At 49.5% G+C, this 144,179-nt stretch overlaps 1 protein-coding gene and 1 pseudogene across 2 annotated transcripts; both read right to left on the reverse strand.

The window, feature by feature from the left end:
* Positions 1 to 254: 254 nt before the first annotated feature.
* On the reverse strand, positions 255 to 62,161 carry Kin17 (kin17 DNA and RNA binding protein). 2 transcript variants are annotated; one of them, XM_077688781.1, is made up of 11 exons: positions 61,986 to 62,159; positions 61,776 to 61,896; positions 60,045 to 60,139; positions 59,269 to 59,312; positions 58,801 to 58,966; positions 56,935 to 57,128; positions 43,738 to 43,792; positions 31,803 to 32,001; positions 25,624 to 25,692; positions 21,090 to 21,203; positions 255 to 1,221 (listed from the first exon to the last, which is right to left on the reverse strand). In XM_077688781.1, exons 2-11 carry the CDS (start codon positions 61,887 to 61,889, stop codon positions 1,063 to 1,065), a joined length of 1,209 nt encoding a protein of 402 aa, XP_077544907.1. In that variant the 5' UTR covers positions 61,890 to 61,896; positions 61,986 to 62,159; the 3' UTR covers positions 255 to 1,062. The 2 variants fall into 2 exon arrangements, with proteins under 2 accessions (XP_077544907.1, XP_077544908.1); XM_077688782.1 differs by lacking the exon at positions 21,090 to 21,203 and having other exon boundaries at positions 61,986 to 62,161.
* Positions 62,162 to 101,804: 39,643 nt separating this feature from the next.
* On the reverse strand, positions 101,805 to 102,434 carry LOC144158082 (uncharacterized; annotated as a pseudogene).
* Between the last annotated feature and the right edge of the window lie 41,745 nt (positions 102,435 to 144,179).

Consider the following 144,179-nt stretch of genomic DNA (forward strand, 5'->3'; position numbering starts at 1 on the left):
CAATGCCAGTTCTGGCTGTGGCATGCAAATGGTGCTGCATTATATCTCGGAGGAAATGTATATAACAACACGCACTGTGGGTATAAATGAACAAATTCAGCGCGACAATCAAGAGTGGGCCCTACTGTGTACACCTCATCAAGTTATGCACACAGCAGAGGGATATGTGGGACGCAACCCTATCAGGTCACTGGCATTTTCGTGTTCCCTCTACCATATGTGTTTTGCTTAGGGTAAAAAGCAGAATTCACACACACAGAGTGTTCCCTTTATTTACACACCTTGTGCTGCAACTGCATATGGAGAGATGGTCACACCAACAATCTACTCAGCACACAGAAAATACCGTGACGCTAGAAGCGTAGAAGCAATTTCATGTGCATTCAGAGTAAACAGCTTGCGTCCCTGTCGCAAAGTGGGTTCTCAGTGTGGCCCTGTGGCTGAGGGCCTTTATTCTCCAACACACCCCGGATGTCAGAAATACCCTCTGACGGCGAGGCAAGGTCAAATTAAAGTGGTTCCGACAGCTGTGCATTGTGCATCATCCTCTTGTAGGACAGCAACACTCGTGCACGTCCAGCCATGGCTTCGTACGAAGTGAAGAGACCTGGGGCGGTATTCTCGTAACTGTCCCTTTTGAAAAAGTCCCTTTTGCGTCCCTTTCATCGTGATGTACTTCCGGTTAAGCAGTGGGCCTTTGATTCAAATACCGTAACTGTTCTTGCAAACACATTTTAAAAAACTGAAACCGTAACAGAGTATTTTTTTGTGTTTATTGTTCCGCGAGCGAACCAACATTAAGGCGACGAAAAATCGTCTGCTTCAAATCGTCTGCTCGGAGTAGCCACGGCTCATAGCTCCGCCGGGCTTGCATGGCGTCACATCCGGGTGTTTGCTTTTAGCCAATCAGGGCTCGCTCAAAAGGGACACCTTTGAAAGGGACGCAAAAGGGACAAAACACGGGAATACCGCCCCTGGTCACAATCCGATCTCCCAGTTGGCCCATGCCAGAGACAAACCCCCCGACGATCCAAGCGTAGCAGTGGAGAAAACGCCCTGCAGTCACGAGGGTGTGTGCAGCTTGCAGAAGTCCTCGTAGGGAACCCTGTCCAACAGCCGGCCGCTGATGAGTCCGGCGTCCAGCCGCAGCTTGGCACAGAAGCCTGCCTGGTCCACTTCCAGCAGGGTGGCCTCCTGGCCCCGGTACGCCCCGTTCACCACCTGCAAGGGCACACGCAGCTTCATGATGGCCAGTGTCGCGTTTCCTCCTCTACGCTAGGGTACAGCCGGTCCACTCAATGTGAAAGCTCTCGCAAGTGCAGAGCAGTTATTCACCATGATGGGCTGTGGTGCCGTTATCCACTCACTCTTGCTCGTCACTGCCCTGTCTCATTCCTTTCCACATGAATTCAGCGGAGGTTGGTCCAACGCATTTCAAAGATCCCGCCTTAGCAGAGCTCGCGTGCCCCCTGCCTGAAACTGCGCCATCGGGAGTTTTGTTCCCTTTGTGCTTGCTTTTCTTCCCGCATGTGCCGGTGTTGCACTGCCACTTTTTTTCACTTACTATCGTAAAAAACGAGCGTTCCTAACTAAACGAAAGCGGGCGCTGCCGGTTAAGTACGCATATTTTGCCTCAAATGTACCTGCAGTTTTCTTCGCGCCAAACAACGGGGAGATGCGAGACGAGTGCCAGCGGTTCACGAGTCTCGAACACTTATGACAATATAAACTGCTTGGCTTTCAAAGCCTCTGGGGCACGCCCTTATGACGGTACGCCAGGCTGCTATCTCTTGGGTCCGTTATCTCAGTGCACCGCCTGATTCCATCAGTCGCTTGACATCGGGCATTACAGCGAGCTACGAGGACAAGGCGAGCCCCTAAAGTGCACTTATGCACTTATGCACTTAAAGGGGCCCTGAGATGGATTTCAAAGTGGTTTTGTTTGTGCCAGAAATCTACTCTCCAATTCTTGTAGAAGCAAGTCCGAAAATACTAAGCATATTCGCTCACACTGACAAAAGTTATTACCCCAACAAGACAGAACTATTTGTCGGCTCGGCGGCTTGCGATGACGTAGAAGTCCGACCTCGTTCGAGGCGAACCACCCATTTCATGGTTGGCCGCCGAAATTCGCTTTTATGTCCGAGATTTTCGACGGCGGCAACCAACCCGCATTTGCTTACAGCATCATCGTTACCATGGTTACTTCAGCAAGTGAGTCGCACATGAAACGACGACGCCTTTTTTTTTTTCAGCTAGCTTCAGAGTTCTTACGGACTTTGAGCAAGAGCTACTGCGTATACTGCGATTCCGGGAGTCGACTTTGCATGTGCTTCCCAGCTAGCTTTCTAGTCCTTACGGATTTTGCGCAGATGGACTGCGGGAGTCGACATTGCATGCACGAGAGTACCGTGAACGGCAACTTACTTTTACCATCGCTACATAGCTCCCTGCCCTGGCCGCTTAATACAAGTATGCAGCGTCTCGTGCCCCGCGCGAGGTACGAGACAGGTCAAGTAATTTAGTAATCTTAGTTGATATTGTTTATTACGTTATTCATGCTAAATTATGCTCTGTGGTACGACAAATGACAATTTTTTTCAGATGGGCGAACAAAATCTCCGCCCCTGCTCCTAGCCTCCCACGCTTCAAATGGTTCACATGTGTTTATGAACATGCAAAACTCTTTTACACTTTTAAAATTGTGTTGGGAAAGGTAGGTGTCGAATTATTTAGCGGAGGAGTGAATTCTGGTTAATGCGTCACCCGGTGCAAATTGTTCCCACTAGATGGCAACATCAACATCATGTTTTTTTTTTTTTTAAAGTTCTACAGCAGACTTCTACGACTTTGTTAAAAAAAATTATTGTATTTTCAGAGTTTAATCTAAAACGTCCAAGATTTAAGCTATTTCAAGCATAAGCGAACAGTTCTGGGAAAAAAACATTTGTGTCATGTGCTTTGAGATGAATTCGTCAGATGTCGCCACCTGCCGGAATGCAGAAACCGCAGAGTGCAGTGTTTTTGCTTTCAGCAGCAAAAGACTACGCTTGTTTTCGTTAACACGGTAAACGGTCAAGTGCGCTAAGGACCCTAGGCAGCACGGTTCACTCAGAAGGCCGAGCGCACCAAACCACATTTTCCTGCCATCATGACTTGATGGGCAGGAGTTGTCGTTACAGAGACAATCAGCCGCGACAGCGTTTGGGCGGTTTGGGCTTGAACTGATTCATTCAGCCAGCATGAGTGCACGTGAGTGTGTGCCTTGTGATAACGAGCAGTGGCCAGCGTCGTCCAAACGCTGCGTCAGGAGCTCCCGCCTTCGTCGTCACGGCGCGGCGGGACCCTGGCGCGCCGTTTGCTACAACCGCGTAACTGAAACAACATCGAGGCTACGCTTGAAACACAGATGGTGCAAAGAATCCTTTTGGGTACAGCATCCAAGAAAACAAATGCAACTCTTGCGCTGATCAAGCGACCGCACTGCGGGCGTCGTTGCTCCGGCGCTCACTGTATCCTTGCGCCAAGAACAGGTGAGCGTCGAGCCGGGTGTGTAATTGCTTTACCCTTCGGTATAAAACAAATATGTGCAACTGCGTTAACGCACACACGCACAGAAGATGTTCTCTGTAGCTTTCTGACGTTTTTACGCTCGTAAAAAATTGCTTAATTAAATCGAAGGCGCACTAGCCTGTCACAGATTACTTCAAGAACTAGTCGTTGCGCTCCAATACCATCGACCCCCCAAAAAACCTCATCTCAGGGGCCCTCGAAAACAACCCCCTGCGCCCAACCACCACAGCTTTGGTGTGGTGCAAGGAGTGTGTTACTGTCAGTGTTTTGAACGTGACACGAGCTGCTCCCCTGATTACTCTGCTTTAATCTGCTCGTAAATTACGGCAGTGCTGACAAACAGAGTACGCAAGAAAAACCAGACGTCGCACACTTACGTGCCACCTTTTTTCACAATACACATGGATACAGCTTTATTACTTTGGTGGAGTGATACACTACACAAGCTATTGCCGTTCGTCCTGTCTGGTTGCTATCTTGAATTCTCGCCAAACCGTGCTGTTTTTTCACCATGTCACACTACAACGAACACGCCCAACTTTCCATCCTGCTGCCGCCGTTAACTTGTGCCCGAGTGTAAGCTGACAAAAGTAGTGCAGATAATTTAGCAACATGGTGTGTAAGGCAGCCACATCATTTGGCCCATAAATAACTGGCTCCTTCCTAACGTGGCTACAGAAAACGAGGAATGTGTGCTCTGCATTCAGCTTCAAAGCCCTTTTCCTCGGCTGGAGAAAGTGGGCTGCAGTGGCACACCCACCGAGCGTAGAATTTCATACTAGCAATGTACAATATACGAGAGGGAAATCTGGCGCCACTGTCTAGGGGAGCCGTGCTTGGGCGAGCGTGCCGTCATGTGCCGGGCAGGCACGTTCCACCTGTCCTAGGCATGGCTCATGAACAGGCTTAAAAGTTGGCTCTGGCTGTAAAAAAGCAATAATAGTACTGTATAAGGTTCATCAAATTTGTTTTGTTATTATACAGTTAAACCTTGATGTAACCAAGTCAGTAAAATTCGTAATTTACTTCGTTACGTTGAAATTTCGCTACATTGAAATTCGCGGTTATAATGAAGTGTTCATCCCGTGAAGCGTTTCCTGAAAAAAGAAAACGTGGCGTGCATACACGGCCGGCGCACTGTTTCTGTTTCTATCGGTGCTTAATCGTCTACGCGGGCATCAGCGTGATCCGCATGGAGCGTTTTCTTCCCGCAAAAACGCGCCCTGCAAGCCACAAGCGCGCTGACGCAGCCGCGGAGACCACCCGAGCGATGCGGGTAGCTCCAGCGACCGATTCTAACCGCTCGCTGAAACGCAACTCGAGGGGCATGCGAGAAAAAAAGCGGATAACGTGGGCGAAATTTTCACTGTAAAACGTCATACGCGCCGCTTACGACAGCGCCCATCAAATATCAAATATCCCCAAAAGATGATTCAAAAAGGAAAAAAGAAAAGAGAAGGGACAGCATCATGGTTGTGCTCACGTGTGATGGTGAACCGAGAATGGTTGAGGGACATGTTGGCTCGGTATGCAAGTGCTTTGGATGTGGCCAGTCCAGCTAGATTTGTTACAAGCGGTCCAGGCTACTGGGATTTCCAACTGGGAATATCATGTCAGCAGCTCCTCCACCCTCGGTGCACACATGCCGGCTTCATCTGCCAGATCCAAGCCAAACAGACTCGCACACTAGGCACCGTTGCATAAAAGCTTTCGTGCCTGCTCAGAGAGCACTCGCCCACCCACCAACGCCCACCCACGCACAACACCCCATCCCTGCTGCAGGCCACCCTGGTGCCAAATCCTCACATGCCAGCCAAGGAGGCCCTCTCACTGCCCGCACACCTGAACAACACACTGACCCAGGCTAGACATGGCTGAAAGGTCATTCCACCCCACTCCCGAGTGCTGGAGAACTGACAGCCGGGTTTCGTCCCTACCAGGGGTTGCAGGAGCCACACAAGACCGGTGCTGATATTCTACAGTCCTTAGAAAATGACTCCATCTGCCATCTAGGCTAGCTTTCCCCACACAATGGAGGGTTGCAGCGGAGATGAGAGCCATCGGGAAATCAGCACTGCCCTCTCACTGCAATCGCCCCTTTTGCCAGTTCATATGCCTAAGTCTTTGTCTTCTGGCTTCAAGTTGTTTCTCAGGCATTCACTCAATTTATTGTGTACAAAGAAGCGTTGTGTGCTCAAAATGCTGCTGCTGATCAGCGTTGAAGTCAGTGTGCAGGGCTGGTGTGAGCAGACGGTGGGCAGCTTTTTACCCCTTTGAAATGCCTGCAAATCCAGGCAAGAAAATAGCCAAGACAAAAAATCTGGTCGGGAAAACAATAAAAGCAGCACTTTGTATTTTTAATGATGTCTCAATGGCAGTTTTCCCGGTGGTTTTTAGAGGTCAAGAACAGTACCAAGATTTTTGGGGCATCAAATGATTCACTCAATAAAATGTAACTCATTCCGACCTTGCTTTACATTGACCGCATCATCAACAATAATTTTCTGCCAGAAATTCATGGCTACACACATTGAAACTGCGAAACATAGTGGAAACAAACAGTAACAACTGCTAGTTACTGTTCATACTTTCCTGCATACTTTTTCTGTCCCATTCTCTTGTGTATAAAAAAATTATGTCTCGCAATGGTAACCACTACACTGGATGCTCTGACAAAACATTGAAAGTGACACAGTGCATCCAGTAAATGCTACACTGCATACTAACTGCGTGAGGAACTTTTGACCAAATGTTTTGGGACTGTCGCAAAAAAAGATTTACGTAAGCTTTGAAGCAGTATGCCCGCTACTACCATAAAATACCGAGCAGGTGCCCCCCCTCGACAAATTTCTGGGAGCGGGCCCTTGTTCGGAAGTATTGATGTTCTGTGCAAGCAATTTTCCCTCTTTTGGAAAATTTCCGGCTGCAATTTTGGCCAAAAGGGAAAAAGGGAATCTATTAGATGGAGGGAATTTTCGGAGTCACCAGAATAAAAAGGAAAACAGGTCACTGACCAAGTCAAAAACAAATTGACATTTCGATTTCGGGAGCGCTACGGCTCCCTTGTTCACAATGAAAAACAATGTAGTATGCTACCTGACCAGACGGTATGCCGTCCAACCATCGACTTCATCAGAATAAAAAGAAAAAAAAAAAGCACACCAAACCTCGCATCATTTATGTATTACTCTTTAAAGTTCTATTAACGCTTCGTCTGATTTGTGTTCAAATATCCGAAATCATGTTCCTGCAAGCCAAAAGCATCCAAAACCGCTTCCATTTCAGTTCATGAAGCAAGAGGGAGAATAAAAGAACGAGTATTCAATGAGAAAGAGCATGAAGCGGCGGAGGCTGAAGGGCTGAAGCCTGTTTGCACGTATTCCTGTGCAGTATACAAGAAAGTATTTCGGGTGCGCCTTAGTCCGCGTGCCGTCAACAAGAGCTGGCGCCCGGGCTAAGCTAGAATGACCTCAATTACCCAACAATGTCTCGCTCTTCATACGGGAAGTTTTAACTCGAAGCTTTAAAATGCGAAATAAGCATGCTGTCTGGTACAAAACAAGAAATGTATAGTCAAATGCTGCGAGTGGCACTGGCTAACGCCCAAAACTGAACAGGAATCCATGTAGAGGTCTATTAGCTGCAAAAAGAGAATGCTGGGAAATCTGCAGGAAATTCTTGAGAAACCTGCGGGGAAAAATTGCTAAAATTGGGAATTTCTGAACCTAGATATGGGAATTTTTCTACCAAGTACGAAACATCACTGTTTGGTAGTGCCCCATAATTACTAAACATGGCGGCGCAAAAATGTTAAAGGAGCCATGAAGAGAAAATACAAGTTTGTGTTATACGAAAGATTTCTTGTTTCATAGTGCCCCCAGTCCTTGTCCGAATGCAAACGATGCTTTATGCACAAAGAAATTAATTAATTTAAAGGGACCCTGCAACACTTGTCATGGACTACTAGTAATGTATCTTGGGATAAAGTCTATTGTCCCAAAAATCTCCTCCTGCAAGAATTATGAAAATCCGTTCACAATTAACGAAACTACGCGCGATGAGAAATCGCGCATAATCGTTCCCTCTCAACTCGACCGCGGGCGATGCGACGAAAGCTGCGCGTTCTCTCCCGGCGAGGGGGGCGGCTCGCGGCGTTCTCTTCGGCGGCCTTCCATATATCACATGCCGGGTAGTTTTCTCCTTTTCTCCACAACGCGGAGGGGCCTATTTCCGGTCTGGTGCCACAAAAAAGCAGGCATGGGTGCCTGCTCGCAAGTGCGCGCTCGGGCTGGTAGGGCGTTTTTGAAGCAATAAACGTTTGTAGTCGAGTCGTCCCGTTGAAAGGAAAGTATTGAGCTCATCACTCAAGCTCCGCGCGCACTCAAAACACAAAAGAAACGGCAAAACTGTGCCTACAGGTTCAGGCATAGAAGAGGTTCGTACACAGCGATGACGACGACGGAAATGGGAGAATCTAGCCGCGAAGTTGACCAGTGACAGCCGATCGGGCAGCCATGGCCTATGTGACGTCCCTTAGGCCATGCCAGGGGTTGCATAATGAGGACAACTGAAGAGAGAGCGGTAGGTTTTTCCACGTCTTTCACATCGATTTGCGCGCTCACCGCTTCACGTGCACGTGTAATATTTGGCTCAGGTATTCCTGGCAGTGTAATCTAAACGTCGCGCAGGTTTACTTGCACTGCGCAAAGAGTGTTGCAGGGCCCCTCTAAATTAAAATTTTTATTTTTCCACTAAATCGTGCGTTTTCATGGTCTGCAATGACATCACAGGAACCGACCGCTCTGCTATGGTCCCTAGAAAGATATTTCTAGGGACCATAGCTCTGCAGCCGATTGGGAGTCCTTGTTTGCTGTTAGTGAACCTAGATAGCGCCACCATACCGTAGCAAGCCGTTTTCTGCTTTTGGCAGGGATCAACAGTTCCTTTTTCCGTGGCTTTTCGTTTGTTTTTGACTGTATTTAAACCTGGCTTGTTTCTGTTCACGGAGAAAATAATCGTTTCTTGAAACAGTTCTCGCTTGACAAATATGGTCACGTAAGACACCGTCGCTCGCGTCAATCGGCCAGTGTCATCTGCGACAACCCCAAAGCCCCGCAGTGCTGTGCATCTAAACGTACCATAGTGTGCGCAGTACCAACAGCAGCACGCATCGGTACTTCTATGTTTACGTGTGCTTTCGTAACTTCCAATGTTCGTCCCATCATTCTTACTGATATAAAAAGAATGTGCCCTAAATTTAAGCGCAAACTGCATGTTCGGCAAACTTATAAGTTCTGCATAATTTGCATTTGCTTTTGCCGCCCTCCGCCAATCCCAGAGCCGTCACATGTGACATCGTAGGTTCTGTTGCGGGAAATGAGCTAGTGGGTCGCATCGCCATTCCCTTTTTTCCTAATTATGTAGCTTATTTGAGCGAAGTTTGCGTTATAAGTGGTGTCGTTATGGTTCTAACGAGGCAATCTTTTGAATGAACCGAACTTGTGTTTTCTCTTCATGGCTCCTTTAACCCTCTTACCACCCCAAAAAAAGAAAGAATTGAAGAGGAACACACCTTTAATAAAGATAAAGAAGGCCATGAAGCCTAGGTGTGCTCGCCAACCACGCTGACTGGTCCTGTTAGCCCGAAAACCCATTCTAACCATCGTCTGCTCCATCCTTGGTATGTTGAACAAGGTGCACTTCGGCGTGTTCAGAGTGTGTTCACGGCGGAGCGAAAGGCCTTTGCTGCCGCGGAGGAATCTTGCGGAGTTTTGTGGCTTGTGTTAGTGGCACAATGCATTGTAACGCCAAACTGCTGTTTCTATCACTTGATGTAATGGCTCGATGCAACAAAATTTCTGAGCTGCAAGCTGTGCGCTATTCTCAACAGCTTCTTCAGCCAGCAGCCTGTCATTCACAGCACGCCCTGCGCTTTTTCTCGTTCACGAAACTCAAAGAGAGTGTCATCCACTTCTTCATTGAACACCGACGCTTGGGCTTGCCAAAGTTCTGCTGCAGCAAACTCATACTTTTTGTCAGACTCGCATACCCTTTTTCAATCTTAACCGAAGTGGCGAGATGTCGTGTGCATGCTTTTCTCCGGCATGGCAATGCCATTCCAGGACACACGCGTTTGTGCAGACAGCCTTAATTTACTCGCAATCTTCACATTGTGTAAGGTCTGGAACGTTTCGTCTTCAGCTTCTGGTGATTTTTTCAGCAGCGAATGCAAAATTTGTCAATGCTGGATCGTGTGCTGGTAGCCAGTCGCTGTTCTCCAAAGCCAGCACAATACATAGCTCAATACACCCAAACCTTGCAATAACAAAATCCCAAAACTGCAAAATTCTTGTGGCAATGAACTATTGCCGGATCACTGGCCCATAGAAGCCCATGTATTTCTTATCTCTAGCCCCCGTAACGTTTTTGCACAGTGATCCAGCACGAAATTTGCAGCAGATGGGAGTTGTCTGAATGTTATATACCCACCTAAGGCTAACAGACTGAAAATTACTCCAATGCATTTTGTGCAAACTCAAATTGCTTAAACTTCTGCTTTAGCGCCATTGCGTGGTGTTGCGACCGGGTGGGCCGACCTGGGCCCAGCTCCGTCGCCTCCGACATACGTTTGGTGGCGTGGTGTGATGCGAGCAGTCAGCCGCTGTTGCAACCATGAAGAAGTCCAGAAGCCGTAACTGTTTACTTCATAGCGAGAGGTGAGCCGAAGCCAAAGAACCATGCCCCGACGGGCGAGGTAACAGTACAGGACTCGAGCAAGTGATGATGATGATGATGATGGTTTTGGGTTTAATGGCGCAAGGCCGACAAAGGCAAAGAGCGCCATGACAATGATGAAAGAGATTAGAAAGATTTGTAAAGGAGGCACTAGTTTAAAAAGCTTTACTCAGGGGGCCATAATTAAAGCATAGTGAGTATACTAAGATAAATAGTGTATAGGGTCATATTAAAACAGTGAGTGCAAGCACCTAAGGTGTAAAGTCTCAGGTTCCACCACTGTTTTAAAACACATAAATAACACAGGTGAGGTTATGGTCTATATGATATGTATTTTAAAAAGTCTACATCTGCTAGGTAACTAAAAACTTTTTTGTATGGGAACATTGGATGGTCTGATAAAAATAGTGAAGGGTGCAAGGGAATGTTATATGTGTAGGCTTCATTAAAATGACGTTTCCTTTCAGTGATGCACATGTCACAATCAATAAGTATATGAAGGACAGAAAGCTGACCCCCACATCGATGGCACTGTGGCTTGTTTGCGTCTGTTAAAAGGTATGAGTGTGTGATGTGTGTGTGGCCAATTCTTAATCTGCATAATGCTACCTCTACAAATCTGTCATGTTTTTCAGCAGGGGGCTTTTCTATTTTGGGCTTAACGATATGTAGTTTATTCTCTACTTCTCTGTCCCATTGCTGCTGCCAGTGGTCCCGCAGCTTCCTTCTTACAAAAGGTTTCAGATCTTGATATGGGACCTCGTTTACGTCTATGCTGCTTCGAAGGGCGGCAGCTGCAGCACTACGGTCAGCAGCTTCATTTCCAGCAATGCCGCAGTGGCCAGGAACCCAGCAGACTGTGACGAGTTTCAGGCCATAAGCCGAGTAGAGAACTCTTAAAGGGGCACTGACACAAAATTTTGAAGGCGAGATAACTTCGGAGATAGATTGGTGGGAACACATATACATCATCTGCAAAATATCAGCGGTGAATGCAGCCTAGAACATATTTAAAATCAATTTTGAAGTGTGCGAAACGCAACCGAGCGGCCAGCAGAGGACCATGCGCAAGTGTAAATAAACAACATCCAAACACGTCACGAGTTTGTGTTTGCCGTTTCCGCACTGCCGGCTCGCCGCTCCAATCGGAGGGCCTGAGGGCGGAGCTTCTGCTCTCGAGAACGAACGACCCGATCGTTGGCGGCGGAGCCGCCGTGATTTCGTCAGCTCATCGGGCAGCTGGCCGCGACCAAAGTTCTACAGCGATTCCAGGCACTCTGTTTCTATTACTGTTTATTACCATTGGATGCGGAAACGCGCGGAGGCACGAAAAGGCCACTGAGCAAGCCGCACGGTCACTGTGCAGGCGGCGGCCACGGCCGCGAAGTGGCCCACGCCGGCGCAGGTAGCTCGAGTGATAGCTTGTTACCGCTGCACGAAATTGTCCCCAAGTCCCGACCATGGTGGCTTACATGAGAAAGGAGTTAATGATGCCATGGCGGGTTACATTAAAAATTGTCATCTGCACCGCTTACGAGAGCGGCACTCGAATATCCGCCGCAGTGCTAAGCCGAACACATCTGTAGGCGGACCTGTAGGCAGACCGGCCGGCTGCTCCCAGCGCGCGTCTTGCCACCCACCGTCTCGAGCGTCGCGCGTCGTTCGTTAGCCGCGGTAGCATTTGCACTCGCAGCGCCTGCGTCACATCCACGGTCGCTTTTTAATTAGGCGCCTCACGAGATCAGTACGGGGGGGCATTCGCAGAAACTGCCGTCGATGCGGATTCGACAGTGCTACGGCGGCTCTGCTCTGTAACTGTGATATCCCTCCCACGGTCACGTGGTCAGCTTTGTTCACACAAAATCCACAAAATCCATCGTTTCGCGGCACTCGCTGAAACCGAAACTGCGACTGGCCGCATTGAAAATGCCTCTAATTAAACAACCGTCGCACGCTGAAGCAAATGAGGTTTCTACAGGTTATAAGTAGGTCACTAGCTACTTATCGCAACAAAAAAAACAAGATGCAAAATTTTTGTGTCAGTGCCCCTTTAAAACACAATTAAAAGTGGGGTTTCTACTGACCTTCCGAGATGAAAGATTTGAGACGACACTCAGAGAGTCCGTGTATATAACTGAGTTCTTAATTTTGTTTTGAAGAATGTGGTTTAAAGCCAGTAGTATACCGTACGCCTCTGCAGTGAATATACTTGTGTTCGTGTTCATCGTTTTGGACACATTAAGTAGGGGGCCATTTGCAGCACAGGATACGGCTGTGGTAGTTTTTGAGGCATCTGTGTAAAATTCAGCTGCCTTGTATTTGTCTTGGAGGAACAGAAAATGCTGAGTGATGACAAAGTTTGGTACATTTTTCTTATGTATTTCTCTAAAGGACATGTCACAGTGAATTGGGAAAGTGTCCCACGGAGCGACCAAATCATAAACTGAGGTACAGTAGACATCAGTGAGAGGAACTTGGAACTCGCTGACGAGGTGTGAAACTGCCAGCGGGAAAGGTGGAGCTATGGATGGGCGGTTTTTGAAGAGATGATCAGTTGTGTTATTTTTTATTATGGTATTCAGAGGGTGTTCCTTCAAAGAAGTCATCTTTGCAACATACATCAGAGCAGTGTAGGCGCGCTGGTACCCTAGAGACCACTGGTTTTATTCGACATGAAGGGATGCAGGGGTGATCCAGCCATTCGAACTATTGGAGCAATTTTTGGAGCTGAAGAAATGTTATTTTGGAGCACTATTGTATCAAAGCTTGATTTTGGAGCAGCTTGGGAGCAGCACAAAACTTATGTTGCAGCTTCATTTATCTGGAGATAAAGAAGGCTGGCAACCATTCAGGCAACGCTAATTACTTCCCCACAGTTCTAGACTCTGAAGCTAGTAACTAAAGCACCAAAAATGTGTGCCCCCACAGCTTTTAGACACCGCTGCAAGTGAAGCAGATGACAAGCGTTTCTTTAACTTAAAAAAAAACACCAAGTAATCATTACAAAAACTTACTGATACCAAAAGGGGGCCCATTTTATTTACAATATAATTATTTCACTATCTCAAACATATTGCACTGATTTGTTGCTTCTTGCCGTTTCGTTCAGTTCATCCAGCTCGGAGGGTCCGGCTCGAAAATATTTAGACAGAAAATATTGCACTTCACACACATCACACCATACTATTGCTTCTTGCTTGCCTTCTTATTAAGTTCATTCAGCTCGGAGAGGGTGTGGCTAAAGCCAGAGTTGCCTTCTGCTAATAAAGCCTGCCCTGATGAAATAATGTTTTCAGCCCTTTTCAACAACGCACGGCATGAGATCCCCTTTTCTTCCAAATTCCACCTGAGCCGCTTTTCATTGCCGACATCAGCACCACATTCCCGGCCACTCAGGCGGTGGATAAGAGCAATATGAAGGGGCTTTATTTTCAATACCGTCACGCGGAATGAAAAAACAAACAAAAAAAACAAAGAGAAACCCGCTGCGAAAATCCCAAACGGCAGGTTGTTTAAACTTACGCTGATGCAGTTTTGGCTAGCGCTACTCCACTGCAGTAGCCCTAAATATAAGGCCGCCAAGTAATAAAACGATTCGCCGCGAGCGCAGAAAAGAATAGACTCTCGTTTGTGCATCTTGTCACGAGTGGCTGAATGTCAATCGCTAGTTTTCTACAAGCGATACTGGCGATACACATGAAGTAATTCCATTATGCTTGTTTGCAGCAGTGCGGGAAACCACTCCGTTGCGGTCCACGCCACCGGAGTGTATGCATGCCGACTTGCCGAATCACCATCTCTGCTCCGAAGCGGCACCGTGGCTGTACTATTGCTGCACTGTGGCTGCACCATGAGCAGAGCTCGGCTGGGGCAACCGAATAATCCAGCGCACCGGTTCCTCCAAGTTGCCAACCTAGGAACCATCGTGCTGGTTAGCGGCAGAATGATCGTCTCTCGCTTCAGCTGGTTTGAGGGGACAACTCTCGGCCGAAAGACCGGGTTCAAACGGTTCGGAGCATTTGGCGCAAGTAAAACACCACTGGGCGCAGCAGGGCGCAGGAGAGTACAATTGTAGCAAAATGGCGCAAATGGCGCAGCTGGATCACCCCTGAGGGATGGAATAGGACTTGTTCGATATGCCCCTGTGGCCACGCGAAGCCCCAAGTTGTATACTGGGTCCAACATTTTGAGTGCTGTTTTGGTTGCAGACTGGTATACAATGCAGGCGTAGTCTATTCTTGACCTAAAGACAGTATTAAGAAGTGCTAGCAGACATTTTGTATCCGTACCCCAGGACTGATGAGATAGTATCTTTAAAATGTTCATTGTTTTCAGGCATTTTACTTTTAGTAATTTAATGTGTGGTATGAATGTGAGCTTGTGGTCGAGCAAAATACCTAGAAACCTGTGTTCCTTTTTCACTGGTATGGGCTGACCTCCTAACGTGATACAAGGAAGAGGCTGTACACCGCGTATCCTAGAAAAGACAACAACAGCACTTTTATCAGCGTTAAACTTAATAAAACCATTTCTTTCAGCCCATGTAACCAGCCTGTTGACACTTAATTGGATTTGACGTTCACATATCGACACATTACAGGATTTAAAGCTAACTTGGATATCGTCAACGTAGGCAGAGTATGAAACAGTCCGAGGCAGCACAGTTTTAAGAGAACTCATTTTAACAATGAACAGTGCACAGCTCAGCACTCCTCCCTGGGGTACGCCATTTTCTTGAACAAATGTTCTAGATAGGGCAGTCCCCACACGGACACGAAATGTGCGATCAGACAAATAGTCTTGAATAACATTGAGTATATTGCCACTAAGGCCAAACGACTGCAAGTCCAATAGACTGCCATATCGCCACGTTCTATCGTAGGCTTTCTCCATATCAAAGAACACAGAGAAGCAGTGCTGTTTATGGACAAAAGCGTCTTTAACATACGATTCAAACGCAACCAGATTGTCTGTAGTTGACCTCCCAGACCTAAACCCTGCCTGATTTTTGTCTAGAACACCATGAAACTTCAGAAAGTAAAAAAGTCGCCGGTTTATCATTTTTTCAAGGAGCTTACACAAACAGCTGGTCAGGGCAATAGGCCTGTAACTAGCAGCAAAGGACGGTTCTTTCCCCTCTTTTAGAAGAGGTACAACGATTGCCTCTTTCCATGCTTTTGGAAAGCGGCCTTTCTGCCATATTTTGTTAAAGAGAGAGAGTATTGTGTAAAGTGTGTCAATGTGTAAGTGCCTGATCATCTCATAGCTGATTCTGTCAGCTCCAGGGGCTGACTTACCACATGTGGACAATGCAGTAATTAGTTCGGGCATCGTAAATGGTGCATTGTATCCTTCATTTGAGCGTTTGTTCACACAAAGGGGCTGGCGCTCAGCTGCTTTCTTGTGCTGTAAGAATGTTTGTGTGTAATGAGAGGAACTGAATACGTTTTCAAAATGTTTGCCGAGAGCATCTGCTTGGTCTTTTATTGTGTTACCGACACTATTTACAAGGGGAGTAGGGTTGGTATTGTAGCCTTTTAGTTTCTTTATCCTAGTCCATACTTTGCGAGAGTCTGTGTAAGAGTTTATAGACGATATAAACCTTGTCCAACTTTCGTTTTTTGCTAAGCGCCGTGTCCGCTTTCCTTTGGCTTTTGCCCGTTTAAACTTGATCAGGTTGTCTGCCATAGGATAGCGGTGTAACAGTGCCCATGCTTTATTCTGTTCGGAACGTGCACGCTTGCACTCCTCATTCCACCATGGTCTAGGTCTGGGGAGGGTTTTAGGAGTGGTCTCTGGAATGCTCTTTTGAGCACAGTCAAGAATATGGGCCGTAATAAGTGAGCTGGCTGCTTCAACATCTAAATGACTTATTAGTGAAGGGGTTAGCCTGGAAAGTTCTTTGAATGTTTTCCAGTCAGCTGCATGTTGTTTAAAAGTTCGAGGCGAATCGGTGTCTTGGGAGTTATTGCTTGTAGCTAGTAGTTTCACAGGGAAATGGTCGCTGCCAAAGGGGTTGTTAATTACTTTCCACTCACAGGTGGGCAGTAAAATTGCGGAGCCAATTGCCAGGTCTACTGCAGAATATGTGTTGTGGGCCGTGTTGTAGTATGTTGGATGTTTCTTATTAAAGATGCAACTGCCAGATGATGTGATGAACTTTTCAATTAGCCGCCCTCGCGCATCAGCTCGCGCAGATCCCCAGAGAGGGTTGTGGGCATTAAAATCCCCAATAATTAAGTAGGGTTCAGGTAGCTCATTGGTGAGGTTTTCGAATTCGATGCTGGATAGATGATAGTCCGGTGGAATGTAAAGAGAACACACTGTTATTAGTCTATCAAAAATTATGGCTCTAACGGCAACTGCTTCAAGTGAAGTTTGTAGCTGCAGGTGTTGACAGGCAACAGATTTTTGTACTATTATTGCCACACCACCAGACGGATGGTGGTAGTTCAGTCTGTCTTTACGAAATACCGTATTTACTCGCATAATCCTCGCACTTTTTTTTCAGAAAAGTCAATGCAAATTTAGGGGTGCGAGAATTATGCGGGGAAAAAAAAAATCCGGTGCACAGTGTTGCCAATTTGCCTTGCGCCAATTCCGCTAAATGTAGCGGTCGTTTTTTGTATATGTAAGCTCAGTGTTGCCAACAGCAGCTATTTCTTTTTATTTTATTATTTACAAGGTAAACAGTCTCCCGTCGATCAGCGATCATGAAATTGCCGCCTTTGCTTTCTGGCGCGCGCCCTATCTCGTCGCCGTATGTGCGTGCCCTACTCCAGTAACGCACGTTGAAGTCGGTGACGCCGAAGTGCCTGCCTGCGGCACGATTGCCGTGTTCGATCGCGTACTCTTTCGCTTTCAATTTGAAAGCGGCAGTGTAGCTGGCGTTCCTCCCCATGGCGAAGCGGCACCAAGCACAAAACAAAGAGATCAAAAAGTTCTCAAAATGGCAGCGAGCTATCCACCACTGATGCGAGTGACTCACTGACTGCTGCCGCTCAACAACAGGACCACGACGGCGACACGACGACACGACAGCGGGCTGAGCGAACACCGTCTAGTTGCGCGCACACGAAACATGCGCGAAATGGGCTCAAGGACAGTGTGAGTAGTGTGTTAGGGCGCCTCATGGAGGAAAGAATATCCTCCATGGGGCGCCTGTTAGGGAGTAGCCATGCAGGTTAATTGTTAGGGCGCCTGGATGGCCTTGGATACACAGCGCTCTCCGCCGAACGGAGAGGCTGCGGGGGAGGGCACGCGTTGGAGAGCGCGGGCACCATGCGGGTTTCGCGAGCGGGCAACTTTCGCCGCTGCAAAGTTGGGGGTGCGAGGATTATGCGAGGAACCAAAAAATCAAAGTTTTGGTGGCTCACATTAGGGGTGCGAGGATTACGCGAGTAAATACGGTATAGTGTATTGTGTTAAAAAGTTTGTCTGAGATGGGCGTAGGTGTGTTTCTTGGAGGCACAGTATGTTTGGTTTGTGATTTGAGAGTATATCATATATATCGTCAAGGTTGTTCAACAGCCCCCTACAATTCCACTGGATAACACTTTCAGCAGCCATAAACACCAAGAGAAGAGAAATACAGATCATGAGATGTTCTTTTTCCATTAAAAGGGTCATTAGTGAGGGAGTTTTGTTTTTGGGGCCCTTTCAGTAGTTTACCTAGGTCGCCGAGTTAGGTCCCGGTGTAGTGATCTTGGACGACTTCGGTTTGTTTGATTTACCCCGACCAGCGGAGCTGCGGCGCTCCGGTTGTGTTTCAGAAGCCGGTGTGCTTGGAGAGGCATCCATGGCCTCATCCAAGGTTTCTGAAGGAGAAGTGTCAGTGGAGACACTGTTTGTGCTAGAGGCCGCAGCCACAGCACTGGACATTGCTGCAACAGCAGTGACCGCAGGAGCAGCCTTCTGCTGTTTTGCAGATGCCCGGGATGGAGCCAGATCACTCATCTGGACTGAGCTCGTGCTTGAGGCCTTAGGCACAGCACCAGAGCTCGTGCTGGAGGCCTTAGGCGCAGCACTGGAGCTCGCACTGGGGGCCTTAGGCACAGCACTGGAGGAGGGTGTAGCAGCAGAAGCCACGGGAGCAACTTTCTGCTGCTGAACAGGGGGCTGTGGCGGGACCAGGTTGCACTGGGTGCCCGCATCCACCAGACGACGCTCCACCCCCCGGCGAGCAGCGTCTGCGTAACTTCTGCCTGAAAGCAGGGCATGCTTCAGGTGTGCTTGTGCAAAGGTTAGGTTTTCGGTAACTTTGAGTTGGATTATTTCTTTTTCCTTTTTGAATGCGGGACATGCACGCGAGTACGCAGCGTGTGGTTCACCACAGTTTGGGCATTTCACTTGTTCTTTTTTGCACTCATCACTGGTGTGGTCAGCACGTGCGCAGTGAGCACAGGTGGGTCAGCCACGACAAGACTGAGTTCCGTGGCCATACTTCTGGCACTTGAAACACCTTCGAGGACTAGGTATGTAAGGGCGTACTGGACAGGATATGAAGGCAGCATGGACGGATTCAGGAAGCGTTGGACGGTTGAAGGTCAGAACAACATGCTTAGTTCGAATTTCCTCACCTGCGCGACGCATGGTGATCCGCCGCACAGCCGTGACGCCCTGGTCCCTCAGTCCCTCAAGCAAATCCTCATCTGTCTCGTGAAGCAGTTCCCTCTCAGAGATCACGCCCTGCGTTGTATTCAGGCTACGATGTGGAGTGACCGTTACTGCAAGTTCAGCCAGGGTGTTCTGTTTTAGTAGGTTCTGACTTTGGTTCTTTCGTTGCACTTCTACCAGCAGATCACCAGAGGCTAGTTTCTTTGCTTGGTAACCCCGGCCGACAATGCTTTCAAGGCACTTTGCAATGAGGAAGACAGATTTTTTGGCAAGAGGTGCATTTTCGTCTTCGGAGTGCATAACAAGGTATTTTGTGAAAGTTTCACTTTGGGAGACTGGTTTCAATTGTGTTACCTCGGTGTGGCCCCTTTTCGAAGGCCGATCAGTTTTTTGGGGGGTGATAGAAAAAGCCATATGAGCATGGAATCAATTCGGCGGCAGAGCCGGTCGCCCACCACCGAGCCCAACAAGGGAACGTGACATTAAAGTACACGCTAACCGTTACCCTGCCGCTATAACCCTATACATGGTACCAAGGTAGATATCCTTGCACAGGGTTAACCCTTGCCGCCAGGAAAAATGTAGAAATCAGGAAGGAAGGAGATGACAGGACAGGGGTAGGAGGGGAGATAGGAAAGTGAAGGACTCGAGCAAGTGACAGCAATGATTCACTGCTCAAACAGGAATGGGTTATAGCGCTTGAGCGGGGTCTATTCATACCCAAAGCGCTAACGGTCAAAACAGCGTTCCCTCTAGATTGTGCACGAATGTCACAGAAACACACAACACTCTTTCCAGAGTTCGTGAGCAGTCGGTAGTAGCGACGCACGCTGAGCCCGAGAGAGGGGAGAGAGGAGGACTCCGCTGCGATCGCGGGGCCTCTGTGTCCTTGAAGCACGTTGAGACGTGCCTCGCCGGGCCGGCAACCGTCGAAGTTTGAAACGCGCCGAAAGCGAAGCGTCTGACCCGAAGTTTGTCGAGATGTGAAAAAATGAGTCACCGTCACGGTGGGGCTCGCTCGAAAGGCGCATGTAGTGGCTTCGCCACAAGCCGAGGAGTGATGAGACGAAGCCCAGCGACGGGCTCAGTCCTAACAGTGGCCTCCGCCATTTTTGCTACAAAAAATTAGTGCCTGCACCTGGGGAGTCTTGCAGGGAAACCACCAGGGGGCGACAGTGCTATCCCGAACCAGCACGGTGGTGACTCCTGGCATGGGGTCAGCCAACAGGCTAGCGCTGAATAGCACACAAGCGCTCAGTGTGCTTGGTGGTGCCTCATGATTGTAAAAGCGCTACTTGAAAATGACGACGAAGGAAGAAACACAACACGAAGCGCCGTCGTCGTCGTTTTCAAGTAGCGCTTTTATAATCATGAATCTGAACCAACAAGCCCCACTGGCAGTTCTTCTTGGTGATGCCTATATGCTGTGTGTAGTGATTGACATGTTTGCAGTCGACGTAATGCCTCCGCCAGCCCAAAAATGGAAGTTTTTATTGCTACAAGAACGGGTGCCATGGTTGCCCAAGTCAGTGGCCTGAGTAAAAAAAGGGAGGACAGCACCGATAAGTCTGAACTGCGTACCGCCCATTCTCTACCGTTTTGAAAAGCAAGTGTTGGAGCGCTCAGGAATGGTGCATGTGTGCAGAACAGAGTGACGGCTGCGGCCTTTGCGCACATTGACACAGTGGTTTTTGGTTGTGTGAGCAGCACGCAAACAATGTGCCACTGTCTGGCCAAGTGCTTCTACACAAGATGCTGGCACGCTCAAGCACGCTCCGCCCTGAGGGCCAAGGGGAAAAATGTGCAGAGCTTGTGGGATGCGAGTGACACGATCTGCTTGTTGCTATGTGCGCTTGGCGACGACAGCATGCAACGAAACACTTCGTACAGTGCAAGAGCTAAGCCGTGAAGTCGCTGCAAGGCAAGGCTCGGCAAACTAATCTCACCGACTTTCGGAAATAAATGTTCGCTTTGCCGACCACTCCGCTGTCTTATACTTTTCATTCTCGCGGCAACAAAATTCCTGTAGAAGCGAATTTCTTGGCTTTCCCCGGCAATAGTGGATGTTTGGCTGCAACCCATTTTTTCCCCATCTTCGTAGGGCCAGTGTGGGCATTGTGCGAGTGTGAGCCCACTCAGGGTCAAAGGTCAGCAGAGGTGCCCACCTTGACCCGCCGTCCAATGTTTGGGATGACCGTCTCCAAATGGCTCTGGTCCAGCCGCAGCACGTCGTGCGTGTCCAGCATGCGGACGGTCGCCACGTACCGGTCCTGCACCTCCTGCACAGTGTCAAGCACAACGGGCGGGGGTCCCATGCACCACACAGAAAGGAATGGAGGCACACGGAGAGCTGACCTTCTGCAGAGCCACAGAGACAAAATGGAACTTTGCTCAGCTTGAAAGAACTAGCTTTGGGTAGCAGCAACACATTAGGCTCCATTCAAGGCATTTTGTTCACCGACAAACGCAAGGAATGCTGAAAAGCCTTCAAATTTCGCACTACAATGACGCAATCTGGGTAGGGCTGGTGTAACATGCGCCAGCACTCAGGACACAGCTATCAGCGTGTCAACTGCACACCAGCAGTGAAGTGATGCGATCGAGTGGAACCAGAGGCCCCGCCATCGTCGCCCAGCCATGCTTCTCGGCAGTGGCACAAACAAGATTCGGTGATGCCACAGAGAAGGCTGGGGAAGTTTTCCCCTCACAGTGTCTCCGTTATTTTGACGAATTCACAGCACAAAGAGCGAGGACACCCAGCACAGCGCCAACTTCCAACTAGTTTTATTTCACGTACACGCACATATAAGCATCCACAGCCTACCTGCAACGACTTCCCACTCTCACCGCCAATGCTGACGTGTTGCAGCCATGCGCAGAAAAGTTGCCTCCTTATCTGACAAACTTGGTGACGGCACGCTCACGCAGGACAACCCCGCTTTACTAATCAAACCTGCCTCTATTATTTCTCTTACATTTTGTTCCTTATGTTTCGAACGTACCCCACATTGCTCAAACCGTGGCACGCAGCCGCACTCATGGCATTGAACAGAAATGTGTTTGAGCGATGTGTGGTACACTGGAAACATAAGGAACAAAATGTATGAGAGGAGAACGTCCCATGGAGAACGTCTTTCTGCAGAAGGTGAATTTCCTTATTTTTTAGAAGAACCGATGGTTGGCTGACGCATGCGCCATGGCTCTCCGATGCCATACTGAAGGCTTCTATAACCTCCCTGGTCATCCTGCTGTGGCAGCATGCCAACACTGTTGTTTCATTGAACAGGGATTCCCATTGGCATTTTTTGCAGTGATCGGCCAAATGCCCGGGCGCTTGTAGCTTGGCGCACGCATTCTTATGCTCCTGCAGCCGCTCGTTGAGGCACCTTCCCGTTTGTCCTACATAGGACCTCCCACAGTCCAACGGAATTTTGTAGACGACCTTTGACTCGCACCCCACGAAGGGGTTTCTGTGTTTCGCCTCACAGCGTGGGCGTTCAGCGTCATCCTGGTTCACCCACTTGCACAGTCTCTTCAGCTTGTGTGGGGCGGAAAAAACAACTTTAACATCGCACCTTTCGGCAACCTTTTTCAGCCCGAGTGAGACGTTGTGGATGTACAGAATGACTGCCAGTGGTCTTCTGTCATCCTTCTTCTCTTGCTGACGCCCAACGCCGCGTTCAACCTTTCTCCGGCAATTCTCTGCCACTCCCAAAAGGAGGGGTTCTGGAAAGCCGCTTTCTTTGAGCCGCCCGATCTGCACATTCAGGCTTTCTTTTACGGCGTGGTGGCAAGATTTTGACAAAGCCTGCGCTGTGGCTAATCCTCGTTTGACCACTTTAGAATGCCCAGAGTCGAGTGGGAGCAACTTTTTCTGGCTTCTGGTCAGGTACTTCCAACACACGTGGCCACCTTGCAATGTGAGGGTGACGTCCAAACACTGGAGGCTCGTGCGTGAATTCGAGGCCTGCATGGGCATCGCTAAAGGCTTCCAAAACCTTCGCTACTGTGTCTTCTCCCAGTCCTCCCCACGGGAAGCAGCACACGAGGAAGTTGTCCACGTAACGGAAGCAGCGCGTGACCCCCATCTGCTTCAAAGCGGGCTGCAACATGCGGTCGCCCTTTGCCAGGTATATATCGCAGAGTACTGGAGCAATGCACGATCCTATAGCTATGCCTCCCTTCTGCGCGAAAACACTTTCTTCGAAGCACACCCGCAAAGCAGTCAGGTAAAGTTGAAGTAGCCCTAGAAAGTCACTGGCGGCCATCCCGCACTGGTTTTGGAAGCGGACATTTCCGTAGGTGTCAATACATTCCTCCACGGCTTCGATGACGCCTTTTTGGGGTACACTATAAAACAGCTCCTTCATGTCAATGGAAAAACAGTGCAAGGGCGGTGCCTGCTGCAGGAACGTCACTAGCTCCTGAGAGTTTCTTAGAAGGCATGGGTCATCTACTACGTTGAGTGTGGTGAGGTGTTGCTGCAGAAACAGTCCTCGATGTAGTCCTTAGGATCAGGCCCTCTTTGTGGGTCTTCACAGCAAAGAAGACATTGAGGCAAACACCTTTACTCCCTCTCACTTCTCTTGCTAACTTCTCTTGTCCCACACTTTCGCAGAATGAAGCTGCATGGGACTGCTCCTTTGTCAGAGCTTTGCCGTCCTTGCACTCCTCCTTCGTGAAGTTTTTGAGCATTGCTTGCATGGCTTTTTCTGCATATTGCTCTCTGTCGAGGACCCCGAACTCCCCCGCTTTGTCTCCCAGCAGCAGTCGGCAATCATGCTGTCTCAGGAACTTGACTTTGTTTCTGCCACGCTTCTCTTGTCCGGTACCTTGCGGGTCGCTGCTTCTACTTTCCCCACAGCTTTCCAGGAACCTGCCTGGCTATGTCATGCACCATGGCTATCAAGTCTCGCCTCTGGGGGAACGGCGAACTTCGGTCCCTTACCCAGCAGCTCCGCGGCCGTGGCAGGCAGTGACACACCAGCCAGGCCTTAACACAGATAGGGTTTTGTGTGGTGCTTATGAATGTTTCTGCCTCTACGTTTATGTTTCCAACGTTTTTCGATAGGGTCGGAAAATAAAGGCCAGTTGATAGTTGCGCTTTCGTAAGTCTGCATCTTGTGTTCCGCCGTCCTTCGTCTTTTAATTTCAATTTAGCGCAGTGTTTTTACAAGAAATTTGGGCATTAGTGAGTGCTACTGATTGCTATGCCTGCAGTTGTGTCCTGCACTGTTGGCAAGGTTTGTTGTTACCACTTGTACTAAAACAAAAAAAATTGACGATACCAGAGAACCAGAGGATACCAGCTGGTCAAGTCACTGTTTCCTGAAGGGAAATGGAGAGACAAGCCACTCAGTGAACACTCATCATGGAAAATGAAAGGCCAACTGCACTCAAATTTCACCCCAGCCAAATTTATTTTTACTGTCCCCCAAATCAGCTGGGACACGAGCAGCCCCGTGAAACGCCTCGCTGATCAGTCAGAAGCGTTTAAAAAAGCTCCACCGCAGGGCACGCTGCACCTGCAGGCTGATCACGTAAACAGCCATGACGCGCCTGTGACGTTCCTCTGGCCAGCGACGCAGCTTAAGAACCGGTCGAGCTCTGCTCCGCACGCTTCACCCATGTGCTGCCGCGTGCGCGCGTAGAGCTTGTGCACAGACTTTCTCCCGAGCTGGTGACCGTCCGGCCGCTCGCTGGACAGCTGCAACATCACTGCTATGGCCACGCTCTCCTCGGTTTCAAAATCGCCCATTTTTGCTGGCCGCTTGCAGTGTCCATGCACATATTTCAGCTGTTGTATTTTGCATGCTGCTTTCTTTGTAAGCAGACTATACGGAAATAGGGTTTTCAAGAGTCCGAAATTTTGAGTGCAGTTGGCCTTTACGCAGGGACAAGACTGGGAGATTGCACTGGCTGGCAGTGTTTTGTAAAAGCCGCTTATGGACTGCAGCGCGCGTAGCATCTGCTTCTTCCTACACTACAGAGAAAACACAATGCTTCGTTTTGCATGCTGGTGTGCGGCTCTTTGACTGATTGCAGGGTTTAACGCGCTGACGCAACGCAGGCGCGGTGTGGGGCTCTGGCTATCTCTACACAGTGCTCAATGTCAGTGTCCAAAACCAGGCTGACTGTATGTCTCCTTTGTTTTCTTGCCTTTGAAGGCCAGCGACAGCACAGGTACTGAACTTCCCCCCCTCTGTAAAAACGAAGCCGTCAACTCTGTTCCGCGTATTACAGCTAAAGCCGCACAGAGAGAGGGGCCCCCAGGGGGACACACGAGCCCCGTGCCTCAGCTCACCTCCTGCGCCCCACGATAGCAGCTCCGGTGGGGCCCTGTGCCGACAGAAACGCCGGGGATCAGCCTGGGCTACAGGCGGCTCGGAACAAGCACGCACGAGTGCAGACGACACATCGCGCGAACGAGTGTGCAACCTGTGCAAGTGCAGGTGCGTACTGCGAGTACGGGGGAGTGAAATTTTGAGGCTGGGACAAACCGAGTGCAGACTGAAGGAGACAAATGGCGAGTCGGAGCGTGTTGTCTCCGCTCCTACTGGCCCATGGCTGGCAAAGCACACCACTGCACTGCACTAGTCAGCACTAGGCTGCTGCTGGATTTGTATGCCGCCAACCAAGCTGTTCTAGGAAGCCTGTTGCCAGCAATGCCGGCTGTTAAGGCCCCCCACGTGCACTCACCTCGACGACGCCCTTCTTCTTGTAGTACTTGTCGCCCAGCTTCTTGGCCATCACCTTGACAACAATGTCCTGCAGAGAGAGAGAGAGAGGGCCCTGTTACCTCTGGCCACAAGGGGGCTGCTGCTGCTGCCGACATTTCCCTGCTGCGGTAGACGGAGGTGACATCTGCACCACTGCAATGCCGCATTTGGCTGCCTGTGCTCACACACGTCTGGGGCGACTTGACGCACTTTCGCTGACCGCAGGAAAGTCTGACAAATCGAAGTCATCTTCTGCGTCCATGCTGCTACCATCATGCACAGATTGAAGCTCTGTTACATTGGCATCCGCCATTCACGCAAAGCATTGGCGAGCAGCGGCCACGCCATAACTGAAACAACGTGCACTCATCTCCCCGCCGGTGAAGGACTTAAAGATCCCCACGCGGCAGAAAAACAAAACTCGAAAGCGAAACTGATAAAATACTTCCTTTTTTACCATTTGAATAGCGTTAGCAGTCCAGAAGCGCTCAGAGAACGCCAAAATTTGAAGCTATATTCATCGATAGCACACTATCGATGGGAATAGGCGTGTTCACGAAGGTGTTAAGGAGGTCCGTGTCCCGCTGTAGTTGGTAGCAAACAGCTAACGTACTCTGCAAACCTCTGCGACTCTGCATCTGCTGCGCCTGCTTTTTATCTAAACGCACCATTTTATTTCGTTCAACACCAGTTTTTAGGAACTCAATTTTTTGTGCACTCTTACAGAGTAATTTGTAAATAGAAAACTGCGTCGTAAATGTTTTCTGGTGGAAAACCTCAATATGCACAGCCATAGCTGCCTTAGGCCCGTTTTGATCCTACGCAATCCTGTTCCACAACTACCCATCATTCCCACTGAAGTGTAAGCACCGTCTTGGAGTTCGCGTTGACACTAGCACCAGATTCCTCTCTAGTTATTATCGTATAAAACTCCATGTTGCCAGGGCCACACACTATGGATAGGTTGGGGTGGAAGCCAAATACTGCAATCTCGGTCATACGAATCTCGAGGGGCGGCAAAAATATTCGTATCACCCGAAAATTCGTATCATCAGAAAACGAAAAAAAAATAAAATAGTGCCGCGCATATCACAGGCGGCGGCAACATGGCGTCGGCTCATGCCGTGAAGAGGTGCAAGTAGCTTCAGTGACCGCTTGTAACCTTTTGTTAAAACGCAGCTCAAGGTGTAAACTAAATTGCTCATGTGGGAAAGGAGCTCACAGTGTGGGAGAAAACTACGCTATAAAATGCCATCCGCGCCAAATATCCGCGGAGGTGGCCCAGCCAGCTGCTGCGAGCGCTTCAAAATTGCCGCCATGAGGCACACGTCTCCCCATTGGCGCAAGTCGTGAGGCTCCTCCCACTGCCGTTCGCGGCAACCAAGGCAGAGGCTCGCGCCGGGGTGCCGGCCGGCCCGAATCCTCAAGGCGGGAGGTTAAAGAACGCGCGCTCATCGTCGACGCAACGTGCGTGCACGAACCGCATGCGATTCGTGTGCATCGGCGTTGCGCGCGCGATATTACGCTCGCATTGACAATTTCGCCCCCGCTACAGATTCTACCTCGCTCGGAAAATGACGCGCGACGCGCGCGGCAGTGGGAGGGTCCTGCCGACTTGTGCCAATGGCGAGGCGCGCTCTTCATGGCGGCAGTTTGAAAACGCTCCGGACAGCCCGCCGGCCCCGCCGGAGATGCCGGTTGCGGATATTTGATTGGCGTTTTTCCTAGCCGTGCGGACGATGCTTTATAGTGTAGTTTTCGCCCACATTATCAGCTCATCTTGAAGAGCGGTCAGAAGCAGTCGGTCCAGCTACCCGCACCACTTCGTGGCCGGTGATGCCGCCATGTTGCCACGGGCAATGCCGCCGCTTGCCGCGCCACGCGCAGCATGCAGGTGGTATTTGCGGTGGCGCGTTTTAGTGAGCAGAAAACGTTCCATGCGGTTCACAGTTCAACATGATCGACGCTAAAGGGGCGCAGGTAACACGGCAAGGCGACAACGGGGTAACTAGAGCGCGGGGCATAGACCTCAGAAGCGAGAAATGCGGAGAAGGCAAAATGGTGAAGGTATTCACCGTCAAAAATGAGGGAACGCCTGATTGCCGTGGTTTATTCAATAAGTGTAATACAAAAAAGGAAGCTGGAGGCGCCCGAGCTGCAGCCAGCGGAAACGAAAGGTACAGAGAGAAGAGATTGTAGCGGGAGATAAAAGGGAGGGAGAAAGAGCAGGCATCGAGAGGGCGAAACATTCGGTTTGTTCGGAACAGCACCCCTCCTGCCGCTATTGTAAACACCCCACGAGGTGGATTACCATCCGCGGGGGAGGACTAATGCTTTTGTGCCCGCGCGGAACCAAGGCTGCACGGCCGCACCAACGCTCCCGCCTCCCGTCCACGCCGCAGTCGTCCGCTCGCGGCTCGCATGATCGTATCACCCGCACCGGAGTGGTAAATGCGTACAGATCATCCAAATTTTTTTACATTGCATACAATGCGTTTTCGCTGGGGAATTTAGAAAATTCGTATCACAGCGAAATTTGTATCAACCAAATTCGCATCACCGAGATTCCACTGTAAACAAATAAATGGGGCCACAGGCTGTGAGAAAGCCCCCCCCCCCCCGCAATTACCCCTGCATCAGCTAACCCCACGTGGTGGCCGCAGTTCAAGCACATGCACTGACGGCAGCTGTCAAGGGCCTGTGCCATAGGCAGTAGAATGCCACAGTGCAGGGCCAGTGTGGCCCTGGTGCAGATGGCTACCCTGCCCTGATGCTGGAGAAATGATACTGGCATGCTGCCTTGACACTCCTGGGCACTTTCTGTTCCCATGTGTTCAAGCATGTGGCCCTTATGCGGGCACTATCACTAGTTTTAATGCACACCCAAGTGAGAGAGCACTGCAGAGCTGATAGAAAGACAACTGAAATATGGCATTGGGTTTGTTGCCGTTGAACCTAGCACAGAAATTACGCCAGATAATCCGGGAGCCACTTTGCACCACCAGTAGTGGGAAATGGTCACAAAACATGCCGAACAAAAATCTGCTTGATTAAACGTCGTCCACACACCATCCAAATTCCTCTAGTGCGGTTCTGCCGAACTTAGTTTATTTCAGAAGTTTTCAAAGTCACAGCACAACAAGCAATGAGAACACTTCAAAGTGTTGTCACTGTTTTTTTTTTTTTTTAAGAAAATCTTTGCAGACAACCCCTTGAAGAAATCTTGACAGTCTGTAAGTGAGTGGTGTCATTGTTTTATTGGTGGATGTTGGGTTCCCTCTTGCTGGTTTTGTTTCCACGATGCCTGCTGAATTGATAGGCCAGATGTTGCAGCAATAAAATGTTACAATGTCAACTAACAAGCAGCACCGCCACATGATGCTGATGGTTTTTGTGCTTGCACCAGCCTGGCACAACTGCAGGTGGCTACGGCCAAACAGAAAAATAAACTTAGTTTGTTCTGGGTAGGCGAACGGCTCGGACAGTACCGTTCTGTTCCTGCCTTCTTCACAGACCTAATGGCCTCATACTTGACAACCACCCGGCCATCCCGACGTATGTCATGAACTTCAGTTGGATTCTCACAGCCCATTTGTGTGCATGCTGTCCGACAACAAAAGAGCACCAAGAAGTGTAGTATACAATCCATACAGTACAACTGTTCACAGCAGTACTAAATCCTTCCCTATGTACTGAAGTAAGATGGCAAGTTGGGCTAGTTGGTGCAGATTCAGATTCATGGTGGAAAACAGCGCAAGAAACACAGGGACAAAAAAAAAAGAGGCGCCGACGCACAGCGCTGATTCAATGCTGTGCGTCATCCCCTCTTCTTTTTGTCCGAGTTTCTTGCGCTGCTTTTCACCATGAACCTTCCCTATAAGCTCATGTTGGATTCACCGTAAAAAAAAATACCTACGATTCAGTTGCAGCAGGTGGGAAGGAGCACAAGCCGCATCACCAAAATGGATGTCAAGAATGTGCCCACCCATTTTCCGCTTCCTTTCAGACAATGTGTCAGTGCATCCAATGTGAGATAACAATCGCTTTCACCAGATACACAACTGTGACCTTACCATGGAGATTACGTACTCAGCGCAGACACTTTCTGTACGAAGCTCCAAGGCAGGCAAGTGTCCGCCCGCGTCCCTCCACTGGCAGGGCCAATCCCACTGACGGCACCGTCAGATTAATCTACAGTGCAGACCATTTATAATGGAACCGCTTATAGTGCGGGACCGGATATAACGCGGGTTTTCGTGACCACCGGTTTGCCTCCCATAGAACTCAATGCATAAGCATACCACTTAAGATGCGGTTGGCCGAAGCACAATACCGTTTATAGTGCGGTTTTTCGGCGGGTCTGCTCATCGACCGGCGCAGCGGGAGCATCATTTTAGGGTAGCAAAAGAAAAAAAGAAATTATGAAATCGGCCCTCTGACGCAGTGCGCACCCCTTGCTCTCCTTCAACTTCGACACGGAAGCAAAAAATGGGCACCCTTTAGTTCGTGCGTACGTGATAACCACAGCTGTCCTTGCTTGATGCACCTCGGAAGATAGCGACCGGCTCCCCATCCGCCCGCGGCAAGTTGTTTCTATTAATCGTGAACCGCATGGCCCGTTTTCGCACACGAATTGTGCACATCGGCGTTGCGCGTGCATTTTTTTCATGCTCGCATCTACGATTCCGCGCTCGCGGTGGCTTCTTCGCGTGGCAGCGGGAGGAGCCTGACGACTTGCACCAATGGAAAGACGCGCATCAATTGGCGGGAAAGCCGGTCGTGGACTAAAGTCCACTAAAGTGGACTAAAGTGGCTAAAGTCCCTTGATCAGATGAAGGGACTTTAGTTTAGGCTTACCGCCGCGGTATTTTTTGATGGGCGCTTTCACAAGCAGTGTGGATGGCAGTTTATATTCCACTTTGCGGTCGCATTATCAGCTCTTTTCTTGCATGAGCATCTTCGCTTGCGCCTCGTGCGGCATTTCAGCGAGCGGTTAGAAGTGGTCGCTGGAGCTGCCTGCACCGCTTCACGGCCAGTGCCGACGCCATGTTGCCGCCTCTTACCGCGCCGCACACATTACGTCAGTTGTATCCGCGCCGACGTCGCCGCGCCTGCGGCGTGCGCTGCACGTTTTCGCGAGAAATCGCTCCATGCAGTTCACGCTTTAGAACGTTGTGCAGATAAGCCACCGCTCTTCCCGAACAAGCGAGCCGCGCGAAGATTTCCACCACCAGTACGTTGCGCTGATAAGCAGCCGCCTTCGGCATCGTGAACGCAAGGTGGGGTAAAAAAAAAATCCCGCTGGCCGTTCTTATCATGTCCTGCGGCAGCTTCATAGACGCAAAAAACGCAGCCATGGTCAAACACAACGGAAGTTAAAGCCGCACTCGCCGTTTGTAAGACCGCGCTTTTACAATGTGGGAGACCCGGCAGCAGCGGCTGATGTTAAAAATAATACGAAATAAAGACCCTTCCTTCGTTTTTAGGCGCTGTGCGTTTGGGTGATAAAAAATTTAGGATGACTTGAGAGGTAGGTGGCGATTTGGTTGAATTCGCGCACGTTTTGGTTATAGTCCGGTACCGCTTATAGTGCGGATTTTTGCGGCTCCCGCGACATACATTATAAGCGGTCTACACTGCACTATGGTCAGGGCTCTTGTACCGCTTTTCCCCCTTGTGCCCTTTGAAGCTGGCTGGAAACCCCTTGCCTAGAGAGTGTGCCAGGGCGAATAAATTTAGATGAATAAAGAAAAAAGAGAACAGTGATGTCCTCTGAAGGACCTACACGGGCTCAACACGATATGCACAGCAATTTCGCCCCCCAAACATGGTTGCTTTGCGAATGACAAGACGCCACCATTCCCACCTATCCTTTTGCTGTACTAACAATTTTAAACGCTGTTTTTTTCCCCGCACAATAACACTGCTACATCAAACCTTTGAGTTTGGTGTACACACTGAAGTACATTGAAAATAAATGTGACGTGTTATTTTGATCTTGTGACTGGCTGCGTTGCATATTTGCCCGTTATTTTGCCGTGCCTGTGCACTTACGTACCTGGTCATGTTTCTTTGTTTTGTGACGCCCCCCGCCCTGCTCGGGTCTGCTGCATTTTCTAGGTGGGTAAATAGATGGACAAGCGTTTGGCGGCCACTCACGGGGGTGACCCAGTAGGCGCGGCGGTTGGCCTGCTCCCTCTTCTCCTCCTGCTCGCGCATGATCTCGTCCAGCGCTGAGAGCTTGGACGGCGGCTTCTTGGGCCGGGGGGCCTCCCCCTCAATGCCACTCAGTGAGGACGGCTTGTGCTTCTCTGCCGACCTGCTGCTGGAGGCCGCCTCCAACGGGTTCACCTTCTCCCTGTGGCAGGGGGAGGGGGGAGCAGCAGCTCTCCAGCAAACACGACAAGCACCAAACACAGTGTCCTGCAAAGCCCCTGCAAACACTTTTTAACAATGCTCCAGAAAGACAAAGACATGTTTGGTTCCCTCAAAGCTCTGCCACAACAGAACAGCGATCGTGCCCATTTCACAGGCAGGTGCGAATAGTACCGTATCTATCCAATTACAAGGCAGTCATGATTGGAAAGTAAAAAAAAAAAAAATTGCCATGTTACACAGGGTTCGTACAAGGTTCAACAGCAAAAATTCGAGGGTTTTCAAGGACTTTCAAGGACCAGAAAATAAACTTTCAAGGACCCCATGTAATGTTCTTACCGAGATTTCTAACTTTTTCAACACAATGCAAAAATTACTTGTTGCGCAATACCTAAGCACGTTAGTGGAAAACACTTAGCCGGGGGCTAACGAGTTTGCGGTAGCTCCCCAGCTTTATTTTGTATTGCTTCATTGGTGTTTCGACGTTTTTTTTCTTGCTGTTTTTCTCAGGCTCGTTGATTTCAAAACATAGGCAATGTTGCTGCATCCAGTGTTTTGTCACTAAAGCAGACCTGCCAACCCCACACTGCTCGAAGTACTACAGAAGATGCCAAGAAATACTAAAATTGCATACAAAAATACTAAAATGCCAGTTTATTCCTCAGAAACTCGCTTGGACAAAATACATAGCAAACATATCACAAAAGACGGACAAAATATTCTCAGAATTAAATCTTGGAAGTGGAAAGCCGGGCTAGCACAGAGGCCGTTGCTGCCTCGGCACATCTTGCAACAATCAAATGCGCAGCTGTCTTTTCGGACATGCAGGCGCCTTTCTGACTTTGCTGAAAGCTCTTTCACACTCTGCATTGCTATGCGGGAGTGTCAAGACCCCCAACATAACTTTCGCAAGTTTAGCATACTTCAAAGTGCCATCCACTTCTCGCAGATCGGAGACCGCACGCCACTGCTCGTCGATCCGCTCCTGCTTTGTTTCTTCAGCGGGTAGTTCTTTCAACTGAAGACAGGCAAACTCTGCCCGATTGTCGTCCAGAGCAGGATTGATACATTGCCCCTCTTGAACTGGTACAAGCACTGGGAAGCGGTTGACTAGATACTTGATATCAGTAAACCTCGTAAGTTCAATGGAAGCAAGCCTTGCCACTTCTGCACTCTTCAACAGGTCACACTTCAGTGGAAATTTCAAGATCATGTACCTACTCTGTTGCCGGCACGAAGAATCTTCTGATTCATGTAAAAAACTCTACCCCCACTTCTTTCTTCAGGCTTTACAAGCTCTGCGTGGTCTGGCTGACAATTACTAGGTCTTCATCATCTCTTTGGGTGGTTGAAGACTTTTACTCAACGTTGGTCAGCACAGCAAAAAAACAAAAAAAAAACGCACACAACGCACCACACGAAGCACACAGGGGGCCCTATTCTCGACTGCACAAATTGCCGGCATTTCACCCATGTTTTTTTGCGTAAGCACGACGTAAGCAATCAGTGACGTGCTGCACCTATAGCTATGACGACATGCAGTGTAATTTGACGAGTCACTCATAAAGATCGCTACCAAGGTATCAAATATTGTGCAAGAAAGATATAAAAAAACTTGGCATGTACTATAAAAATTAAGACGGTAGCTGAGGCTGACAAGAAAAACACATTTCTGGAGATCAAATTTGGCGCCAACACCACAAAGCGATCGAGTAACGTTGATCCAAAAGCGAGCGAAAGGCGGATGTCGAGCGAAAGAACATCACACAATTTTTTTTACTGTATCTATTTATTTCTTTCAATCGCTTTTATTAACATAGCTGGGCTCTCTGCTTCAATGCAAGCTTTGTTGCGTTATCACCTTCCCTGCCGCCACCGCCGCCACGCCATCGTCTGCTGCTATGTTACAAGTTTATGGCATGATCACACAAAAAGACGGCCGCGACCATCGCTTCTATGACACATAAGAGCAGCGAAGCGCTACGCCTGATAACCGCAGAGTGCACCGATGTCGCCGATTCACTCATTCGTCAAGCTCGACTGCAATCAGCGCTGTAATGAACTAAATAGTCACTTTTCATTGTTATTTTTCTCTTGAGTTCGATCATGTGACCCAAGAGCTTACTAGGACAAGTATGGACAAATGCCATGCATTGGGTTCTCTTTGTCATGGAGAGGCTTGTACTACCCTCTTATGTTGCGGTTACACCAAACAAATAATTTTTATTTCATTGCCAAAGGAAAATACTGCATGTTATTTGTATGTTCCATGATCGCTGACTTGGAAGCAGTTGAAACTATAATTTGTTTCGGTAGGAAACATGCTTTAAACAGCGCGCATGCGAAACTGCGCCTGCTGCAAATTGCCGCACATTTCGCGGCGCCGTAAGCCGGGGCAATATTGTGCCCTATTTTGCTTGTATTTTGCGACAAAAACAGCCGCCATTTTCAAGCTGTTACGTAGCATTATGCCACTTTTATGCAGGCTGAAGTTGCCAATGCATGACGTAATCGTTCCCGCCAACTGTTTAAATTACGTCACGCCTTCTCAGCCAATCACAGAGGGGGGGGTGTATTACAAGCAGTATTGTTGTTGAATAGCAAAGACAGGCTTACGTTGTCATGTCCGCTGCATTTAGTATGGTTTTTCATTGCCGGCCAAGAATTATGCGCCTTTAGTAACGAGAAATAAGGCAAACTTTAGAACTGGTGTCCGTAGACAACATGAAACGTCAAAATGACGACAGCACACACAACCGCTTTGTCAACCGGAAGCACGTGACCAAAATTAAAAGCCAATCAGAAAAGACTTCCGGAAAATTGCCTGAATTGCCGGCAATTTGTGCAGTCGAGAATAGGGCCCAGGGAAACAAAGAAAAGCGAGCACACTTCGAACAGTCTTCGGCTTTCGCTCTAGATACAAGCCGATACAGTGTTGCCAGCATGACTTCGTGAAATGGGGAGATGCAGCCACTAGATTGGATTGTATGGACCAACTTTGCCAAGTTTTCGGCACGAAACTTAAAAAATCGTAAAAATATAGTTGTCATTACGATACTCGTAAAAATGTGCTGAAAATCGGGCACTTTACGATAAAATCGTAAAACTTGGCAGGTCTGCTAAAGGTATCAGCTGAAAATATCAAGTCAACAACTGTTGCAGAATCTCCTTCTCGACAATGCATCTTTTCAACTGCCTTGCTCTTTCAAGCTGCTTTTTTTTCCGGAGATTTCAGATTTTCAAAACTCTTTTTGCTTCTATGTACGTACAGTTAACACCCGACCTAACAAATTCACTAGAATTATATTGTTAAATCGGAAACTGTAAAATTGGCGCTGTCCTTCCAAGTGCAGTTGATTCCATAAATTCCAGCCTCAATTGAGGCGCATCCCAGCATCCACCATGACACCGTAACTGAGGCAGCTGCGGCACTCGCCTGCCGACAATTTACCAATGCATTCAGAGCCTGTGGTGATAATGCCAATAAAACGCCAGTGTTCTCAGGGAAATTAATTTGTTTTTTAGCAAAAAAAAGGCTGTGATTTTCACCTGCGTGCGCTTCTTTAGCTTTGGGCAGACAGACTTCTCCTAGAATGCTTCAGGTTGGCATGACTTTTAAGCACCGACTCTTCCAGTGACGAAATGTGAAAGATATTTCAAATCAAAGTGACAAAATGTTTTCTGCATTCTTCTGCATCCTTCATCTGCTTGCGCTGTACCACTTCAACACAAGAGACAAATTGCTGCCCGGTCTGAACTTCATACGATTCGCATTCGTTGGGTCGGGCGAAACCTTGTCTTTGTGGGGCTCTGCTCAGCCATGACTGCTGAGGGATGCACTTCCCAGGCGTGAACTTTGTGGGGACCAGGGTTCCGGCCGCAAGGCTAGCTCGGCTGAACTCCGCCACGGACCGCCGTCCGGCGTGCGGCAGAGAGCAGCAAGGAACACACGAACACAACGAACGGCCAAACTCTCGTTTATTGGCGTGCCACCAAATCACGTAGCCGACTCTCGCTCGTCCCGACCCAGCCGTCCGGCGAGGATCAGGAGGCAGGCGCAAGGGGGTAGACAAAGGATGGTGGGGAAGCCGGATCTCCGGTACTCACGTCTCTCCTCGTTGACCGCTGGAACCCAAGAGAACCTTCCTTCGTCCCGCGCGCCGAGACCGGCCCACCGGGGCCCCGAAGAACCGGTCACGTGACAACGATCGCCGCGCCACGACACGCCAGCGGCGCGGCGCGAGCGACGCATCTGCCGAGGGGAGAGAAGGAGTCTTCCCCCCTCGCCTCGGCGGCCGCGGCGAGGAATGGGGAACGCGCCCGGACTCTGGGTTTCCCACATCCCTCCCCCCTTTGACCGAAGCCCCTCGGACCCGAGGGTTCTGGCCGGCGGTGGTCTCACCGCTTGTTGCGCTGCATCGTCCACTCCTCGGGGTTCAAGCAGTCCAACGCCGCACCTGCGCAACTGCGCTTCAGTCCACATTGCACCGCACGTCGCCGCCACATAGCACACATAGTTCGCCACAATCCGCCGATTGACCCGCTTTGTCCGTCTGCACTCAAAGCCGGCCGCGTGCGCTGTCCGCCGGCCCATGGTCCGCAGGCCCCGCCGGCGAAGTAGGCTGGGCCGTATGAAGACAGGGCCCGGGCAGCAGGCTGCTCCCAGGCGGCCACCAGCCGCAGTGGTTCGCCCCGCGCCGACGGTGCGTTTGGTTGCCGCACCGCCGGCGGCTTCCACCGCTTGCGGGGGTCAGCGGTGACGATCCCTGACGACTGGACCCGGGCAGGAGGCCGCGTTGTGGTGCTGCCGCTCAGGTGGCTGGCTAGCCAAGCGCCGGCGATGGCTGCCGCTCGGCACACCTCCGGCGGGCGCCTCCGCCAACAGGGGGCGGGGCGCGATCAGCTGACCGCAGGAGCCGGCCCGCCGCGCGGCTCGCTCGCTGTACGGGCGGCAGGGTGCTGTTTCGGCGTAAACAGCCGCTCGGCTCTCGTTCCCCCAGGATAGCGGCTGGCTGGCTCGCAGCAGGCCTGGCGTGCTGGCGTCGTGGACCCTGGGCGTGCGGGCCCGAACCCTCAGGAGATGGTGGCCCACCCGGTCAGCGGACTCGCCGATTGCGGGTGTTGTAGCGGTGCGTCGGGAGTCTTCCCTCCGCGCCTCCCTCGAGCTGGCGGTCTCGCGCGCCCGAGGTTGGAGCGTCGGCAGTATCTTCCCTCCGAAAGTACTGCTTCAGCTCGCCCACGTGAATGGGGCCGCTGATTCGACCCGAAATCGGGTCTCTCAGCTTGTAATTTAGCCGCGAGAACTTCTCGGCGACCACGAACGGTCCGACCCATCGGGGTGCGAGACCGGCCGCGAACCCCGCGCTAGCGTCGCTTAGCGCGTGGTTCCGTTTCAAGACAGTGTCGCCCGGCTGGTACGCCACGTCTCGATGAGCTCGGTCATAGGCCGCCTTCTGGTCGGCCCTGGCCTTACCGCGACTGCGGTTTGCCTCCTTGATGGCGTCCGCCAACCGCTCGCGCAAGCGCCGTGCGTAAGCCGCGTCTGCTGCTTTCGCGGGGACTCCGTTCGGCCGTCGGGCCAGAACTGTATCCGTCGGCGTGTTCAGCTCTCTGCCGAACATCAGGAACGCTGGCGTGAAACCCGTACAGCGATTCACGCTTGTGCGCAGAGCGAAGGAGATTGAGCTCAAGTGCTCGTCCCAGTCTTTCTGCCGTCTGGCATATGCTCCGAGCAGTGGCTTCACGTCACGATTGCGGCGCTCCGTCACGTTCGACTGGGGATGATAGCACGATGTTGTTTGCTGCCTGACACCCATGGCCGCACACGCTTCACGAAACAGTCTTGATGTGAAATACGTGGCGTTGTCGGTAATCAGCCGCTCCGGGAATCCGTAGCGACAGAACACTTCGGACAGCTTTTGCAGGATCTCCTGTGCTGTCGCTTTGCGCAGCGGATAGAGTTCAGCGATCCCACTGAAGTGGCATGTCACCACGAGTACGAACTTGTACCCTCTCTTGCTGCGCGGCAGCGGGCCCATCAGATCGCACGCCAGGATCTCCCAAGGCTTTGTGCTCACGATAGGCTGTAGCAAGCCCGGCGCCTTACCGCCTCGCGGTTTGCGCTCTTGGCAGACGTGGCATGTGCGTACGTAACCACATACTTGCGCCTTCATGCCGGGCCAGGTAGCATACCGACAAAGCTTCCGCCATGTCTTTGGCGCGCTACCGTGACCGTCTGCGTCGTGGTAGTGCTGCAAAACAGCACACCTGAGCTTGCGCGGGATCACGGCCTTAAAACACTCGTCCGAGTCGTTTTTGCCGGGCACGTACTTCAGCAGAGCCCCGTCGGCGTCAAGCAGGTAACTCTCCAGCTCACTCGCAGCAATACCAGCTGCATTAGAGCTCGCGCCAGCTGCAATACCAGCAGCTTCCCGGCGCCCGCCATTCTCCGGTGTTCGATTTGCCTGAGGGTCCGTCTCTTCACTAAGACTGGCGATCACCTCCCGACAAAACAAGTCCTCCTGCTGAGCCTCGAGTAGCTCCTCCCGACTGAACGCAACCTCGAGAGGAAGTCTTCCCCCAACGAGGTGCACGTGCGCTGAGCGTTCGGTGCACGGGGAGTCCCGCGCATCGCGCTCCTTCCGCGCCGAGAGAGTTTGCTGGTTCTCCGCATCCTCCTCGGCTTCTCCGGCCGGTTGGGTGTCGTTTACCGGCGCCCGTGACAGCGCGTCGGCAACCACGTTCGAGGCGCCTTTGCGATAGCGTACTTCGTACTCGAAGCGTTGCAATGTCAGGGCCCATCGCGCGAGCCTCCCGCAGGGCTCGCGGAGGCGGGAAAGCCATGTCAGGGCCATGTGATCGGTCTCGATCGTGAATTTGACCCCCTCTACGTACATCTCAAACTTGCGAAGTGCGTAGATTATGGCCAGACACTCCTTCTCGGTGACCGAGTAGTTTCGCTCTGCTGGTGTCAGCGCACGGCTCGCAAAAGCCACGGGTCGCAGTTGTTCTCCGTCCGCCTGGAGAACTGCCCCTACGCCGAGGTCACTCGCATCCGTCTGGATAACGAACGGCCTGTTCAGATCCGGCAGTTTCAGCGATGCAGTGTCTGCGACAGCTTCCGCCAGCTGGCGTAGGCTGCGTTCCTGCTCCTCTCCCCACTCCCAAGGGGCGGATTTCCTCAACAGTCTTGTCAAGGGTGCTTGCAGGCGCACGCAAGCGGGGATAAACTGGCGGTAGTAGCCGATCATCCCTAGGAAGCGCCGGACTCCGGCGACATCCTTCGGCGTGGGAAACTCCAAGATCGCCCGAAGTTTCTCGGGATCGGGGGACGTCTGTCCGCGTTCGATCCGATAGCCGAGCAGGCTCACCTGAGCGCTGCATATTTGCGCCTTGGCAGGATTGATGGTGATGCCAGCCGCCCGGAGTTTTCCTAGGACGTCTTTCAGGTGGCAGAGGTGCTCTTCGAAGGTTCGGGAGTAGACGACGATGTCGTCTAAATAGGCGAGGGCGTGCTGCCACTTTGCCTCACCGAGCACCCGGTCGATCAAGCGTTGGAATGTGCTGGGACTCCCGCACAAACCGAAGGGCATGCGTACGAACTCGTACAGCCCCCGATGGCAAGTGAACGCAGTCTTGCATTCATCGCCGGGACGCATCTCGACCTGAAGGTACCCCTTGCTGGCGTCCAGTATAGAGAAATACTTCGCGCCACCAAGATTCGCGACGATCTCGCCTACGCTCGGGAAGGGGTACGCATCCTTTTTCGTGACCGCATTCAGCCGCCGATAGTCCACGCATAAACGCCAACTACCGTCTTTCTTTCGAACGAGCACCACTGGGAACCCCCAAGGACTCGTCGAGCGGCGGATAATGCCTGCTTTCAGCAGTTCCTCCAGCGCCTCATCAGTTGCCTGCCGTTTAGCGGGGCTGACGGGACGGGGGTTGCATTTCCATGGTTGAGCATCGCCGGTGTCTACGCAGTGCTGCACCAACTTGCTGCAGCCTGCTTGCTCAGTGAATATCTCGCCGAAGTCGCCTAACAACGACAAGACGCGGTCACGCTGCGCCGCTGTCAGCTCGCTAGCGTCTGCTAGGAGCGCGCGCAATTTCTCGTCCCGGCCACGGGATGGAGAGCGTGCGGCGCAGGAGAAATCAGCCGCGGCGGCAACAACGACCGGGCTCCGGGGTTGCTGCGCGCGCCGGCTACCGGCTGCGCCAGAAACGACTGCTTCTCTCGGCGCGGGGGAGTGGGACGTTTCGGCCGCCTGCATGCTCAGCGGTCTCGCTGCAAACGGCGGCTCGGCGAACGATTTGAGCGGCGAAAGCGGGTTCCCCCGATTGCCTCCGTTGCCCGTGTCGACGACAGGCCCAGTCTTGGGCATGAAGTCTCTCCCCATCTGCTCGCATAGCGGCCTCGCTGCGAGCGGCGGCACGGCGAACGGTTTGAGCGGCGAAAACGGGTTCTCCCGATAGCCTCCGTTGCCGATGTCGACGACAAGTCCAGTCTTGGACATGAAGTCTCTTCCCAAAATGACTGGGACCGTGAGTCCGGGCAAGTGAACGAAACGCATTCGCCGCACACGCTGGCCCCAGCGCACGACGAGGCGTACGTCACCGCCTGATGTTGCATCGCCACAAGCCAGCTGAAGCGGCAACTTCCGCGCGCGCAGCCGAATGGCTTTGCGCTCGAGATGGGAAACGGCCTCGTCCCCTATTAATGAAGTGCTTGCCCCGGTGTCCAGCAGTGCCTTAAACTCTCGCCCCGCGACGGCGAGGTCGAGAAAGGGCGCCGGCACATTTGTCGGGACTCCGACTCTGTACGCGGCGGGAGCGGTGGCGATGCTTGCCTCTCGGGCGCTTCGATCCGCCGCCGGTGGGCTCACCGACGGCTGAGCCCGTTTCCCTGCTCGACTGGGCAGAATCGCGCAATGTGACCGGCCTGGCGACATTTGTAGCAGCGGACGGGGCTCCGTGCTGCGTGACGCGATGATTGAGGCTGCTCGGGCGCTCCGCGACCGGCTGGCCGCATACGGTTCTCCGGGAGCGAGTTGTGAGCGGGTGCAGGCAACTGCGGCAGCGCCGATCCCGTGTAGGGAAGCCCGAGTGGGCGCGCGTTCGCCGGCCGATCGTCCAACCGGTTTGCTCTGTGCTCTGCGCGCGGGGCTGGCAGGGAATCCGGCCGTATCGCCTCCGCGTAGCGCAACCCATACGAGTAGGGGTCCAGGGCTCTGGCCCCAAGATCGAGCGTCTCTCGCTGGCTGGGTATCAACGTAGAGCCGGGCTCGACCCGTCCGCTGCCCGTAACGCCGCGCCAAGCACAGCTTGGTTCCAGTGTTTCCACCGGAGGCGGCGGTGGCCGATACGCGCGTGCAGCCGCGACAGCTGCTTGCACGCGGCGAGCTTCGGCCGCCAGCTCGTTGAGGTCCCTACAACTGCAGTTCCTCAAGTACAAGGCAAAGGTGGGGTGGCATTGCCTGACGACTCGATCGACCCGCTCCGGGCTCGGGGCATTTGGGTCGGCGTACTCGTAAAGTTCTTGCATCGCACGAACGTACTCGACGAGCGATTCATCCGGGGCTTGGGTGCGCATTTCCAACTCCCTACGCATTCTTGGTAGGTAGTCGATGGGCAGGAATTCTTCCCTGAACATCGTTCGAAAGTCGTCCATCGTGCGCGCCGTATGGCCTATCATCCGATACCACCGGGCGGCCTGGTCGACTAGGGCTGCGGGCAGGACTCTGCGCAGCACCGCGCTCTCGCTGATGCCGGTCGCCTGCTCGTAACGGCTCAAAGCCAGCAGGAAAGCGTTGGCGCTCGACTGATCGCCGTAACCGCTGTACGTCGGCACCGGTAGCTGCACCCTGGGCTCGGGTGAGCGCGCCGCCTGCAACGCCTGCTGCATAGCGCTTGCGAGAGCGTTCGCGATGGAAGCTGCGTCGGCAGACATTCCTCCGCTTACGGGCGTCTGCGAGCCGACTGGCACGAGAGGCGCGCTGTTTCGGGCTTCCGCGTCAGCGTAGGCCCTGCACCTGGAGTATGAACGCGCGGCGTCGTCTGACGAAGAGCGCTCGTGGAATCCGGAGCCTTCCGGGATTCCCGTTGCTGCGCAAGCCGCGGCTGCGGTTGCGTAAGGGCCGTGGAGAAGGGGGACCCGAGCCGCGTCGGCGGCTGCGGAGGACGCTGTTGATGCAGGGCATCGCGAGGGCTCCCGGGCATGACCACAAAGGTCCGCCAACAGCATCAAATCCGCCAACTCATAGTCGTGTGACATGTTCCTTTCGAGCTAGCGAACCTCGAATTCGACTGAAGACGAGTCCCACGTTGGTGCGCCAAAAATGTGGGGACCAGGGTTCCGGCCGCAAGGCTAGCTCGGCTGAACTCCGCCACGGACCGCCGTCCGGCGTGCGGCAGAGAGCAGCAAGGAACACACGAACACAACGAACGGCCAAACTCTCGTTTATTGGCGTGCCACCAAATCACGTAGCCGACTCTCGCTCGTCCCGACCCAGCCGTCCGGCGAGGATCAGGAGGCAGGCGCAAGGGGGTAGACAAAGGATGGTGGGGAAGCCGGATCTCCGGTACTCACGTCTCTCCTCGTTGACCGCTGGAACCCAAGAGAACCTTCCTTCGTCCCGCGCGCCGCCCCGAAGAACCGGTCACGTGACAACGATCGCCGCGCCACGACACGCCAGCGGCGCGGCGCGAGCGACGCATCTGCCGAGGGGAGAGAAGGAGTCTTCCCCCCTCGCCTCGGCGGCCGCGGCGAGGAATGGGGAACGCGCCCGGACTCTGGGTTTCCCACAACTTCAACTATGTCCCTGTTCACCGTTTACTATGAAAGGCAAACTCAAAAGCAGCATATGAGGCGCAGTAAACATGCAATGAGTGAGCGTCCACAGACTACGACAGAAGATGCGAGATTTATGAAGTCGATGGTTGGACGGCATACCGTCTGGTCAGGTAGCATACTACAAAACAAGAAACACAGGTCACTGGCCAAGTCAAAAACAAATTGACGTTTCGGGAGCGCTACGGCTCCCTTGTTCACAATGAACAAGGGAGCCGTAGCGCTCCCGAAACGTCAATTTGTTTTTGACTTGGTCAGTGACCTGTGTTTCTTGTTTTGTAAGATGCGACATGAGGAACTGCTGGATTCCACTGGATTATATCACCACATGGATTGGATTGAGAAGATCCACTTACGGTGTTGCCTCATACTAACAAAAATCCGCTAAATTTATAGCAATTTCACACAAGTCTCCAAAACATGTTTGTTACAATGATTTTTACATTGGTTAACATTAACCTCTATGACAAGCTCTTCAAATTCTTGTGAAGAGACTGATTATCCCTGTAAAAATCACGGGTTTCCAAGGAGTGCTACAAAATTCCAGGACTTTCAAGGCCTTGAAAATGACACTTCTAAATTCAAAGGTTTAATATATACTGAGCTTCATATATAAGGTTGGGTATGGCTTTGAGAGTAGAGATTTTGGAAAAGAAGGCCTCGCCTTGTATTCGAATATAGATAGTATGGTAATCGCTGCTTTTGAAGCGAATAACAGCAGTTGCCGACAACCGGGCCATGCCCACATTAGAGCCAGCCAGGGCAGGAAGGTGGCCACCTCGGAGGTGGCCAGCTCCCACTGCAGTCCGACAGCCGCAGGCGAGTGGGGCCCCGACGGATCCTCCCACGGAAGAGCTGCTGCGCACTTACTTCCTGGCCGCCTCTTCCGGCTGCTTGGAGGATGAGGGCGCCAACTTGAAGACAACTGCAAGGGAGGGAGAGACGGGCACTCTCACTCCCACCTACCACGGGCCGGGAAATCCCCTAGACTTCCCCGAATTTTCTCTACAACCCAACATCAGGAAAAGGTGCACGGCACCTCTACACAAGACCTGCTATCTTTAGAGTGTCTTGAACCCAGTGTTTGAAATAAACATCTGCTTGCACTCTGTCCTTTTAGTAACCTTTCCTAGGCAGCGTTTCTTTCTTTTTTTTTGCTGGATTACTTGTATCGCCATGTATTCACCATTCTGACACATTGTTGTGCCTCTTGATTTCCTTTGGTTTATGTAATGTTAAAAATATTTTGGCTCATCCTGCATGTCTCGAAGTGTGTATGTAAGATATTTCTAATGTGATGTATAGGCTGTATGCGATGTATGTTTCTAATGTGATGTATAATGTAATGCATAGACGTCTTGCATAGACTACCGTCAATGCTCGTTGCAGTGGATCTGACAACAAAGGACTTCTGGTTACGAGCAAACCAACATTCCTGTTGGTTTGCTTCTTCCCCATGAATTGTCAGTGGGGATGAATAACAAAGGACTCGGCCAAGCAGACTGTCGGCTACAACAGACTTAAATTTTGAGTGACAACTGTCTTGACTAGATGTTAATAGCAGACTTCCGCAGTGCCGGCGTGCCGCTTTCCCTTTGTTCATTTTGGCAAGGAAACTACTATGATGCAGCTACAGCAGTGGGTCAAGGATTCTGCAGGGCACTATTACCTGGTGTACGGCATGCCGGAGGTGCTGAACAATCTGATCGGATGGTACGAGAGAAATGCCAACGATGGAATGACATAATGGGCGGGGAGGTATGCCAAGTCTTTGTGACTAGGACAGGGTTCCTGGCTCGACATGGCCAAGAAGGCAGCGCATATTCGGCAGCGGTGGCTCGAGTCATTGGTGCTTGCTTGGGAAGAAGAGCGCAGGCCTTTTAGGCATAACCTCACGCAGTTCCCATCGTGGCAGTCAACAAGCAGCAGAGCAATCCGAAGCTGGTACGGTGGGGTTGCAACACCGCAAGAAGGGAGGGTGGGGAACACTGGCACAGGCATAGAGTTTCATGCAAGAGGGAAATCTGGGGCCACTGTCTAGGGGAGCCGTGCTTGGTCGAGCGTGCCGTCATGTGCCGGGCAGGCACGTTCCACCTGTCCTGGGCATGGCTCATGAACAGGCTGAAAAGTTGGCTCTGGCTGTAAAGAAGCAATAATATTCCTGTAGACGGTTCATCAAATTTGTTGTGTTATTATAAAATTGAACCTCCAGAAAGATTCATTTGTTGATGATGATGATGGTTTGATTTTATTGGCGCAAGGCCGACATGGGCAAAGAGCGCCAAACACAAAGTTATTTGATGAGGAGAGAACACGAAATAAAATCAGTTAAAAGACTATGAGCACGGCTGGTATAAAGGGCCAGGGTGAAGAACAAGAGTGGTTAAAAGATAAATAAGTTGGCTGGTGTATAGGACCAGGGGTAAAACTATGAGTGGTATGAGATGAGTTGTAAAAAGTGAACTTCTGATAGGAACTTAAAGGTGCGCTGAACAGAAAACATGGCATCGTCTCCTAAGAAGTATGACGGGTGTGGTGGAATATGTCGTGTGTGTAGTTGTGGGAAGTGTTTGCGTCGTGTAATGTCGAGTGCCTTACATTGTATGAGGATGTGGATCACGGTTAGGGCCTCTCCACACCTGCTGCACAGAGGTCTTGGAGATCCTGTGAGCAGGTGGGAGTGTGTTATATGAGTGTGGCCTATCCGTAACTTAGCAAGGGCAACTTCAGTGTGTCTGTTGTGTGTGTCAGTCGTGTATGGTCCCAAGAGTGGCTTTATTATGTGTAGTTTGTTGTCTGTCTGTTGATTCCAGAGTGCTTGCCATGTTTCGCGAAGGTGTTGTCTGATGTGTGGCTTGAGGTCAGTGTAGGGTACTGCTGCTATGTCCGGTGTATTTGTATGTGCAGCAGCAGCGGCCATCTGATCAGCGGTCTCATTTCCCGCAATCCCAGAGTGGCCTGGAACCCAACACATGATCACCTCGAGATTTAATGCATACGCTGACATAATGGCTTTATACACTACATTAAGAACATGGTTTTTAGAAGACTTGTTGGATGACAATGCATGTACAACACTCAGTGAATCTGTGAAAATGATAGACTTTGGTATTTCATGTTGCACTACGTGATTTAAAACAAGCAAAACTCCATCGGCTTCCGCCGTAAAAATGCTGGTCTTCGAGTTCAGGGTCTTAGAGACTCTAAAATCGGGTCCGTGCGCCGCACACGACACAGTAAGGGCAGTTTTTGATGCGTCACTGTAAAACTCTGCACATTCATACTTAGACTGCAGGGACAAAAAGTGCTGCAAAATAGCAGTTTGTGGTACCCTGCTTTTATCAATTTTCACGAAGGACAAGTCACAACACACAGGTTGAAGCTGCCAGGGTGGTAAGACGTCAGTAAAAGAAGATGTGTAAATGTCTAAAAAGGAGATGTCGAAATTTGAAGCTTCCTGTCTCACTCTAAGTGAGAACGGCAAAGGAACAGACGGGCGATTTACAAACAGTGGCGATGTGGATGTATCATTAAAAACAGGTTTAAAAGGATGGTTATTCAAAGATGAAATTTTAAAAGCGTAGAGAAAGTCCACATACGTTCGTTGGTACTCAAGGCACCACTTATTACATTCAACATATAGACTCTGGGCCGGGCTAGTGCGGAAGGCACCCGACGCAAGGCGCCCGACGCAAGTGGAGTACTGGATCAAGACTTTTTAGGGTTGTTTTCGATGCCAACCCATACACGACACTGCCGTAGTCTAATCGAGACCCGACTAACGTGGTAAAGACCCGGAGAAGCAGTTCTTTGTCTGCACCATAGGATTGGTGGGAGAGGACCTTGAGAATGTTTAGTGTTTTGAGGCATTTATGTTTAAGTGCTTTGATGTGTGGGATGAACGTGAGCTTTTCGTCAAATATGACACCTAAAAACTTGTGCTCCCGTTTAACAGGAATAGGTGCACGGTTAAGTGTAATCTCAGGGTCCGCGTTAATCCCGTGCTTGCGGGAAAACACAACACAAGTACTTTTGGCCGGGTTTAGTTTAAACCCGTTAAGGTCCGCCCAGCCAGCAAGTTTCGTAACACCGAGCTGTACTTGACGTTCGCATATTGACAGGTTACAGGATTTAAAAGATATTTGCACATCGTCTACATAGATGGAACAGGAAATGGTCGGCGGCAATGCTTTTCTGAGGGAGTTCATCTTAACTATAAACAACGTGCAGCTTAGAACTCCACCTTGCAGCACACCATTTTCCTGCAAATATACATTGGAAAGTGCACTGCCAACCCTCACTCGAAAGGTTCGTTCAGCCAAATAACTACAAAGAGTGTTTATCATGTTGCCGGAGACACCAAATGACTTAAGGTCCCTGAGGATGCCGTAGCGCCAGGCTGTATCATAAGCTTTTTCAATATCGAAAATTCCGTAAGGCAGAACTGGTTATGGACAAATGCATCTTTCATGTAGGATTGCAGTGCAACAAGTTGATCATTGGTAGATCGGCCCACCCTGAAGCCTGCCTGGCAGCCCTCGAGAAGACCGTTGTACTCCAGAAAGTACACGAGCCTACGGTTTATCATCTTCTCGAGGAGCTTACACAGGCAGCTTGTCAGGGCGATGGGACAACTTGCGGGAGAGGAAGGGTCCTTCCCCTCCTTCAGAAAGGCCACAACTATGGCCTCCTTCCAAGACCTTGGAAGCTGCCCCAAAAGCCATATTCTGTTGTAGAGGTGTAGGAGTGTCTCAAGAGTGTCTGCGTGTAGGTGTTGTATCATGGTGTATGTAATGCTGTCTGCCCCTGGAGCTGAGGGCTTACAAGTGGAAAGAGCAACCTTCAGCTCATGAAGTGTGAATTCAGAGTTGTAAGCAGAATTCGACTTGTTCTTGTCTCGTAAGGGCTTCTTTTCTGCAGATGTTTTGTGTTGCATGAAAGCATTAGTGTAGTGTGCTGAGCTGGACATGTGTTGGAAGTGTTGTGCGAGTGTGTTAGCCTGGTCTTCCAGTGTGTCGCCTGTTGTACTAACCAGGGGCAGGCTGTGTGTCTGTTGTCCTTTTAGTTTTCGTATTCGTGTCCAGACTTTGTGTGCATCAGTGTATGAATTGATGGAAGTGAGGAAGGTGCGCCAACTCTCCCTTTTCGCCTCACGACGCACTCGCTTCCCAAAAGCCTTTGCCCGTTTAAAAGAAATGAGGTTATCTGACGTGGGGTACCGGCGAAGGACACCCCACGCCTTGTTCTGGGCCTCTCGCGCCCGCCTGCAGTCCTCGTTCCATCAGGGCCTCCTTGGGCTGCGGGACCCACTGGAGACCTGGGGAATGGACTTCTCGGCGGCGTTGAGGATGTGCACCGTGACGAGTTGGGCGGCTTCCTCCACGTGTAGGTGTTTTATGGATGTGTGGTGTATTGAGATGTTTGTGTGAATGTGCTCCAGTTTGCTTGTGATTCATTAAACCTTTTATGGGAAGATGGACTGTTCGGGCCTATACCTATATACGTTAATGAAGTGGGGAAATGGTCACTACCATATGGGTCTGTGCCCACACCCCACTCAAGACATGGAAAGAGAACTGCGGAACCAATAGCCAAGTCAAGATGCGAATATGTATTGTGTCCTAAGTTATGGTATGTAGGCTGTTTTTTGTTGAAAAGGCATGCTCCGGAGGATGTAAGAAACTTCTCTATCAGGCGACCTCGGGCATCCGTTCTGGAGGAGCCCCAAAGAGAGTTGTGCGCATTAAGGTCGCCTGTTAGTATGTATGGTTCGGGCAGCTGGTCAACCAGTGCCTCGAAATCAGAGCTCAGAAGTGCAAAATCAGGAGAGATGTAAATAGAGCATACCGTTATCAACCTATTAAATATTATTGTACGGATCGCTACAGCCTCGAGGACAGTGTTTAAAGAGAGAGGGTGGCATGCTAATGATTTCCGGACGATAATGGCCACACCTCCTGAAGCGTGGGTGCAGCCAACCCTGTCCTTTCTGAATACCATGTACCTATTTAAGAAATTTGTTTGTTTAAAATTAAGGTGGGTTTCCTGGAGACACATGATACTTGGCTGACTGGCATGCAGAATCTCAGACACATCGTCAAGATTTTTAAGGAAGCCTCTGCAGTTCCGTTGGATGATGTTTTGTGTTCCCATTATTTAAATTTAAGAATGACTGGAGTGTGTGTGTTCGTGTGTGTTCATGTGTCGTCTTTCGGGGCCATTACTTTTGGATTAGGCTTTTTAGGCCTTTCTACTGGCTTGGCCATCGGAGGCCGCTCCTTGCGCTGCGTTGCAGGCAGGAACGGCGCGACATCCATTTCATCATCAGATGTCCTGGGGGTGCCCGTCAAACCGGGCGCTCCGGACTTGGTCCCCCTTCGGGAGCCCTTCATTTGAGCCGCCACCGCCGCGGGCGTCAGGGACGCCAGAAGTGGCACGGGCGGTGCGGTGACGGTGGGAGCCGATGCGGGGCCCCCGATGTCCATCCCCTCGACACTCTCCAACGCACTGGAGGACGGGGAGGAAGCGGCGGGAGCGGCGGGAGCGGCACCGGTCCCAACGGAAGAGGTTGGCACCACAACCGCTGCTGCCTCAGCAAGCGGCGTGGTGGCAGGTTGGGCTGCCTGAGGCAACCCAGGGGGGGGCGGGGGAGGGACCACGTCAGACTCGCTGAACTGGGTCCCTGTGGAAACCAGGCGCCGCTCCGCCCCCCGGCGAGCTGCGTCGACGTACCTCCCCAGGGGGAAAGAGGCGAACCTCTTCCGCGCCTCTGGGAAGGTGATGTTCTCAGTTACCTTGATGTTGATTATCTTTTTTTCAGTTTGGAATTTTTCGCACTTGCGGGAGTAGGCTGCATGCGCCCCCCCGCAGTTCACACAAGAGAGGGTGTCGGATGGACAGTTGTCGCTGGGATGGTCATGCGACGCGCATTTTGCACACGTCGTTCGGCCACGGCAAGAGTTTGTACCGTGCCCGAACCGCTGGCACTTAAAACAGCGCCGAGGGTTCGGGATGTAGGGACGGATGGAGCAACGGATAAAACCTGCATTTATGTGTTGTGGAAGAACTGCGCGGTCAAACGTCAAGATAATGTGCTTGGTGGGAATCTCCTTGTCGTCTCTGCGGATAGTGATGCGTCTCACGGATGTGACGCCCTGACCCTTCAAGCCGGCAAGGAGATCCGCATCCGTTTCGTTCAAGAGATCCGTCTCGGATATCACACCTTGCGAGCTGTTGAGGCTCCAATGGGGTGTGACCCTGATGTCTAGATCCGCCAGTCTAGTCTGAGCTAGAAGCTTCATGGAATGCTGCTTGTCATTTACCTCGATTAGTAGTTCACCAGACCTTTGTTTTTTGCACTTATATGATTGTCCTATTATGGCTTCAAGATATTTTGCGATCAAGAAGACTTACTGCGATACAAGAGGTTGGGTAGCATTGAGCGATTCCATCACAAGAAATCGAGAAAAATTATACGGTTCAGGAAATGTTAAAGATGGCAATGAAGGAAAAGATACTTTGGTGCGGCCCCTTTTCAGGGACCGATCACGTTTGGGGGGGGGTTTTGATAATACCATAGGGCATACTATAAAAGCAGGGAGACTGGGGTACTTTCTTCTTTGACCTTACCCTGGTAGTCAAAGAGGTCCCAGAGCTCCCTGCCTGACAGGCAGGGAGCCCATCGGCCGGAGCTTGACCAAGGCTTTGACGGCCACCGTTTACGGCTTCTACCCTTCACCTTTAAACACCTCGCCACGGTTGGACACGGCTTATGTTGGGAGCTCGGGGTCCGCGGTGTCGCTGCTCACCGTCACCATGAATATTCAAGGTGTTCCATGCAGTAGGGAAGATTTTGTTACAACTGGGCCAGAGGCACTGAGGCTGGCAGAGGACATCGGAATGAACAAACCATCACCGCTGCAGCCAGCTGGTCTGGCAACCGTGCCAGAGATGCACAGTACAACAGCCAGCGGAAGCGGAGGCCCCTGCAGGATGTCCTTCCTCAGCATGCAGGGGGCCCACAAAGGAGCCTCAGGCACGCCTGAGCATCTGTCCTGGGAGTGAATACCCGGCCGTCGAGTCTGCCATTGTGGCATTTATCACTCCCCTGCATGGATCGCTCCCGTTCCGCTTGATGAAAGAGGTAAGAAATGCCTCAAGCTGCTGTTGCTGTCCGTGCAGAGTACTTTACATTTCACAGCTGTCCTGCACCAGATTATTTCGTATCAGCTGCTTTACTGACCTGACTAAGATCATTGAAAGTGCAGAAGCTACCATAGGGAAACATCAGGCAGCGATCCGAATTGTTTCACGAAAGTTTTCAGGTAAGCCTGCCTCGTCACAAAGTGTTTGAAAAGGCCCTGGCTAATGGCTAATTCTGCTGGCCATGAGTGATTTTGATAGTCGGTTAGTAATTGCTTACATTTTTGCTTTATTTGCTAAGCTTAGCGTGCATCTCACGCACTCGACCGCATGTGCTGGGCCTTTTCGAAGTGCCTGTGGTAAGCTTCGAAAACGTTAGGCGATTCTTTTCCCCTGTGTGAAAGCTGTGCAGAGATCCTGCTGGCGTGTAGAAAGAACAGATTGTCTTCAGCATGCATATGCAATACGGGTCAAAGTTCCCCCTTGATGACCACCTCGTTCGAACGCTGCATACTTTGAATACATCCGGATTAAGGGTGTCTGTTGTAATGGGCGTAGGCTGCATTGGCCTTACATAAACAAATGAATGAATAATTAAATAAATACACACCTTGCATTCTGTCAGAATGCACTTTGCAGACATTCCTCAGGCAAAACCTGCCACAACTGCAAACCCTTGGGCGCTCACTCTACCGCAACAAACAAACGACAGGAACGTCATTCCCAGGGAAAAACAAAAACGAAAAAATGGCCTCCTTCAAGGGAGAGCAGAAAGAAGGAGCTGTGTCAAGAACAACACCACATCTCCCTGTTGGCTTTCGGAGGACAGGAGATTTTCCGAGCCAACCAAATGTGGGGTTATGAAGGTCTGTCCCCTCATGTTGGCTCATGAGCAGGAGCTCATTCACCGCACGGGGGGAGAACTTAAATGCACCCGCCGCGGTGGCTCAGTGGCTAAGGCGTTGTGCTGCTGAGCACAAGGTCGCGCATTCGATTCCCGGCCGCTTTTCTGATGGAGGCTAAAAGCAAAGAGATTTCGGCACACGTTAAAGGTGGTCAAAATTAGCCCGGAGCCCTCCACTACGGTGCACCTCATTGCCTGCGTTGTGTCGGCGTGTTAAACCCTACAATCAATCAAATCAATCGAGAACTTAAAAGCACGAGCCACTGAGGTAGCTGACCTGGGCGAGGTGGTGATTCAGGCTAACACGGACACTACAGGCCTGCATGTGTTCTTTGCGTCTACTTTGTCTCTTCAGCGGCCATTTTATTCTCACCAGTGAGCACGAAGCAACTAGCTCAACAAGTTTTCTTAGCAAGTGGTGCTCACTGCTTGAAGGGGTGCTCTCACGGAATTTCGTAGCTACAAGGCAGAAAACAGTATGCCTCAAATTTAATATAAAAAGTCCCTTGGCAAGACCCAACAACAGGTCCTGCACAACTTCCAGGCAAATATGCAGTTTCTCAACATGCAAGTTTTTCTCAACGTGCGAGCTCACCACGTAAATTTTTACTTTCCCTTTTTTTTTATGCTCACTAGCTTCCCCTTGCCGTTGCGGAACGATAAGCCCCAACTGCAACTTCTTTCTTCTGCACCCGGCTCATTCCTGCGTGTGCTACCTTTCCGCCATAATCTCACCCTTTCAGACAACCTGGGGCCTTTCTAGCACTGTGCATCCTGGTATGGAAGAGCCTCAGGATCGTCACAGTGGCTGGCTGCAACCGCTTGTCAAGCCGCTCACTAAGGGACTGCCTTCGTTCATGCCGGACAGCAAGTCAGTTCAAGGAAAGCAACAGCTGGGCACCGGGTTAGCTGCTCGAGTCCCCCTTTGCGTTTGCTTTCTTGCATGACGCACAAGCATTGCCCGAAACAAGTGCACGCTAACTGTGGTGTAAGCAAGTGGAACACAACCTGTGTAAAACCTGTCAGCCAAAAAGAATTGCTTCCTGCCAACAGCTCATAGCCGCAACTTGTTGGCTTGGAGTCAGGTCGCACCAGCCACTAGCGCCTCCTTTTCAATGACTGGATTCACCAGTCAAATATGTATGCTTCCCATATCCACGTGTTGGGGAACCGGAATTTTATCGTGGAAATGTACATCAAATTTTTCTTCCACTGCTTTACCATCTTCTATGCCTCTGCAGATCTGTTAAGTCCTTTCAGACATTATAGCAAATCTATTCCAATTGAAAACAGTCAGTTCTCAGTATATTCGTACTCAAAAATGCTCAGTTCAATTCACAGTTACGATTTGCTATTGACCATCCCGTCGCAGTCCCAGATATGATATTTGCACACCTCTATTATTTCTGCGACAGAATCATTCTTGTGCACTGGAAATGCCAAGTTCCAGCTCCCATGCTTTTTTAAGCTGAACTAAAGTATGCCAGTTGAGATGTCTGACACTTCACAGGATGAAACATGCCTGGTCTTTAATTACCTGGCAGCAACCAACCACTGACAGGAAATGTTGCACCATCCACCAGCAATTTATTTGTTGCTCAAGCATCCCACAGTTTCACATGACAGGCTGCAGTCAAAATTCACAGCCCTTACCTTCCAAAAATGAGCGCGCCCTCACGCATGTGAACATAGAAGACATGCGAAGTGGTGGTGATTCCGAGTTGTGAAATTACGGTTTAGGCACGCTTGAGAATTCCACAAGGTCCCAGAATCTTGGACATGACAGCTTCTACAAAGGTAGCGAACTCAAAGTGGTTTGACTCAGATCCAGCAGATGAGGCTTGCGATGATAAGAGTGAAAAAAATCCCCTGGCCCAAGTGCATTATATACAATAGGCTAAATGTCTGTTGTTGTGGATGTATTCACACACCACGACGAGTGACACAAGGGACTTCTACGGCATGAGTACGCTGTCAGAAAAATGTTCAGACTCATGTTCTTGTACATGCACTTGAAGACAAATTATAATGGGGATTGTTCATTTTCAGGTTTTTAATTTTTTTTTTAAATCGGGGTAAAAATCAGGTGCTGTTTTTCAAACTGATTGTTGGAGAGAAGTCGAGCTTTTTTTGTAAAACTATTCCAAAATTCAGGTTTTTCTGGTTAAATCTAAAGCTGTACTCAGTAGTACACTCAGTTTATTTTATCAAAAAGTATAACAAGCTTCTCAACTCTAAAGCGCTAAAATTGGGGTTCGTTTCGAGCCAGTCATCGAGGTGACATCAGGGTTTTCTAGCAAATACTCTCCAATATTTGGCATTTAACCGTACTTTCAGGGGTGCCGCAGGGATCAGTCCTTGGGCCTACACTTTTTCTTATTTACATAAATGATATCTATTCGTACGCAGAACCTGGAGTGACTGTTCGGCTTTTTGCCGACGATTGTGTAATTTATACCACTGTGCATGAAACTGATGACCAATTGCGACTAAATTCATCTCTTTCTAACATCGTTGCCTGGTGCGATACATGGGGGATGAAAGCTACCGCAAGTAAAACGACATTCATTACAATAACTCAAAAAAAGATACCTCGGTATTTTACTTACAGTCTAGGGGAATAATCTTGGCGTTACGCTGACATCTGACTTAAGGTGGACCGCCCATATTGATAACGTCTGCTCCAAGGCATATAGGCAACTGGGTTTTTTACGCTGAAAACTTTCCAGAGCAGTGCCTGATGTGAAACTCACTGCATACAAGAGCCTCGTACGACCTATTCTTGAGTACTGCAGCATGGTCTGGAACCCTTATCAGGCGAACCTGTCTTACAAACTTGAACGAATCCAGAACATGGCTCTCCGGTTTATTTATTCCAAATATTCGAGGCAACAAAGTATAAGTGATTTGCGCACCCAAGCGCACATTCCAACTTTGGAATGCAGGCGTTGGGTCGCCGATTTAAGGTTTATGTTCGGGCTTTATCACCGCGGTTTGAAATTGGATAGAGACGAGTATCTCAAACCACCTTATCATCATTCCAGTCGTACAAACCACAGTAAATGTGTGAGGCCATTCATTTCCCATTGTGACACATTTAAATATTCTTTCTTTCTGAGGGCTATCGAAATGTGGAATGGGTTACCGCGTAAGGTTGTAAGTATGAATTGTGTCGACGGTTTTGCTGAAACAGTCAAGGAACTTTGGTTACGCAGCAATGCATAAACATGCACCATGTATCTTTTTTGTTTAATTTTGTGTCTGCAATGTATACTGGCTTCATGTTAGTTGTGTATAAACTCTGCGTTGGGTGTTTCCTTTTTTGCATTTGCTTTTTTGCGTTCAGTTGCTCATCAGTGTTTTGTTTATGTATACGCTCTGACGATCTTGTAAGCTACTCTTGTGTTTCTCTTTTATGCCTACCCCTGTATGGGCCTAACCAAGGCTCACAGTATCAATAAATAAAAAAAAATAGAAAATTTGTTAGGAAATGAATCAGTAATGATGACAGCAATGAGCATTGATAACTTGTAAGAAATAAAGATTCTATTCCCAGAAAGCTTGTCTTGGATTTTTTACGCATCATTGTTTTTGTACATAATCATCTGCATGTGCAGCAAGTCAGCTGTCTGATCGTTGAACGTCGAACAGCTGGGGGAAAGTCCTCTCGACCTCACAGCTTCCATAAGCTAAGCACAACAATGTCAGTGCAGCATCTGCCAGCCTGGGGTGGCGAGAGGATAGCAGAGAGGCCTGCCGGCATGCTGCTCTGCGGGGATGCAAATAAAAGAAGCGGAAGGAAAAGGGAAAAAAAAGGACGCAGAGTGTATTTTTGAGACCGTGAGTGCGACACATGAAAAGTCTAGATGGTTGCATAGTGTGAGGATTTTCCAGTCCAAGTATATCACATCAGCGACCCCACTTTATGGACATAATCAAATAAGGTAATGCGGCTAGCACTTTCCGCTGAGACAAGGCAGAAGGCCATGGTGCCCGAAGGCCTTTTAAAGTTAGGAAACTGTGGTTGAGGCACTCCATCTTCTGTGCAAGGTCGTTTCTTGCTTGACTGTATGCAGGGCGTTCCACTAAGATATGCTCGAGTGTTTCCAGAGAACCGCAGTTGTCGCAATAAGGGTTCGAGGTTAGGCTGAGGCAGTACCGGTAAGTGACAGCCACATTGGGACGTAATCGGTCATGCCAGCAATAAATGCGCTTGAAAGCTCTGTTTATAGGCTTCACTTCCAGCAAGTACTGGTTGAGGACGGAGGAATGTCACTGCACGATTTCCGATCGCTACTTTGAAAAGGTCCATTCCGGGAGAAATGGGGTTTAACCGGACTCTCTTTAAACATGTTCGAGGTGTGAAAATCAAAATCGGGTAAAACCGGGCAGTACACAAAGATGAACAACCCCAATTGTAACCCGAATGAATGCATGACAACTCTTGGCCCGGGGCGAGTTTTGTTCATTGGTTGCCGGTCATAGTTTCACGGCGAATGCAGTCATGCCATCCCTTCCAAAGCCATTTTGGCAACAAACAAAAAAGGGGTGGGGGAAGAACACGCTATAAAATACGGCACGTGTGCCCACTAAGATAGAACAATCACCATAGCAAGTTTTGATTGTGGGGTTCAATGTGCTGATGCTACATGCCATAGTGGAGGGCTCCGCATTAATTTTGACCACCTGTGGATCTTTAACGTGCGCCGAAATCTCAAGCACACGAGCTTTTCGCATTTCGCCTCCATCAGAAAAGTGGCCGCCCAGGCCGGAAATCGGAACCTGTCCCCTTGGACTCAGCAGCACAACGCCATAGGCACTGAGTTTTATTGCGCTAGTTAGGTAGTTGGGACTAGGCTAAATGGAGATTTGACAACGACTGGACCCCTGGTAACTAGCAGTTGCCAAAACACACTTACTGCCAACATCCCCACTCAACCCTGGGCCCGCACTAGTCAGCTTCAACGTTCGCGACCAACCCCCACCCCATCACAAACCGCACGGAGGGAGAGAGGGGGCACCTTTCTCCTCCTCGTTGTCCCGCTTGAGCTCGGTGAAGTCTGCGGCCTCCTGCTCCTGGCGCTTGCGCTCCCGGTCCCGCTCGATCTGCCGGTCGATAAACCGAGCAATGCGGTCCTGGTCGTCCAGGTCCAGCTTCTCCTTCTTGGCCAGCGACTCCTGCCGCCGGATCGTGTCCGGGTCGCGGTCGATGTACCTGCATCCACGCACTTTCATCCACTACTGCCCAGGGGGACACAGCCGAGCTCACCCGCCAGTGAACACGTGCACCGCGCGTTCATTTCAGAGAACACGTGCCAGCGCCTTTGCATAGTGTAGAAGAAGCTACCATTGCCATCATGAGCCCACTCATGTCCACTGCCACACGAATGCCTCTCCCACAACCTTCCAACAGCTCCTGCCTGGTCTGGGCCATTTTCCACCCCTCGCCCCTCCTGTCAAACTCTGGTGTGGCCCCGTATCTTGGAAGCCATTCTGTCAGCCCGGAGGTTTTCTGCTTCACGCACCATTCATTTGAACTAGCAAGAGCAAGTGCTCCACTTGGGTTGCTTCCCTGATCCAGGGCAAAACAAAATGAACCACAGGGACCGAAAAAGGGCTCTTCTCGAGTGCGGAAAAATGTTATCTAACCAACCCTCTGGATAACGCGTGCTCTTTTCCTTTTTATACCATGATGTTTCCACACCAGAGCTACAGTGCGCAACCTGGCAGAGTGCTGCCAACTATACTCGGTGACAACTTAAGAACGGCACCGGAAGTTGCCGCTGTGCCTTATCACCGTAGCCAGACGTTTCTCTGCGCGGCGCAAGTAGGGCGTTACTGGGGATATACTGAACATGGGGCGAGCCGTTCCCGCGATTTTTTGGACTTAATATGCTTATAAATGACTCCAGGGACGACAAACAAACTGTGTGAGACAAGGCAGACGATATCACGCATTCATAGCAAACCCCTTTCAAAACACGCGCGCACTGACGTCACGGGTCCGGCTACATGAGGTGGTGCCGTTCTTGAGTAGTCACCGAGTGTAGCTCAGACCACTCACTCAACATTTTTATGGGCTTCCTCCTCACAACCACGACCATCAGAGCCTTCCCACGAGTTGCTAAATGCCAATGCTGAGTGGCAGCACAGTGGAGCGCATCAATCAAACACCCGTACAGAATCCCTTTTTACTTCAGCTTGGCTATTTCTTATGACACAACAATCACAGAAAAAGCCTTCAAGAGAGCTGCTGAATGACCACATAGGTAATGGCACAAAAAGAGAGAACAGTTGATGCACACATTGTCCAAGAAACCCAAAAAGTGGCTTTCTGGACACCAGATGGATTTCAGGTCTTGGGAGACTGGACAAGACTCTTACAAGAAGAATGAGCAGAAAGTGAAAACTGCGCAAGTGAAAACAATGTCCCAAAGGCATTTCTGGTCACACTTGATGCGTTCCCCAACACCATGGCCGCGTAATAATTATTTGTCGCTTATTTCGCACAGTACATTTTCCTCTTCCAAGCTGCCGCTTTGCGTCCCATCTTGTAACTGCCCCTGACTTTTGTTTCTGCACCGTGTGCAACGAGTTACTCGAGAATCATGTTTAGGGCTTCCGCACAATCATTTTCTGTGGCGTTTGACATGCACACATTTTGAGGATGCGTAAAATGAGGATGATGTAAAATGAGGATAAGGTAAAACAATGGAAAGCAAATTTTCCAAGCTTGAGGGAGGGCTTTGCACCTTCACATGGCTTTGCACCTCTGCCAGAAAGTGCACAGTTTACTTTGAAGTTACCCCAATGTCGTCACAGTAAAAACAAGCAGCAAAAAAGCACAAACGTGGGAAAAAAACAGGCACCAGCCTCGGGGCACTCACGTGATGAACCATCCTTTCTCGGTCTCATCGACGACACAGTGCCCCTCGCGTCCGAGCCACTTGACGAAGGAGGTGAGCGTGAGCCAGCGAGTAGCGTTCATGTGCAGGTGCTGCTTGTCCGCTATGTACTCCTGGTACACCTGGTTGGCGTGCACTCGCTTGGTCCCTGCACGTCCATCAAGGGGCACAGAGTGAAGCCACCCCTGCCAAGTGCTCCTTTAGGACTCGCAACCGCCAACAAGTGCTCCCGCCACCAAAACCTCAAAGAAGACAGCAGAGAAATCACAAGCAAAGCACGCACACGCCATGCAGCACACCCGTTTGGCACAAGAGAAGCGCTGCTGACATGCAGAATTGAGTGACACCACGGTGGTTCTCACAACCCCTACTCTACCTAAACACACCAGTTCTAAGAAGCTACACCCCCCGATCTCCTCTTTTCTGAAGCAAACAGGCATGGCCTCTCACCAAAGCGTCTCTTGAGAAGCTCCAGAAAGGTGTCCGCAAATTCCCTGAAATCAGGCAGAGAAAGGTTACTCTCCGCGGTAAAGAATAGCTTCCAGTTTTCTTATCTGCTGCGCATGAGTACCGCAACAAAGCACGTGTGAATCCCCGAACAATGAATGCACAGGTTACAAGAAACAAAGCAAGACCAGATTCATCCAACAGTAACCTATGCACGTGAAAACTAAAACGACACCCATTCTTAAAGGAGTACTGGCCAGAAAGTTCAAAGTTCCCAGGAAGTTTCAACCGCAGCTGTTCACAATAACATACTGTAAATCAATTTGAACACGTGAGAAAGCGCAACGCAGATACCCTTTCGACATCGGCATCAGCATGACGCAATAGGCTCCTCGCCCCAAACTGCCGATGCCAGGGCTTCCGTGACGTAGCCAAAGCACTGGCTACTGTTGGCGGAAAGAAGGGTGAGCACAGGTGTCCCCTTTTCTTTGTCCCCGTCATATTATCACTGTTCAAAGTATGCAACCATAACAACTAGCTCAACTTTCATGACTGCTAAAGATATTATGGGGCATAGCTAACCAAGAGTAGAGACAACATGAATGCCAAAGTAACAAAGTCCTGACAACTCAGGCCAACTCATCTTTGAACGGCCAAAAGGAATGCGAAAACAAGATGCCAAAACAAGCTGGCATTGTTGCAAGAGACTATTTTCGCACAGTGAGAATATGCCTGAAGCAAATTTTCGAAAAAAGGCAGGTTGCACGAGGTACACTTACTTTGAGAAGCTTCCGAGGTATTTTCCTGGGCACTCAGCAAAGAGCAGCAACTGGCGCTGGTGCGATTCAGACATTGTGTGACACTTGAAGCCATTCTGCAATCATTTAAACGGGAACAAAGATTTAAAAGTGGGAAAGTGTACGGCACTTGAAGCCGTTCCGCCATTACTGATGGGATGAGAGAAAAAAGAAGAACCAATCGGCCTCACAGGTGCGAACGAGTTATGTAACAGTGTGATTTTTAAAACAACTGTCGTTGTTCGCACCAACTGAAGCGATTCGTTTGGTAAAACTTAAGCGCAATTTAACAAGGACGATAGAAAAAAGACAAACACAAGCGCTCAGAGTGCTTGTCTTTTTTCCTATCGTCCTTGTTAAATCGCGCTCTAAGTTTTACCAAATATGCACCCACTTGCCCAACAGTCCGTTCTACTAAAGCGATTCCGTTTATACCGGTAACCAAGAGGACAACGAAAGTCCACCACCTAGAAGAATCCGAGCTTTAATTACAGCAGTAGATTTTCAGGAAACACACACACGAGTGCAAAAGAAACTCGTGTTAATTCACGTCGCACCTTAGAGAAGAAGGGTCAAAAGAATCGCGATGCTTCAACCACATGGTAGCTAGTGTGTTGGAGCAAATCCGCTCGCCACGTAAAAGCGGCTGGAAACCAAACAGGAAGGGGACATTACTTTCACAAAAGCACAGCCTGATCACATGGCAACTGAGGGACTGTGCAGGGCTGCTACATGCATGTTCTGCCACTCTGCGGTTCATTAAGTGCCGTCTCGGGTTAGCGCCTACACCCATGCTTACACCCAATGTTTATTTAGTGACACTAGTTATAGAACTTTCCATGGCACTCGCCGCAGCGCGCCGGTGAATTCACTGCCCACCGCCAGTTTCGGGTTCTTTTTCATGGCTGTTGCTCAGAGCGCACACCAGTTCACTCGGGTATCCCACAGGGCTCCGTCCTTGGGCCAGTGTTTTTCAGCAACTTCATCAATGACATAACCAACAACCTCGAGTCCATGCCCCTACTGTACAGGGGGGATTAAAAGAAATGCGAACAACGGAGCGCACAGCCTCCGATACATGCCGCACCGTCTGGCTGCAAAGTCAGCAAACTGCGCGCATGTGTAGTTGTTTCAGAACGTTTGAGACTGTGGCCTACTGTCAGGGGAAATGCTTGATAAAAAAGCAACGCCAGCCGTTTATTTTGAGGCGTCTTTTCACGCTGCGCCGCCACTGAACAGGATGTTCGTTGAAGGGCATCATGCTAGCTGCAATCAGCCTGCTGCGCGTTTGGCTCCCGAATGTAGGAGATAACAGGATGCTCAGTGGCGACAGACCATAAAAAGACTCCTCAAAATAAATTACCTGAGTCGCTTCTTTATCAAGCATTTCCCCTAGCACTCTCAAACGCTCTGAATGAACTACGCCTGCGCGCAGTTTACTGAAAGAGCAGCCAGACGGTGCGGCATGCGCCGGAGGCTGTGCGCTCCGTTCGTATTTCTTTTAATTCCCCCTGTACGCTGACTATGTCACCCTCATCCAACCGATCCGAATCCACTCCTCTCTCTCTCTACATCCTTTTCATCCCCTCCGTCCTTTTCTTGCACTGTAAAAGTCGGCGTGCTGGGCCCTTCGGTGTGGGCCTTTGGCCTTTCCAAAACACCCCAGCCCTACTGGGTTGAAAGTATTGTTATCGTAATTGTCGCAGTACGTACCTCGTCTCGACACTGCTTCTGACACATTTGGCAGTACCACCGCAGTTTCTGCAGGCCTTTCGACTTGATTCTGTTGGCGATCCCTTTCGGGCTGAACGGATCATGCTTGGGCATTATTCCCCTGAAAGGCAAGAGACCGCGTTCAATGGAGAGCTCGCGGTCGTAGTAGCCACGCAGGTCTGGAAACTGTTAAGCAGGGGACGCTTGTACCGTAGAGTTGCGGTCCTTCCAAAGCAGAATCGGCGGCGTGTTTTTTTCTTAGTCACACTTTGATTTCAGGGCACGGACGGGAACAAATACGAGCGAGCATGCTACGTACTTTCGCTCGCCCAAACTACAGCACTCAAACGCAGCCACAGACGCAGCTGACTGGACCAATGGATTGGATTGGCTAACTACAGTAGTACTTATGAGCATAGTAAGAAAATTTATGTTTGAAAAATATTCTTTATAAAATAGTATTGAACGTTTATGTACGAAATAGCGGTTTGATGCAAATAATTTAGCCTCAATATCAGCGACATTTACAGACATAGGGTCTATTCGTTTCACCTGCACCACGTGAACCAGTTCAGGCGGTGCAGCACTTCGCCGTTCGTTTCAGTGGTGCAGCTCGCGGCACCTGAACCGCGCCGTTCGATTCACCGGTGGTGCTGACGGGTGCAGGACGAGTTCACGGCTTTGCCTGCCCTCCCTGCCGAGGAGGTGCAGAAGCAGACGAAAAAAGTGCCGGGCTGGTTCCGCCGATGGCGGAACCCACTTTGCACCTCTGTGAACTGGTTCAAGAGGTGCAGGCTGAATCGAATAGACCCATAGAGTTAATGTTTACAGACCCTGACCCTAATTCGTAAGTTTGAAACAGCGGGACTTTCGAACGTACAGAGGGCAGCACTATAACTATAACATTTCACGAAAACTATTGTGTCAATCTGAAGTCTTGAGCATATATTTTGATCTCAACGTCTTTTGCGACACGTTTTTGTCCGCAGTTTTGAGCAGTAACCAGTTGAATTTGAACTCAGTGTGTTGCGCATTGAATAGTATTGAACGTTCATGTACGAAATAGCAGTTTGATGCAAATAATTTAGCCCCAATATCAGCGACATTTGCGCTGATTTGCGCAATATTGCGCATTGAACAAGGGTGTTGCGCACTGTACCATTGTTGCGGTTGAGTTCAGGAAACTATGCTTCAAGCAGTTCTAACCCCGCAAAACATGCCCGCGATATCAGTAGTCCTGGCAGTCTGCTGGCACCTTCAAGCAAGGACGAAGTGCCTGCAAGTTTCCAACCTGGTATTCCCCGCTTTTCTAGTTGTTCCATGCACTCTGAGTACAGATGCACGGCCGCTGGATGAGCGCACGCAAGGTGCGGCCTGCCGCGTCGCCCGGATTTCAACGGGCGAGGGCGTGAGCGGCGGTGTTTACGTTTGCCGCCGCTTGACTCCCTCGTGGCGTTAGCGTTCGGGGACTGGTTTCGGGACGGAGCGGGGTGGTCCCCGTAGGCGAGCGCTTGCGCCGACTGAGAGACAGCCAGCGCACGGGTTTTAAAAGATGTTGTCATTCCTGGGCTATTCAACCGCGAAAATTGTCTGACCGTATGTATGTATGTCTGCCAGTCTGTCGCTCGATCCAACCGCCCGGCCGTGACTGAAGCAGCCAGAAGTTACAATAATTCTTGAATGAGATATAGGCAATACATTTTCAATCTAACAAATCTAAAAACATGCCCCATATTCGACAACATTGTTAAAAAAAGATAATAACCACGGGTTAGCTTTGTCTGAAAACGTCTCACACACAGCACGTAAACCGCGTTGCACAGTTTAAAGCCGCAAGTTGATTAGTTACAGTTCAAGCGGCAGGCTCTATGGCGGCAGGTATATGGTGGGAATTTATTCGTCCGAAATTTCAAAAAATGTCACCTTTTCTCGGGAAACGCGGTGTCGACACACGGGAGAGCGATGAATATTTGTCGGCGATGGATTAATTGCTTGCCTTAAAGACACGTACTTCTTTGAAAAAAATGTAGGCCGGGCGGAATGCGCACCTCATAAAACGAGAACACGCGATAGGATGGTTGAAAAAGGATTTGAAAAGACTAGACATTTTGCTATGCGTGGCTTTTGATACTCAAGTATACTGGCTCGATCATGTCTTGCCGCGCATAGAGATTTGGGTTGTTTCATTTTCGCAGGCACGACAATGCCTTTAAACGCGCTACTGAAAACTTTATGAGAGAGGTTGTATAGAAAGAAAAATAAATGCACCGCGCTGTGTTCAAGAGACAGTGCGTACGGTCCACGCTCCTAGCTGCTAAGCATTTTTCAAACTTTGCGATGAGAACTAGTGCTAGGTGCATTTCCTCCGTTATTTCATCGCCGATTCAAACCCACATGCATTTATATCTGAAGCTAGCGGTCGGGCTCCTGGAGCAGCACAAGTATGTGCTCAAATTAGCGCGCGCGCGCTCTAAAGACGTTGCGATAGTTTTGCTCTGTGAACATAGCTGCGCTTCAATTCGAATCAATTTTCGTAGCGTAAGAAAATTTTCACATACGTTATTATTACGTCAGCTTACTTTTTTGAGTACCCCCCAAGTAGCACAGAACATTAGAATAACGTTATCTGGAAGTTGCGAAAGTTTAAATAACGTTAAATGTTACGTGGCAATGTTTATGTAACGTTTAAAAAAAACATTCAATGTTTATGTTATGTTAGAAACGTTATTTTTACGTTGAAAACAAACATGTATGTTAACGTTTTGTTCCCAACATTTATTTAACGTTTAGGAAACAACTTAAAACCAATGTTAGAAATGCTAATGTTATTACAATGCTTATGACTCAACATTAAAGTAATGTAAATATACAAACATTATAACAACGTTCAGGGCATGTTCAGGAAACAACTTATGACCAATGTTAGAAATGGTAACGTTATTACAATGCTCAGGACTCAACATTAAAGTAATGTAAAAATTCAAACATTATAATAACGTTCAGAGCATGTTCACGGCAGAACATTAATGGGATGTAAAAATCAGTGGCGTAGCCAGGGGGGGGCTGACCGGGCTTCAGCCCCCCCCCGAAAATTTTCCGGCCGTCGCCGGTCTGCCTATATATGCCTGGTACGTCGCCTGCGAACAAAGCTGCATATCCTTTGAAAGTGCCACTAGTAGAAGCATTCACGACTCAATGTCTTCCCTACGCAAGGGTGTTTACACAAAACCACGGCCGGACTCGATGAGTCGAGTCCGGCCGTGACAAAATGAAGCCCCTGAAGGGTGCGAACCGCTGAGGGATGATTGCGGAGGGGGGCAGCCCTGAAAGCCACGGCGCCTTCAGGTAAGCTCAGCGCACGGGACGACACAGGCATGCGTTGTGTCCCTTTGTGCGAGACATGTGGCAACACAGAGAATAATAGGCCGGCTGAGTACTTCTCAGCAGAGGAGATTGACTCGGCCGGGGAAGCAAGGAGTGGTCCGCACTAACTCGCGGCGAAAAAAAAAGAGGGACCGCCGGTCATTGATGGTTGAAGACTGGTACGATGCAGGCCCGTAAGGGAACAGACGATCTTTGTATGTTAAGCAGAACAACGTGCACGCGGCGGTGGCTGACCACGGCCGCTCCATCTCCTAGAAAAGGGGAGATCAAGCGGCCGTGGGCACGTGCACATTCAAGACTCGTACGTGCAAGGTAACTGAAGAATGCGATGGGGCTACGTAATGGATGAAACATGCAGTTTAGCTGGATGAATGTCGTGCGCGGGCAAAGGGCCTTTGCGAATGAGACACACAGCAAGGTACGCCCCTCTTCCTCGCGTCAGCCCTTCATTCTTCCTTTTTCACGTTTCTGTCGAGCCCGGGAGGGTTTTGTTGGAGTGGGCTCAGCTTCAGACGGCGATGCTGCGACAATCAATTTCACCCCTGCGATTAGGCAGCTTTGTTCGGCGGTATTCTCCCCTAACCTAGGAAACTGGAGAACAGCGGTTCGACAAAAAAGGCGCGCTGCAGCTCCCCGAGCCAGTCCCAGACTTTATCCTAAATGTGAAGGCACCGCGGTCACCAGCCCTGCCACAGGCAGACGACGTCGCGAGAGTAACAACGATCAGGTGGCCATATTCTACCTCGATCACAACTAAAGCCCCTCCACTGCGTCCACGGCCGCTTTTTCTCTGGACGGCGGCTGCCCAGAGCAGTGTATATTAAGGGCCTGAAACACAACGGCAATATGTCGCGAGGATAGAAGCGCCCCTGGTTTTGAGAAGCTCATGTTCCAAGTGCCAACACCCAAAAGAGGCCTCGAATTGTAAGTCATTTCCTTCCAGTGATTAATCCTTCCATGATCACTGATGTCTTTTGATGATGGAGGTTGCATTGTACGTTAAGTTGTGCTGTGCAGATCAGTTATGCATTCTCTGATATTTAAATAATAATTTCTTTATATTTATATGATGCCCCAGTACCTTGCGCCTGCGAGCTAAAATTGTGTATTTCGTTTTATTCCGAATGCAGTATTTGCGTTTGAATTGGTTGTTAAAAGCGCCACGGTGGAGCGGATAGGTGATTTTGAATGAGGGAAAACGTAAATTCAACTCCTGTAGGGTTGCCACCTGCCCGGTTTTGGACCGGCCCGACCAGTTTTTTAAACAGCGGGCCGGTTGCCGGTCCATACTTAAAACCGGCCGTCATTGGCCGGTTTTTTGGCCCTCGTTTTGGCGTTTTATAAGCGTAAATTCAACAGCTAAGACGATAAATATATGTGTCGACAAGCTGCGCAAAGACGCGCGAGCAGAGAAAATACGCGGACGAGCGCGCTGCCCGAGATGAAGGGGGAACTAAGATAGGAACAAAACAACGAAATGCTGCCGCCGCGGTCAGAAATTGCGGTTACTTTTCAGTAAAGCACATACAAAGCAATAACCAAGCTCTCAATCACTTTCAGTACAAATGTTATGTTGATTTCTCTCTAAGAAAACTATACAATAAATGGCGCCGCATGTAAAAACCGTGACGTATTTTCTAAACACAAATTAAATATTCTATATACCACGCCCCCCCTCCCCCCCCCCCCCCGGAGGGCCGGTTTTTTTCTGATGGAATGGTGGCAACCCTAAACTCCTGTAACGCCTAAATATTTTATTATGCAGGAAGTTGGAGAGGGTTACTCAGAGTGTATCGGGACAGCGTGAGTATCAGTACATGAAGAGTGAAAAATATATTTGTTCTGGCTGCAGTTTTAATAGTTTGCTTTTACTGGAACGAAACTCCATGTGATGTAGCCGCTGTTGCATTGTGTGCGCGTTATCGGGACTTTTGTTACCGCGTTTATTATCTACGCGTGCATCGACTGCTACACCCAATTTTAAACCCATAGTAGCGTACGTGCACAGCGCAAGTGAAGGACCTTCGTACTGGTGGCGAAGAAACGAACGTGCCTTTCTGGTAGAATTTTCCTTTAACTCTTCCTGGCCTTCTTTGAAGTTCTGTGGACGCAGGAGTATCGTTCTTTCAAGGCTCAATCGGTCGTGCAAGACAACATAATTTCCTAATTAAATAAACGGGCTACAGACAGCAGGCCCCCTCAAGAGCACCAGCACACCTCCGCCCTCCTCCTCCGCTCACCCCCCCCCCCCCCCCCCCCGCACACACACATACGGGTGCGCGCTGTTGTCTTTATTCCTGAATCCACAACTGCTACTTATACATTCTAAAATGTTGCATGAAGGACATTTTGAGCAATCGTCAGCATTTCCTAAGTAACCGAAATGACCGAGGAATTATCACGGTAAACAACTTTGCAACTTTTAGCCAATCTATCCTGTCGTATAGCCTGAAACCATGCTTCAGTTTCAACATCACGCTCGCTGTCAACCAAGTTTAACTATCTCATTACTGTCCGCTTCATGCTGAAGCATGGTAGTCTTTGATCTTTCTGTATACGGGGCCATACCAATGCGCATGGTTTCTTGGTGCACTCCGGAAAACAAAATGCTGACTTGTTTCGCGCATCGCACCACGCCCGAAGGTCATGCTGGCTCTGCACAGCTGCCCAATCCTCCGTTTTCTGGTGGGCCAAGGAGATTCCCAACATAATTTCCATTTCCCGCGTCTCTAACAAAAACTACAAAACTCATGTGCGCCCTATACATTCCAGAGCCACCCATGCTTATGCACTGATATTTTTTTATCGTTTAGCTTTAAAACCGGCAGTCTGTACTCGGCTGAAAAGTGGCAGTGCACGCGTCAGCTAAAAAAGTATGTCCTTTCATTAAAGTTTGAAACCAAAATGGTAGGACCGCATTATAACTCTTTCCTCAGATGTCACGACAAAATTCAAAACAGCAATATTTTGCTCAGATTGCACAGAACATGCCTAACCGCAAGAGTACGGTCAGGCATCGTCGTCTTTGCGTTACTATTTTTTCTTGCTAAATATAAAGTTCGATACAGCATCGAATGGTGAACTTTGCAGTGACTTGCTCTACCTCATCTAGGAGTGGTAGCTAAATGGGGTGGCTGCTCCAGAAAAGTTACTGGATAGTACACGCCTTCAGGCAGACTATAGGGCATTTATGCACGAAGCATTGAAAACTTGACAGGTAATAATGCAACTATTTGAGAACACCAAGCTCATTACAGCAGACCGAAATGTAAACCAGATCCATTATGTTACAAAGCACAAGCTTCTCATGTCCGCCCGGAGACCTGATAGAAGCTACGAAATGGACTGTGTTGAGACTCAAAACAGAAGCGCAAATTTAAACTGGCATGACTTAACAAATACCAATGGCTGAATTATTACGCTTTGGTGTGGACTAATCTTGCCATGTTCATGTAATTTTCGTGCTTAACAGCGCTGTTATTGCGCATGATGTCTGTGTGTTTAGGGTTGATATTTGTTAAAATTATTGCTAGAGATATAACGCTTCTTGTATGTATAATTCATAGCCTCTCATTTTTTAAAGATAAGATCTGCGCTACAGATAACGCAAGTGCATAGAATCGATGTATACTGCACAGAATGAGCTCCATTGGCCTGACACTGGCCGCTACTGTGCAGGCGTACGCAAAACATTTTATTTTGCATTTTGGACAAGGACAACTAAATAAAAAAAATCTAATTCTTACGGCCTACGTCATTTTATTGCGGTTGTCACACCTATCATACTCCACACGTTGAGATAAAGCAAGTAATTGCATGAAACTATGGCCGTTTAATGCAATGCCTGCACAAGGTTCCTGTGCGTGCAATGTACGTCCCGTATCACGGGCAGAGATTTGTACCACGTGGTCTGCGGATTTCCGCCCAGTTTACCTTCAGCTGGCACAAATACAATCATAATCAACACCAATATCATGAGAGAACCTTAAAGAGCCTTTTAAAGACAAAATACAACCTTGTTCAATTGAATAGCAACTAGCCTTTGGTAACTCGTACAGCTCCATTCCAATCACAGGCGTTTTTTAAACCGAAGCAATGCAACAAATGTCAAAATTTTTTAAATTTAGCGCTGCAGTGAAGTGATATCGGCAGGAGTGGTATATATATAGGCTAGCACTAACGCGTAGTTATGAGTGTGTTAACTGCACGTTAGAATTCAAATGATAAGATCAATGGAGGCCCGTCTACAATCGCGCAATCATGTTCCTTGGCGGTGACTTAAAGGGACACTGAAGTGAATTTGTCAAGCTCCCGTTTTTGCTTGCACTGCGTAGGCTGGCTCAAATTAGCACACTTTTCATCGTTTATCCGGTTGACAAATCGGTAATTATTTTACAAAGCGCGAAAGAAGAAAAACTACCATGCACGGTTTGCGGCGGCCGCACCAACTAAGGCTGTGACGTTGAGAGGAGGGGCGCCGTGATTGGACGATGCCCAAGGTTAGCAATCACACAAGTTTCGGTTTCGGTTCTGTAAAACATAACCAATGGCTTTGTTGGATGGGCATTCTCAATATCTCAGTAATCATCGTACCGCGCTTCTGCCATGCTGTCGGCTGTAAAATGCGTAAGATAAGCCTCCCAGGACGGCTTGGAATCGTAGCATTCACTACCCGAGGCCTACGCAGTGCATGAACGCCCTCCGCGTCCCCGCAGACGCTCAAATGCCATGCGCTTTTCCCCCATATTTGGAGCTTGCCGCACTCATGCCTGTATCGTAAAAAGCGTGCTCGCACCAGGCCAAGGGTCTGTTGATTCTGGCCTGTGCCCACTGCCTGCAAGCAGTCGGTGCTTATGGCAACAGCACGCCAACGAGAACTCGCTAGCGCGCCAGTGCCAGCCTGCGCGCGTTTTGTGAACTAGTTCGTGTAGCCATGAACGTTGCGGCCCCAAAAAAGGTGAACTCAATATAGAAAACATCGGCGGAAAACAAAAAAGTTAACTTACAAAAAAAAAAAGCACGTACCCGCGGGGATTCGAACTCGTGACTCGCAAAACATTTGGAGGGAATTCCCAGCGCCCCAGACTGCTACGCCACGGAGCGCGACGCGAATGTGTTGCTAATATAGGGTATATATTGTACAACCGGTTTACACTTTTATTTAGTTTTGGCATTTCAAGCCGCTTAGGTGACTATTTGTTGTACTGCGATCGTGCAGTAAGCGTCGCCCGAGTTTCCACAGTACCTCACGTCTAGCAATTGCATTTCGTAGACGGAAAAGCGTTCGCAGATGCGTAGTCGTGCTGCTGACCGCTGTGCTTGTTCGCCCAGCGCAAAAAAAGTGCTTCCCGCGCCCTAGTTTTACGCTGTACGGTAAAAATATCAGTTGATTTTATTTGCTTAGTACCTATATTGACTTCGCTGACTCTTCTCCCGCCTTCAAGAGGCCTTATATTTTCCTACTGCCGTACCATTCAGCGAAGCGTCGCATGTGCAGCGCTTGTGTGAAGCGACCTTGACTTGGAGCTAGATACAGTGTACAAACAAACCAAGTAAAGAAAGGCACATTCTTCCATTCACAAACGTGTCCTGGCTTCGTTTCAACTAAGCGAACGAATTGCTACCAAGCAATTTTTTTTAACCTCCTTGATTGCGACGACCCGCCGGCGGCCGGCGGACGAAACGCTGGGCCGACTGACTCTGTCGGCCGGGGAGCCGTGCAGTAGCGCAGCCGTGGCGCAGCCAATTGCCAGCTCATCCCCTCCTGACGTCACACGAAAACGCCACAGAAAATGGGCGAGCGTAAAGAGAGGAGGACAGCGTTTTCGAATTAGTTTTTCTACTAAATAAAATCGCGTAAACGCGCCTAGAGTGGTCGAAACATGGCCTGGGGACTCCGGACTACAATTTGCGCTAGTAATCCCGCAATGTTTACATATCACTTCAGTGTCCCTTTAAGTCGTTGGGCGCCAATCGTACCAACAAGATCCTGAACTGTCATAGTGAAATCGCCGCCGGAAAGTGGGCGGGGATTCGCCATTGCTTCAAACGTTTAATTTAATATTTTGATTATTCCTTTGAAGATTGCGATAAAACTGGTATCATTGATATCGGGACAAGGCAGACTTTTGAATGAACCAAACATGTATTTTATCTTCATAGCCTTTAAGGGTGCTTGCAAACTACCGCACTTTTTTTGTTCGGGGGGGGGGGGGGGGGGGGGACGAGAACTATCTTAGCCCCCCCCCGAACAAAAATCCTGGCTACGCGCCTGGTAAAAATGTAAACATTATTATAATGTTAGGAAGCAACCGCACAACAACGTTATAGGTAACACCTTTATTTCAACATTATTACAATGTTCAAGGCATAACGTTGAAGTAACTTTAGAAATTTAACGTTATTAAAAGGTTCGAGGTAATACTGTCAGGTAACAATAAATCTGAACGTAAGCATAACATTTCAGTTACAACGGCAGAGTAATGTTATGCTTGAAGCATTAAAGAAATGTTCAAACTAATTGCATAATACGACAACTGGCTTTTACCAAAGTCCTCAGGGGTACAGGGGGTCAAAACACGCCCTCCCCCCGAAATTTCTCGTGAGGGAGGTGGGGTGGAGAAGGGGGGGAGGTGTCATCTAGGATGGGTATTTCGTGTAAACGTGAATCGCACGCGCCAGATAACGCTTCCAGGCTCCAGCGCGTACCGCTCAGTTCTTCTGGCTCCCTCTTCACCATTTTGACATACTAAAAGGATTAGGATATTTCGGGTTATTTCCTTATTTCACATATATGGAACTTTCCATCTCGTGCCGTCGGTGTGTCGCCACCGATTCTGCTATCTCTGGCGTGTCTTCCGCGGCCAACTTCGGGCTAGTTTGAGCAGCTCTGGCAGCTTGGGCCAACAATTCCTAATAGCATATTACCAGTCTTAAGCTGACAGACCACTGGAAGCCACATGCTCGTTCAACCAGTCACGTATATATATTTTTTGTACCAAAGAGGCCACCTTTCTATCTTCTTTTCCGCGATCGACGCGTGCCTCTCTCAGCTTTTCGTTTTAATCTTTTCCGCAGCCTTCACGCAACCTCCGTTACCTCCCGTCACAGCTCCTAAAGCATGCGTTGCGCCATGGAAACTAGGTTCGATGAAGTATCACAAGCCTTGGTCAATGACTGGAGAAACAATTAAGGAGGACAGATGTCTGTTTGGTCCCCTGGCATTAGAAAGATCAGAGCTCTAGTCAATGTGCAGGGAGAGGCAGCTGTTTGAAATTGTTCCGAATGCGTAAATGTGCCGCGCTTCTTGTGTCCGAACCCCTTCCACTTCTTCAACTCGCGAGCCGTGGCGTAACTTATATGTTATGACCTGAAATAAGGTCCCCGCTTGTTACATTGTTAAATTGGTTGAAGAGTATACACAATCACCTAGCTATCTCGAATTAGGCTGGAAATAAAGAAAAAAGGACGCTCTAGGCGAGTGAAACCAACTGTCTGTTCTTAGCAGACATCATGACGAAGAGACAGAAAGGCAGTTTAGTGGGTAAGCTTTACTGGTGAGGGGGCGGGAAGGGAGGCTAACAAACACCGCCCCCCCCCCCCCCCCCCGGTATAAAAGCCTGGCTACGCCAATGCTTTTAAAAATATCAGCCACATTATTTCAGTGCTTGGACCCGCCGCGGTGGCTCAGTGGCTAAGGCGTTGCGCTGCTGAGCACTAGGTCGCGGGTTCGATTCCCGGCCGCGGCGGCCGCTTTTCTGATGGAGGCGAAAAGCAAAAACGCCCGTGTGCACGAGATTTCGGCGCACGTTAAAGATCCCCAGGTGGTCAAAATTAATCCGGAGCCCTCCACTACGGCGCGCCTCATCGCCGGCGTTGCGTCGGCGCGTTAAACCCTACAATCAATCAATCAATCAATCAATCAATCAATATTTCAGTGCTTGACTGCAGTTTGACGCCGGAGCTGTGCTGAGACAACGGTTGTAAGGGTGTATGCGCGCGTGTTTATTTTGTGTTATGGGCCCAGCCGCCAGCATGTTGAGAAGGATAAATTACAGCCCCAATCGGGCACCACTTGTGGTTTTTGGCCGCTGCGAGTCCGAGCTAAACATTTCCCAGGAAAGGCGACTTTCCCCTCAGTTGCCTTTGTTCCCTCAGTTCAATCAGAGACATTGAAGGACCCGAATAGCTCCGTCAACAACCGGTCCCATTCATGACCAGTCCTATTGTTGACCACCGCCCCTCCCCTGGTTTTGCAAGGCGTGTTTCATGCGGGTGCGCGCGGTGGGTGGGGGCTTGCTCCCCCTCTCACGACCCGCAGGGGAAGTCCGTCAAAAGCCTGTTCTTGTCTGTCATCTGCACCGAGCGCAAGAAAGAGCGACAACACAGAGCAGCAGAAGGTGCTTTGCGTCATCGAGAAACACACTTGTTGCCGGGAAACAACGATTTGCGAGTAAAATGCAGGTTACTTCAAATATACACGAAAACACGCTTTTAACTATTTTCAGTAAGCATCATAAAGCTAAATTTATTTTAAAAAACAGTAATACTGGAAAAATGAATAGGAATTGATAGTTTTACGTGTAATTTTTACATCCCTGTCAAGTTTGCGCCGCAAATTCTCCGCTATTGAAGCAGAAAACAAAAATGCGGCGATCGAATTAACAGCCATTGGATGATCTGGTAGATTTGCAACGAACTCACACCTACAGTGAAAGCCAGAGTTGCCCTGCGCATGCAACGCGAAATTGCGACACCGCAGTTTCGCGTTATTTTGTTTCGTATTTGCCATATAAAGTACAACAGTATTGTTATGGTGCGTCAGCCACAGAGGAAGGATACACGAACGCCAGTGCCTAGCCTGCTCGCACACATGCCAAAACAAGACCCTGGACGCGCTCAGGTCGACTCTGAGGTGTACATGTATTGAAAAGGAAGTAGACGAAGCTCTGGCGTTCTTGGTCTGCGCGGGGCCTTCTGTTCTGTAAATACGCCTTGTTGGTTGATGGATTGTACGACGTTTAACGCGGCGATGCAACGCAGGTGATGAGTCGCGCTGTAGTGGAGGGCTCCGGATTAATTTTGACCACCTCGGGATCTTTAACGTGCGCCAAAATCTCGTACGGACGGGCGTTTTAGCTTTTCGCCTCCATCAGAAAAGCGGCCGCAGCGGCCGGGAATCGAACCAGCATCCTCGTGCCCAGCAGCACAACGCCTTAGCCACTGAGCCACCACAGCGGGTGTGAATACGCCTTGTAAATACATCTTCGTTTCACGTCTTCCTCTCCGTAACATGTTGGTTGCGGTTGCTAACCATACATCCGTGCTCCTGCCTCGAGCCTATACGAGCGCGTAAGTGCTCACAAATAATGATACCCTACGCTCACGCTCGCGCTACAAACGGCTAGCCTCCTGGTTATAAGTTTAGTCTGCATGATGTCGATGGGCGCTGGACCCAAGGGGAAGTCAAGCGCCGGAACCCTTGCGAAGTATTTTTATTCCCTTGCGAAGTATCTAACCAAGCTGTATAGCCTTCCTTTGTAGCCGCATAACTCTATTTCAAAGTGGATTTCAACTTTTAACGTCTACGTATATAAACTGCACTCCGCTGTCGCTCCAATTCCTCCCCATAGCGCTGCGCTGGCGGGCACGATTGCTGCCTAAATATTTTGATGACTGCTGCTGCGGTCTTGTTAATTTACTGCAAAAGCTATAATGTTTGACAACTGCATTACCTTTGATGAAACTTCATAAAAATATTTAGGAGACGAAATTGAAACTTAAAACTTTCCTTTGCGGCAGACGTAATCGATTCGTCAATTTTGATGCAAGTCTAGGTTTATCCGCCATGTAAAAGCGCGCACCACATTGAAATACAGAGTTACCCGTAAAGTTAAACCTGGATGTAACAAAGATGATAAAAATTCAATTTTTCGTTACATGCAGGTCTTCATTATATGCAAGTTTCGATTTAAGGCACGCGTAAATGAAGCAGAAACTAAATCAAAATACTTGACATCAGGGATCGTGAACTCTCCCTTCAGGAATTTCTTTCACAGTGAAAAAATGCGCTATTTGCGGCTTCTGCTTTCCCACGAAGTTTTTCAGTACATGGCAGTCCAAAGAATCAAGGTCATTTACCCCTGTATTCGCAAGCGTAACTTAAGTATCAATTTTGCCTTTTGACATTCTTCGCTGCCTTAACCAGTTTCGAGGAGCAAACGTATGCTGAAAGGGCGCCTTTTCGCGAACTTGATGCTATTTAATTGCTGCACTCAAACTTTTTGAGAAGGTGCTAGCTGGGCTACTGTACCGGACGACAACGTTGATCCTACTTGCCGGCGGAGACGGCACCTGAAATTGCGAGCTTGTCTTGAAAAGACAAAGCTTTTCGTTTTCTAGTAGCAGAACTCATCACCAACGAACCTACACCTCAGAAAGCAGTGGAAGACGCGCGACTATACACACCGACAGCTGGGCCTAGCACCTAACCGACACCACACTCACATTGGAAACGCACGGTAGTTTGCAGTGCGGGCAGTGTTCTCTAAATTAGTGCGTATTTCCAGCCAATTTTTCAGAAAAAGTGCAAAAAACAATGGCTCGTCAGCGTAGCAAATTCGTTACATCAAGGTGTAACTGTTGCCATGCCTTCGTTATATAAAGATCAGGTCGAAAACGCACCGTTTTCAATGGGGTTGGCAATGGGGATTTGAAAAACGTTGTTAAATCCAGGAATTAGTCACATGGAAGTTCGTTACATCCTGGTTCAAATGTAATTGAAATGACTCCTTTTTTCCCATTTTGTGCCTTGCAGACATTGTGCTAAACTCAAAGCCAGAATTCTTCACACAGGCCAGGGCAAGACGATTAGGAAGTGTTCGAGTCCTTATAATCAGCCGAAGGGCAATATATAGCCTCGAATTAGGCGAACTTCGTTTAACACCTTCAGCTGCGTTTGTTGTTGAAAAGTTGCATACCCATATTTTTCCCATCCTCGTGTGCGGCCCAAAGACACGAAGCCCTCGGAAAATGGGGAGGGTGGAGGGAAGAGGGCGGGAAGATCAAGCCTTTCAGCGCCCACTTGGTTGGCGCCTATGCCATCGAGCTAATATGAAACGAATCATCCGATCACAGTGTCTCCTTGTTACTGCCGTGACCGGGTCTGGGACATTTCGGTGAAGCACGTTTCGGCGCACGGGCTTTCCGATGCACGGACTTCTCGGTTCACAGGCATTTCGATGCAAAAACATTTTGAAGAATAGATATGGTTACTCGTAGTGTGCTCCTAACGTGCCACGATGGAAGAAGACAACGACGGTAGAAAACGACGACGAAGCGTTTGAGTACGCAAGCAGTGCACGTGCAGTTTTCTGGAAACAGCGGTAATAAAACAACGCCAGCGGTGCGCTGTCTCGAGCAGGTCATGTAAAATATATTTGTTGGTACCTGGCCAGCTACCGACTTCTGTCTGGGTCTTGTATGCCTTATTTGCTTTGGACGTATTGTTGTATTTTGATTTTGGTAGACTATTTACTGCACTTACTGATTTTTTTTTATTAATGCCGCGTTTCAAAAGTTTATGTTACGATTTGTGTCCATTGTTATGTTTTTCTTTAATACACTTCAAGCAACACCTATTACAAAGCCGATTGATTTTACTCGTTGTGGCTTATTTCCTATTAAGTTGTGGTTGTTCGGGCAGGGGAGAGATTGCTCTAGATTCACTCAGAAAACATTTTAGAAAACATTAGAGAAAGAGCAGTTTCTAGCCGTGCTACGTAATATCCAGTGATTCACTGTGAAATGATATCCTATTATTTCTAGTCGTGAGACTAATTTTCGGAGCCATTTAACGGGGGAGGGACTCCATGTGCGAAGGCGTTCCTGACGAAGGCATGCTTTATCGGCGATAAGGCGAGAAATTACGTAATCGTGTTCGCTAACAGTGCTCAAGGCTGCACTCGAGCACTCGCTTGTTTAAAGGATGCATGTACGAAAAAAAAAAACATTATTTGTAGTTATGTGACCACACAGCAGTAGTAGTTATTCGGTACGAGTTGCCCAGAATTCTTTTTTAATCGAAGCATCATATTTCTGACTAGTGAATCAAAACGTTTAAGTTCTAGTTTACAAAAAAAATGTCACTGGTGTGTTTGGCAAATTTTCTCCCTACATCCCGGACTACTATAAAACTGGACGTACAGCCACTCGTATTTCATGTTTGGTTATGAAGCATTCCTTGATTCGTGCATCACGATCGATCAGTTTCGTTCAAAGTCATGCCTTATGAAATAATGTTAAATCTTGCTCGCGAGTCCTCCTCATTCTGTCCGTCGAGACGAGCAGGTAGGGCGAACCCCGCGGCGCTGTCCCCAAGGTCGGGTGGATAAGTGTCCCGTCGCATTGTGCGACGTTATATTCTTTGTGTAGACGCATCCCCCCACGGCTTTTTGTTCATTCAGACAGGTTTGAGCCGCAGACAGCGGCTGCGGAAAGTTGCTTGGAGATCCACTGCCTTCTCGCCCCATATGAGAGGGAAAGAAAAAAGGGCAAGGGCCCAAGCAAGTGCTGGCCCAAGGGGTCTTTTCTCGCCACTGCCGAGAGGACCCCGCGTACCCAGCTCCAGTCGTTGCACCGGATCGTTTACCTGGCACACTGCAGTTCTAGGCATGCTTGTTCAGACGTAGTCTGTTCGACGGAGTTACTGTCCAACCGAGACCCGTTTAATCGCCGGATATTCAAATTGAAGCGCCAGAGGCGACGTTTGTGCAATATGAGCGACATACCAGGAAAACAATAATTGCGGAAGGTGTGTAGGAGCAGCTCGTGAGTATTTTCTTGCTTATAGGCCCGTGCACACTTGTGACGAAGCAACGCGATTGCTTTCGCGGCGACAAATTGGCCGAGACCAAACGGCAAAACTGTCGCCGGGCGGCAAAAGCTTCCGAAATCGCGTCGCTGCGTCGCAAGTGTGAACGGGCCTGGTATGTTTGGTGAGGCAGTATTGATGGAAGAATCGATGTTACGGGTTCGTTGCATGGAAACGATTTTTGTGCTCCTTGTGCAAAGTGAATTCGGAAAACTAACCTCGCGCACACTCGAATGATTTTCACTTCAGTCTGGCAGGTGAGGTAGCGGCATGGGCACGTGAAACAAAATAATGTGCGTCTCACGTTAGTTCGCTATGCTAAATTAAAAAAAAAAGCATTACGTTTGCCCCCAATTGCCTGGCGATGCGATAATCATGTTGGGAACGCCGGGGTTCTTTAACGCGAAAAAAAAAAGGGGGGGGGGGGTGCAAGATACTTCGGAATTAGTCGACACTAATGCAAATGAACAGGTCAGAATGCACCCCTTGGTAGCCTATTTTGCTGCTGGTTAACGTAGACGGTATGACGGTGTACCTATCGCAAAAAGTTCGTCAAACTTCTGGGCTATTGTTAAAAGCTGCAAACCTGAGCCGTTTGTCATAGCTCTCTTCGCTGGCGATAAGCAACCAGACAACCTGCGTGACTATACAGCCAACTTTGTTAGAAAGGGGCACTTTGAGGGCTGAAGGTGTCACAGAGGGTGGGAAAAAGTGCGCTGTTCGAGCACATGCGTTCGTTTGCGACTTACATTTTTTAAATGCATTAAGCAGCATAGCGCGTTCTTGAGTTGTGAGAAATGCACCCCAAAAGGCTGGTAAATAGCAGCTGGTAAAGAGTCCAATTCACTTTCATTGCAGGCTATGGTCTTCAAGATACCCTCAAACCGGGAAAGCCACGGAGTTCATCGACGATGAGTGCCAATTCTGAAACCATAGAAATCGTTAAGTAAATATTGCTCAATTGTGTAAATTGCTAGCGGGTTAGCCAATCAAACTGTAAAAGCGAATTAAATAGATAACGAATGCTCCAAGACCAAGTAAATGGTCCAAGTAAACTTGGACCATTATACACATTCGTGTTTAATCGGTGTGTTCTTTTGTGTGACCCATCTGTAATACCTTTTAGCAATTTGTGTTCTTTTTTAGGTGAAATATCTGCCGCACTGGAGGAGCAAACGTCGCTTCTACAACCAAGCGAATTTTCAGATTTGTTATTTCGATTCAGGTAGCTGTCATCTATATACAGTTGGACAGGAAGAAAAGAAGAAAAAGGTCCAAGAGGCTTAGAGTCCGTCCCCTAGTAGTATTTGGTGAGTGTATAAAATTTCTGAGAGGATATTTTGATTTGTTTTAGTAGTTCAATTTATGAATTGCTATGCAGCCCATAACTAGTCGCGCCCTATGTTTCCAGCTGCTGCGGGTGTGACCCAGGCCACAGTCGATAGCGGGCCACATTTTTGGTGACTGGCTCCGCTTTGCAAATATTGGGCTTACAGGAACCCTTCAAGGTAAGCAATAAACTGATATTCTCAAAATTTAATAGTGCATTTATATTTAAATGATTTTCATCCTAATCTCTGCCTAATAAAAATATATGGACCATGCAGAAGACAAAACTCCGCAAACAAGCAACAGTGAACTCGGGGGATTCAAGTTGGGAGTCAGGTGACCCAAAATTTTGTGCGCTTTCTTTCTTCTGGTCATATGATTAGCACGAGTTGCTGCGTAGCTGCTTGTTCGTTTACTCTTCATTTAGTGTGCGCGTGTGTGCGCTCTTGTTAACTAAACAAATCCTTAGGCGGTAACTACTTTTTCGCGCAAAAATAGCCTAGCCTACTGCTGCAGCGTACTGCAGTAGAAATTGTTTACTTTTTCCACAGAGACGCAGCCAGCCCCTGGATGGAGCCTCTTCCTAAGTGTGGTATCCATAGCCTCTCCTGCACAGCAGCAGCAATGGAATGTAAATAAAAAAAACATATGTAACCATGCAAAATGAAATAAAATTTTATTTGAACTTTCACTTTTCCTGGTTATTTCGAAAATTCTTTAAAATACATCGTATCCGGTATACGGGGATAACAGAAACAATGCTAACGTTTGCAAAACGTCACTGTAACGTTCCTGGTCCACATTCTGAAAAGGTTTCGAAATGTTAAAAGATCGTTTCAAGCGTGTTTTCTGCAACGTTAGGTAAATGTAAACCCAACATAATTAATATGTTGTCGAAATGCTTCCTCACAGTTCCAATAATGTTTGACGAAACGTTACTGTAACGTTTTTAGTTGTTCTTAAAATGTTTTCTAGCTTGTTTCCGCAACGTCAGGTAAACGTAACTCCAAAAGTATTTATTTGTTGTAGAAATGTTTTCTTACTGTTCGCATGACGTTTGGCGGAAATTGATGTAACGTTTTCCGTTGTTTTTAAACGTTTTTTGAACGTTATTAGATTGTTCGCTGCAACGTTAGGGAAATGTAACGCTAACATTAATAATATGCTGTAAAAATGTTTTGTACACGCTTAAATAATGTTTTCCAAAACATTATTGTAACGTTTCTGACAACATTAGTTAAACATTAAAAAAAATGACATTAAGAACATTGCTCTAACGTTAACACTTAACAAAAAAATTACGTTCTTCTAATGTTTTGGTGCTACTTGGGCATAATCTCTACGTAATGCAAGAAGTGTAATGCCTTGTATCTGCACAAAAAATGCGTAATTCACCCAGTTAGAACAATTATAATTATGAAATTCAAGATGTAGATTATTGGTTTAAAATAGCAAAGAAAAGAAGAAAATGTGAAATGGAAAAACGGTGTTTGAATGCTTACGCATTATTAGGCAATTTTTGGAATTTCTGTACAATTTCGCTTTTTTCTTTTGTGTACGGGCAAAATTTTAGCTTGCCCAGCTCGCCAAATATTTTTTTTAAGTTTTTTGTGGACGCGGATATCCCATGTGCTCTCCTTAATTTTTTTTCGAGGCTACAGGGAACAAGTAATAATATCAGGTAGAAACTGGAATCGCTTTTCATTCAACTGTATATATATATATTAAAAATAAAAAAGGTCCGACATAGCTGTGATAGTAGTATTACTTCATAACTGAACAACGTGTAATCAAGTCATATCTGCCGTGAGATTAATACGAATTGTGGCGTTTTATTTAGTGCAAAAAACCTACATAAAAGTTGGTTATGTCTTAAACATTGAGAAGTGTTGGCACTCATAAATAACAAGCTCCGTCACAAAAACATTGTTCCTGTTTGTCCGGAATTTTAATATATTCTCTGCAGTCGCAGCTTGCAGACAAAACGTAAATCTCTTCCGGGCGTGAGGTCACAAAGGGCATGCCGGGCGATGTAAGACACAACGACACAGCAATGCGAGACAGAAGGCACACTATCAACGCGTAATGTTGCTGCTGCGAACGGAATTTAATTTCCATCTTGACCAAATGAAGCTCGGCAGCCGCTAATCGTGTTTGTCTTTTAACAGGCGTAACATTAGTGCTTGTAAATACCTTAAGTGAGCGTGGAACGCCGATGATAAGCCCACACTTCGAAATAAGCGGCACGAAAGCCGGCGTCCCGCGGGCCGCGCTCGCCGCAACCAGTCCCGGAACGGTGGCGCCGCGGTGGCAGTATTTGGCTCTGCACTCACGCCGCTTTGGAGGCACGCGGCAGGCCGGACGTCAGTGCGCCTTTCATCCAGCGGCTGTGACAGATGGTTAACCAGCGAAGCTGTGACGTGTGGCCGGTGTTCACCTATGTGATTCGCGGCCACCGGCTCCCACGGCTAAGTTCTGCATTCGCTGTTCTAGATACGATCACCTCGTGCCGTCGATTGCTTTCTGGCCGCGCTCATCACCGAAGATTGGAGCCGTGCTCATCCGTTTCTACACCAGTCATCGTTCCTGTGACATCATCTACTGACGTCACGACGAGGGCAGCGCCACTGTACGCTACAAAAGGAAGAAGAAGAAAACTTTATTTTTGCAAGGATCCCGTAGTCCGGAGCTCCCGGGATAGCCGACAGGGCCTTCTCTGCGCGTTCAATGAGTGTTCTTTGCACTTCCGCGCTAGAGTCGGCCAGCCTTCTTTCCCATGAAGTGGGGGCAGGATTGGGTGTGGGGGAAAGGTTAGGGTTCTGTGTGCATTTCCAGAGAGTGTGATAGATGCTAGAAAAAAAAAATTCCTGTGATTTTGCAGCCGCCCCATTCCATAGGGGCGATTTCCCGTGCAAGCCGGGTGAACTTCCCAAGCGTTGTAGTCCCACACAAGGGCCGAGCGCCAGGCCGGGGAGTCGCTTGTACCTATTTTACCGGTAGGTGCCCGGCGCCACCAAGGAACACGAATTCACATGGTGCCTTCCACAGCCACGATGGACGCTCAACTCGCAACCGCCTGTGGCAGGACAAGCCGCCGAAATCCCCTTTCAAGGGTCCGCACTCGACCAGGGACGCCTGTACCCATTAAAGAAACCGGTGGGTGTCCGGCGGTACCAGGATTCGAACCCCGGACCTCCCGCATACGAGGCGAGTGCTGTACCTTTGAGCCATCGCTGCGGTTTAAAAGTTCCTGCGATTTTGCAGCCGCCCCATTCCATAGGGGCGATTTCCCGTGCAAGCCGGGTGAACTTCCCAAGCATTGTAGTCCCACACAAGGGCCGAGCGCCAGGCCGGGGAGTCGCTTGTACCTATTTTACCGGTAGGTGCCCGGCGCCACCAAGGAACACGAATTCACATGGTGCCTTCCACAGCCACGATGGACGCTCAACTCGCAACCGCCTGTGGCAGGACAAGCCGCCAGACTCTTTCACCCCCGGCAATGGCGCAACGCGGCATGATGGCCGGGGGCCCCGCCAGATGGACAAGGGTCAGGGGCCCCTCGATAGGGTAAAGGCAGCTTTCCAGACGTGAAATCCCCTTTCAAGGGTCCGCACTCGACCAGGGACGCCTGTACCCATTAAAGAAACCGGTGGGTGTCCGGCGGTACCAGGATTCGAACCCCGGACCTCCCGCATACGAGGCGAGTGCTGTACCTTTGAGCCATCGCTGCGGTTTTTAAAGTTCCTGCGATTTTGCAGCCGCCCCATTCCATAGGGGCGATTTCCCGTGCAAGCCGGGTGAACTTCCCAAGCGTTGTAGTCCCACACAAGGGCCGAGCGCCAGGCCGGGGAGTCGCTTGTACCTATTTTACCGGTAGGTGCCCGGCGCCACCAAGGAACACGAATTCACATGGTGCCTTCCACAGCCACGATGGACGCTCAACTCGCAACCGCCTGTGGCAGGACAAGCCGCCAGACTCTTTCACCCCCGGCAATGGCGCAACGCGGCATGATGGCCGGGGGCCCCGCCAGATGGACAAGGGTCAGGGGCCCCTCGATAGGGTAAAGGCAGCTTTCCAGACGTGAAATCCCCTTTCAAGGGTCCGCACTCGACCAGGGACGCCTGTACCCATTAAAGAAACCGGTGGGTGTCCGGCGGTACCAGGATTCGAACCCCGGACCTCCCGCATACGAGGCGAGTGCTGTACCTTTGAGCCATCGCTGCGGTTCTAAAAGTTACGACCCCTTCCACCGGGGCATTTCCCGACAAAGTCGGGTAACTTTCCAAGCACTAGATCCCCTGGGCAGGAGGTGCTTGTAGCAATTTTTTACTGGTTGGTGCCCAGCGGTACCGAAGTACCTCCCACATTCTCGTACCCCATGGTACAAACCGACGTGGTGGAACGGTTTCCAGTACACTGGATCCCCCGTACGGGGGGCGCCTGTCCCCATTTTTATTCTGGTGGGTGACCAGCGGCTCCAGAGGAACCTACCACGTCTGCCGCAGTGGTAGTGCGTGTCCAAGCCCTTCATCCCCCGCCGAGACAGGGGGCGCTTGTACCCTTTGAACTGGTGGGTGCCCAGAGGTCCCAGACCCCGCCCGAAGGGGTTCGAGGGACCTACCACATGGCCTCCCATGGCTGCTTGTGGTCAAGCTCCAAGCGTTTCTTCCACCGTCGAGACAAGCTACGGTACGGGGACGCTTGTACCCTTTAAAGAAACCGGTGGGTATCCGGCGGCCCAGGATTCACCCGGCAGGATTCACCCGGCAGGATTCACCCGGATTCACCCAGGATTCACCCGGCTGCAAAATCGCAGGAACTTTTTTTTTTTTTTTTTCCTAGAATGAATTACATTCTAAAGCTTACCGAGCCATCAATGGTGCCGCACGCAAATCGAAGTTTTGAAAAATCAGTCGCTCGGGCAGCCGCAACACGCGTGTTCCGTTTCACTTCTTGTGCGTTTCTTATTTTATGCAATAAATATTTGGCTCACGGCTCTTGTTTGTTCAAGTAGCGCTGGGGTATCGTGTTTTGCAACAAACAGTGCGGTAAATCGTCCTTATGAAAGCGAAAAAACATTGATGAATGCTCGCTCTTCCGCGATTCAACTTTGCGCTTGTTTTTGTAACAGCAATCCTGGGTCGCTCGCAAAAAAAAAAAAAAAAAAAAATCCCGCTTTTAAGAATCAAATAGCACTGCAATGCTGCAGCCCGGTGCAGAGTAAATTTTCGATTGATGGAAGCATTTTGAATGAAAAATAAATACTAAGGAATTCTTGCCACGATAATGAATGTGCAGATTACAAACGATCGAACACAGCTCCTTCGAAGCCCGAAGGTACAGCTCCTTCACGCAGTATTCTTCGACCGCTTGCTATGTTCTTCAAGAAATCATATTGAGTAAAGTGCTGCGAACAAACTCTGGCAGTCCTGACTTTGAATGGGGGGTCCCTTTTCATGGCAATCAGCCATGCCTTGCTAGCTTCTTCACCAACAGGAATGCAGTGGAATGACACCTGCAAAAATGAGATGATGTGATGATTGCCATGGAGGGAAAAAACAACCTCTTTAGCTTGTTTTCCGTACTGAAAGTGTGTGCTAGCTTGTAATCGCAAGTACGATACGATAGGTTCACCTAAGGAAGGTAGCAAAGAAATACGTGATAAAATGAAAGGTTACAACGGTGGTACACCCCAGAGAACAATGTCTACGAAACAGCTACCCCCTCCTCCCCTTCGTTCTACCTCCTCAATTATGCACTGAAAATGCTCAATAATCATTTATTGCGCTAATTTCAGAACTAAGGCATACAATAAATGTACCTAAACTGCGTCTTTTTCCATGTATATTTTTTCGTTAGAAGGGCATCTTGTTTTGCGCAGCGTTTTTTTTTTTTTTTTTTTTTTGCGCGTGCTTTTGGCCAGATAATCGTCATTCATGGCAAGAAAAATCGCGGATCAAGCGATGGTTCGTGTTCGGCACGGAGTTTGTTCACGCGACCACTCGAACTCATTTTGCCCTGCATTTGGTGTGAACGCAAAATGCTTACATCGCGTGCAAATTTCTCTTCGTTGTGAGAATGTAAAAAACGGAATCTTTCAAACAGTACATAAAGTACGTCCGGACATGAACTGTAGCAGCGACGTTCGCCTTGAACTCGCAAAGCATGTAAACTATAGGGTGCCTTGATGCCCGCGCGGCGCGCGCATCGAGGCACTCTAATGTAAACACAGCGGTTGCACCCTCTATGTTCAAGCCAGTTGACACTCCTGCCTTCCGAGGGATCAAATAATTTCAAACACCGGACCAGCAAGCACGAACGCTAATTTATCAGTATTACGTACACGCACGAGCGCTGGCCGTTCCATTCAGCATTCGCTGTAATTCTTTTTATAGCTTCGATCGCGTTCGCGCCGATCACCGAAGTAGTATAGTCCGCAATCGCCGCTGCGTTAGCGCGAGGTAATTCTGGCATATTGAGACAAGCAGGCAGTTCTTTGGTAACCCCTTTCATATCACACGGACATAATTTGTTGTTGTCATTGTTACAGGAACGAATTTTACACGGATACGATTCGCTGCGCGCGCGACACGCACGCGCGGCACGCACACACGCGCGCGCGACACGCAATAAACATTAATACTTTGACTTCTAGCATTCTTACCTTTGCCCCTTGAGCATCCTTGTTCCCACTTTGTGTGCAACATGGCACACAACAGTATGTAGGCATCCTGGACGACAGGAAACGATAGATCGCCGGGAACTCGCTGCAGTTCGATGCTCCGCTTTCCAGTTGAGCCCTTGAACCAGTGCTGCCACAGGCAGAGAAAAAGTAGTAGTAGATTTTTGGTAGAAAAATCAGCAGAAATCATTAAAATTTGGCTCGAAATTCAGCAGAAATCAGCAGATTTTGCTATTCAAAACAAGTAAGAAAGAGCAACTTTCCATTTCCAACTTCTTTTTTAAAGGGGCACTGACACAAAATTTTGAAGGCGAGATAACTTCGGAGATAGATTGGTGGGAACACATATACATCATCTGCAAAATATCAGCGGCGAATACAGCCTAGAACATATTTAAAATCAATTTTAAAGTGCGAAACGCAACCGAGCAGCCAGCAGAGGACCACGCGCAATCGACATCCCAAGGATATTGTGTAAATCATGGAGGAAAGAATGGTGTAAATAAACAACATCCAACACGTCACGAGTTTGTGTTTGCCGCTTCCGCACTGCCGGCGTTTTTCGCCGGCTCGCCCGGCTCGCCGCTCCAATCGGAGGGCCGGAGGGCGGAGCTTCTGCTCTCGAGAACGAACGACCCGATCGTTGGCGGCGGAGGCGCCGTGATTTCGTCAGCTAATCGGGCAGCTGGCCGCGACCGAAGTTCTACAGCGATTCCAGGCACTCTGTTTCTATACTGTTTATTACCATTGGATGCTAAAACGCGCCGGAGGCACGTAAAGCCCACTGAGCTAGCCGCACGGTCGCTGTGCAGGCGGCGGCCACGGCCGCGAAGTGGCCCAGGCCGGCGCAGGTAGCTCGAGTGATAGCTTGTTACCGCTGCACGAAATTGTCCCCAAGTCCCGACCATGGTGGCTTACATGAGAAAGGAGTTAATGATGCGATGGCGGGTTGCATTAAAAACTGTCATCTGCACCGCTTACGAGAGCGGCACTCGAATATCCGCCGCAGTGCTAAGCCGAACACATCTGTAGGCGGACCTGTAGGCAGACCGGCCGGCTGCTCCCAGCGCGCGTCTTGCCACCCACCGTCTCGAGCGTCGCGCGTCGTTCTTTAGCCGCGGTAGCATTTGCACTCGCAGCGCCTGCGTCACATCCACGGTCGCTTTTTAATTAAGCGCCTCACGAGGTCAGTACGTGGGGGCATTCGCAGAAACTGCCGTCGATGCGGATTCGACAGTGCTACGGCGGCTCTGCTCTGTGATATCCCACCGACGGTCACGTGGTCAGCTTTGTTCACACAAAATCCACAAAATCCATCGTTTCGCGGCACTCGCTGAAACCGAAACTGCGACTGGCCGCATTGAAAATGCCTCTAATTAAACAACCGTCGCACGCTGAAGCAAATGAGGTTTCTACAGGTTATAAGTAGGTCACTAGCTACTTATTGCAACAAAAAAAACAAGATGCAAAATTTTTGTGTCAGTGCCCCTTTAACGATCGTGCACGCGCACGTGTATTGGTGGCGCCGCGTAGGGGGAAGATGAGCAAATGCAACTATGGTTTCCTTTTTATTTCTTTTCGGGTACTATATGCTTTGTGCACGTCGGTGTCGCAAGCAGCTGATCCGTGTACTGCGGGTACTGTCGTGGGGTTTTCTTAGGCAAATTCCGGTGAGTTTCATTAAACTGACATTAAACTGACATGTGAATTACAGTTACAATACAACACGCATTTTCTTCTTCCCTACTGAATTTTGAGGTGTTCGCAATGAAGTCATACCGGAAACATTTTTAAAGCAAAGCTTTCTAGCTCTACCAGCCAACGGTTCTTTCGTGGCGGGCGGGACAACCAACTCCCAACGCGGCAGAGGTGGCGGCGGGGGGAGGAGGGTTTCATTCGTGGAGCACACTGTAGATGACACGGAGAATTTACCCAGCGTTCCCCGCGCGGAAGTGCCTGCTCGCCGGCGGGGGCGTATACGTCTTTGTCGTCTGCTTTAGCGACGGTTGTTTTGGGCCTGTTTTGGCGCAGCTTCGCGTACATTGCGCGCTGCCTTCGCACGGCTTGATTAACTTGTTCGACAGGCCGGGTAACCCGCACCCGAAGGAATTAATTGGTCGTACGGCAAACATACGTTAAGGATTGCTTTGAAGGGCGGGAAAACAAAATGTGCGAACCCCATACAGACACCTGGCTGCTAGAGAAACGCTACCTTCGGTTGTATCTTAAGAGGTATTACAAAAGGCGAAAGGAGCAACTGGTTCTGATAAATAGTGATTTTAAAAGTTCATCCAGCTTTCTCGCAATTCTCGAACTTGCAAAACTAACTAGTTTAAATCGGTACAAATGGGAATCACTACGCTCACATGCCGAACCGTTTCAGTGTCTGCGCTTGTGTGGCGCGGTGGTGTAGCCCCAAGCTATCACATCAGGATGGCTAGGTTCCGCTGCCTCACCCTTCGAAAGACGCTCCTCTCCGTTTTCTTTGCCCCGCCTCACGGCCGGGCTACAGCGGCGGCGCCCGCCGCTCTAGCCCGGCCGTGGCCGACTCTGCCGCTGCGTTCGGGACGCCGCCCTGCGAATTCCAGGCAACGACTGGTAGAATCTCTGGTTTCACTCTTTGTTGAGTCACGTGCGTGAATTCAAGTGACGTCGCATGGGAAATTGCTGTGGGTGCTGTTTAAAGCTTTGCTTTCCAACCACCTTCACGCCGTGGATTGGAGCCAGCCTTTGGTGGGCTTTTAGTTCTCGACGACCCTGAAAGCCAATCAGAACTGGATCTCGGGAAAATGGCGATGCCCCGATTAACACGAGCTGGGACTCAAAATAGTAGTAGCTTTTGTTAACCTGATCTGCAGAAAGCAAAAAAATCAGTAGATTTTGCACTCTTATCACTAAATCATCAGAAATTGAACAAAATCAGCAGATCTAATGATAAATCAGTAGCAGTGGCAGCACTGCCTTGAACATGGCGCTCGCGCTCGCGGTGGCCGCGAGAGGGCAGCAGATTTTGCATAAGGCCTATACCTACCGCGTGAGGATTGGCTCATTTGTTTCCTGCCGGCAGCCAAGCAACTCCCGCAATGCTCGCTTTGGATTTACAGCCGCCTTTGTCCGATCCCAGACCCCTAGATCCACCATCCTGCTTCTAGTTTCTCTAATTTCACTCATCCTGCTTTGTTCTGGTGACGTGGAATCTAACCCCGCCCAAAGATCGATGATGTTCTGGCTTTAATAAACCAACTTCATGAGGAAACCACGGCTACCCTAACCGAAATAAAACAGGGCATCCGTAGTATTATTCAAAAATCTGTACAATCGAAGATAATCGAAGCAAAATGCCGCAAATTGAAACAAAGTGTGAAAATGTAGGTGATTCAGTACGCGAAGTGAAAACCAGCATTGCAAAAGTAAACGCGGAATTGTTTTGGCGTTGTGGATGATATGAACAACAGGATGCGAAAAAATAACTTGATTGTCAAAGGCATTGCCGAAACAGAAAAGGAGGGGTACGAACAGTCAGAAAAAATCGTGAAAGAATTCTTTGCCACCCACCTCGGCATACACGCTGGTGACATCGAACGTGCTCACAGGTTGGGTCAGCGGCGCTCGCACTTTGACCGCCCCATAATCGTAAAGTTTCTGAATTTTAAGTCAAAGATGGACGTTTTGCGAAATGCTCCTAAACTTAAAAAACTGGAATACCCGAAAGTAAAGTTTGGCTTGACGAAGACTTCCGCGACTTTGCGAAATCCACCCGCACTGAAAATGAAAGCTATTCAATCCGATTTAACTACCTTTCCATGCGTGGTAGCACCTTCAGGCACGAGTCTACCACAGATAGCATTGTCGAAGTACCAGCCAGGTTCGAAGATCTCGCGAACGAAACTACAATGAAACAGAGTGATGTGGACGTAACCGGTAACCACCAACCATTAACGACATGACACAACGTCTCAGTCGATCCACCAGGCATGCAGAAATCAACATCTAAAAATAAGCTGTCCGTAATCCTTGCAAACGTCCGCAGCATATTTGACAAACTGGACAACGTGAAAGTGCTTATGTACACGTGTGATGCTGATATTGTCCTCGGCACAGAGACGTGGCTGTCGGTGGACACAGAAAACAGTGAACTTGACCTTCTTGCCGAGTACGCAATATTCCGTCAAGACAGAGCTAGCTCTCGGGGCGGCGGGGTAATTATTGCTATTAAGAAAAAGTTCTGCCCTTTAGCTCTAGTCTGCGATTCAACCCTCGAAATTCTGTGGGTTACTCCGCGCTTGGCGCATGTGACTTGTGTCATTGGCGTGTGCTACAGACCACCTGATAGCCGCCCGGAGTTCGTTGAACTTTTAAACGATTCCCTTCAGCACGTTTAAACAAGTACCCCAACTCCGTTGTTATTCTTGGTGGGGCCTTTAATTACCCTGGTATAGACTGGTCTGCCTCCACTGTTAGCTTCACGAGCCATCGCCAAGAAAGCCTGAATTTTATGGACCTAACGCACGAGCATCACATGTCGCAGCTTGTGACAGAACCTACGCGCGGAAAGAATATATTCGACCTAATACTTACTAATCACCCTGATAATGCGGTTACCCATGTTCTGGAAGAAATCAGCGACCACCGCGTCGTACATTGCTCCCTGTCTCTACCACGCTGCGATAAAATCATGTCAACCAAACCGTTACTGAATTACGCATGTGCAAATGTTGAGAAAATGAATCGTATGCTGGCAGACTTTACACCCCGTTTCGAAGCCAATCTTGAAAATTGTACAGCAAATGAAAACTGGATTGAATTTCGCGACTTCTTAAAACAAATAGAACATAGCTGTGTACCAAGAATGACTATCAGATCAGAGACAAACGACCCATGGTTCACGCAGGATGTTAAAAAAAAGTTTGAATAAAAATAAGCGTGCGTTTAGAAAGGCGTCACGCACAAATGCAACAGAAGATTGGCATAACTATAAGAATCTATCTATGGAAAGCGAAGCCAACATCAAAAATGCCAAACATAAATATTTTAACCACAGATTACCTAATCTCCTGAAAACTGACCCTAAAAAATTCTGGCGCGTAGTTAACCCAAAAGACTCTAACGACCCGACTTTGCTGGAGGACGAGCTTGGCTATTCTTTGTCGCCAGAGGACGCTATAGAAATATTTAGCAATCAGTTTGCCTCCGTATTTTCCGATCAGCTTCCAATAGACATACAAGCATTACCGGAGACTTTCATCCACGTTCCCTTTTCCCCTATTGTCATTACTGAAAATGGTGTAACACGAGCGATTGAGCGACTTGGCCTGATGGAATAAGTGCTTAATGAAATTAACCTCTCAAAAAATCAGCGTACTTATTGAAACTAATATTCCAGCAGTCTCTTGATACGCGTTGCGTCCCAGAAGATTGGAAATCGGCATTTGTAAAACCTATATTTAAATCTGGTCTAAAATCTTCAGCTAATAACTACCGCTTGAATGAAACCAGGCGCAAACGTAACAGGACGCAGAAAGGAGTACACAGGACAAGCGCTGGTCTAACAACTGAAAAATTTATTAGGCAAAAAAGAAATATATAGGCAGAAGATACCACACCCCCAAACACCAAAAACAAACAAAAAGCGCAGAACACTGCGCAAACAAGATGAAACATTCCATGCCAAAATGGAAAACAAACATGCGCCAAAATCAACTCACGAGCCCCTGAGATACATGATCTCTTTTGCATGAAGCATTACACTTGCTTGGCTAACGCACTTATCTTTCCTATCATTAATGTGGTACGCCTCAACGATTTCCCGTGTTATCTGGCGATTATGCTTGAACAAAATGACAGTCTCAGAAAAATTCCGAGTGCAGCCACATTTCTTGCAGTGAGAAGACAAATGCGACGAGGCTGCCCCTTTCAATGATAACTGATGCTCACGTAAACGCACATTCAGGCACCGTCCAGTTTGTCCCACGTACGTGCGCCGACACGGGAATAGGGGAATACTGTAAACGACACCCATAGCGCATGACACATAGCGGTTATCATGTTTAACCTTACATCCTACACTTTTTCTGCCAGGACCGCCGCTTGCCCTACTAGCAACTCTGGCACAAATAGAGCGTAGTTTGTTTGCGCAGTGTTCTGCGCTTTTTGTTTGTTTTTTGGTGTTTGGGGGTGTGGTATCTTCTGCCTATATATTTCTTTTCTGCCTAATAAATTTTTCAGTTGTTAGACCAGCGCTTGTCCTGTGTACTCCTTTCTGCGTCCTGTTACGTTTGCGCCTGGTTTCATTCAAGATGCATTTCCAACTCGCCCAGCTTGCAACTCTTCTGCAATAACTACCGACCTATCTCGCTCACTTCTATTCCGTGCAAAATACTAGAGCATATTGTCACGTAGCCAAGGACGAAGCAGTTGTTTGGAAAAGAAACAAGTTTATTGGAGCGACCTTGTGCTCCCCTAACAACTGAAAAGAATACAGAGGCGGCGAAGCAGTGGTCAACAAAGTGACGTACGTGCGTCGGCGAGCGTCGCAGAATCGAATGCCCCGGCGTCTGCTCTGCAGGCTTTTTATCTTTCGGCGCGCGTGGTTCTGGAACCGTCGATTCGCATCGAGAACATTGTAGATGCAAGAAGATTATTCCGGGATGTTCACGTTAGATCGGAATGCTCTCCCTATCTGAACAGATAACACATGCGGCACAGAAAGCAAGAATGGAACACGCGCTTCCCTTGGCACGGAGATAACACAGACCGGCGCAGCCGGGCGGTAAAAGCAAAACACAAATAAACAAACCCAATGCATGGTTCGTGGCATTACCCCCCCTCTAAGAGTGCATCGACCCGATGCTAACATAAGCGACAGTCCGAAAATGAAAATAAAAGTTCGTCATCGTTCGTAGAAAGGTTTTAAGCGAACCACGTGGACGACTTCGGGCCGCGTACGTCGTCGTGATGTGCCGGAGTCACCATCGGGGATCACTTCGTAGGTAAGTTGGCCAACACGTCGCAGAATCTGGTAGGGTCCGAAATACCGTCGCAGAAGTTTCTCGCTCAGTCCGCGTCGTCGGATGGGAGTCCAAACCCACACACGATCCCCTGGTTGGTACTCGGCGTCTCGGCGTCGGAGGTTGTAGCGGCCGGCATCCACCAGCTGCTGGTCCCTTATACGAACTCGAGCGAGCTGGCGGGCCTCCTCCGCACGTTGAAGGTATCCTTGGACGTCGGCGTTGAGGTCGTCGTCTTCTACATGCGGAAGCATGGCGTCGAGCATCGTAGTCGGTCGTCTTCCGTAGACAAGCTCGAACGGTGTCATCTGCGTAGTTTCCTGCGTCGCTGTATTGTACGCAAACGTGACATACGGGAGGACTTCGTCCCAAGTCTTATGTTCAACGTCGACGTACATGGACAGCATATCCGCAATTGTCTTGTTCAGACGTTCTGTTAGTCCGTTCGTTTGGGGGTGGTACGCCGTCGTTCTTCGGTGATCCGTGTTGCTGTAGCGTAAGATTCCTTGCATCAGCTCCGCGGTAAAGGCCGTTCCGCGGTCCGTGATTAGGACTTCAGGGGCTCCATGTCGCAGCACAACTTGGTTTATAAAGAACTTGGCGACTTCTTGTGCAGTCCCCCGCGGAAGAGCGGCGGTCTCTGCGTAGCGCGTCATGTAGTCTGTCGCTACGACAATCCACTTGTTCTCCGATCGTGACGTCGGGAACGGGCCTAGAAGGTCCATTCCAATTTGTTGAAAGGGCCTCCGCGGGACGGCGATCGGTTGTAGAAGTCCGGCGCGTCTTGTCGGCGGCGTTTTTCGTCGCTGGCAGTCCCGGCAACTCCGAACGTAGTGGGTGACGTCGGATGTAAGGCGGGGCCAGAAGTACTTCGCCTTAATTTTTGCAATAGTGCGAGCTGTGCCGAGATGTCCGGAAGACGGGTCGTCGTGGGACGCTTCCAAAATTTCGTCACGAAGGTCTGCGGGGATGACAAGTAGATAATTCGTTCTTGTTCCGGGGCTGAAATTCTTCTTCACGAGGACGGAGTTTCTGAGGGGTGCTGGTAAGTTACGCTTGAACGCTCTAGGCACGGCGACGTTACGTCCTTCGAGGTAGTCGATCATTACTCGCAAGTCGGGGTCGGCACGCTGCTGGGCGGCTAGGTCGCTCTCCGTAACAACCCCGAAGAACGCACTGTCTTCATCGGAGTCTTGTGGTGGTGGGTCGACAGGGGCGCGGGACAGGCAGTCGGCGTCGGAGTGTTTCCTGCCGGATTTGTAGACGATTGTAATGTCGAACTCTTGCAGGCGCAAACTCCACCGCCCAAGACGGCCAGAGGGGTCCTTCAAATTGGCGAGCCAACACAGCGCATGGTGGTCTGTTACAACCTTGAACGGTCTGCCATACACGTATGGGCGAAATTTTGAAATGGCCCATATAATAGCCAGGCACTCTTTTTCGGAGGCAGAGTAGTTTTTCTCCTCCTTCGACAGACCACGGCTGGCATAGGCGATTACGTTTTCGCACCCGCTTTGTTTTTGGACAAGGACGGCACCCAAGCCTATATCACTAGCGTCCGTGTGTATTTCCGTTTCGGCGTTGTCGTCGAAATGAGCGAGCACGGGCGGGCTTTGCAGGTGTTTTTGCAGCTCGCAGAATGCCTTTTCTTGGTCGTCTTCCCAGCTGAAAGCGGTGCTATCTTTCGTCAAGCGCGTGAGCGGCTCTGCAATGCGTGCGAAGTTCGCGACGAAGCGCCGGTAGTATGCGCACAGTCCAAGAAATCTGCGCACGCCCTTCTTATCTTTCGGCCTTGGGAAGTTCGCTATGGCTGAAGTTTTCGCCGGGTCAGGCAGGACTCCCGCGGCGTTGACGACATGGCCCAAAAACTTCAGTTCCTCGTACGCGAAGCGGCACTTTTCAGGCTTCAGCGTTAACCCCGACGTACGGATGGCCTCGAGTACTGACTGCAACCTTGCGAGGTGTTCGTCGAAAGTCCGGGAGAATACCACAACGTCGTCGAGGTATACGAGGCAGGTGTGCCACTTCAGGCCAGCTAGCACAGTGTCCATGACTCTTTGGAACGTTGCTGGTGCCGTGCATAGCCCAAACGGCATTACCTTGAACTCGTATAGGCCGTCCGGGGTTATGAATGCAGTCTTCTCTCGATCTCTCTCGTCCACTTCAATTTGCCAGTAGCCGGTCTTGAGGTCCATCGATGAGAAGTACCTCGCATGGCAGAGGTGGTCGAGGGCGTCGTCGATTCGTGGCAGGGGGTACACGTCCTTTTTCGTGATTTTGTTCAATCGCCGGTAGTCAACGCAGAACCTCAGTGTGCCGTCTTTTTTCTTCACGAGTACGACCGGCGCAGCCCATGGACTTTTCGATGGCTGTATAATGTCGTCGTTGAGCATGTCGTCGACTTGAGTCCGGATGGCTTCCCGCTCGTGGGAAGAGACGCGGTACGGTGACTGTCGGGTAGGTCGGGCTCCATCCTCGGTTATTATCCGGTGCTTCGCCAGAGGTGTTTGACGTAACTTTGAGTTCGACGAAAAACACTCGCTGTAGCGACGCAGCAAAGCCAATAACTTGTTCCTTTCTTCTTGCGGTAGCGCCGGATTCACGTCGAAGGGGTGCGGAAGCTTGAAGGTATCGTCGGGTGCGCGTTCAAAGTCGGCGACTGCTATCACGTCACTTGCTAGTTGCGTTTCTTCGACGAACGCAATTGCAGCGCCCTTGTTTAAATGCTGGTACTCCTCGGTGAAATTGGTGACCAAAACGTGGGATTTGCGATGCTTAAACCGCGCAATGCCTCTTGCGACAGACACACCGCGGTCAAGAAGCAACCTTCGGTCACTCTCCACGATAGCGTCGACGTCGGGAGCAGCACCTTCACAGTAGACGGTGATCATCAAGCTTGCGCGGGGTGGCAGGGTGACGTGATCATCGGCGATCCTTACAGCTGCACGGTGTTCGGGGTTCGATTCCGGCGTCATGGAGTGGTCGGAGGAAAAAGTTATCGACTTCGTCTGGAGATCGATTATTGCGCCGTTGTCTGTCAAAAAGTCCATTCCGAGAATTACGTCGCGGGAGCAGTTGGGCAAAACGACGAACACTGCAGGGTACGTCGTGCCATCTATGGTGACGCGCGATGTGCACGTTCCACTTGGCGTCACGATGTGGCCTCCTGCTGTGCGTATGTGCGGACCGTCCCATCTGGTCATAACTTTCTTCAGCTTAGACGCAAATGGTCCGCTCATTACGGAGTAGTCGGCTCCCGTGTCTACGAGGGCGACTACATCAAAACCGTCGATGGACACCTTGACGTCGGATGCCGCCTTCCTCGAGTTCCGGGTGCGTCGGGGCGTCGCATCTCGGCTTGTGCGTGTTGACGGTCGGGCACTGTGCGTCGTCGTTGTCCATGTCTTCTCAGCGGACGTCTCGGTCAGGTCGGGTAAGCGTCGCGGCGTATAGCTGTCGTCGTGTTCGGGAGTCTCATCAGGGTTAGGTCGGGTCGTCGGGATGAGGGCATGTCGTGAATCACTGTCTTCGGCGCGTCCTTGCGTCGTTGGAGGGTTTCCGGTTTTTCGCCGTAGAGCAACTTCACCTCCAGAAGTTGCTGCTTTTAGTTTCCCCCGCGTGGGCTGGGGGACCTTCCACGGGCGAAGTCAGCGTTGCTACGGCGGTTCGGCGATTGGTATGGGTAGGGCGACGGCGAACGGTTGAAACGCGCTGGGCCACGGCTGGTTTCAGATAGATACTCGTCGATCTCACGTGGTCGTTGGCCAGGGAGAGGGCGAGGTGCGTCGACGGAGAAACCACGCAGTCCGAGCCTCTTGTATGGGCAGCGACGGTAAATGTGGTCGGCCTCTCCGCAGTGGTAGCACAGAGGACGGTTATCGGGAGTTCGCCATACGTCCGTCTTCCTCGGCGTCTGGTTTCGGGCTACCGGGGGTCGGGCGGGTGACAGTGGGCGGCGGTACGGCGGGGCCTCTTGACGGCGTGTTGGAGTAGGGCGGGGTCGACGAACAGCCGCGGAGTATGTCATAGCTTGTGGCTCTCGGGGTACCTCGGATGGCGTAGAAGTTCCCAACGCCTGTTGCACTTCTTCTCTAATCACGTCGGTGAGGGAAGCGACTTGGGGATGCGGCGGCGTTGGGAGAAGTTTCCGCAGCTCCTCTCTCACTATTGCGCGGATAGTCTCGCGTAGGCTGTCGGCCGGGATCCGCGTGCTGCCAAAGTCGTTCTCATTGGCCGCGCCAACAAAGTTACGGTCATACTGCTTAGCACGCATTTCGAGGGCTTTTTCAATGGTGCTGGCTTCGGTCACGAATTCGGCGACGGTTTTGGGCGGATTTCGGACAAGTCCAGCAAACAGTTCCTCCTTCACTCCGCGCATTAAGAAGCGCAACTTCTTTTCTTCCGTCATTTCGGGGTCCGCGCGGCGAAATAGCTGCTTCATCTCCTCAACGAAGATCACGACACCTTCGTTGGGGTGTTGCGTGCGTGTTTCCAACAAAAGGGCGGCTCTTTCTTTCCGCACGACGGTAGTGAAGGTCTTAGTGAACTCGCTTTTGAACTGAGCCCAGTTTGTCAAGGAGCTCTCGTGGTTCTCGAACCAAGTGCGAGCCGAATCTTCCAAGTAAAAGAAAACGTGCCGGAACGTTTCTGCGTCGTCCCACCTGTTGAATTTCCGGACGCGCTCCAGTTTCTCCAACCATTCTTCTGGGTCTTCTGCGGGGGCTCCTCGGAATGATGGCGGTTCCCGTGGCTGCTGCAGAACGACAGGAGGATTGCCTTGGTTGAGCATGGTGCTGGTTGCGACGTTTTTCTTCTTCGTCTTCTCCGGTAGTAGACCGAACTCGGGTGGTAAATCTTGCACGCGGAGGCTGGCTCTTGTTGGACTGGCTTGGCGGCTTCCAGAGGTTGTAGTGGGCATGAAGGGTGCGTACCCCGCACCTCCACCAGATGTCACGTAGCCAAGGACGAAGCAGTTGTTTGGAAAAGAAACAAGTTTATTGGAGCGACCTTGTGCTCCCCTAACAACTGAAAAGAATACAGAGGCGGCGAAGCAGTGGTCAACAAAGTGACGTACGTGCGTCGGCGAGCGTCGCAGAATCGAATGCCCCGGCGTCTGCTCTGCAGGCTTTTTATCTTTCGGCGCGCGTGGTTCTGGAACCGTCGATTCGCATCGAGAACATTGTAGATGCAAGAAGATTATTCCGGGATGTTCACGTTAGATCGGAATGCTCTCCCTATCTGAACAGATAACACATGCGGCACAGAAAGAAAGAATGGAACACGCGCTTCCCTTGGCACGGAGATAACACAGACCGGCGCAGCCGGGCGGTAAAAGCAAAACACAAATAAACAAACCCAATGCATGGTTCGTGGCAATATTCTGTTTATGCACGTAATTTCCCACCTGAATACAAACAACCTGCTAATAGACAACCAACATGGCTTCCGTACTAACCGTTCTTGTGACACCCAACTGTTTGAATTGCTAACGGACCTGCACGATTCTATGAATAACTCTCGCTACACCGACGCGATATATTCATCGACTTTTCCAAGGCATTCGATCGCGTGCAACACAAACGGTTAATGGCTAGAATCTGCAATCTACATCGAGATGATAAACCAACCCAGTGGATCAAGGGCTTTCTTAATAACAGGATTCAGTCAGTCAAACTTAACAACGTTATCTCTAGTCCCAGCCCCGTCAAGTCTGGAGTACCTCAGGGTTCCGTGCTGTAACGTGTTGGGAGGTGCGCAATACACCTTGAATCGGCTGAGACGAACACCGCCGTTTATTCCAAACTATACAGCCATGTTGGGTGCGGCTTCCCCGATCCCGGTTGCCAGCCTACATTTCCGCATCGGCTGTTCATGGACACTACACTATCCCCTCGGGGAAGAAAATAAAAGGTTACACAAAATCTTTCAGATGCACAGGTTTCGTTGAGGGTACCGTCGTGGGACAGCCTTGGGAGTTGGCGACAGGGCTTGGCGAGGAGCAGCTGCACTGTGGCCAACAAGGTCGCTGTTACCTGGCACAGTTTCATCGTCCAGACATGGCATGTCGACCTGGTCTTCGTGTTGCTTCACCTGAACAGTGCTTGCATCTTTGAAGAAGCTCGAGTTGCGGCAAATCGACACTCCACTCCTGGACGCTGTGATTCTGAAGCCATTTACCTTGGTAACTGTGTATGGATGCGGGTCATAGTAAGGGGAAAACGTATTTGACCTGTCTTGCCTGCAGAGAACTTGTTGTCCAACACGCAGCTGGTTGGGGCTGGTGTGTCTCCGAGTGTCGGCATACTGTTTGTTGTACACCTTCCTTTGGGTGTCATTCCGTCTAGCTTCGGAGTAGGCTGAGTTGTGAGCACCAAGCGCAAGTGTTGGAAGAAGATTCCTCATGGGTCTCCCGAACGGGAGTTCAAATGGGAATTTTCCTGTGGAACCATGGGGTGTTGACCGATAGGCAAGCAAAAATGACTGAAGCTCGCTGGTCCAATCCAAATGGCTGACTCGACTTGAGAGTATAGACTTCTTGAGGGTGCGCATAAATCGTTCGGCTTCTCCATTAGCCTCTGGCCACCGTGGAGTGATGCGATGATGCTTGAACCCAAGCTCATCAGCGAAAGTTGGAAAACTATCACTCTGAAAGGGTGAGCCATTGTCAGACTTTACGATTTCTGGGCAGCCAAACTGAGAAAAGATGGTGCGCAGATGCTTGATGGCCGTAGGTGCTGCAAGAGTGCGTATGATGCTGACAACTGGGTACTTTGAAAAGTCATCCACATCCCCCATGGCATACTTGCCATCAGGAAAAGGGCCAGCAAAGTCCACTGATAGCTCAGTCCATGGACCTCGAGGCAGTTCCTGGATTGGCAAAGGATCACGCTGGTGTGCAGGTGTCTTGGCTTGACATGCCAGGCAGCTCTTCACTGTATGGTCCACAAGAGAGTCTATCCCTGGGAACCACACCTTCTCCCGTAAAAGCTGTTTTGTCTTGACAATGCCTTGGTGACCTCGATGTGCAAGGTGCACTGCCCTTGCGTGGAGCTGTGCTTGGAGTACAATCCGCGTACCTCGCAACACCAGGCCTTCTTGAGAAACTGACAGTTCTTTCGCAACAGGAGAGAAAGGCCGTAATGTTGTGCTCTTCCAGCATTTATCATGCGGAGGCCGATTGAGGGCCTGCCTGAGTGAGCTGAGCCCAGGGTCAGCCATCGTTGCTCTGGTCACTTCTTCCATGGTCATAGCACGAGGCATGCTGTGGGACACGACAAAATTTACACACTGTTCAGCAACTGACTCCATGCGTCGGAACGGTTCTGTGAAGTTTACTGGGTGACGAGACAGGTAGTCAGAAGGAGCGAAGATCCGTTTCCCCGAAGTCCGGTGTCGATCAGGAACCCAATCGCCCGGGCTCCGGTTGATTTGGCAGGAGGCTGGCTGGGAGATAGTGTTGAAGTTCTTGGAGATGGCGGTCGAATTGACGAACTCGAGGCGTTGAAGTTGCTTAAGTGAAACGGAAGTTTATGTATAGCTATTTACAGTATGAAAACTGGGTACATGAGAAATAAAAAGAAAAACTTCAAACTTCGGCTAGACGCTAGCTCCGAGTGCGCACAAATCACTCGAGCTCCTCAACTTCGTCTAACTCTCCTACTCTCGGAGCGTACACAAACCGCTCTAGAAACCACGGCCGAGACTCTGTCTCGCCGCAAGATCCGTCTAGTTGCCCGGTGCGGCGCTGCACCCTAAACCTCCGACGCGATCTTAACCTCGACTAGGGGGCTCACAAATCCCAACCTAGCGTCCCGGCCGAGACTCTGTCTCGCCGCAAGATCCGTCTAGTTGCCGGTGCGGCGCTGCACCCTAAACCTCCGACGCGATCTTAACCTCGACTAGGGGGCTCACAAATCCCAACCTAGCGTTAACGGTCGAGACTCCTTGTCTCGCCGGGAACTGCCAGCTCAGCGCTCAGACAAGAACAATTTTCAACGGCCAAGTTCGGCCTTATATAACCTCGAGATCACCCTCTCTCGGGAACGCCCCTGTAGCGTGCATACACGCGTATGGGAGTGCCCGAATTCACGTAGACAGCTGTCACTCAGCACGCCACGGAATATTCATTGAGGCGCCGCCACCTCCGGGTCAACGGCACGCCCGCAGACGAGCAGGTTCGAGCGACCCCGCGGGGTGAGCGAAAGACGGCGACAGTGCGTCATGCTGACCAGGGCGCGACAAGAATAGAGACACGCCGGTAATCCCACCACCTCCGCGGGTCGGGCAGGCGTTCCTGGAATCCGGCGGCGGTGTCTGCTTTCTCAATGGGGGATTATCCTTGAGGAATGCGGTGGGCCAGACAATCCGTCTCCCGTGCGCGCCGCGACGAATTAGCGGCAGTTGCAGCCTAGTGTCGGCAGTGCTACGTCGCTGGTGTCCACCTGTGGAGACGTGGTCGCTGCTTGAGAGATGGCTGAAGTCATAAACACGTGTTCATCACTGTCAGTGCCACTGTCCCTCACGACTGCGTGTATGGTTTTGCGTGCAGAACGACACACGTGAGCAAAATGTCCGATTTTGTGGCACGCGTTGCACTGCTTGCCGCGGGCGGGGCAGCTGGAGCGTCCTTCGCTGTGAGGCCACGATTGTCCACAGTTGTAGCACGTTGCATCTGCTTGTTGACGGCGTGGGGGCTCACGAAAGGCTTTCCCTCGGTGCTTCGGCTGATGATGAGGTCGTGAGTTTTGCTTGGTGTTTAAAGCAAGTACGGGCGTTCCTTGCTCTGCTGATGGTCGTGTTCCATCACAGAGAGGTTGTGTTCAACTTCCTCGAACAATCTGCCTAGCCTGAGGATGCCTGCCAGGTACAGGTCGTGCTGCAGGGCGTATCGGCGGAGGCGTGTTGACGTCGTAGAAAGTAGAATTTGATTTTTGATCTCGGTGTCAGCATCAGCAAAGGCACAGTGCTTCGCGAGCTGGCGCAGTCTGGCGTAGAATGTGTCCAGCGATTCGCTTTCCAGTTGCTTAGCTTGACGGAAGCGGTAGATCTCGAATGTAGTGTTCACCCGTGGCGTGAAGTAGTTGTCGAGCTTCTGGCGGGCTGCAGAGTAGAGGGAAGTTGCGGCGCCGGGGGTACCGGTGCTTGAAACGGTAGATGTAGCTGCGGCGGCAGGGGGATCGGGTAACGCACAGTATATATCGTAGACTTCCTCCCCAACGTAGTGTAGTCTATAGCATGGCCGTCTTCCGGGCGTCGTTTGTGATGCCGCAGGCCACGATGAAGTTTTGAAGCGTTTCACCCATCGCAACCATTCGGTGTCGACGTTATCGGCGTCAGTGGCACGCGCGTCGAAGAAGGGAAACGCGGGAAGCGAGCTTTGCGCCATACCGCAAAATTCGGTCGTTGTACGAGTGGAGGCGGCTTCGTTCCGGTTAAAATCTTCACTTGGCAGTTGAAGCGTTGTTCAGACCCATCCTCGTCGCCATTGTAACGTGTTGGGAGGTGCGCAATACACCTTGAATCGCCTGAGAAGAACACCGCCGTTTATACGCCTCGAGGGCTGCCTGTAGGGGCGCCACTGAAATCCCCCTAGCGGCCCGTTTCGAAAGCAGCCGCGGGAGTCGCCGACCCGCTCCCCACTGTCGCCGCGGCTTTTGCGGCACGTTCACGACAGAGATTTACCGTTTGTGGGCATTGGAAATCCATGTTTATGTGGAGCAGTCACTCTGTTCGTAAATGGGGTGTAATTACGAGAGTGTAAATGTTTCTGACGCGATCTTAGGGTGGTATTATCGGCCTGCATCAGCGCCAGGTATGTTTCACAGGCCAGCGTCGCGGAACCGGCGTATGCGTGGAGCTGTTTGTAGATACACTGCCCTGAAATTTACTAACAGTGTCTCAGTAACCAGCGTTCCTTTAGATGTTCATGCTACGGCTATACACTACGATGTAAATCTGTTTTGTGCGCTTACATAATCTTACGAAGCACTCATACGTGACAGCACGCCAATCACGTTTACCAGTATCATACTTCATATATTGATCACCACCATTTACAAGGCAGTGTGTCTTAATTTCGCGAACATTCAATGAAAGTACGATGGATAATGCAGAATTATACTCATGGATCAGCACACGACAAAGGGTCGTCTTGTCGTGAGGTTAGCGCCCGTAAACATTCATCTGCTACATACTGGTATATCCTCCGCAAGCATCGTGGAGACGAACTTAGAATATAATCCGCGTCCGCGATTAAACGCTTCATCGAAGCATCGTCGTATGGCACAAAAGCACAAACTGAAACCAGATGGCCCTATCAGATCCCACACTCTTCCAGTGGCATCTGTAATCGCTTGTGAACTGCCTGCCCTGTATACTTACAAACATGCGTACGCCGAACGATCGGCTATTCGTTGAAGTCGAGAAACAAAAGGAAAGTGAACTCCAGATTTGTGTGTGTGATTACTAAAGCGTTAATTGCTTGATTTCGTTCCGCATTTGTACACAGCGTCCCCCTCCCCTTTCCCCGACCATGTCTCGCGAAATAGTGCATTTCGTGTCTAGTTGGTGTGGTGAGGCCTACATGGATTAAGTTTCGACGAACGTCTTTAGCATATCAAAAGCTGCACTGGGTTTTTTAGTTCCCTTTAGAGCTATTATGTTTCTTCCGGTCTAGCACAGAGTTTATTTTCACGTATACAGTTTCATTAACTTTTCTTGTTTCTTGCTATAAGGCGTGAGTAGGCACATATTTAGCGAAGCACAGCCTTGTAATATTACTTAACATTTTCGCATGGCTTATATTCTTTAAAAGGCACAAGTTATTGTCCGGGATTGCGCCATCACATCCCCGAAACATATTTTTCTGCAACGCATATATTCTAAATGAAGCCGCATCCGTTGTCCGCGCTGCAAAACGAAATGTACTGCAGAAGAACGGAAAGTTGGGCTAGTTGGTATGTGTTCATTTTTGGTGGAATACAGAAGCGCTCAAAAAACAAGGACGAAGGAAGAAGTAGACAGCACGGCGCTTACTCGCAACTACTCGTTTATTGAAAAACATACAAATATATACCATCCAGAGTACACGTGGTCGGATTCCCTCCCCCATTATACACACCATTACAAGACTTAACAGCGGTCGAGGCACATGCGGCAGAAAAAAATATAAGATACAACACACGCCAACTTATAGTACGTAAACCCTGAAAACAGCTGTCTACTGCTGTCTACTTCTTCCTTCGTCCTTGTTTTTTGAGCGCTTCTGTATTCCACCAAAAATGCAAAACGAAACCAACCTCTCCCTGTGCCAGTATCAGGTCAAAACGAGGGGACTGTAGAATTCACTTGTGCCTGACGTATTCGGAGGTGACAGTGGTGATATGCTGCTGATGTCGCCTAAGATCGGAAGAGCGGCGATGTAGCGCCCAGAACCGCGTCCTCGGGTAGCTCTTGTTGGCGTTCGAGTACGCCATGAAGACGCAGCTGCATTTTACGTGACCTAACGTACTCTTCGCTTATATACGTGACCATAAGAAGTGTTATAGGGGCGGAAATGCGAAAAGAAGCGAAACAGAACCAAAATACTGCACGGGCCCCTATCAGCCATGCAGTGCTAATCCCGTAAACGCCGCGAAGAAGCGGCGGCAGGCGGCGCAGCGATCGCGAAGCTCGCCTCCTGCGCTGGAGTTTTGGCGACATGCAGCGCCCCTAGCGGCCGACGCCTCTGGGTAGTACAAAAGCAGACGACCCTCGCCGCCCTCCATGTGTTTTCAATTACAAGCCGGAGTGAAAGTTGGTTGTGGCGCTTTGTGGCGTGTTTAAATGACTGCATACTGTATGAAATAGCCCTCAAAGTAGTTGCAGAGGCTAAAAAAAAAAATAATATCCGCTAAAAGAAGCCGATTTGCGGCTTTCTTTTGAGCGAGCTGTCACGGTGGTCGCGGCGTGGGACAGTATCGCCAGGTCGGGTGGTTTAACTGTTTGACAACAGTTAGTTTTTTTCTTCTTGCGTGCGGTCGACAAAGGAAAGTTCACGAGTAGCATAAACACGGAACGCTGCTCATCTTACATCCTGAGGTAACTGCAAGACGTTGCTTCAGCGGGATCATGCAAGCGAACGCAAGAATTACGCAGTCGACCCAGCTGACACTGCTGGCCTGGCACCGTCTTTGAAACGACTGGAAATTTTGTTTCGTATTTTCGCAAACTAAAGGATTTTTGCATAACGTTTTACGCCGCACGATTAACGAACGGCAGGGTACATGTATATTAGCGAGTACGTGGGGCAATACGCCAAATAAACAAATTAAGCGCTATTAAAAGACGCAAAACATGCACCAAATCACACGCCCGCTGCCTGCAGAGATGTGTACTTCTATAACATCACATAACACAGCCGCATACACGGCGCGGGGCCCCAAATATTTACACACGATCATCACTGACTGTGTTGGTTTTCTAGTGCAGGGGTCGTCGAATCTGAACGCCGACACGCCAGTTTTGACTTCAAATGGAGTTAGACAGCGAGACAAGAACAGAGAATTGGCGTCCTCCAGTTGAATTGCCCCCCCCCCCCCCCCATCTTCACACTTCGCCAGATTATCGTCAAATATTATTCGAAATTCGCTGAATTTTTTCTCTTTACATTCAAAGCCCCCCTCCTCCTCCTCCCCCCCCCCCCCCCCCTCCGGATTTGCCGTCCAGCCCTCCGCCGTGTCGGCTGCATGGAACTCGGCCGTTACTGACCCTCATTCTAGGCTATTAAGTGCGAACTGGGAATGTATGTTGCAAGAGCGTAATTAAGTAAAGTGAGAGCAAACAAGGAAAGCGAGCGGCCTCTTAGTTCGCCCGACCACTTTGTTTTACGGCCACTAATTTAGGAATCGCAAAACAGATTTCACGCTTCTGACGGTCGCGGCATTTTGTCACTGAGACACGCAACAAAACGGCAAGCTAACGCTGCACCATGCATTCGTAACGGCGACGCAAACGAGCACTGTTTAATAAAAGTGCACGCATAGTGTGCAGGTACGCAAAAGAGCGGCGCACCGCAGCAGGCGAGCCTGCGGTCAGCCGGACTCGCTGGCTTTTTAAAGTGCGATCATCGCCGATTGCGTCACTCTTCTTTTTTGATTGGCTGTTTTTGAGAAGTCTTTGTCACCTACAGTATTAGTTTAACCTAGAAATTTCACTTAAAATTTCACTTCGTACGACCATCGATCGGTGAACCTGCGAGTAGCAGACGCCGTCACGGTCCCGGCACTTTCGTCGTCGCTGTAAACGTGTTTAGCGCCGCAAAGCTTTTTTCCCTAATGCCAAGTTGATCGCTGAAATAGATCGGACGCGTCGGGGATGAGCTGGTGACCACGTCGCAGAATAATCGGGAGCGTCGAGCTCATTTTGCGTCTGTCAACACGGGATCCTATGGCATAGAGTTTCTCTCCTGTGGGACCCGCGCAGCTTTGTACTACCCGGAAGTACTGCCCGGAAGCCGCTTGCGCAGCGCCCCCTGGGCAGCGCAGGAGGCCTATTCCATCATCCATGCGGCTTCCCCGATCCCGGTTGCCAACCTACATTTCCACATTGGCTGTTCATGGACACTACACGTGCTCGGCCCTTTATTGTTCCTAGTATACATTAATGATATCGGGTCCAACATTAACTCTTCACTGCGTTTGTTTGCCGACGACGTCGTCATCTACAAACCCATCTCTAAACCTAACGACATGATCATCTTGCAGTCGGACCTGACAAAATTATCGGAATCGTGCCGTATATGGAAAATGGAAATTAATGTTAGCAAAACCAAGCATGTCCGTTTCTCATCTGTTGCAGATCCTTCGCCTAACGTGTATGCCATAAACAAAATAGTAATTCACACTGTTCCATCCATAAAGTATTTAGGCATTCTTTTTCATTTTGATTTATCCTGGACCAGCCATGTAGAATATATAACCGGGAAAACATTAAGAAAGCTCGGCCTTCTTAAACGTCGTTTGAAACTCGCGAACAAAGACACCAAACTTCAAGCATATAACGCAGTCACCAGGCCAACCCTAGAATATGCTTCAATAGTATGGCACCCGCACTCAGCAGTCTTTACCGAGATGCTTGAATCGGTTCAAAACAAAGCCGCACGGTTCATCTCGTCATGCTATTCCCGTTATGAAAGTGTCATCCATTAAGCAAAGTTTAAATCTCTCCCCACTTGCCATGCGCAGAAAATTTTCCCGCTTATCCTTCTTCCACAGGTTATACCACACTGATTCGCCATTTCGTCGCACTTTCATTCACCCGGCTTCGTACACTTCCATGCGCATCGACCATGAGCATAAGATAGAACCAGTATTTTCTCGCACAAAGAAACACCAATTTTCCCCTCTTGCTTTGTCAATAAATGAGTGGAATTCACGATAGCGTTGTCGCACACTCTCTGCAATCAACTTTCCAAACTGCGTTACTTGCTTTTCTTGCAACCGATAACCAATTTTAGTCATTGAAATCTCTTGCTTGTGTAAAAACTATAAGTACTGCTTTCCCAACGTGTTTACTCTGTGAATACTTCATTTCATTTCATTTATTTACTTTCAGGGCCCGAGGGCATTACAGAAAGGAGTGGGGTTTGAGAACAAAAAAAAAAAAATGTGCAAACAATACATTCAAAGCACTTCTTGTTGGGTGATGATTTTGAAGTTATTTACGTCCGTGATGGAGGCGATGGCGGCAGGAAGGTGGTTCCAGTCCGTGCTAGTTCGTGGAATGAAAGAGTCATGATAAAGATTAGTTCGACTAGATGGCACACCAACTTTTAAACCATGATCCAAACGGGATGAAATATAGGAGGGGTTTGTGAAAAGCTGTTCTTTTAAAATGGGGTTGTGATGAAAGATTTTGTGAAAGAGTGAAAGCCGTGAACACTTACGACGCAATGACAGATCAGGCAAATTTAGCGACTTCTTCATTGCAGTTACGCTAGAATGGCGAGAATAGTTAGAAAATACGAAACGAGCTGCACGGTTTTGAATCGATTCTAGGGCGAGGATGAGAGTATGTTTGGAAGGATCCCAGATGGCGCATGCGTATTCTAATTTCGGACGTACTAGTGTTTTGTAAAGAGTTAGTTTCAGTGATGAAGGTGCAGATGAAAAATTACGACGTAAATATCCGAGCATGCGATTAGAATTGTTAGTTATATAGTCAACATGGACCTGCCAAGACAGATTATTTGTGATATGAAGACCGAGGTATTTGTATGAATCGACGTGTGATAAAGAAGCGCCATGAAGACTATAAGTGCACGTGTTAGCAGTATTATCACGACGCGAAATTCGCATGTATTTGCATTTCGCCACGTTAAGTCACATGAGCCACTTATTGCACCAACCGGATAGGTTGTTAAGATCGGTTTGAAGTTTCAAGATGTCAGCTGGGGTAGAAATTTTCAGATACAATACACAATCATCAGCGAAGAGTTTAATGGTTGAAAAAGTGATGCAGTCGGGAAGATCGTTAATGTAAATCAGAAAGAGCAATGGCCCCAGCACTGACCCTTGAGGTACGCCAGACGTTACAGCACAGGAGGGGGATAAACAGTCATTAGCGGTTACGTACTGGGTTCGGTTAGAAAGAAAGTCTTTAATCCAAGAGAGAACATTAGGGTCGATGTGAAGTTTGCTAAGCTTCAGAATTAGTAAGTCGTGAGATACAGTGTCAAAGGCTTCCGCAAAATCAAGAAAAATGCAGTCAGTATCGAAGCCTTGATCAGCGTTAACAAACAGGTCGTTAGTAAAGGACAAAAGCTGGGTCTCGCATGATACCGTCTTCCTGAAGCCGTGCTGACAGTTGTTGAAAAAGCAATTTTCTTCGAGAAAACTAATTAAATGTGAATATATTATGTGCTCTAACATTTTACATGGAATGCTCGTCAACGAAATGGGACGGTAGTTCTCCGGCGAATTAGTGTTACCTTATTTATGAACGGGAACCACCTTGCCCTTTTTCCAGTCGCCAGGTAGGGATGAACACTGCAAAGACTGATGAAAGATCTTGGAAAGAATTAGTGATGAGTACAACTCTGTACATTTCAATATTTTAGAATTTATGGCATCAGGACCCGCTGGAGAAGACATATTCAAGTTGTTGATCAGTTTTCTAACTCCTACCCAATCTATTACAATATAGTCCATAGGGAAAAAAATTATGGCTGGGGGCTGTTGGGACACAAGACGAAAAACTTTGCAGAAAAACTGAACAAAATGCATCGTTTAAAAGCTTGCAACATTCATTATTTGGAACAGGTACGCCAGAGTGTGTTAGTTGCACTACCTTGTTTTTGTTATCATTCACAATAGACCAAAATTTTCGTGGATTGTTTTGTAGATAAGAGGGAAGAGTAACGTTAAAGTAAGCATTTTTTGCATTAGAAAGTTCACGGAGGTATTCGGCGTTAGCGTTTTGGTACTGGGACCAGCGGTTGGGTCTGTCTACTCTCTTGGCAGAGCGAAACAATCGCTTCTTTTTGTTGCGTAGGCGTCGAAGTGCAGCATTGAACCATGGCGAACGGTGATTAGTGCGGACATTCCTTTGTGGAACGTAACGGTCAACTAAATATAAAAGTTTATTTTTAAAAACAGACCAGTTTTCTTGTATTGATCGTTCTTCAAAGTTCGCCATGAATTCATCGACAAATCGCTCCATTTCTTCTGTTATTGACCTGATGTCTGCTCTAGAGTAATCCCGGATAGTTTTAACACTTTTGTTAGAAGAAACACGTGCCTTTAGATTAAAATGTAACATTGAATGATCACTTATTCCTTGAAGGTAACTAAGGGAAGTAACCAAGTCTGGCGCGTTTGTTAAGATTAAGTCTAAGGTGTTGGAACAAGTAGTGGTAGTGCGTGCGTGTGGGTTTGTGAACGAGTTGGGTTAGATTGAAGTCAGAACATACGTTTATGAAGTCAACACACTCAGACAAATTTTGAGTAAGGGTTACAATATCGCTTTGCCACTTTATGTTTGGTAGGTTAAAGTCTCCCAAAAGAAATAAGGGCAAATTCGGGTATCTAATAATAACATTGTTTAAAACATCATGTAGTTCGACAGAAAACGATGGCGAGGCGGTAGGCGACCGGTAACATGCGCAGAGAATGAAATCTTGGCTTGGGAGACAGATTCGTACACAGATAAGTTCTAAGCCGGAAGAGACACTAACCACATAAGATTTCAGAGCACTGCTGACACCAATCAATACACCTTCCCCAGAACGTACGTCACGGTCGTAACGATAAATGTTGTAGAATTTTTCGCATTCAAATATCTCACTGTTCTTTATTTTAGCTGACAGCCAAGTCTCCGTACAAACAATAATATCTGCTGAGCATGAATCAATTGCAGAAGATAACTGCGCCCGCTTGTTCATCATGCTTCGCGTATTGGTGAAAAGTACGGACACGTGCTCGACATGAGGCTGCGCTGAAGATAGTTATGAATGGGGACTGGTGCGGGGAGTGTGCACTGACGCGCTACCGCTCGATGCACGTGTCTCTTGGCTTGGAGTGACTTCACAAACCTCATCGGTCGCCGCGCAGTATACGTACGTTTTCTTGTTCATTACAAGCTTGTTGCTACGTAATGAAAAACGCTGACCGCTTGCATTGCCAAATTCAATTAGCTTCTTGCGCGACTGTCGTGTGGTTCGGCAAAAGTCCTCCCCCACTGATACGCCTGAGCTTTTAAATGCAGAGCATTTCAGTAACTCACGATGTCACCCGCGTTGGCGTCCGCGTCCGCATCGCTCCCCCTACACTATATAAAAAAATAACACTTGCCGGCGCCAGGTTTCGATCCTACGACTCTGCGGGCGGAACGCAAGGTGCACGGTACTCTACCAACTCAGCCACAAGGCCGACACAGAACGGAAGGTTACGAACGTGCCTTATATCCTTGACTCATTCAACCGTCGGCCAGAGGTGCGCCCTCTCCCCCGCGTCCTCCTCGCCTTCTCTCCGCTCGCAACGCCCTCTCTCGCCGCGTTCGGTTCGGGCGCACAACAGGTGGGGACGTGCGCAACACCCTCTCTCGCCGCGTTAGGTTCTCGCGCAAGAACAGGTGGGGCGCTCGCATCGCGCTCTCTCGCCGCGGTCGGTTCGCGCTTAAAGCGCTGGACACATGTACGATTTGTACACGCGATTCGCATGCGACTAATCGTTACGACTGTCACCACGACTAGTCGTAAGCGTGAATTTGAGACACATGACCCGATGCGTGCATGCGATGCGTCGTCGGCGTCGCTCCGCCCACCGTTTTTGCTCCATGGTCAACTACGACTATCGCTGAGCTGAATTTGTAGATTCTGCGCGTTTAATCGCAAAAAATGGATAAAGCAGGCAATCTTGAAGCGTTTCCTGCCTTCGGAAACAGTTCGCGCACACGCCGGCCGCGCCTGCCAGCTCGGACACTCAGCGGCTCGAACCGGCGCAGACCACGGTAGCAACCGCTTGTCGCTGCTCTTCTGAATCAATCTGATCGTTAAAATGAAGTTCCACATGCGAGAAAGTAGGTGTTAGTGTGGTGAAAAATTGTGCTTGGGATTGTTATCAGGGCTTATTTTAAAAGCGGCGATCAGATATCTGCCGCGATGCAAGCGTATACGCTGACCGGCCCCCGCGGCGCGCGGCGGGCGCTGCGCCGACCGGTCGAGAGATGGCAATACCTGCGCGGAAGCATCGAAACAGGCTACGCAGATGTTCAACTACGACGATCGCTGAGCTGAATTTGTAGATTCCGCGCGTTTGTTGGCAAAATTGATAAAGCAGGCAATCGCGAAGTGTTTTCTGCCTTCGGAAACAGTCCGCGCACACGCCGGTCGCGCCTGCCAGCTCGGCACACATCATGTGGGGCTGTGACAGTGTTGAGGACGGTGCGTACCCGCCGCGTGTGAGACAGTGGGTCTATTCGATTCAGCCTGCACCTCTTGAACCAGTTCACAGCGGTGCAAAGTGGGTTCCGCCATCGGCGGAACCAGCCCTGCACTTTTTTCGTCTGCTTCTGCACCTCCTCGGCAGGGAGTGCAGGCAAAGCCGTGAACCCGTCCTGCACCCGTCGGCACCACCGGTGAATCGAACGGCGCGGTTTAGGTGCCGTGAGCTGCACCGCTGAAACGAACGGCGAAGTGCGGCACCGCCTGAACTGGTTCACGCGGTGCAGGTGAAACGAATAGACCCAGTGTGTGGGCTCTGCGGAGCCGAAGGACCAGAGATGGGCCGTCCAGCAGCTCGAGGCAGCTCTGGCCCTGCAGAGGCGAAAGGGAACCCCTAGAGGGAGCCCGAGTAGTCCGAGCGGGGCCGGGGCACGGTAGCCTCGGGATCTAGGCCCGACACACGCCTATAGGACTGTAGACGTAGTGTAAGACGGGGGAGCACCGCGCCCTGCGTGGCCGGATTTGCTCCCTCCCATGCCGGACGCTTTGAATAAAGTCTTTTCTCTCTCTCTCTCTCTCAGCGGCTCGAACCGGCGCAGACCACGGTAGCAACCGCTTGTCGCTGCTCTTCTGAATCAATCTGATCGTTAAAATGAAGTTCCACATGCGAGAAAGTAGGTGTTAGTGTGGTGAAAAATTGTGCTTGGGATTGTTATCAGGGCTTATTTTAAAAGCGGCGATCAGATATCTGCCGCGATGCAAGCGTATACGCTGACCGGCCCCCGCGGCGCGCGGCGGACGGTGCGCCGACCGGTCGAGAGATGGCAATACCTGCGCGGAAACATCGAAACAGGCTACGCAGATGTTCAACCACGACGACCGCTGAGCTGAATTTGTACATTCCGCGCGTTTGTTTGCAAGAAATTGATAAAGCAGGCAATCGCGAAGTGTTTTCTGCCTTCGGAAACAGTCCGTGCACACGCCGGTCGCGCCTGCCAACTCGGCACACTCAGCGGCTCGAACCGGCGCAGACCACGGTAGCAACCGCGCTTGTCGCTGCTCTTCTGAATCAATCTGATCGCTAAAAAGAAGTAGCTTATGCGAGAAAAGGGATGATAGTGTGGTGAAAAGTTGTGTTACGGATTGTCATTCGCAGTTACACAGATAGCGGCAATCAAATATCCGCCAGGATGCTAAGCCTAAACTTTCCAACACCCGAGCCGACCAGAGCAACGCACGCCGGTTGCGGGGGGTTGGGGCTCAGCGGGCTCTCATTGGCTGTGGCCTCACGACGATTGCAACGATGGCACGACTGCATCTGGCTTGCCAGACGCACGTCGTGAGCCTCCTCCGACCTGCGATCGACGCCAAAACGGGTCCTAACGATCAATCGTAACGATCAGTCGCATGCGAATCGCGTGTACCAGTCGTACATGTGTCCAGCGCTGGCGATTTCGGCGCTATAACACTCTCTCGCGAGGGGCATTGGATTGGATTCGATTGGATTGGCTTGGATTGGCTTGGATTTCGATTGGATTGGATTAAAGTGGATTGTGTTGGATTGTGTTGCGTCATAGCCGCGCCACGTTGCGTCATAGCCGCTCCACGTTGCGTCATAGCCGCGGCAGGGGGTTCAAGGCACGTTTCACCATCGACTTCATCGACAATGTCTACGCTGGAAGACAACAATTACAACAACAACAACCAATACGTAATCCATACGACTTGTAGGCGCGCCCCCCCGCAGAAATGCTCTGCATTTGATCGTGCCCTCGCGAGGGGGATTTTTTTTCCTTTTAAGTTTGGCTTTTCGTGAAATAATGCGGTCCCTCACTTTGGAAGAAGAAAACTTGACGATGATGGGTCGCATTTTTGTGGCTGAAAAAGCGCCCAACCTATGTGCTCTCGAGATACTACCAGAAATTTCAGAACTTTGCATTTCAAGCTGAGAGGCTAGGTTACACACGTGTGCTTCAGATTGATCCCATGTCTCCGATTCATTGTCAGCTATTCCGTAAAAGATAAGGTTGTTCCTTCTGGACCGGTCTTCAAGCTCGTCCAACCTTGACTTCAATTCTGCATTTTCGCTTTTGACAGCGGCAGAAACAATGTTCGTTATGTCAGCGGTACATGGTCCGCTGTCAAGGGTATCGACCACTGACTCAAGAGCGTCCATCCTAGTTGAAAACTCGGAAACCGTTTGCCTCCGTATTTCTTGATTCTTTTTAAGGTCAGCAAATTGCTGCAAAACATCAGCGTGACAAGACTCCATTTTGGCGGAAAGAGCGGCGATAGCCGCTAGGACTTAATTCGTTATTAGGCCCCGGATTCAACTCCACGTCGCCGCAAAGCAGCAACTGTTTTGATACAAGAATGCATTCACAAAATATCTCGCAAAGGACACTTGGGCACGGAAAGAGCAGTAGGAAGACGTTACTAGAACGTTTACAGTAGAGTGACGGAGTTTCACTAACCTGCACAACAAAAAGCAGCGGCTTGGTCAGTGACGAACACATGCCTGCCGCTCCTCCGTGCCCACTAAAGGCTGGCATGCGATGCCCGTCCTTTAAGTACTCGGTGGCTACTGTTGACCATGTCGATGACGCTTGCTTGTCGAGAAAGGGCTTGAAGGTTGTTTCCTCCTTCACCGTACGCACCGGTGCGCACGTTCCACCTCACCGTCCGACTGCGGGAAACCCGGGCTGCTGGTGCGATGGGTAAAGCCGCAGCTTTCAGCAAACTCTGCGAATTCACGGTACGAAAATTGTGGCCCGTTATCACTTCGAACCACCTCGGGCACCCCGAAACGACCCATGACGCTCTTCATGGCGGATATAACTGCGCTACTCGAAGTTCCACGTAGGGACAATACTTCATGGTAGCAGGAATAATAGTCAACCACGCAGAGGAAATCTTGACCTTCGAAATGATATAAGTCGGCACCCACTTGCTGCCAAGGAAGCTGTGGGGTAGGGGATTGAATCATAGGCTCAGCCCTTTGCTGCCTCACAATCGTGCACTGTTGACAGTTTTCCACCAGGTCTTTGATTGTGCGGCTTATTCCTGGCCACCGCACGGACTCCCTAGCACTTGCCTCGGAACGAGCAACACCAAGGTGCCCCTCGTGTATAAGCTGCAAGACTTCCCCCTGAAGCGCAGCTGGGACCACCACCTGGCTACCTCTTAAGAGAACGGACTGGGCGACTGAAAGCTCTCCACGAAATTTCCAGTAGGGCGCTAGGTGCGAAGGTAGCCTTGCTTTAGCAGGCCACCAGCCGTACTCGCAGCACCTGACTAGAGTGGAACACAGGCCATCCGACGCTTGATGGCGCTTGATCACTTCCAAGCTAGCGCTGACTGTGCTTACAACAGCTCGGGCGTAGACCCCCACTCGACACGGAGTCGACCCCCACTCTTTCGGGAACGTGTAATGGGTCTCTGTTGCGGTCTTTTCTGTATTTTTTGGAAGTCCGAGTGATTATATTGCTGTACCCTGCATATTTGAAGCAATTTTTGTTGTTATTACTGCTGCATGTCACCCCCTTATGTAATGCCTTATGGGGCCTTAAGGTATATAAATAAATAAACAAATAAATAAATGTGTTAATCGTTCATTGAAGCCTGTTCCTATGCGCGGGTTGCAAAAATGGCACGGCATACACGCGATTCCTGTTGCTGCTGATTGTAGTGAGTCACGCCATGGTGATCACGGCACAATAACCACCGTAGGCACAATAACCACCGTCCACTGCTTTTATTGTCCCTTCGACAGAACTACAGCAGTCATACATAACAGACATAGGCGCCTAGGTTAATAGGTTAGCGAGTTAGTCGGGTTAGTGGCACCACCTATACCACATCTCCCCTTCTGGAAAAAAACACACACCTAAAGTTCAGTCTCTTCGGCGTGACCACGCGTCGGCCGGAGCGTGTACGCCGCGGACTAGGAACACGTGGAGTCCCTGCAATCGCAGTCTCCGCACTCGGTGAGCAGTCCACGCCAGGCTCGTCTCGAACGGAAGTCCCGAACCATTTGAACCGATAGGGTCGCTGGTTTGCTCTCCGGGTGACAGAGTCCGCCCCGGTGAGCCCTGCTGGCCCCCGAAGGGAACGAGATGGCGGCGGTTCCGCTGCACTTCGCCGTTCGGTGTCTCAATGACCACGTAGCAGCGAGGCCGCTGCCCCGGGCTCAGCACCCGTGCGGCACACTGCGTGTCGGTGACCCAGACGTCCTGCCCAGGCCGCAACTCCCGCAACTGGCGAACACCATGGCGGCGGTTGTAGTCTTTCGTCTGTCTCAGCCGTGCAGCAGAATCCCGCTCGGCGAAAGTCGCCGGGTCAGGCCAGGCTGGTTGCAGCATTGCAAGTCCCTTGATTTCGGCAAACGGGTCCGCAACCGCCGGCCCATCAACAGCTGCGCTGGGCTGAAACCTGTGAATCCGGGAGTGTCACGATACACCAGCAGGGCCATGTGACGATCTGCGTTCTTTCGCCACAGCTCCTTCACCGTACGCACCGGTGCGCACGTCCCACCTCACCGTCCGACTGCGGGAAACCCGGGCTGCTGGTGCGATGGGTAAAGCCGCAGCTTTCAGCAAACTCTGCAAATTCACGGTACGAAAATTGTGGCCCGTTATCACTAGGCGGGTCGAGACGCGAAGGAATGCCGGAGAACGTGCTTGGTATCACGGGCACTTCGGCACCGCTGTCACCTTGAACCTCAACGTCCACAAACTTCGCCTTCGGCTGGCTCAGCGAGCCCATTTCATACAGCTCAACCTAAGCAACGGACGAACGGCACACCGTTGCAGAATGACCCTTCTTGTGGCACTTGTTGCACGAAGCACGTCTCGCCGGGCAGTCGGGACGTGGATGCGCTGGCCTCCCACAGAAGTGGCATGTCCCGCCTGATGTCGGAGCAGCAGAACCACCTTTGGTTGCTGCAGATGCCGCTCGAGGTGGGTGGTTCCTCTTCCCCGGCCGCATTTTCGCCGCGTCAACACATACCGGCGTAGGCGGGGCACCAATTTCTGCCTCACGCGCAATGCGTTCTTTTAAAGCAAAGCTTTTCACCTCTACCCCCCAACGGTTCTTTCGCGACCGTTGGTGTCAACAGAAAACTTGTAATCAAAAGTGGTTCCCCCTTTTTTTTTCTGTCCTTGTATGGTATTGGATAATACCGCTATCTTTTTTGCGTTTAATTTATGTCTGTAAAGCAACTTGTTGAACATTGTTCTCTGCTAAAAAAATCGCGCCAATCCACCCCGTGAATGTGGTTGTAAAGCAAAGCTGTAAACGGCGCCCACGATGATTACACAGGCGACGTCACTTAAATTCACTCACGTCGCTCTACAAATAGTGAAGCCAGAGATAAGTGGAATGCACCTAACCACACCATTTATTATTTCAAAGAGATAATCTTGGTGAGGTTAAATCAATGCATGATGCATGAACGGTGGTTCTTTGAGTTGTATTGGTGTAGCACATTAGTGGGAACTCTTTTTCTATGAAATTAAAGGAAGCTCAAACCCGGTGTTAGACAATCTGACTTCTACGTTTCTGCGCCGCGGACGGAGGCTACGAGATTTGCGGCAGAGACGAAGGAGGAGTAAATATTTCTATTCAGATTTCTGAACCTTCCAGAGTGCGGCCCAAGGCGGTGGTTCCTTCTTCTCTGGAGCCCATATGCAGTCAGCGCCGCCTGTGCTCTGTCCACCCGCTGCAGCTGGGTAGGCAGAGAGGGGCTGCGCAGCAGCATCTCCCATTGCTCTTTTTGAGCAGTTGACGGAAATAGAGGAGGCTGCTCAGGGCTAAAGTCGCACAACCCGATTATGTGGCGGAGTGTTCCTTCTTCCGAGCAAAATTTACATTCAGCGTCGTAGCGATTCGGGTGCGTTAAGTGAAGACGCGTCGGGTGTGGGCAGAAGCCGGTTGGTATGAGCCGTAGGGTGGATTGTTGCGCTCTGGAAAGGTCAGGGTAAGGCGACGGTAGGGTCTGTCCCTGAAGGCGATAATGCTGAGTTATCTCCCTGAATGTGACAAGCGGGTGACTGTCCTCGTGCAGCACCTTAGCACGGGAGGTAAAAGCGCAGGCTTGTTGGTGCGCGTATTCGTTGCCCTCCATGGAAGCTCGAGCGGGTGTTCAGATGAGCTGAATGGAACCGTTTGGGAAGTGGTTTTTTAACACGCGCAGTGCAGGTCGGGACACCAAACCAGACTCGTAATTCCAGTAGGCTTGCTGGGAATCGGTGACTACCCTCCGTACCCCTGGTTGAGTGAGGGCCAAGGGGATGGCTGCCTCTTGTGCAGCCGTCATTTCTTGGGTCTTGAGTGACGTACACGAAAGGAGGTTGGTTCTGGAGGTAGCCACGATGATGGCGTATTGCTACCCACGATGTTGGGAGGCGTCTGTGTAGATAACTGCATGATCCCCACCGACGGTGGTGTTGAGCGCTTGAGCCCATGCTTTTCGGTGACCCTCGTCCTGCGAGGGGTTCATATTTCTAAGCAAAGGGAGCATCTTTACTTTTAGTCGCCAAGAGTCCGGGAGTACATCAAGCGGAGTGACATTCTGGGCTTCCCAGCCAATATGGTGAAGCCTGCGGCAACCCACCGCAGTTCTGAGTCGGAGCTTCTGGTTAGAAAGATTGCCTTCTATCAGCTCTTCCACCGTGTTGTGGAGCTACGCGCTAAGTAGCCTCTGTGTGGACGCACTCATGGGAAGACCAATGGTCTGCTCAACCGCCTTTCTAATCATAATATAAAGCACCTCTATGTCCTCCTTGTCGAGAAAGAAGACAGGGGGTTGACTTAAGTGACTCTCTAGAAGACAAAAGCTTGAATTAATCGAAAGGTATCCGATTCCTTGAGGCCTCGCTTCTTGGTGGCAACTGGCCTGATCATGCGTAGGATTTGATTAATACTGTGTTTGAGGCGCTGCAAGGATACGTCATTCTTGATGTTCGCCTGGAGATGTAGGCCCTGGATCTTTATGCTGGGGCTTGGGGTGATGGCCTGGCCATAAAGGAGTATTTGAATGTGTTCCTGGATGTGGTGTGAGGGCGGACAACAAGGAGCTGTGATTTTTCACGTGGACACTGGAGGCAACAGGCTTTAACACACTGGCGTACTAGAAGTGAGATTCCATGCATTGGTGTGAGCTTCCTTTAATTTTTGTAACTCTTAGCACATGCGCAAGGCGCGCACAGGACCGCTAGACGTGCCGTGGGTGGGCAGCACAGCGGCGCGAGTGGTCGCGTGACGCTTTCACGTGGCATTCAGCGAGAACGCGGGGGTTAAACCCCTTGATGTGCTTAGTGAGTACACCACCTGCCTTCCCCGTCTTTGCGTAGGCTCGTAGCTAAATCGGTAAGACAACGGGCTCTCGCTTAGTTAGTGTGTTAGTTCCAGGTTCGATTCCCGGCGGTGCCAGTGAGTTCTTTTATTTGTTCGCTGGAGTTTTCGGGTGACACCAACGGTCGCGAACGAACCCTTGGGGGGTAGAGGTAAAAAGCTTTGCTTTAAAATGTACGCTGTACCACTCCCCTCTCCAATGCCCTTGGGCCATGAGGGTACATGAAATAAAATAAATGAAATAAATAAAACTCCCGCGAACAAATAAAAGAATTTACTGGCACAGTCAGGAATCAACCTGGAACTAATAGAGTAACAAAGCCAGAGCCCGTTGTCTTACCGATTCAGCTACGAGCCAACCCGGAGACGGGGAAGACAAGTGGTGCACTCACCAAGCACATCTAAGCGTTTAACCCCTGCATTCTCGCTGAATGCCACGCGATAGCGATTAAAGGAGCTAACATCTGTGACTTCCAGTGTTCATGTAAACAATCTCAGCTCCTTGTCGTCTGCCCTCACACGAAACGACACCTCAAAGAACACATTCAAATACTCCTTGATGACCAGGCCATCACTCCAAGCCCCAGCATCAAGATCCTGGGCCTACATCTTCAGGTCAACACCAAGAGTGACGTATCCTTGCAGCGCCTCAAACAGAGCACCAGTCAAATCATACACATGATCAGGCGAGTTGTCACCAAGAAGAGAGGCCTCTGGGAATCCGATACCTTTCGATTAGTTCAAGCTTTTGTCTTCTCGAGAATCACTTGGGTCAACCCCATGTCTTCTTCTCGGCAAGGAAGTCATGAAGATGCTTTATATAATGATTGGAAAGGCGGTTGAGCAAGCCAATGGTCTTCCCATGTGTGCGTACACAGAGAGGCTCTTAGCACGGGGCTCTACAACACGGTGGAAGAGCTGATAGAGGGACATACAGAAGCTCCGAATGAGCAGAACTGCGGCGGATCGCCGCATCCTTCACCAGATTGGCTGGGCAGCACAGAATGTCACTCCGTTTGATGTACTCCTGGACGTTTGGCGACACGAAATAAAGATGCTCCCTTTGCTTAGAAATATGAACCCCTCACACGACGAGGGTCGCCGACAAGCGCGGGATCAAGCGGTCAACACCACCCTCGAAGGGGATCATGCAGTTATCTACACAGACGCCTACCAGCATCGAGGCCAGCAGTACGCCATCATTGTGGCTACCTCTAGAACCAACCTCCTTGCTTGTGCCTCACTCAAAACCATAGACAGGACGGCAGCAAAAGAGGCAGCCATCGCCTTGGCTCTCACTAAACCAGGGGTTCGTAAGGTAGTCACTGATTCCCAACAAGCCTACACGGATTAACAGTCGAGTTTCGTGTCCCGACCTGCACTGTGTGTGCCAAAAAACCACTCCCCAAATGATTCCATTCAGCTCATCTGTACACCCGCTCACGCTTTCATGGAGGGCAACGAATACGCCCCCCGTGCTATAGAGCTGCGCGAGGAAAGTCACCCGTTTGTCTCGTTCAGGGACATAACCCAGCATTATCGCCTTCTGAGACAGACCTAACTTCGCTTTACCCTGACCTTTCCATAGAACAACAAACTACCCTACGGGTCATATAATCCGGCTCCTTCCAACACCCGACGCGTCTTCACTTAATGCACCCGAATCGCTAAGACGCTGAATGTAAATTTTGCTCACAAGTAGGAACAATCTGCCACATAATCCGGGTTTGCGACTTTAGCCCTGAGCACTCTCCTCTGTTGCCCACCCTGCTTCAGCTGGTGGACAGAGCACAGGCGGCGGGGACTGAATATGAGCTACAGTGAGGAAGGAACCTGGGCCGCACTCTGGGCCGTTCAGAAATCTGAATAGAAGTATTTCCTCCTCTTGCTCCTCCGTCTCCTCCCCCGTCCCTGTTCCGGATTTCGTCGCCTCCGTCCGCGATGGCAGAGACGGAGAAGTGAGATCGTCTAAGACGGGGTTCGAGCTTTAACTTTACAAAAAAAGAGTTTCCACTGATGTGCTACACCGATACAACTCAACCAACCACCGTTCATGCATCATGCATTAATTTAACCTTACCAAGAATACCTCTTGGAAGTAATGGAGGGTGTGGTTAAGTGCATTTCACTTCTCTCTGGTTTCACTATTTGTAGAGCGACATGAGTGAATTTAGGTGACGCCGCATGGGTAATCTTTGTGGGTGCCGTTTACAGCTTTGCTTTCCAACCACATTCACAGGGTGGATTGACGCTAAATTTTTCGGCATCCTCGTTTTGCCGCACCGGTAATAGTGCTTCCTCTAGCGATAGCTTCGAGTTTCTACAAAGTTTATCTGACAGCTTGCTATCTGAAAGGCCGACAACGAACCGATCACGCTCGAGGCGCTCTTCTATCTCATGTAACGTATAGTTGCATCGCCGAACCATGCCCCAGAGAGCAGTGTAAAACGCTTCGGCGGACTCGCCAGGCTGCTACAACTCTCGGCGCGCGCGGCGGGCCAGTTTGGTGCTGCGTGAGCGAGCCGGCGTGCGGAGGTTTGAGCGGGTTGCCTAAACGCCTCCACGGGCTAAAAGTTTCGCTGCATTATAAAATATATTCGAATGAATTCTAAATACGGGGCTGCGGAGGAAGAAGCGTCACTATATAGTCTTGCGCAGCTCTGTGGTGCAGCAAAACGGGGCGAAACAGTTAGGCCGAGTTTCTCGTCTTCTCCGGAGTTGACAGGTAAGCTTTGTACAAGTTATAGTGAATTCCAAAAAAGCCGACCGACGGCACTCTTATGTTTTCAGAATACTTCGCGCATGTAACGTGAAGTTAATGAGACATGTCAGTCGTCTTGCAGTGGAAAGTAATGTGCAAATGTATCCCAGCTCCGAAGGTGCGCGAAGTTTTAATAGAAGTGAAGACGCCTTCGGCGCGCACACTCTTGCTCGTAAGGAAAATTTGTGGCGCATTGCCTTAGTAACTACTCGAATGTCGATTCAGGATTCTTATCAATGTATTTTGGTGTTGTTGTTTCGTGGAGCATGTTTGAGGCTTGTTTAGGGCCCCAAGTCGAGGAAGGTCTGCGACTTCATTGGACGCTTCCTCTGGTGACTCTCCTCTACACCTCCAAAGTCATCATGCCGCACCTGCTCACAAAGCAGGCGAGCTCAACTGTACGCGCTTCTTGTCGTTCACTGCGTACCTACTACCACAGCGATTGGTGGAGTACTAACCGATTTTTTCTGCGCCATCTTGCTCCAAAACGGGTATTTGCGGCGAAACGGCTGCCATGCGTTGCTTCAGTGCTCAAAAAGTCTGACGTAATACCGCGGTGTTCAATGCTAGTCGATTTGCACAGGGAGCCGTGGAAGCTTGGCCAACCCGAAATTCATACTTTGTCTGCAGCCGCCATTGCAAGTGTTTCGCTTGTTAAAAAGCTTTGCTGTTCTTATCGCGAGTGGGCTGCGGTTCCATCGCTTTAAAATTCGAACCGTCGTAGCGTATCGGGCAGGATGAGATAAGACACGCTGGCCAGACACAAGCTAGAGGGTTGCTTGTGACAACCTAGCCGGTAATGAGCTCGGTAGTACAGTCGCGCTGACTATGACCTACACCGCTCATTAGTATTCACAGCTTTATAGGACCTTTGTCTGGCACCCGGGGTTAAAGACCAAGTGCGCATTAGGATAACAGCGTCCTAATGAATCAACGTATATGCCCATAGTCATTGTTTTGACGATATAATCGTCTGAATAGTAATGAGTGGTGTAGGTCATAGTGAGCGCGACTGTACATACATGCGGCTAACAATAGACAGAGAGAGAGAGAGAACAAAACTTTATTTAAAAAAGAAAACCGGGTTAGCGAGGGGGGGGGGGGGGGGGGTTGGCGGAGGACCAGAGGTCCGCCGCGACCGCCAGAGCTCGGCAGGTGACCAGCACTTGGCTGGACTCCTCGGAGCTGACCAGGGCCTGCTGCCAGTGGGATGAGGAGGGGAGTGGGGAATATGGGCCAGCAGGACATTCGCAAAGAGAGTGATACAGAGTATCCCGCTGACCGCACTTGGGGCAGTGGGGTGTGTGGAATTGATGTGGATGGGTATGTATTAGTTGAGTACGATGAGGGAACGTGTGCGTTTGGAGTATCCGCCACATGTGGGCAGCCTCGGGGGATAGGTGTGGATGGGGGGGGGGGAGAATACGGCGGAGGAGGTGGTAATGAAGGGTAATCTCCCTGAAACTGAGGAGAGACTCGGAGGTCTCGGTCTCGGGAGGCCCGTGTATAGGTGTACGAGAAACAGCGACCCGGGAAGTAAGAGCTCGAGCGTGTGCATTCGCTGCCTCGTTAGCACCTATTCCGGTGTGGGCCGGGGTCCACACCAGTGCCGGGGTCCACACGGGGTCCACACCACAAGACGCGTCGGGTGTGGGAAGGAGCCGGATTATATGACCCGTAGGGTAGTTTGTTGTTCTATGGAAAGGTCAGGGTAAAGCGAAGTTAGGTCTGTCTCAGAAGGCGATAATGCTGGGTTATGTCCCTGAACGAGACAAACGGGTGACTTTCCTCGCGCAGCTCTATAGCACGGGGGGCGTATTCGTTGCCCTCCATGAAAGCGTGAGCGGGTGTACAGATGAGCTGAATGGAATCATTTGGGGAGTGGTTTTTTGGCACACACAGTGCAGGTCGGGACACGAAACTCGACTGTTAATCCGTGTAGGCTTGTTGGGAATCAGTGACTACCTTACGAACCCCTGGTTTAGTGAGAGCCAAGGCGATGGTTGCCTCTTTTGCTGCCGTCCTGTCTATGGTTTTGAGTGAGGCACAAGCAAGGAGGTTGGTTCTAGAGGTAGCCACAATGATGGCGTACTGCTGGCCTCGATGCTGGTAGGCGTCTGTGTAGATAACTGCATGATCCCCTTCGAGGGTGGTGTTGACCGCTTGATCCCGCGCTTGTCGGCGACCCTCGTCGTGTGAGGGGTTCATATTTCTAAGCAAAGGGAGCATCTTTATTTCGTGTCGCCAAACGTCCCAGCGCCAGATACCCCAGCGCTACTTGAACAAACAAGAGCCGTGAGCCAAATATTTATTGCATAAAATAAGAAACGCACAAGAAGTGAAACGGAACACGCGTGTTGCGGCTGCCCGAGCGACTGATTTTTCAAAACTTCGATTTGCGTGCGGCACCATTGATGGCTCGGTAAGCTTTAGAATGTAATTCATTCTAGGAAAAAAAAAAAAAAAAGTTCCTGCGATTTTGCAGCCGGGTGAATCCTGGGTGAATCCGGGTGAATCCTGCCGGGTGAATCCTGCCGGGTGAATCCTGGGCCGCCGGATACCCACCGGTTTCTTTAAAGGGTACAAGCGTCCCCGTACCGTAGCTTGTCTCGACGGTGGAAGAAACGCTTGGAGCTTGACCACAAGCAGCCATGGGAGGCCATGTGGTAGGTCCCTCGAACCCCTTCGGGCGGGGTCTGGGACCTCTGGGCACCCACCAGTTCAAAGGGTACAAGCGCCCCCTGTCTCGGCGGGGGATGAAGGGCTTGGACACGCACTACCACTGCGGCAGACGTGGTAGGTTCCTCTGGAGCCGCTGGTCACCCACCAGAATAAAAATGGGGACAGGCGCCCCCCGTACGGGGGATCCAGTGTACTGGAAACCGTTCCACCACGTCGGTTTGTACCATGGGGTACGAGAATGTGGGAGGTACTTCGGTACCGCTGGGCACCAACCAGTAAAAAATTGCTACAAGCACCTCCTGCCCAGGGGATCTAGTGCTTGGAAAGTTACCCGACTTTGTCGGGAAATGCCCCGGTGGAAGGGGTCGTAACTTTTAGAACCGCAGCGATGGCTCAAAGGTACAGCACTCGCCTCGTATGCGGGAGGTCCGGGGTTCGAATCCTGGTACCGCCGGACACCCACCGGTTTCTTTAATGGGTACAGGCGTCCCTGGTCGAGTGCGGACCCTTGAAAGGGGATTTCACGTCTGGAAAGCTGCCTTTACCCTATCGAGGGGCCCCTGACCCTTGTCCATCTGGCGGGGCCCCCGGCCATCATGCCGCGTTGCGCCATTGCCGGGGGTGAAAGAGTCTGGCGGCTTGTCCTGCCACAGGCGGTTGCGAGTTGAGCGTCCATCGTGGCTGTGGAAGGCACCATGTGAATTCGTGTTCCTTGGTGGCGCCGGGCACCTACCGGTAAAATAGGTACAAGCGACTCCCCGGCCTGGCGCTCGGCCCTTGTGTGGGACTACAACGCTTGGGAAGTTCACCCGGCTTGCACGGGAAATCGCCCCTATGGAATGGGGCGGCTGCAAAATCGCAGGAACTTTAAAAACCGCAGCGATGGCTCAAAGGTACAGCACTCGCCTCGTATGCGGGAGGTCCGGGGTTCGAATCCTAGTACCGCCGGACACCCACCGGTTTCTTTAATGGGTACAGGCGTCCCTGGTCGAGTGCGGACCCTTGAAAGGGGATTTCACGTCTGGAAAGCTGCCTTTACCCTATCGAGGGGCCCCTGACCCTTGTCCATCTGGCGGGGCCCCCGGCCATCATGCCGCGTTGCGCCATTGCCGGGGGTGAAAGAGTCTGGCGGCTTGTCCTGCCACAGGCGGTTGCGAGTTGAGCGTCCATCGTGGCTGTGGAAGGCACCATGTGAATTCGTGTTCCTTGGTGGCGCCGGGCACCTACCGGTAAAATAGGTACAAGCGACTCCCCGGCCTGGCGCTCGGCCCTTGTGTGGGACTACAACGCTTGGGAAGTTCACCCGGCTTGCACGGGAAATCGCCCCTATGGAATGGGGCGGCTGCAAAATCGCAGGAACTTTTAAACCGCAGCGATGGCTCAAAGGTACAGCACTCGCCTCGTATGCGGGAGGTCCGGGGTTCGAATCCTGGTACCGCCGGACACCCACCGGTTTCTTTAATGGGTACAGGCGTCCCTGGTCGAGTGCGGACCCTTGAAAGGGGATTTCGGCGGCTTGTCCTGCCACAGGCGGTTGCGAGTTGAGCGTCCATCGTGGCTGTGGAAGGCACCATGTGAATTCGTGTTCCTTGGTGGCGCCGGGCACCTACCGGTAAAATAGGTACAAGCGACTCCCCGGCCTGGCGCTCGGCCCTTGTGTGGGACTACAACGCTTGGGAAGTTCACCCGGCTTGCACGGGAAATCGCCCCTATGGAATGGGGCGGCTGCAAAATCACAGGAATTTTTTTTTTCTAGCATCTATCACACTCTCTGGAAATGCACACAGAACCCTAACCTTTCCCCCACACCCAATCCTGCCCCCACTTCATGGGAAAGAAGGCTGGCCGACTCTAGCGCGGAAGTGCAAAGAACACTCATTGAACGCGCAGAGAAGGCCCTGTCGGCTATCCCGGGAGCTCCGGACTACGGGATCCTTGCAAAAATAAAGTTTTCTTCTTCTTCCTTTTGTAGCGTACAGTGGCGCTGCCCTCGTCGTGACGTCAGTAGATGATGTCACAGGAACGATGACTGGTGTAGAAACGGATGAGCATGGCTCCAATCTTCGGTGATGAGCGCGGCCAGAAAGCAATCGACGGCACGAGGTGATCGTATCTAGAACAGCGAATGCAGAACTTAGCCGTGGGAGCCGGTGGCCGCGAATCACATAGGTGAACACCGGCCACACGTCACAGCTTCGCTGGTTAACCATCTGTCACAGCCGCTGGATGAAAGGCGCACTGACGTCCGGCCTGCCGCGTGCCTCCAAAGCGGCGTGAGTGCAGAGCCAAATACTGCCACCGCGGCGCCACCGTTCCGGGACTGGTTGCGGCGAGCGCGGCCCGCGGGACGCCGGCTTTCGTGCCGCTTATTTCGAAGTGTGGGCTTATCATCGGCGTTCCACGCTCACTTAAGGTATTTACAAGCACTAATGTTACGCCTGTTAAAAGACAAACACGATTAGCGGCTGCCGAGCTTCATTTGGTCAAGATGGAAATTAAATTCCGTTCGCAGCAGCAACATTACGCGTTGATAGTGTGCCTTCTGTCTCGCATTGCTGTGTCGTTGTGTCTTACATCGCCCGGCATGCCCTTTGTGACCTCACGCCCGGAAGAGATTTACGTTTTGTCTGCAAGCTGCGACTGCAGAGAATATATTAAAATTCCGGACAAACAGGAACAATGTTTTTGTGACGGAGCTTGTTATTTATGAGTGCCAACACTTCTCAATGTTTAAGACATAACCAACTTTTATGTAGGTTTTTTGCACTAAATAAAACGCCACAATTCGTATTAATCTCACGGCAGATATGACTTGATTACACGTTGTTCAGTTATGAAGTAATACTACTATCACAGCTATGTCGGACCTTTTTGATTTTTAATATATATATATACAGTTGAATGAAAAGCGATTCCAGTTTCTACCTGATATTATTACTTGTTCCCTGTAGCCTCGAAAAAAAATTAAGGAGAGCACATGGGATATCCGCGTCCACAAAAAACTTAAAAAAAATATTTGGCGAGCTGGGCAAGCTAAAATTTTGCCCGTACACAAAAGAAAAAAGCGAAATTGTACAGAAATTCCAAAAATTGCCTAATAATGCGTAAGCATTCAAACACCGTTTTTCCATTTCACATTTTCTTCTTTTCTTTGCTATTTTAAACCAATAATCTACATCTTGAATTTCATAATTATAATTGTTCTAACTGGGTGAATTACGCATTTTTTGTGCAGATACAAGGCATTACACTTCTTGCATTACGTAGAGATTATGCCCAAGTAGCACCAAAACATTAGAAGAACGTAATTTTTTTGTTAAGTGTTAACGTTAGAGCAATGTTCTTAATGTCATTTTTTTTAATGTTTAACTAATGTTGTCAGAAACGTTACAATAATGTTTTGGAAAACATTATTTAAGCGTGTACAAAACATTTTTACAGCATATTATTAATGTTAGCGTTACATTTCCCTAACGTTGCAGCGAACAATCTAATAACGTTCAAAAAACGTTTAAAAACAACGGAAAACGTTACATCAATTTCCGCCAAACGTCATGCGAACAGTAAGAAAACATTTCTACAACAAATAAATACTTTTGGAGTTACGTTTACCTGACGTTGCGGAAACAAGCTAGAAAACATTTTAAGAACAACTAAAAACGTTACAGTAACGTTTCGTCAAACATTATTGGAACTGTGAGGAAGCATTTCGACAACATATTAATTATGTTGGGTTTACATTTACCTAACGTTGCAGAAAACACGCTTGAAACGATCTTTTAACATTTCGAAACCTTTTCAGAATGTGGACCAGGAACGTTACAGTGACGTTTTGCAAACGTTAGCATTGTTTCTGTTATCCCCGTATACCGGATACGATGTATTTTAAAGAATTTTCGAAATAACCAGGAAAAGTGAAAGTTCAAATAAAATTTTATTTCATTTTGCATGGTTACATATGTTTTTTTTATTTACATTCCATTGCTGCTGCTGTGCAGGAGAGGCTATGGATACCACACTTAGGAAGAGGCTCCATCCAGGGGCTGGCTGCGTCTCTGTGGAAAAAGTAAACAATTTCTACTGCAGTACGCTGCAGCAGTAGGCTAGGCTATTTTTGCGCGAAAAAGTAGTTACCGCCTAAGGATTTGTTTAGTTAACAAGAGCGCACACACGCGCACACTAAATGAAGAGTAAACGAACAAGCAGCTACGCAGCAACTCGTGCTAATCATATGACCAGAAGAAAGAAAGCGCACAAAATTTTGGGTCACCTGACTCCCAACTTGAATCCCCCGAGTTCACTGTTGCTTGTTTGCGGAGTTTTGTCTTCTGCATGGTCCATATATTTTTATTAGGCAGAGATTAGGATGAAAATCATTTAAATATAAATGCACTATTAAATTTTGAGAATATCAGTTTATTGCTTACCTTGAAGGGTTCCTGTAAGCCCAATATTTGCAAAGCGGAGCCAGTCACCAAAAATGTGGCCCGCTATCGACTGTGGCCTGGGTCACACCCGCAGCAGCTGGAAACATAGGGCGCGACTAGTTATGGGCTGCATAGCAATTCATAAATTGAACTACTAAAACAAATCAAAATATCCTCTCAGAAATTTTATACACTCACCAAATACTACTAGGGGACGGACTCTAAGCCTCTTGGACCTTTTTCTTCTTTTCTTCCTGTCCAACTGTATATAGATGACAGCTACCTGAATCGAAATAACAAATCTGAAAATTCGCTTGGTTGTAGAAGTGACGTTTGCTCCTCCAGTGCGGCAGATATTTCACCTAAAAAAGAACACAAATTGCTAAAAGGTATTACAGATGGGTCACACAAAAGAACACACCGATTAAACACGAATGTGTATAATGGTCCAAGTTTACTTGGACCATTTACTTGGTCTTGGAGCATTCGTTATCTATTTAATTCGCTTTTACAGTTTGATTGGCTAACCCGCTAGCAATTTACACAATTGAGCAATATTTACTTAACGATTTCTATGGTTTCAGAATTGGCACTCATCGTCGATGAACTCCGTGGCTTTCCCGGTTTGAGGGTATCTTGAAGACCATAGCCTGCAATGAAAGTGAATTGGACTCTTTACCAGCTGCTATTTACCAGCCTTTTGGGGTGCATTTCTCACAACTCAAGAACGCGCTATGCTGCTTAATGCATTTAAAAAATGTAAGTCGCAAACGAACGCATGTGCTCGAACAGCGCACTTTTTCCCACCCTCTGTGACACCTTCAGCCCTCAAAGTGCCCCTTTCTAACAAAGTTGGCTGTATAGTCACGCAGGTTGTCTGGTTGCTTATCGCCAGCGAAGAGAGCTATGACAAACGGCTCAGGTTTGCAGCTTTTAACAATAGCCCAGAAGTTTGACGAACTTTTTGCGATAGGTACACCGTCATACCGTCTACGTTAACCAGCAGCAAAATAGGCTACCAAGGGGTGCATTCTGACCTGTTCATTTGCATTAGTGTCGACTAATTCCGAAGTATCTTGCACCCCCCCCCCCCCCTTTTTTTTTTCGCGTTAAAGAACCCCGGCGTTCCCAACATGATTATCGCATCGCCAGGCAATTGGGGGCAAACGTAATGCTTTTTTTTTTAATTTAGCATAGCGAACTAACGTGAGACGCACATTATTTTGTTTCACGTGCCCATGCCGCTACCTCACCTGCCAGACTGAAGTGAAAATCATTCGAGTGTGCGCGAGGTTAGTTTTCCGAATTCACTTTGCACAAGGAGCACAAAAATCGTTTCCATGCAACGAACCCGTAACATCGATTCTTCCATCAATACTGCCTCACCAAACATACCAGGCCCGTTCACACTTGCGACGCAGCGACGCGATTTCGGAAGCTTTTGCCGCCCGGCGACAGTTTTGCCGTTTGGTCTCGGCCAATTTGTCGCCGCGAAAGCAATCGCGTTGCTTCGTCACAAGTGTGCACGGGCCTATAAGCAAGAAAATACTCACGAGCTGCTCCTACACACCTTCCGCAATTATTGTTTTCCTGGTATGTCGCTCATATTGCACAAACGTCGCCTCTGGCGCTTCAATTTGAATATCCGGCGATTAAACGGGTCTCGGTTGGACAGTAACTCCGTCGAACAGACTACGTCTGAACAAGCATGCCTAGAACTGCAGTGTGCCAGGTAAACGATCCGGTGCAACGACTGGAGCTGGGTACGCGGGGTCCTCTCGGCAGTGGCGAGAAAAGACCCCTTGGGCCAGCACTTGCTTGGGCCCTTGCCCTTTTTTCTTTCCCTCTCATATGGGGCGAGAAGGCAGTGGATCTCCAAGCAACTTTCCGCAGCCGCTGTCTGCGGCTCAAACCTGTCTGAATGAACAAAAAGCCGTGGGGGGATGCGTCTACACAAAGAATATAACGTCGCACAATGCGACGGGACACTTATCCACCCGACCTTGGGGACAGCGCCGCGGGGTTCGCCCTACCTGCTCGTCTCGACGGACAGAATGAGGAGGACTCGCGAGCAAGATTTAACATTATTTCATAAGGCATGACTTTGAACGAAACTGATCGATCGTGATGCACGAATCAAGGAATGCTTCATAACCAAACATGAAATACGAGTGGCTGTACGTCCAGTTTTATAGTAGTCCGGGATGTAGGGAGAAAATTTGCCAAACACACCAGTGACATTTTTTTTGTAAACTAGAACTTAAACGTTTTGATTCACTAGTCAGAAATATGATGCTTCGATTAAAAAAGAATTCTGGGCAACTCGTACCGAATAACTACTACTGCTGTGTGGTCACATAACTACAAATAATGTTTTTTTTTTTCGTACATGCATCCTTTAAACAAGCGAGTGCTCGAGTGCAGCCTTGAGCACTGTTAGCGAACACGATTACGTAATTTCTCGCCTTATCGCCGATAAAGCATGCCTTCGTCAGGAACGCCTTCGCACATGGAGTCCCTCCCCCGTTAAATGGCTCCGAAAATTAGTCTCACGACTAGAAATAATAGGATATCATTTCACAGTGAATCACTGGATATTACGTAGCACGGCTAGAAACTGCTCTTTCTCTAATGTTTTCTAAAATGTTTTCTGAGTGAATCTAGAGCAATCTCTCCCCTGCCCGAACAACCACAACTTAATAGGAAATAAGCCACAACGAGTAAAATCAATCGGCTTTGTAATAGGTGTTGCTTGAAGTGTATTAAAGAAAAACATAACAATGGACACAAATCGTAACATAAACTTTTGAAACGCGGCATTAATAAAAAAAAATCAGTAAGTGCAGTAAATAGTCTACCAAAATCAAAATACAACAATACGTCCAAAGCAAATAAGGCATACAAGACCCAGACAGAAGTCGGTAGCTGGCCAGGTACCAACAAATATATTTTACATGACCTGCTCGAGACAGCGCACCGCTGGCGTTGTTTTATTACCGCTGTTTCCAGAAAACTGCACGTGCACTGCTTGCGTACTCAAACGCTTCGTCGTCGTTTTCTACCGTCGTTGTCTTCTTCCATCGTGGCACGTTAGGAGCACACTACGAGTAACCATATCTATTCTTCAAAATGTTTTTGCATCGAAATGCCTGTGAACCGAGAAGTCCGTGCATCGGAAAGCCCGTGCGCCGAAACGTGCTTCACCGAAATGTCCCAGACCCGGTCACGGCAGTAACAAGGAGACACTGTGATCGGATGATTCGTTTCATATTAGCTCGATGGCATAGGCGCCAACCAAGTGGGCGCTGAAAGGCTTGATCTTCCCGCCCTCTTCCCTCCACCCTCCCCATTTTCCGAGGGCTTCGTGTCTTTGGGCCGCACACGAGGATGGGAAAAATATGGGTATGCAACTTTTCAACAACAAACGCAGCTGAAGGTGTTAAACGAAGTTCGCCTAATTCGAGGCTATATATTGCCCTTCGGCTGATTATAAGGACTCGAACACTTCCTAATCGTCTTGCCCTGGCCTGTGTGAAGAATTCTGGCTTTGAGTTTAGCACAATGTCTGCAAGGCACAAAATGGGAAAAAAGGAGTCATTTCAATTACATTTGAACCAGGATGTAACGAACTTCCATGTGACTAATTCCTGGATTTAACAACGTTTTTCAAATCCCCATTGCCAACCCCATTGAAAACGGTGCGTTTTCGACCTGATCTTTATATAACGAAGGCATGGCAACAGTTACACCTTGATGTAACGAATTTGCTACGCTGACGAGCCATTGTTTTTTGCACTTTTTCTGAAAAATTGGCTGGAAATACGCACTAATTTAGAGAACACTGCCCGCACTGCAAACTACCGTGCGTTTCCAATGTGAGTGTGGTGTCGGTTAGGTGCTAGGCCCAGCTGTCGGTGTGTATAGTCGCGCGTCTTCCACTGCTTTCTGAGGTGTAGGTTCGTTGGTGATGAGTTCTGCTACTAGAAAACGAAAAGCTTTGTCTTTTCAAGACAAGCTCGCAATTTCAGGTGCCGTCTCCGCCGGCAAGTAGGATCAACGTTGTCGTCCGGTACAGTAGCCCAGCTAGCACCTTCTCAAAAAGTTTGAGTGCAGCAATTAAATAGCATCAAGTTCGCGAAAAGGCGCCCTTTCAGCATACGTTTGCTCCTCGAAACTGGTTAAGGCAGCGAAGAATGTCAAAAGGCAAAATTGATACTTAAGTTACGCTTGCGAATACAGGGGTAAATGACCTTGATTCTTTGGACTGCCATGTACTGAAAAACTTCGTGGGAAAGCAGAAGCCGCAAATAGCGCATTTTTTCACTGTGAAAGAAATTCCTGAAGGGAGAGTTCACGATCCCTGATGTCAAGTATTTTGATTTAGTTTCTGCTTCATTTACGCGTGCCTTAAATCGAAACTTGCATATAATGAAGACCTGCATGTAACGAAAAATTGAATTTTTATCATCTTTGTTACATCCAGGTTTAACTTTACGGGTAACTCTGTATTTCAATGTGGTGCGCGCTTTTACATGGCGGATAAACCTAGACTTGCATCAAAATTGACGAATCGATTACGTCTGCCGCAAAGGAAAGTTTTAAGTTTCAATTTCGTCTCCTAAATATTTTTATGAAGTTTCATCAAAGGTAATGCAGTTGTCAAACATTATAGCTTTTGCAGTAAATTAACAAGACCGCAGCAGCAGTCATCAAAATATTTAGGCAGCAATCGTGCCCGCCAGCGCAGCGCTATGGGGAGGAATTGGAGCGACAGCGGAGTGCAGTTTATATACGTAGACGTTAAAAGTTGAAATCCACTTTGAAATAGAGTTATGCGGCTACAAAGGAAGGCTATACAGCTTGGTTAGATACTTCGCAAGGGAATAAAAATACTTCGCAAGGGTTCCGGCGCTTGACTTCCCCTTGGGTCCAGCGCCCATCGACATCATGCAGACTAAACTTATAACCAGGAGGCTAGCCGTTTGTAGCGCGAGCGTGAGCGTAGGGTATCATTATTTGTGAGCACTTACGCGCTCGTATAGGCTCGAGGCAGGAGCACGGATGTATGGTTAGCAACCGCAACCAACATGTTACGGAGAGGAAGACGTGAAACGAAGATGTATTTACAAGGCGTATTCACACCCGCTGTGGTGGCTCAGTGGCTAAGGCGTTGTGCTGCTGGGCACGAGGATGCTGGTTCGATTCCCGGCCGCTGCGGCCGCTTTTCTGATGGAGGCGAAAAGCTAAAACGCCCGTCCGTACGAGATTTTGGCGCACGTTAAAGATCCCGAGGTGGTCAAAATTAATCCGGAGCCCTCCACTACAGCGCGACTCATCACCTGCGTTGCATCGCCGCGTTAAACGTCGTACAATCCATCAACCAACAAGGCGTATTTACAGAACAGAAGGCCCCGCGCAGACCAAGAACGCCAGAGCTTCGTCTACTTCCTTTTCAATACATGTACACCTCAGAGTCGACCTGAGCGCGTCCAGGGTCTTGTTTTGGCATGTGTGCGAGCAGGCTAGGCACTGGCGTTCGTGTATCCTTCCTCTGTGGCTGACGCACCATAACAATACTGTTGTACTTTATATGGCAAATACGAAACAAAATAACGCGAAACTGCGGTGTCGCAATTTCGCGTTGCATGCGCAGGGCAACTCTGGCTTTCACTGTAGGTGTGAGTTCGTTGCAAATCTACCAGATCATCCAATGGCTGTTAATTCGATCGCCGCATTTTTGTTTTCTGCTTCAATAGCGGAGAATTTGCGGCGCAAACTTGACAGGGATGTAAAAATTACACGTAAAACTATCAATTCCTATTCATTTTTCCAGTATTACTGTTTTTTAAAATAAATTTAGCTTTATGATGCTTACTGAAAATAGTTAAAAGCGTGTTTTCGTGTATATTTGAAGTAACCTGCATTTTACTCGCAAATCGTTGTTTCCCGGCAACAAGTGTGTTTCTCGATGACGCAAAGCACCTTCTGCTGCTCTGTGTTGTCGCTCTTTCTTGCGCTCGGTGCAGATGACAGACAAGAACAGGCTTTTGACGGACTTCCCCTGCGGGTCGTGAGAGGGGGAGCAAGCCCCCACCCACCGCGCGCACCCGCATGAAACACGCCTTGCAAAACCAGGGGAGGGGCGGTGGTCAACAATAGGACTGGTCATGAATGGGACCGGTTGTTGACGGAGCTATTCGGGTCCTTCAATGTCTCTGATTGAACTGAGGGAACAAAGGCAACTGAGGGGAAAGTCGCCTTTCCTGGGAAATGTTTAGCTCGGACTCGCAGCGGCCAAAAACCACAAGTGGTGCCCGATTGGGGCTGTAATTTATCCTTCTCAACATGCTGGCGGCTGGGCCCATAACACAAAATAAACACGCGCGCATACACACTTACAACCGTTGTCTCAGCACAGCTCCGGCGTCAAACTGCAGTCAAGCACTGAAATATTGATTGATTGATTGATTGATTGATTGATTGATTGTAGGGTTTAACGCGCCGACGCAACGCCGGCGATGAGGCGCGCCGTAGTGGAGGGCTCCGGATTAATTTTGACCACCTGGGGATCTTTAACGTGCGCCGAAATCTCGTGCACACGGGCGTTTTTGCTTTTCGCCTCCATCAGAAAAGCGGCCGCCGCGGCCGGGAATCGAACCCGCGACCTAGTGCTCAGCAGCGCAACGCCTTAGCCACTGAGCCACCGCGGCGGGTCCAAGCACTGAAATAATGTGGCTGATATTTTTAAAAGCATTGGCGTAGCCAGGATTTTATACCGGGGGGGGGGGGGGGGCGGTGTTTGTTAGCCTCCCTTCCCGCCCCCTCACCAGTAAAGCTTACCCACTAAACTGCCTTTCTGTCTCTTCGTCATGATGTCTGCTAAGAACAGACAGTTGGTTTCACTCGCCTAGAGCGTCCTTTTTCTTTATTTCCAGCCTAATTCGAGATAGCTAGGTGATTGTGTATACTCTTCAACCAATTTAACAATGTAACAAGCGGGGACCTTATTTCAGGTCATAACATATAAGTTACGCCACGGCTCGCGAGTTGAAGAAGTGGAAGGGGTTCGGACACAAGAAGCGCGGCACATTTACGCATTCGGAACAATTTCAAACAGCTGCCTCTCCCTGCACATTGACTAGAGCTCTGATCTTTCTAATGCCAGGGGACCAAACAGACATCTGTCCTCCTTAATTGTTTCTCCAGTCATTGACCAAGGCTTGTGATACTTCATCGAACCTAGTTTCCATGGCGCAACGCATGCTTTAGGAGCTGTGACGGGAGGTAACGGAGGTTGCGTGAAGGCTGCGGAAAAGATTAAAACGAAAAGCTGAGAGAGGCACGCGTCGATCGCGGAAAAGAAGATAGAAAGGTGGCCTCTTTGGTACAAAAAATATATATACGTGACTGGTTGAACGAGCATGTGGCTTCCAGTGGTCTGTCAGCTTAAGACTGGTAATATGCTATTAGGAATTGTTGGCCCAAGCTGCCAGAGCTGCTCAAACTAGCCCGAAGTTGGCCGCGGAAGACACGCCAGAGATAGCAGAATCGGTGGCGACACACCGACGGCACGAGATGGAAAGTTCCATATATGTGAAATAAGGAAATAACCCGAAATATCCTAATCCTTTTAGTATGTCAAAATGGTGAAGAGGGAGCCAGAAGAACTGAGCGGTACGCGCTGGAGCCTGGAAGCGTTATCTGGCGCGTGCGATTCACGTTTACACGAAATACCCATCCTAGATGACACCTCCCCCCCTTCTCCACCCCACCTCCCTCACGAGAAATTTCGGGGGGAGGGCGTGTTTTGACCCCCTGTACCCCTGAGGACTTTGGTAAAAGCCAGTTGTCGTATTATGCAATTAGTTTGAACATTTCTTTAATGCTTCAAGCATAACATTACTCTGCCGTTGTAACTGAAATGTTATGCTTACGTTCAGATTTATTGTTACCTGACAGTATTACCTCGAACCTTTTAATAACGTTAAATTTCTAAAGTTACTTCAACGTTATGCCTTGAACATTGTAATAATGTTGAAATAAAGGTGTTACCTATAACGTTGTTGTGCGGTTGCTTCCTAACATTATAATAATGTTTACATTTTTACCAGGCGCGTAGCCAGGATTTTTGTTCGGGGGGGGGCTAAGATAGTTCTCGTCCCCCCCCCCCCCCCCCCCGAACAAAAAAAGTGCGGTAGTTTGCAAGCACCCTTAAAGGCTATGAAGATAAAATACATGTTTGGTTCATTCAAAAGTCTGCCTTGTCCCGATATCAATGATACCAGTTTTATCGCAATCTTCAAAGGAATAATCAAAATATTAAATTAAACGTTTGAAGCAATGGCGAATCCCCGCCCACTTTCCGGCGGCGATTTCACTATGACAGTTCAGGATCTTGTTGGTACGATTGGCGCCCAACGACTTAAGTCACCGCCAAGGAACATGATTGCGCGATTGTAGACGGGCCTCCATTGATCTTATCATTTGAATTCTAACGTGCAGTTAACACACTCATAACTACGCGTTAGTGCTAGCCTATATATATACCACTCCTGCCGATATCACTTCACTGCAGCGCTAAATTTAAAAAATTTTGACATTTGTTGCATTGCTTCGGTTTAAAAAACGCCTGTGATTGGAATGGAGCTGTACGAGTTACCAAAGGCTAGTTGCTATTCAATTGAACAAGGTTGTATTTTGTCTTTAAAAGGCTCTTTAAGGTTCTCTCATGATATTGGTGTTGATTATGATTGTATTTGTGCCAGCTGAAGGTAAACTGGGCGGAAATCCGCAGACCACGTGGTACAAATCTCTGCCCGTGATACGGGACGTACATTGCACGCACAGGAACCTTGTGCAGGCATTGCATTAAACGGCCATAGTTTCATGCAATTACTTGCTTTATCTCAACGTGTGGAGTATGATAGGTGTGACAACCGCAATAAAATGACGTAGGCCGTAAGAATTAGATTTTTTTTATTTAGTTGTCCTTGTCCAAAATGCAAAATAAAATGTTTTGCGTACGCCTGCACAGTAGCGGCCAGTGTCAGGCCAATGGAGCTCATTCTGTGCAGTATACATCGATTCTATGCACTTGCGTTATCTGTAGCGCAGATCTTATCTTTAAAAAATGAGAGGCTATGAATTATACATACAAGAAGCGTTATATCTCTAGCAATAATTTTAACAAATATCAACCCTAAACACACAGACATCATGCGCAATAACAGCGCTGTTAAGCACGAAAATTACATGAACATGGCAAGATTAGTCCACACCAAAGCGTAATAATTCAGCCATTGGTATTTGTTAAGTCATGCCAGTTTAAATTTGCGCTTCTGTTTTGAGTCTCAACACAGTCCATTTCGTAGCTTCTATCAGGTCTCCGGGCGGACATGAGAAGCTTGTGCTTTGTAACATAATGGATCTGGTTTACATTTCGGTCTGCTGTAATGAGCTTGGTGTTCTCAAATAGTTGCATTATTACCTGTCAAGTTTTCAATGCTTCGTGCATAAATGCCCTATAGTCTGCCTGAAGGCGTGTACTATCCAGTAACTTTTCTGGAGCAGCCACCCCATTTAGCTACCACTCCTAGATGAGGTAGAGCAAGTCACTGCAAAGTTCACCATTCGATGCTGTATCGAACTTTATATTTAGCAAGAAAAAATAGTAACGCAAAGACGACGATGCCTGACCGTACTCTTGCGGTTAGGCATGTTCTGTGCAATCTGAGCAAAATATTGCTGTTTTGAATTTTGTCGTGACATCTGAGGAAAGAGTTATAATGCGGTCCTACCATTTTGGTTTCAAACTTTAATGAAAGGACATACTTTTTTAGCTGACGCGTGCACTGCCACTTTTCAGCCGAGTACAGACTGCCGGTTTTAAAGCTAAACGATAAAAAAATATCAGTGCATAAGCATGGGTGGCTCTGGAATGTATAGGGCGCACATGAGTTTTGTAGTTTTTGTTAGAGACGCGGGAAATGGAAATTATGTTGGGAATCTCCTTGGCCCACCAGAAAACGGAGGATTGGGCAGCTGTGCAGAGCCAGCATGACCTTCGGGCGTGGTGCGATGCGCGAAACAAGTCAGCATTTTGTTTTCCGGAGTGCACCAAGAAACCATGCGCATTGGTATGGCCCCGTATACAGAAAGATCAAAGACTACCATGCTTCAGCATGAAGCGGACAGTAATGAGATAGTTAAACTTGGTTGACAGCGAGCGTGATGTTGAAACTGAAGCATGGTTTCAGGCTATACGACAGGATAGATTGGCTAAAAGTTGCAAAGTTGTTTACCGTGATAATTCCTCGGTCATTTCGGTTACTTAGGAAATGCTGACGATTGCTCAAAATGTCCTTCATGCAACATTTTAGAATGTATAAGTAGCAGTTGTGGATTCAGGAATAAAGACAACAGCGCGCACCCGTATGTGTGTGTGCGGGGGGGGGGGGGGGGGGGTGAGCGGAGGAGGAGGGCGGAGGTGTGCTGGTGCTCTTGAGGGGGCCTGCTGTCTGTAGCCCGTTTATTTAATTAGGAAATTATGTTGTCTTGCACGACCGATTGAGCCTTGAAAGAACGATACTCCTGCGTCCACAGAACTTCAAAGAAGGCCAGGAAGAGTTAAAGGAAAATTCTACCAGAAAGGCACGTTCGTTTCTTCGCCACCAGTACGAAGGTCCTTCACTTGCGCTGTGCACGTACGCTACTATGGGTTTAAAATTGGGTGTAGCAGTCGATGCACGCGTAGATAATAAACGCGGTAACAAAAGTCCCGATAACGCGCACACAATGCAACAGCGGCTACATCACATGGAGTTTCGTTCCAGTAAAAGCAAACTATTAAAACTGCAGCCAGAACAAATATATTTTTCACTCTTCATGTACTGATACTCACGCTGTCCCGATACACTCTGAGTAACCCTCTCCAACTTCCTGCATAATAAAATATTTAGGCGTTACAGGAGTTTAGGGTTGCCACCATTCCATCAGAAAAAAACCGGCCCTCCGGGGGGGGGGGGGGGAGGGGGGGCGTGGTATATAGAATATTTAATTTGTGTTTAGAAAATACGTCACGGTTTTTACATGCGGCGCCATTTATTGTATAGTTTTCTTAGAGAGAAATCAACATAACATTTGTACTGAAAGTGATTGAGAGCTTGGTTATTGCTTTGTATGTGCTTTACTGAAAAGTAACCGCAATTTCTGACCGCGGCGGCAGCATTTCGTTGTTTTGTTCCTATCTTAGTTCCCCCTTCATCTCGGGCAGCGCGCTCGCCCGCGTATTTTCTCTGCTCGCGCGTCTTTGCGCAGCTTGTCGACACATATATTTATCGTCTTAGCTGTTGAATTTACGCTTATAAAACGCCAAAACGAGGGCCAAAAAACCGGCCAATGACGGCCGGTTTTAAGTATGGACCGGCAACCGGCCCGCTGTTTAAAAAACTGGTCGGGCCGGTCCAAAACCGGGCAGGTGGCAACCCTACAGGAGTTGAATTTACGTTTTCCCTCATTCAAAATCACCTATCCGCTCCACCGTGGCGCTTTTAACAACCAATTCAAACGCAAATACTGCATTCGGAATAAAACGAAATACACAATTTTAGCTCGCAGGCGCAAGGTACTGGGGCATCATATAAATATAAAGAAATTATTATTTAAATATCAGAGAATGCATAACTGATCTGCACAGCACAACTTAACGTACAATGCAACCTCCATCATCAAAAGACATCAGTGATCATGGAAGGATTAATCACTGGAAGGAAATGACTTACAATTCGAGGCCTCTTTTGGGTGTTGGCACTTGGAACATGAGCTTCTCAAAACCAGGGGCGCTTCTATCCTCGCGACATATTGCCGTTGTGTTTCAGGCCCTTAATATACACTGCTCTGGGCAGCCGCCGTCCAGAGAAAAAGCGGCCGTGGACGCAGTGGAGGGGCTTTAGTTGTGATCGAGGTAGAATATGGCCACCTGATCGTTGTTACTCTCGCGACGTCGTCTGCCTGTGGCAGGGCTGGTGACCGCGGTGCCTTCACATTTAGGATAAAGTCTGGGACTGGCTCGGGGAGCTGCAGCGCGCCTTTTTTGTCGAACCGCTGTTCTCCAGTTTCCTAGGTTAGGGGAGAATACCGCCGAACAAAGCTGCCTAATCGCAGGGGTGAAATTGATTGTCGCAGCATCGCCGTCTGAAGCTGAGCCCACTCCAACAAAACCCTCCCGGGCTCGACAGAAACGTGAAAAAGGAAGAATGAAGGGCTGACGCGAGGAAGAGGGGCGTACCTTGCTGTGTGTCTCATTCGCAAAGGCCCTTTGCCCGCGCACGACATTCATCCAGCTAAACTGCATGTTTCATCCATTACGTAGCCCCATCGCATTCTTCAGTTACCTTGCACGTACGAGTCTTGAATGTGCACGTGCCCACGGCCGCTTGATCTCCCCTTTTCTAGGAGATGGAGCGGCCGTGGTCAGCCACCGCCGCGTGCACGTTGTTCTGCTTAACATACAAAGATCGTCTGTTCCCTTACGGGCCTGCATCGTACCAGTCTTCAACCATCAATGACCGGCGGTCCCTCTTTTTTTTTCGCCGCGAGTTAGTGCGGACCACTCCTTGCTTCCCCGGCCGAGTCAATCTCCTCTGCTGAGAAGTACTCAGCCGGCCTATTATTCTCTGTGTTGCCACATGTCTCGCACAAAGGGACACAACGCATGCCTGTGTCGTCCCGTGCGCTGAGCTTACCTGAAGGCGCCGTGGCTTTCAGGGCTGCCCCCCTCCGCAATCATCCCTCAGCGGTTCGCACCCTTCAGGGGCTTCATTTTGTCACGGCCGGACTCGACTCATCGAGTCCGGCCGTGGTTTTGTGTAAACACCCTTGCGTAGGGAAGACATTAGCCCCGTTTACATTGACCCGACGAGGGCGCGTTGAGTCGAAATAAACAGGTTTTTTGGACTCGACCCCCCCATGTATAAGCGGACGGGGTGGGTCAGAGAGCCGTCGCGGCGAGTCCAGTCAACTCGGAGGCAGGGGGTGGGTTAGCTCTCTCGTCGGGCTGAGTCGGCGGGCCGCGGGGAGCAGAATACCGTACCTGCGCGGTTCTAACGCGCCCCCAATCGTAACGCGCGGGTAACTTCGCGCAGGAAAATTCGAAAAAAAAAAAAATGTGACACTGACGGTACTGCGCAGATGGAAAAGACATGACACCACGTACCTGGAAGAGGGAGATTTTATTTGGCGTATGCCGCTCTGGAAGCCAATAATGAATTGTGCTTCACAAGGTTGCTTATCCAGCTGCTGCTGGAAATAAAGTTATAGCGCGCAACACTGAAGCTGCATGCGATTTCAAGTGCCTTGACCTTCATAATTCTAAGCGTTAGGGGCTAAGCAGAAGCACAAAAAAATGTGCAACAGCTGACCAGGGTATTCGGCATGCCATTGAGGAATCAGTGCGCCGAAATTCACTCACGTGGTGTTGACGGATTGTTTTTATTGGACTGAGTTGGATTTTGCGGGTACTTAGTGTCCGTTGCGCATGGGAATGCTGCTGGCCGCTTTAAAGCCTATTTCGGTTTTGAGCCCGATTGTAACGAGCACACAAATATTAAGCTACCTTTTAGCAAGAGAGGGTGCGCGTTAGAATCGTGAAAATACGGTAGCCCCTTTTCCGGGAACCCCGCCGCTCCCCTCACCTCGATTCTTTGGACGGGGTTCATATAAACTCGGACGCGTCGAGGTAAGCTGAACCCGCCACTCAACTCACCCCGCCCCCGTCGCGTCCATGTACACGGGGCTATTGAGTCGTGAATGCTTCTACTAGTGGCACTTTCAAAGGATATGCAGCTTTGTTCGCAGGCGACGTACCAGGCATATATAGGCAGACCGGCGACGGCCGGAAAATTTTCGGGGGGGGGCTGAAGCCCGGTCAGCCCCCCCCTGGCTACGCCACTGATTTTTACATCCCATTAATGTTCTGCCGTGAACATGCTCTGAACGTTATTATAATGTTTGAATTTTTACATTACTTTAATGTTGAGTCCTGAGCATTGTAATAACGTTACCATTTCTAACATTGGTCATAAGTTGTTTCCTGAACATGCCCTGAACGTTGTTATAATGTTTGTATATTTACATTACTTTAATGTTGAGTCATAAGCATTGTAATAACATTAGCATTTCTAACATTGGTTTTAAGTTGTTTCCTAAACGTTAAATAAATGTTGGGAACAAAACGTTAACATACATGTTTGTTTTCAACGTAAAAATAACGTTTCTAACATAACATAAACATTGAATGTTTTTTTTAAACGTTACATAAACATTGCCACGTAACATTTAACGTTATTTAAACTTTCGCAACTTCCAGATAACGTTATTCTAATGTTCTGTGCTACTTGGGGGGTACTCAAAAAAGTAAGCTGACGTAATAATAACGTATGTGAAAATTTTCTTACGCTACGAAAATTGATTCGAATTGAAGCGCAGCTATGTTCACAGAGCAAAACTATCGCAACGTCTTTAGAGCGCGCGCGCGCTAATTTGAGCACATACTTGTGCTGCTCCAGGAGCCCGACCGCTAGCTTCAGATATAAATGCATGTGGGTTTGAATCGGCGATGAAATAACGGAGGAAATGCACCTAGCACTAGTTCTCATCGCAAAGTTTGAAAAATGCTTAGCAGCTAGGAGCGTGGACCGTACGCACTGTCTCTTGAACACAGCGCGGTGCATTTATTTTTCTTTCTATACAACCTCTCTCATAAAGTTTTCAGTAGCGCGTTTAAAGGCATTGTCGTGCCTGCGAAAATGAAACAACCCAAATCTCTATGCGCGGCAAGACATGATCGAGCCAGTATACTTGAGTATCAAAAGCCACGCATAGCAAAATGTCTAGTCTTTTCAAATCCTTTTTCAACCATCCTATCGCGTGTTCTCGTTTTATGAGGTGCGCATTCCGCCCGGCCTACATTTTTTTCAAAGAAGTACGTGT

The sequence above is a fragment of the Haemaphysalis longicornis genome, unplaced genomic scaffold (assembly GCF_048455015.1).
Source record: "Haemaphysalis longicornis isolate Haplotype H1 unplaced genomic scaffold, Haemaphysalis longicornis Haplotype H1 scaffold_10, whole genome shotgun sequence".
Classification (NCBI taxonomy): Eukaryota; Metazoa; Arthropoda; class Arachnida; order Ixodida; family Ixodidae; genus Haemaphysalis; species Haemaphysalis longicornis.

Coding starts and splice junctions, on each gene's coding strand:
- Kin17 (XM_077688781.1), bottom strand. CDS start 61,889: ATGCCCAAGCATGATCCGTTCAGCCCGAAAGGGATCGCCAACAGAATC. Junction 60,140..61,775: donor AGAAGCAGTGTCGAGACGAG/GTACGTACTGCG, acceptor AAATGATTGCAG/AATGGCTTCAAGTGTCACAC. Junction 1,222..21,089: donor ACATTGGACGGCGGGTCAAG/GTGGGCACCTCT, acceptor GTGCCCTTGCAG/GTGGTGAACGGGGCGTACCG.